Below are 141909 nucleotides of genomic sequence, written 5' to 3' on the forward strand. Positions count from 1 at the left end.
CGCCCCCTGTGGCCACACACCAGTATCACACAGTGAGCCTCACGTGCGCCCCCTGTGGCCACACACCAGTATCACACAGTGAGCCTCACAGAGGTCAGATCATGGGGTCAGACACACGGATGGAGGGGCAGAAATCCTTTTAAACTTATAGATTGTCTAGTTTGTTTGGGGTGAGTTAGCTACACTCTGGCTAACACAGAGCCAGGGCATAAACTAGTTTGAACCAGACGAAGTAGAGGTTAGGGTCAAAGGTCAGGGGTTATTATATATTTATAATAATGTATCAATAACAATGTTAGTTCAGGGGTTTTGGCAAGATTCTTCTCTAGTCTCCTCTTTTACTATGATGTAGTTGGAGACGAGAGACGAGGATTCCACGTTGTGGGTCGATCTCAGGACCTTCACCTTCTGCTGGGACAGGAAGTGTGTCTGGAATCATGACAGAGTCGCCATGACAGAGTCGCCATGACAGAGTCGCCATGACAGAGTCGCCATGACAGAGTCGCCATGTGCTTTCTGCTGGATTATATTATTTTATTATATTGCCCCTGGTGGCCGTTTGTGGTGAATTTTATTTTCTGCGCTCAATAGATTTTCTTGTGCGCGCACTATGTGCGAGGAGTGCACATCTGCGCGGGCGCAGAGCTTAGAGGGAACAATGACCAGGAGGAACCACAAGGAACCAGGAGGAACCAGGAGGAACCACGAGGAACCAGGAGGAACCAGGAGGAACCAGGAGGAAATAGGAGGAACCAGGAGGAAACAAGAATGAACCAGGAGGAACCATGAAGAACCGCGAGGAAACAAGAAGGAACCGGGAGGAACCAGGAGGAAACAAGGAGGAACCAGGAGGAACCGGGAGGAACCAGGAGGAAACAAGAAGGAACCAGGAGGAAATTAGGTGAAACCGGGAGAAAACAAGGGGGAACCTGGAAGAAACGAGGAAGGGACCAAGAGGAAATGAAAAGGAACTAGTGGGAAATTAGGAAAAAACAGGAAAAACCAGGAGGAACCAGGAGGAACCAGGAGGAAACCTCAGGCTCTGGAGGGACAGAGGAAACCAAAGACGACCATGAGCTCAGTGACAGTTAAACATCAGAAAGAAACAAGCGACTTCGTGTTTTCTCTTCTGGTCCAGAGCGAGACCAGCTGCAGAGGACGCACTTTCCTCGTCTCTCGCTCTCCTTCACTTTAATGTATCCCGTCTTTAATCGCCTCCGACATTTAATCCTGTTTCCTCCCACTTTAGCGGCTCCCGGAGGAGATTCGGACCAGGACTCTGCATCGTGGACGAAATCTGAGACGGGACCGAGACGCCAACGAGGACACGCAAAACCCAACGAGAGACGGGACCTGGCAGAGTCGCTGATCCCACACCCGGACGAGGCCGAGGTGGAGCGCTAACGACCCGGACGAGGCCGAGGTGGAGCGCTAACGACCCGGACGAGGCCGAGGTGTAGCCCTAACGACCCGGACGAGGCCGAGGTGTAGCCCTAACGACCCGGACGAGGCCGAGGTGTAGCCCTAACGACCCGGACGAGGCCGAGGTGGAGTGCTAACTACCCGGAGCGCTAACGACCCGGACGAAGACATAAATAACACCAAAAAACACCTTTATTTAGTCCAACCATGGTTTAAACTGTCTGTGTGTCGCACACTGATGACATCACAGAGGGATTCAGCTCATTTTAAACTCTTATTTTTAAAAATTCCTACACTAATTGTAACTAAACGGAAGTAAAACAGTGATAAATGTTTACAGAAGGATCAAACTAAGTCAGAATGATAAAAACAGGAGAAACGTAGTGTGCCCTTTAATACAGATGACGCATTGTGAGAAGAAGCAGAATAAACATGTGACGTCCACGTTCACAGACGACTGGACTAAAAGCCTCTGTTTTCTGCTCCGTCGATACTCGTCAAACACGACTCGTCAAACACAAACACGACGTGCCACAGACGCTTTGGGCCGTAAGCGTCACTGACGGTTATAAAATGCCCCGTTTAGTCCGTTTATGACGCCGAAGCAAAGGTCGTGCTCCTCGCTCCCGTTTCCTGTTCCGTCTTCTTTCCAGATCAGTGGATTCTGTGGTTAAAGATGTTGTTGTTGTTGTTGTTGTTTTATGGCAGTTGGCATCCAATTGTTGCATTACCGCCAGACTTTATTCCTCAGACGTTTCGTAGTCCTCAGACTCTACTCCATCCATCCTGGTTATTTATTTATTTATTTATTTGTTTTAATTCATTACATATAAAAAAGACATCAGAGTTCAGCTCTGTAAAAATTAATGAAAAGGAGCAGAAAGAAGAGTGATCTTGTGTTTTTGTACCTTTTTATACCTTTTTCCTCGTAAACGCAACTATTTTATTCTATTTTTCATACGTAGTTATTATAACAGTTTTTTCATGTATTTTGTATAAAAGGAAATTATTGTTCTTGATTCTTTGGTTTCTTTGGTCAGGATTTGTTTTTGTCTCATATTATGAGCAATAGTTCCAAGTACAAAGTAAACTGGAGGAGACCAAGCACAGCCCTGTCGTACTCCTGTTTCCTGAGTCAGGTGATTTCATTCTTGATGTTCGACCAATGTAAAGAGACACAATATTTGGTATAATTAAGTCATTTGCCCTCCCATGGCCCTGATGCCCTCTCATGCCCCTGATGCCATCTCATGCCCCTGATGCCCTCCCGTGCCCCTGATGCCCTCCCATGGCCTGATGCCCTCCCGTGCCCCTGATGCCCTCCCATGGCCCTGATGCCCTCCCATGCCCTGATGCCCTCCCATGCCCTGATGCCCTCCCATGGCCTGATGCCCTCCCATGGCCTGATGCCCTCCCGTGCCCCTGATGCCCTCCCATGCCCTGATGCCCTCCCATGGCCTGATGCCCTCCCATGGCCTGATGCCCTCCCATGCCCTGATGCCCTCCCATGGCCTGATGCCCTCCCATGGCCCTGATGCCCTCCCATGGCCTGATGCCCTCCCATGGCCCTGATGCCCTCCCATACCCCTGATGCCCTCCCATGGCCCTGATGCCCTCCCATGCCCCTGATGCCCTCCCGTGCCCCTGATGCCCTCCCATGGCCTGATGCCCTCCCATGCCCCTGATGCCCTCCCATGGCCTGATGCCCTCCCGTGCCCCTGATGCCCTCCCATGGCCTGATGCCCTCCCATGGCCCTGATGGCCTCCCATGGCCCTGATGCCCTCCCATGGCCTGATGCCCTCCCATGCCCTGATGCCCTCCCATGGCCTGATGCCCTCCCATGGCCCTGATGCCCTCCCATGGCCCTGATGCCCTCCCATGGCCTGATGCCCTCCCATGCCCTGATGCCCTCCCATACCCCTGATGCCCTCCCATGGCCCTGATGCCCTCCCATGCCCCTGATGCCCTCTCATGGCCCTGATGCCCTCCCATGCCCCTGATGCCCTCCCATGGCCCTGATGCCCTCCCATGCCCTGATGCCCTCCCATGCCCCTGATGCCCTCCCAGGCCCCTCCCATCCCTCCTCACACAGTCTCTTCTGCTTCAGGGCCGTGTGGGCGGGATAGAGCGGTTACCACAGCAACCGTGCATAATGTGTCCATCAATCACACGTTGTTCTGAGCTGTGGGCAGAGCCTCAATCCAGGCCAAAACAAATAAAACGACAAAATAATGAAACGTTGAAAAAACTGACAAATAAATGAGAAATTTGGTCTGAATTTGAATAAGAAAAAAGTCTGATTTAGTTTAAAGACAAAACTCTTATATTTTGAGGATTTTTTTGGTCAGTTTCAAAATAAAAGCTTCATCTGGACAGAGAATATCTCCAAAATCCACTCAGTGTTTCTGTTTCTTTGTCAAATATGAGACGCTTTGTCCATTTTAACATTTATGATTAAATCTGACCAAAGCAACAGGTCATTTTGTGTTGAAATAAAAATATATTTTGTTTTTTGGAAACAAACATAAATAACTTGAAACACAAAGTTTAGATGTGTTGAGTTTATGGCAAACGACACCTGCTGGTCAAACTACAAACTACAGCCAAATGAAACATTTATTACACAATAAAAACATTTATTACACAATAAAAACATTTATTACACAATAAAAACATTTATTACACAATAAAAACATTTACATGAATATTGTACAGAAAGATTTATGCAAATATCAAATATAATATATGAAACTATTAATTCAGATAATGAATAGTTCATTAAACACATTATAATACACTTTTACAAAAGGACAGTTTTAAACAAAGGGATATTAATCAATTATTTTAGATAAATGTGTTCTCGGGTTTGTAACTGTACTAAACCGGGTCTAAACCAGGACTAAACCGGGTCTAAACCCGGTCTAAACCAGGACTAAACCAGGTCTAAACCCGGTCTAATCACCAGTAGTAGTTGTAGATGCCCCTCCAGTACCAGCAGGTGCAGTTGAGTCCGGCGGCGATCAGCAGAATGACCACGAGCGTGACCATGAGGATGACGGCGATGGCGGTGGCGGACACGGCCCAGACGAAGGTGCGACGCGACATGTCGATGAGCGGCGCGCGCATGGCCATCTTGACGCGCCGCGCCCGGCGCCGGTCCTGAGGCGGGTAACGGTGCAGGTTCACGCTCTCCATGGTCAGCGAGCGCACCAGGCACGAGCGCATGTGACTCAGCTGCTCGAACGAGTGCTTCCCATGATACTGACCCATCCCACTGTGACCTGCAGACGCACAACGTGTGAGACATGTGTGTGACCTGCAGACGCACAACGTGTGAGACATGTGTGTGACCTGCAGACGCACAACGTGATACACAACGTGTGAGACATGTGTGTGACCTGCAGACGCACAACGTGTGAGACATGTGTGTGACCTGCAGACGCACAACGTGTGAGACATGTGTGTGACCTGCAGACGCACAACGTGACACACAACGTGTGAGACACAACGTGTGAGACATGTGTGTGACCTGCAGACGCACAACGTGTGAGACATGTGTGTGACCTGCAGACGCACAACGTGACACACAACGTGTGAGACATGTGTGTGACCTGCAGACGCACAACGTGTGAGACATGTGTGTGACCTGCAGACGCACAACGTGTGAGACATGTGTGTGACCTGCAGACGCACAACGTGTGAGACATGTGTGTGACCTGCAGACGCACAACGTGACACACAACGTGTGAGACATGTGTGTGACCTGCAGACGCACAACGTGTGAGACATGTGTGTGACCTGCAGACGCACAACGTGTGAGACATGTGTGTGACCTGCAGACGCACAACGTGACACACAACGTGTGAGACATGTGTGTGACCTGCAGACGCACAACGTGTGAGACATGTGTGTGACCTGCAGACGCACAACGTGTGAGACATGTGTGTGACCTGCAGACGCACAACGTGACACACAACGTGTGAGACATGTGTGTGACCTGCAGACGCACAACGTGTGAGACATGTGTGTGACCTGCAGACGCACAACGTGACACACAACGTGTGAGACATGTGTGTGACCTGCAGACGCACAACGTGACACACAACGTGTGAGACATGTGTGTGACCTGCAGACGCACAACGTGACACACAACGTGTGAGACACAACGTGTGAGACATGTGTGTGACCTGCAGACGCACAACGTGTGACGCACAACGTGTGAGACATGTGTGTGACCTGCAGACGCACAACGTGTGACGCACAACGTGTGAGACATGTGTGTGACCTGCAGACGCACAACGTGTGACGCACAACGTGTGAGACATATGTGTGACCTGCAGACACACAACGTGTGACGCACAACGTGACACACAACGTGTGAGACACAACGTGTGAGACACAACGTGTGAGACATGTGTGTGACCTGCAGACGCACAACGTGTGACGCACAACGTGTGAGACACAACGTGTGAGACACAACGTGTGAGACATATGTGTGACCTGCAGACACACAACGTGTGACGCACAACGTGACACACAACGTGTGAGACACAACGTGTGAGACATGTGTGTGACCTGCAGACGCACAACGTGACACACAACGTGTGAGACATGTGTGTGACCTGCAGACGCTCAACGTGTGACGCACAACGTGTGAGACATGTGTATGACCTGTAGACGCACAACGTGTGACGCACAACGTGTGAGACATGTGTGTGACCTGCAGACGCACAACGTGTGAGACATGTGTGTGATCTGCAGACGCACAACGTGTGACGCACAACGTGTGAGACATGTGTGTGACCTGCAGACGCACAACGTGTGAGACATGTGTGTGACCTGCAGACGCACAACGTGTGAGACATGTGTGTGACCTGCAGACGCACAACGTGTGAAACATGTGTGTGACCTGCAGACGCACAACGTGTGAGACATGTGTGTGACCTGCAGACGCACAACGTGTGACGCACAACGTGTGAGACATGTGTGTGACCTGCAGACGCACAACGTGTGACGCACAACGTGTGAGACATGTGTGTGACCTGCAGACGCACAATGTGTGACGCACAACGTGTGAGACATGTGTGTGACCTGCAAACGCACAACGTGTGACGCACAACGTGTGAGACATGTGTGTGACCTGCAGACGCACAACGTGTGACGCACAACGTGTGAGACATGTGTGTGACCTGCAAACGCACAACGTGTGACGCACAACGTGTGAGACATGTGTGAGACCTGCAGACGCACAACGTGTGAGACATGTGTGTGACCTGCAGACGCACAACGTGTGACACACAACGTGTGACGCACAACGTGTGAGACATGTGTGTGACCTGCAGACGCACAACGTGTGAGACATGTGTGTGACCTGCAGACGCACAACGTGTGACGCACAACGTGTGAGACATGTGTGTGACCTGCAGACGCACAACGTGTGACGCACAACGTGTGAGACATGTGTGTGACCTGCAGACGCACAACGTGTGAGACATGTGTGTGACCTGCAGACGCACAACGTGTGAGACATGTGTGTGACCTGCAGACGCACAACGTGTGAGACATGTGTGTGACCTGCAGACACACAAGTGTGAGACATGTGTGTGACCTGCAGACGCACAACGTGTGAGACATGTGTGTGACCTGCAGACGCACAAGTGTGAGACATGTGTGTGACCTGCAGACGCACAACGTGACACACAACGTGACGCACAACGTGACGCACAACGTGACGCACAACGTGACGCACAATGTGACGCACAAGTGTGACCTGCAGACGCACAAGTGTGATCTATTATATTAAGCCAGTGGTTCCAAGTACAAGGTGAACAACAGGGGGGACCAAGCACAACCCTGTCTCATTCCTGTTTCCAAAGTCACTGATTCTGTCAAATGATCGTTCATTTTGAGTATTAATGTTGAGCCATCGTAAAAACCTCAATATTTGTATTATTAATAACATCAATTTAAAATGTTCTCAGTATTTTAAATAAATAATGCCGGATGTGACCTTGTCCTGGTTCAGAGCTGGACTGTGGTGGTAAAAGTGCGTTGCTCACCGACTCCTCCGAAGGGCAGCGAGCTCAGCGTGTAGTGCATCAGGACGTCGTTCACCAGGACGCCACCGCTGCTCGTCTGCTCCAGCATCTTCTCTACGCCCTGACCACCACGACCATGACGACCACGACCATGACGACCACGACCATGACAACAACAACACACACGGGAGTCACAGGCTGTTTTTAACACTCACACCTTCTGACACTGACACATAAACTATTCACACAGAAAAACACGACAAAAAAACAGAATAAACTCTCTCAAAACTTCAGCGAACTCATTCCTGCCTTTTTCTTTCTGCTGCAGTTAATATTAATATTAAACTTAACTTATCTTATTTTATTGTCAACAAATACAAATGTTGGTCAACAGCATCAACTACTTCATCGACTAAACGACTTTATCCTGATAAAAGCTGAACAGTTCTTAAAGTGCGACAGCTTTTTATGATTTGCATCTGTTGTAAATATAAATGATAGTTTTATATCAAACAAGTTGTTTTTTGTGTGGAGAAAAGACAGGAAGTGACATCACACCAGGGACAGGAAGTGACATCAAACCAGGGACAGGAAGTGACATCACACCAGGGAAACTCACTCCGGTAAAAGTTTATGCAGAATTTACTTTTTGCCTCTCCAAACATTAATTCAACAAAATAAAGGCACTCTCATATTTATTTATTTTATTTATTTTATTTATTTTATATATTTTATTTATTTTATTTATTTTAGGGGGGCACCGTGCAGGTCACAGGTGCGACCTGCACGGTGCGACCTGCAGGGGGCGCTGCACGGTGCGACCTGCAGGGGGCGCTGCACGGTGCGACCTGCACGGTGCGACCTGCAGGGGGCGCTGCACGGTGCGACCTGCAGGGTGCAACCTGCAAGGGGCGCTGAAGCTTATCTAAGCTTTAAAGACCTAAACGAGCTGTAAAACTGTCACAAACGCCACATGAACTCGGGAGCCCACAGACTGTGCCTCACCTTCGGGTCGTTGCAGAAGATGTACAGGGCCAGGGGTTTCTCTCGCTCGTTGACAAAGCGAATGGCGTCGTCGATGTCGCTCACGGCCACCAGGGGGAGCACGGGCCCAAAGATCTCCTCCTGCATGAGCCTAGACTGAGGTGGGACGTCCCGGAGAACTGTGGGAGCTCCACACGGGAACACACGACGTCTACATTACGACCACTTCAGGTAAAAATAACAGATGATTTATACATTTAAGTTACTGTCATTTGAAGGACGACACATGACACATTGTCCACACATTTTTCACCGTTATTCCACAAATTTTCCATAAAATGTTATGAATTTTCCATAAAATGTTATGAATTTTCCATAAAATTTTATACATTTCCTCTAATTTTCAACTTTTTTCTCAACCAATTATTTTAAAATGTTCAGATTTCCCTCAAAGTTTCCACAAATGATCCACAAAGTTTACTCTAAATATTCCTCAAATTTGTCCTCAAATTGTCCCTAATTTTTCTCAAATTTCCCATAATTTCCCAACAAATTTTACACTCTTCATCCTCAAAATTTCCCAAATTTTCCTTTATTTTCAACTTTTTTTGAACCGATTATTTTTCAATTTCCCACAAATTATCCACAAAGTTTCCTCTAAATATTCCTCAAATTTGTTTCTAATTACCCATTATTTACCGATGTGTCTCTGCGACTCTTACGATGTGTCTCTGTGACTCTTACGATGTGTCTCTGCGACTCTTACCGATGTGTCTCTGCGACTCTTACCGATGTGTCTCTGTGACTCTTACGATGTGTCTCTGTGACTCTTACCGATCTGTCTCTGTGACTCTTACGATGTGTCTCTGTGACTCTTACCGATGTGTCTCTGCGACTCTTACCGATGTGTCTCTGTGACTCTTACCGATGTGTCTCTGCGACTGTTACCGATGTGTCTCTGTGACTCTTACCGATGTGTCTCTGTGACTCTTACCAATGTATCTCTGTGACTCTTACCGATGTGTCTCTGTGACTCTTACGATGTGTCTCTGTGACTCTTACGATGTGTCTCTGTGACTCTTACGATGTGTCTCTGTGACTCTTACCGATGTGTCTCTGTGACTCTTACGATGTGTCTCTGTGACTCTTACCGATGTGTCTCTGTGACTCTTACCGATGTGTCTCTGCGACTCTTACCGATGTGTCTCTGCGACTCTTACCGATGTGTCTCTGTGACTCTTACCGATGTGTCTCTGTGACTCTTACGATGTGTCTCTGTGACTCTTACGATGTGTCTCTGTGACTCTTACCGATGTATCTCTGTGACTCTTACTGATGTGTCTCTGTGACTCTTACCGATGTGTCTCTGTGACTCTTACCGATGTGTCTCTGCGACTCTTACGATGTGTCTCTGTGACTCTTACTGATGTGTCTCTGCGACTCTTACCGATGTGTCTCTGTGACTCTTACCGATGTATCTCTGCGATTCTTACCGATGTGTCTCTGTAGCTCTTACCGATGTGTCTCTGCGACTCTTACCGATGTGTCTCTGTGACTCTTACCGATGTATCTCTGCGACTCTTACCGATGTGTCTCTGTAGCTCTTACCGATGTGTCTCTGTGACTCTTACCGATGTGTCTCTGCGACTCTTACGATGTGTCTCTGTGACTCTTACCGATGTGTCTCTGTGACTCTTACCGATGTATCTCTGCGACTCTTACCGATGTGTCTCTGTGACTCTTACCGATGTGTCTCTGTGACTCTTACCGATGTGTCTCTGTGACTCTTACCGATGTGTCTCTGTGACTCTTACGATGTATCTCTGCGACTCTTACCGATGTGTCTCTGTGACTCTTACCGATGTGTCTCTGCGACTGTTACCGATGTGTCTCTGCGACTGTTACCGATGTGTCTCTGTGACTCTTACGATGTGTCTCTGTGACTCTTACCGATGTATCTCTGCGACTCTTACGATGTGTCTCTGTGACTCTTACGATGTATCTCTGCGACTCTTACCAATGTGTCTCTGTAGCTCTTACCGATGTGTCTCTGCGACTGTTACCGATGTGTCTCTGCGACTGTTACCGATGTGTCTCTGTGACTCTTACGATGTGTCTCTGTGACTCTTACCGATGTATCTCTGCGACTCTTACGATGTGTCTCTGTGACTCTTACCGATCTGTCTCTGTGACTCTTACGATGTGTCTCTGTGACTCTTACCGATGTGTCTCTGCGACTCTTACCGATGTGTCTCTGTGACTCTTACCGATGTGTCTCTGCGACTGTTACCGATGTGTCTCTGTGACTCTTACCGATGTGTCTCTGTGACTCTTACCAATGTATCTCTGTGACTCTTACCGATGTGTCTCTGTGACTCTTACGATGTGTCTCTGTGACTCTTACGATGTGTCTCTGTGACTCTTACGATGTGTCTCTGTGACTCTTACCGATGTGTCTCTGTGACTCTTACGATGTGTCTCTGTGACTCTTACCGATGTGTCTCTGTGACTCTTACCGATGTGTCTCTGCGACTCTTACCGATGTGTCTCTGCGACTCTTACCGATGTGTCTCTGTGACTCTTACCGATGTGTCTCTGTGACTCTTACGATGTGTCTCTGTGACTCTTACGATGTGTCTCTGTGACTCTTACCGATGTATCTCTGTGACTCTTACTGATGTGTCTCTGTGACTCTTACCGATGTGTCTCTGTGACTCTTACCGATGTGTCTCTGCGACTCTTACGATGTGTCTCTGTGACTCTTACTGATGTGTCTCTGCGACTCTTACCGATGTGTCTCTGTGACTCTTACCGATGTATCTCTGCGATTCTTACCGATGTGTCTCTGTAGCTCTTACCGATGTGTCTCTGCGACTCTTACCGATGTGTCTCTGTGACTCTTACCGATGTATCTCTGCGACTCTTACCGATGTGTCTCTGTAGCTCTTACCGATGTGTCTCTGTGACTCTTACCGATGTGTCTCTGCGACTCTTACGATGTGTCTCTGTGACTCTTACCGATGTGTCTCTGTGACTCTTACCGATGTATCTCTGCGACTCTTACCGATGTGTCTCTGTGACTCTTACCGATGTGTCTCTGTGACTCTTACCGATGTGTCTCTGTGACTCTTACCGATGTGTCTCTGTGACTCTTACGATGTATCTCTGCGACTCTTACCGATGTGTCTCTGTGACTCTTACCGATGTGTCTCTGCGACTGTTACCGATGTGTCTCTGCGACTGTTACCGATGTGTCTCTGTGACTCTTACGATGTGTCTCTGTGACTCTTACCGATGTATCTCTGCGACTCTTACGATGTGTCTCTGTGACTCTTACGATGTATCTCTGCGACTCTTACCAATGTGTCTCTGTAGCTCTTACCGATGTGTCTCTGCGACTGTTACCGATGTGTCTCTGCGACTGTTACCGATGTGTCTCTGTGACTCTTACGATGTGTCTCTGTGACTCTTACCGATGTATCTCTGCGACTCTTACGATGTGTCTCTGTGACTCTTACCGATGTGTCTCTGTGACTCTTACCGATGTGTCTCTGTGACTCTTACCGATGTGTCTCTGTGACTCTTACCGATGTGTCTCTGTGACTCTTACGATGTATCTCTGCGACTCTTACCGATGTATCTCTGCGACTCTTACCGATGTGTCTCTGTGACTCTTACCGATGTGTCTCTGTGACTCTTACCGATGTGTCTCTGTGACTCTTACCGATGTGTCTCTGCGACTCTTACGATGTATCCCTGCGACTCTTACCGATGTATCTCTGTGACTCTTACGATGTATCTCTGCGACTCTTACCGATGTGTCTCTGCGACTGTTACCGATGTGTCTCTGTGACTCTTACGATGTGTCTCTGTGACTCTTACCGATGTGTCTCTGTGACTCTTACGATGTGTCTCTGCGACTCTTACGATGTGTCTCTGCGACTCTAACCGATGTGTCTCTGTGACTCTTACGATGTGTCTCTGTGACTCTTACGATGTGTCTCTGCGACTCTTACGATGTATCTCTGAGACTCTTACCGATGTGTCTCTGCGACTCTTACGATGTGTCTCTGCGACTCTAACCGATGTGTCTCTGTGACTCTTACGATGTGTCTCTGTGACTCTTACGATGTGTCTCTGTGACTCTTACCGATGTGTCTCTGTGACTCTTACGATGTGTCTCTGTGACTCTTACGATGTGTCTCTGTGACTCTTACCGATGTATCTCTGCGACTCTTACCGATGTGTCTCTGCAACTCTTACCGATGTGTCTCTGTGACTCTTACGATGTGTCTCTGTGACTCTTACGATGTGTCTCTGTGACTCTTACCGATGTGTCTCTGCAACTCTTACCGATGTGTCTCTGTGACTCTTACCGATGTGTCTCTGTGACTCTTACGATGTGTCTCTGTGACTCTTACCGATGTGTCTCTGTGACTCTTACCGATGTGTCTCTGCGACTCTTACCGATGTGTCTCTGTGACTCTTACCGATGTGTCTCTGTGACTCTTACGATGTGTCTCTGCGACTCTTACGATGTGTCTCTGCGACTCTAACCGATGTGTCTCTGTGACTCTTACGATGTGTCTCTGTGACTCTTACGATGTGTCTCTGCGACTCTTACGATGTATCTCTGAGACTCTTACCGATGTGTCTCTGCGACTCTTACGATGTGTCTCTGCGACTCAAACCGATGTGTCTCTGTGACTCTTACGATGTGTCTCTGTGACTCTTACGATGTGTCTCTGTGACTCTTACCGATGTGTCTCTGTGACTCTTACGATGTGTCTCTGTGACTCTTACGATGTGTCTCTGTGACTTACCGATGTATCTCTGCGACTCTTACCGATGTGTCTCTGCAACTCTTACCGATGTGTCTCTGTGACTCTTACGATGTGTCTCTGTGACTCTTACCGATGTGTCTCTGTGACTCTTACCGATGTGTCTCTGTGACTCTTACCGATGTGTCTCTGCGACTCTTACCGATGTGTCTCTGTAGCTCTTACCGATGTGTCTCTGCGACTGTTACCGATGTGTCTCTGCGACTCTTACCGATGTGTCTCTGTGACTCTTACCGATGTGTCTCTGCGACTCTTACCGATGTGTCTCTGTGACTCTTATGATGTGTCTCTGTGACTCTTACCGATGTGTCTCTGTGACTCTTACCGATGTATCTCTGTGACTCTTACCGATGTGTCTCTGCGACTCTTACCGATGTGTCTCTGCGACTCTTACGATGTGTCTCTGTGACTCTTACCGATGTGTCTCTGTGACTCTTACGATGTGTCTCTGTGACTCTTACCGATGTGTCTCTGTGACTCTTACCGATGTATCTCTGTGACTCTTACCGATGTGTCTCTGTGACTCTTACGATGTGTCTCTGTGACTCTTACGATGTGTCTCTGTAGCTCTTACCGATGTATCTCTGCGACTCTTACCGATGTGTCTCTGCGACTCTTACGATGTGTCTCTGTGACTCTTACCGATGTATCTCTGCGACTCTTACCGATGTGTCTCTGTAGCTCTTACCGATGTGTCTCTGTGACTCTTACCGATGTGTCTCTGCGACTCTTACGATGTGTCTCTGCGACTCTTACCGATGTGTCTCTGCAACTCTTACCGATGTGTCTCTGTGACTCTTACGATGTGTCTCTGTGACTCTTACGATGTGTCTCTGCGACTCTTACGATGTGTCTCTGTGACTCTTACCGATGTGTCTCTGCGACTCTTACCGATGTGTCTCTGTGACTCTTACCGATGTGTCTCTGCGACTCTTACCAATGTGTCTCTGTAGCTCTTACCGATGTGTCTCTGCGACTCTTACCGATGTGTCTCTGTGACTCTTACCGATGTATCTCTGCGACTCTTACCAATGTGTCTCTGTAGCTCTTACCGATGTGTCTCTGCGACTCTTACCGATGTGTCTCTGTGACTCTTACCGATGTGTCTCTGTGACTCTTACGATGTGTCTCTGTGACTCTTACCGATGTGTCTCTGTGACTCTTACCGATGTGTCTCTGCGACTCTTACCGATGTGTCTCTGTGACTCTTACGATGTGTCTCTGCGACTCTTACGATGTGTCTCTGCGACTCTAACCGATGTGTCTCTGTGACTCTTACGATGTGTCTCTGTGACTCTTACGATGTGTCTCTGCGACTCTTACGATGTATCTCTGAGACTCTTACCGATGTGTCTCTGCGACTCTTACGATGTGTCTCTGCGACTCTAACCGATGTGTCTCTGTGACTCTTACGATGTGTCTCTGTGACTCTTACGATGTGTCTCTGTGACTCTTACCGATGTGTCTCTGTGACTCTTACGATGTGTCTCTGTGACTCTTACGATGTGTCTCTGTGACTCTTACCGATGTATCTCTGCGACTCTTACCGATGTGTCTCTGCAACTCTTACCGATGTGTCTCTGTGACTCTTACGATGTGTCTCTGTGACTCTTACGATGTGTCTCTGTGACTCTTACCGATGTGTCTCTGCAACTCTTACCGATGTGTCTCTGTGACTCTTACCGATGTGTCTCTGTGACTCTTACGATGTGTCTCTGTGACTCTTACCGATGTGTCTCTGTGACTCTTACCGATGTGTCTCTGCGACTCTTACCGATGTGTCTCTGTGACTCTTACCGATGTGTCTCTGTGACTCTTACGATGTGTCTCTGCGACTCTTACGATGTGTCTCTGCGACTCTAACCGATGTGTCTCTGTGACTCTTACGATGTGTCTCTGTGACTCTTACGATGTGTCTCTGCGACTCTTACGATGTATCTCTGAGACTCTTACCGATGTGTCTCTGCGACTCTTACGATGTGTCTCTGCGACTCAAACCGATGTGTCTCTGTGACTCTTACGATGTGTCTCTGTGACTCTTACGATGTGTCTCTGTGACTCTTACCGATGTGTCTCTGTGACTCTTACGATGTGTCTCTGTGACTCTTACGATGTGTCTCTGTGACTTACCGATGTATCTCTGCGACTCTTACCGATGTGTCTCTGCAACTCTTACCGATGTGTCTCTGTGACTCTTACGATGTGTCTCTGTGACTCTTACCGATGTGTCTCTGTGACTCTTACCGATGTGTCTCTGTGACTCTTACCGATGTGTCTCTGCGACTCTTACCGATGTGTCTCTGTAGCTCTTACCGATGTGTCTCTGCGACTGTTACCGATGTGTCTCTGCGACTCTTACCGATGTGTCTCTGCGACTGTTACCGATGTGTCTCTGCGACTCTTACCGATGTGTCTCTGTGACTCTTACCGATGTGTCTCTGCGACTCTTACCGATGTGTCTCTGTGACTCTTATGATGTGTCTCTGTGACTCTTACCGATGTGTCTCTGTGACTCTTACCGATGTATCTCTGTGACTCTTACCGATGTGTCTCTGCGACTCTTACCGATGTGTCTCTGCGACTCTTACGATGTGTCTCTGTGACTCTTACCGATGTGTCTCTGTGACTCTTACGATGTGTCTCTGTGACTCTTACCGATGTGTCTCTGTGACTCTTACCGATGTATCTCTGTGACTCTTACCGATGTGTCTCTGTGACTCTTACGATGTGTCTCTGTGACTCTTACGATGTGTCTCTGTAGCTCTTACCGATGTATCTCTGCGACTCTTACCGATGTGTCTCTGCGACTCTTACGATGTGTCTCTGTGACTCTTACCGATGTATCTCTGCGACTCTTACCGATGTGTCTCTGTAGCTCTTACCGATGTGTCTCTGTGACTCTTACCGATGTGTCTCTGCGACTCTTACGATGTGTCTCTGCGACTCTTACCGATGTGTCTCTGCAACTCTTACCGATGTGTCTCTGTGACTCTTACGATGTGTCTCTGTGACTCTTACGATGTGTCTCTGCGACTCTTACGATGTGTCTCTGTGACTCTTACCGATGTGTCTCTGCGACTCTTACCGATGTGTCTCTGTGACTCTTACCGATGTGTCTCTGCGACTCTTACCAATGTGTCTCTGTAGCTCTTACCGATGTGTCTCTGCGACTCTTACCGATGTGTCTCTGTGACTCTTACCGATGTATCTCTGCGACTCTTACCAATGTGTCTCTGTAGCTCTTACCGATGTGTCTCTGCGACTCTTACCGATGTGTCTCTGTGACTCTTACCGATGTGTCTCTGTGACTCTTACGATGTGTCTCTGTGACTCTTACCGATGTGTCTCTGTGACTCTTACCGATGTGTCTCTGCGACTCTTACCGATGTGTCTCTGTGACTCTTACCGATGTGTCTCTGTGACTCTTACGATGTGTCTCTGTGACTCTTACCGATGTGTCTCTGCGACTCTTACCGATGTATCTCTGCGACTCTTACGATGTGTCTCTGTGACTCTTACCGATGTATCTCTGCGACTCTTACCGATGTGTCTCGGTAGCTCTTACCGATGTGTCTCTGTGACTCTTACCAATGTGTCTCTGTGACTCTTACGATGTGTCTCTGCAACTCTTACCGATGTGTCTCTGCAACTCTTACCGATGTGTCTCTGCGACTCTTACCGATGTGTCTCTGCGACTCTTACCGATGTGTCTCTGCGACTCTTACCGATGTGTCTGTAGCTCTTACCGATGTATCTCTGCGACTCTTACCAATGTGTCTCTGTAGCTCTTACCGATGTGTCTCTGCGACTCTTACCGATGTGTCTCTGTGACTCTTACCGATGTGTCTCTGTGACTCTTACGATGTGTCTCTGTGACTCTTACCGATGTGTCTCTGTGACTCTTACCGATGTGTCTCTGCGACTCTTACCGATGTGTCTCTGTGACTCTTACCGATGTGTCTCTGTGACTCTTACGATGTGTCTCTGTGACTCTTACCGATGTGTCTCTGCGACTCTTACCGATGTATCTCTGCGACTCTTACGATGTGTCTCTGTGACTCTTACCGATGTATCTCTGCGACTCTTACCGATGTGTCTCGGTAGCTCTTACCGATGTGTCTCTGTGACTCTTACCAATGTGTCTCTGTGACTCTTACGATGTGTCTCTGCAACTCTTACCGATGTGTCTCTGCAACTCTTACCGATGTGTCTCTGCGACTCTTACCGATGTGTCTCTGCGACTCTTACCGATGTGTCTCTGCGACTCTTACCGATGTGTCTGTAGCTCTTACCGATGTGTCTCTGTGACTCTTACCGATGTGTCTCTGTGACTCTTACCGATGTATCTCTGTGACTCTTACTGATGTGTCTCTGTGACTCTTACCAATGTGTCTCTGCGACTCTTACCGATGTGTCTCTGTGACTCTTACCGATGTATCTCTGTGACTCTTACGATGTATCTCTGCGACTCTTACCGATGTGTCTCTGTGACTCTTACCGATGTATCTCTGCGACTCTTACCGATGTGTCTCTGTGACTCTTACCGATGTGTCTCTGTGACTCTTACCGATGTGTCTCTGTGACTCTTACGATGTATCTCTGCGACTCTTACCGATGTGTCTCTGTGACTCTTACCGATGTGTCTCTGTGACTCTTACGATGTATCTCTGCGACTCTTACCAATGTGTCTCTGTAGCTCTTACCGATGTGTCTCTGCGACTGTTACCGATGTGTCTCTGCGACTGTTACCGATGTGTCTCTGTGACTCTTACGATGTGTCTCTGTGACTCTTACCGATGTATCTCTGCGACTCTTACGATGTGTCTCTGTGACTCTTACCGATGTGTCTCTGTGACTCTTACCGATGTGTCTCTGTGACTCTTACCGATGTGTCTCTGTGACTCTTACCGATGTGTCTCTGTGACTCTTACGATGTATCTCTGCGACTCTTACCGATGTATCTCTGCGACTCTTACCGATGTGTCTCTGTGACTCTTACCGATGTGTCTCTGTGACTCTTACCGATGTGTCTCTGTGACTCTTACCGATGTGTCTCTGCGACTCTTACGATGTATCCCTGCGACTCTTACCGATGTATCTCTGTGACTCTTACGATGTATCTCTGCGACTCTTACCGATGTGTCTCTGCGACTGTTACCGATGTGTCTCTGCGACTGTTACGATGTGTCTCTGTGACTCTTACCGATGTATCTCTGCGACTCTTACGATGTGTCTCTGTGACTCTTACATATTGTGTCTCTGTGACTCTTACCGATGTGTCTCTGTGACTCTTACCGATGTGTCTCTGTGACTCTTACCGATGTGTCTCTGTGACTCTTACGATGTATCTCTGCGACTCTTACCGATGTGTCTCTGTGACTCTTACGATGTATCTCTGCGACTCTTACGATGTGTCTCTGCGACTCTTACCGATGTGTCTCTGTGACTCTTACCGATGTGTCTCTGTGACTCTTACCGATGTGTCTCTGTGACTCTTACCGATGTGTCTCTGCGACTCTTACGATGTATCCCTGCGACTCTTACCGATGTGTCTCTGCGACTCTTACCGATGTATCTCTGCGACTCTTACCGATGTGTCTCTTTGACTCTTACCGATGTATCTCTGCGATTCTTACCGCTGTAGCTCTGCGACTCTTACCGATGTGTCTCTGCGACTCTTACCGATGTGTCTCTGCGACTCTTACCGATGTGTCTCTGTGACTCTTACCGATGTATCTCTGCGAGGCGTCGCTCTGGCCTCCGATCACGGGGGTGTATCCTTCCATCAGACCCATGATCCTGTTGAAGTGTCTCTGACTTATGATCCGGCCGTAATCTGGAGAACTCTTCGGATCGGCGCCGTAAAACTCCTGAAACACACACATAGAACATTTAGTGAGGTAATCTTCTTTGTTCATCAGGTCTTTGTTCATTCATCTTGCTCCCTTCAGGAGGTCACAGCTCGTCTCGGGGTCAAAGTGCATCCGGAATGTCTTCACTTTTCCCACATTTGGTTCTGTCACAGCCTGGAGACGACGTGAAAGAAGGTCGCTTGAATACTAAGATAAAAAGCTCTTCACGGCGGTTGCCATGACACTCAGACCTGACCTCAGGGTCATGGTTTTTCCTCTGATCGTCCTGGAGATGTTTCTACAGCTCGACTGGAGTCCACCTGTTGTAAAGTTAGGTGGACATGAGTTGGAGAAGCTCACGTCTGTCGATAGAAGGTCCCACAGTAACAGTGATGTCAGACCCCAGAGGAACTGTAGACCCCAGAGGAACTGTAGACCCCAGAGGAACTGTAGACCTCAGAGGAGCTGTAGACCTCAGAGGAGCTGTAGACCTCAGAGGAGCTGTAGACCTCAGAGGAACTGTAGACCTCAGAGGAACTGTAGACCGCAGAGGAACTGTCTGTAGATCTCAGAGGAACTGTAGACCCCAGAGGAGCTGTAGAAATCAGAGGAGCTGTAGACCTCAGAGGAGCTGTAGACCTCAGAGGAACTGTCTGTAGACCTCAGAGGAACTGTCTGTAGATCTCAGAGGAACTGTCTGTAGACCTCAGAGGAACTGTAGACCCCAGAGGAGCTGTAGACCCCAGAGGAGCTGTAGACCTCAGAGGAACTGTAGACCTCAGAGGCTGAACTGAGCAATTGGGGAAGGAACTTTATGAATTTAATCCGTTTTGGAATGAGGCTGTAACATAACAAAATGTGAGAAAAGACTTTCCGGATGCAATGTAACTGGTTCAGTCCTGGTTTAGTCTTGGTTTAGTCCTGGTACCTCCAGTGTGAGGCGGATGCACTCGATGAGCTGGCTCTGGACACTGGGCTCACACAGAACATAATCTGGAGCGATGCAGGTCTGACCACAGTTCACGAACTTCCCCCACGTGATCCTCCTGAACACACAGAACATGGGGTCAGACCCTTTAATAGTGTGCTCCTCCTGAACACACAGAACATGGGGTCAGACCCTTTAATAGTGTAATCCTCCTGAACACACACAACATGGGGTCAGACCCTTTAATAGTGTGATCCTCCTGAACACACACAACATGGGGTCAGACCCTTTAATAGTGTGATCCTCCTGAACACACACAACATGGGTCAGACCCTTTAATAGTGTGATCCTCCTGAACACACACAACATGGGGTCAGACCCTTTAATAGTATGATACTCCTGAACAGACACAACATGGGGTCAGACCCTTTAATAGTGTGATCCTCCTGAACACACACAACATGGGGTCAGACCCTTTAATAGTGTAATACTCCTGAACACACACAACATGGGGTCAGACCCTTTAATAGTGTAATACTCCTGAACACACACAACATGGGGTCAGACCCTTTAATAGTGTAATACTCCTGAACACACACAACATGGGGTCAGACCCTGCAATAGTGTAATACTCTTGAACACACACAACATGAGGTCAGACCCTTTAATAGTGTGATCCTCCTGAACACACACACCATGAGGTCATCCTCAGTGTTATATCAGACCCTTTAATAGTGTGATCCTCCTGAACACACAGAACATGGGGTCAGACCCTTTAATAGTGTAATACTCCTGAACACACACAACATGGGGTCAGACCCTTTAATAGTGTGATCCTCCTGAACACACAGAACATGGGGTCAGACCCTTTAATAGCGTAATACTCCTGAACACACACAACATGAGGTCAGACCCTTTAATAGTGTGATCCTCCTGAACACACAGAACATGAGGTCAGACCCTTTAATAGTGTGATCCTCCTGAACACACACAACATGAGGTCAGACCCTTTAATAGTGTGATCCTCCTGAACACACACAACATGGGGTCAGACCCTTTAATAGTGTGATCCTTTACCTGGCTGCCACCCGGATGTTGCAGTCGGGGTGCACGTAGCAGGGGCTCTTCCCGCCCAGCTCCAGGGTGACGGGCGTGAGGTGAGCGGCCGCCGCCTCCATCACCAGACGACCCACGGAGCTGCTGCCCGTGTAGAAGATGTGGTCCCAACGCTGCCTGAGCAGCTCCTGAGTCTCACCCACTCCTCCAGGGACCACAGGGAACAGGTCCTGAGCAGAGACAGGGGCTAAAGCAGGCTAAAGAGGGCTAAAGAGGGGCTAAAGAGGGCTAAAGAGGGCTAAAGAGGGGCTAAAGAGGGGCTAAAGAGGGCTAAAGAGGGCCTAAAGAGGGCTAGAGGGGCTAAAGAGGGGCTAAAGAGGGCCTAAAGAGGGAGAAAAGAGGGCTAAAGAGGGGCTAAAGAAGGCTAAAGAGGGACTAAAGAAGGCTAAAGAGGGCTAAAGAGGGACTAAAGAAGGGCTAAAGAGGGCTAAAGAGGGACTAAAGAGGGCTAAAGAGGGCTAAAGAGGGCCTAAAGAGGGCTAAAGAGGGACTAAAGAGGGCTAAAGAGGGGCTAAAGAGGGCTAAAGAGGGCCTAAAGAGGGGCTAAAGAGGGCTAGAGGGGCTAAAGAAGGCTAAAGAGGGCCTAAAGAGGGCTAAAGAGGGCTAAAGAGGGGCTAAAGAGGGCCTAAAGAGGGTCTAAAGAGGGCTAAAGAGGGGCTAAAGAAGGCTAAAGAGGGACTAAAGAAGGCTAAAGAGGGTCTAAAGAGGGCTAAAGAGGGGCTAAAGAAGGCTAAAGAGGGACTAAAGAGGGCTAAAGAGGGGCTAAAGAGGGCTAAAGAGGGCCTAAAGAGGGCTAAAGAGGGCTAAAGAGGGCTAGAGGGGCTAAAGAAGGCTAAAGAGGGGCTAAAGAGGGCTAAAGAGGGCTAAAGAAGGGCTAAAGAGGGCTAAAGAGGGACTAAAGAGGGCTAAAGAGGGGCTAAAGAGGGCTAAAGAGGGCCTAAAGAGGGGCTAAAGAGGGCTAGAGGGGCTAAAGAAGGCTAAAGAGGGCCTAAAGAGGGCTAAAGAGGGCTAAAGAGGGGCTAAAGAGGGCCTAAAGAGGGTCTAAAGAGGGGCTAAAGAGGGCTAAAGAGGGGCTAAAGAAGGCTAAAGAGGGGCTAAAGAAGGCTAAAGAGGGACTAAAGAGGGCTAAAGAGGGGCTAAAGAGGGCTAAAGAGGGGCTAAAGAGGGCCTAAAGAGGGTCTAAAGAGGGCTAAAGAGGGGCTAAAGAAGGCTAAAGAGGGACTAAAGAAGGCTAAAGAGGGTCTAAAGAGGGGCTTAAGTGGGGCTAAAGAGGGACTAAAGCAGGGCTAAAGTGGGACTAAGGCGGGTCTAAACCCGGTCTACAGTGTGGGTCTAAACCCGGTCTACAGTGTGGGTCTAAACCCGGTCTACAGTGTGGGTCTAAACCCGGTCTACAGTGTGGGTCTAAACCCGGTCTACAGTGTGGGTCTAAACCCGGTCTACAGTGTGGGTCTAAACCCGGTCTACAGTGTGCTGTACCTTGTCCAGGTAGCGGGGCAGCAGAGCTCGGAGGAGGAGCGAGGAGCACTCACTGAGCTCTGAAGGCTTCACCACAGCAGCGTTTCCTGGAGTTCACACATGACATCATCATTATCTCACTCCAGAGCAAAGACCCAAACATGTGACTGACCTGCAGCGATGGCTCCGACGAGGGGCCCCAGCGTGAGGGCCCATGGGTAGTTCCAGGCCCCAATGATGAGGACCACGCCCAGGGGCTGAGGCTGGACATAGACCTGGTCTCTGAGGGTCAAGATGGAGCGCTCCACTGACCGAGGAGCCGCCCAAACTGCCAGTTTGTCTATGGCCAACTTTATCTCATTCTCCAGCCCAGTCAGCTCCAGCAGCGGCGTGTCGTACTGGCTCTGAGAGAGAGACCTGGTTTAGACCTGGTTTAGTCCTGGTTTAGATCTGGTTTAGTCCTAGTTTAGTCCTAGTTTAGTCCTGGGTTAGCCCTGGTTTAGACCTGGTTTAAGCCTGGTTTAGTCCTAGTTTAGTCCTAGTTTAGTCCTGGTTTAGGCCTGGTTTAGTCCTGGTTTAGTCCTGGTTTAGTCCTGGTTTAGTCCTGGTTTAGACCTGGTTTAGACCTGGTTTAGTCCTGGTTTAGTCCTGGTTTAGACCTGGTTTAGTCCTGGTTTAGTCCTGGTTTAGACCTGGTTCAGTCCTGGTTTAGGCCTGGTTTAGACCTGGTTTAGTCCTGGTTTAGTCCTGGTTTAGGCCTGGTTCAGTCCTGGTTTAGACCTGGTTTAGTCCTGGTTTAGGCCTGGTTTAGTCCTGGTTTAGTCCTGGTTTAGACCTGGTTTAGTCCTGGTTTAGACCTGGTTTAGTCCTGGTTTAGTCCTGGTTTAGACCTGGTTTAGACCTGGTTTAGTCCTGGTTTAGTCCTGGTTTAGTCCTGGTTTAGACCTGGTTTAGTCCTGGTTTAGTCCTGGTTTAGGCCTGGTTTAGTCCTGGTTTAGTCCTGGTTTAGACCTGGTTTAGACCTGGTTTAGACCTGGTTTAGTCCTGGTTTAGTCCTGGTTTAGACCTGGTTTAGTCCTGGTTTAGTCCTGGTTTAGTCCTGGTTTAGACCTGGTTTAGTCCTGGTTAGACCTGGTTTAGACCTGGTTTAGACCTGGTTTAGTCCTGGTTTAGTCCTGGTTTAGACCTGGTTTAGACCTGGTTTAGTCCTGGTTTAGTCCTGGTTTAGACCTGGTTTAGTCCTGGTTTAGACCTGGTTTAGACCTGGTTTAGACCTGGTTTAGTCCTGGTTTAGTCCTGGTTTAGTCCTGGTTTAGACCTGGTTTAGTCCTGGTTTAGTCCTGGTTTAGACCTGGTTTAGACCTGGTTTAGTCCTGGTTTAGTCCTGGTTTAGACCTGGTTTAGACCTGGTTTAGACCTGGTTTAGTCCTGGTTTAGACCTGGTTTAGTCCTGGTTTAGTCCTGGTTTAGACCTGGTTTAGACCTGGTTTAGTCCTGGTTTAGACCTGGTTTAGACCTGGTTTAGACCTGGTTTAGTCCTGGTTTAGTCCTGGTTTAGTCCTGGTTTAGTCCTGGTTTAGACCTGGTTTAGTCCTGGTTTAGTCCTGGTTTAGACCTGGTTTAGACCTGGTTTAGTCCTGGTTTAGACCTGGTTTAGACCTGGTTTAGACCTGGTTTAGTCCTGGTTTAGACCTGGTTTAGACATGGTTTAGTCCTGGTTTAGTCCTGGTTTAGTCCTGGTTTAGACCTGGTTTAGACCTGGTTTAGACCTGGTTTAGACCTGGTTTAGACCTGGTTTAGTCCTGGTTTAGTCCTGGTTTAGACCTGGTTTAGACCTGGTTTAGACCTGGTTTAGACCTGGTTTAGACCTGGTTTAGTCCTGGTTTAGTCCTGGTTTAGACCTGGTTTAGTCCTGGTTTAGTCCTGGATTAGACCTGGTTTAGTCCTGGTTTAGTCCTGGTTTAGACCTGGTTTAGACCTGGTTTAGACCTGGTTTAGTCCTGGTTTAGTCCTGGTTTAGACCTGGTTTAGTCCTGGTTTAGACCTGGTTTAGTCCTGGTTTAGTCCTGGTTTAGACCTGGTTTAGACCTGGTTTAGTCCTGGTTTACACCTGGTTTAGACCTGGTTTAGACCTGGTTTAGTCCTGGTTTAGTCCTGGTTTAGTACTGGTTTAGACCTGGTTTAGTCCTGGTTTAGACCTGGTTTAGACCTGGTTTAGACCTGGTTTAGTCCTGGTTTAGACCTGGTTTAGACCTGGTTTAGACCTGGTTTAGTCCTGGTTTAGACCTGGTTTAGTCCTGGTTTAGTCCTGGTTTAGACCTGGTTTAGACCTGGTTTAGTCCTGGTTTAGACCTGGTTTAGACCTGGTTTAGACCTGGTTTAGTCCTGGTTTAGTCCTGGTTTAGTCCTGGTTTAGACCTGGTTTAGTCCTGGTTTAGTCCTGGTTTAGACCTGGTTTAGACATGGTTTAGTCCTGGTTTAGTCCTGGTTTAGTCCTGGTTTAGACCTGGTTTAGACCTGGTTTAGACCTGGTTTAGTCCTGGTTTAGACCTGGTTTAGACCTGGTTTAGTCCTGGTTTAGTCCTGGTTTAGACCTGGTTTAGTCCTGGTTTAGTCCTGGTTTAGACCTGGTTTAGACCTGGTTTAGTCCTGGTTTAGACCTGGTTTAGACCTGGTTTAGACCTGGTTTAGTCCTGGTTTAGACCTGGTTTAGACCTGGTTTAGACCTGGTTTAGTCCTGGTTTAGACCTGGTTTAGACCTGGTTTAGTCCTGGTTTAGTCCTGGTTTAGACCTGGTTTAGTCCTGGTTTAGTCCTGGTTTAGACCTGGTTTAGACCTGGTTTAGTCCTGGTTTAGACCTGGTTTAGACCTGGTTTAGACCTGGTTTAGTCCTGGTTTAGACCTGGTTTAGACCTGGTTTAGACCTGGTTTAGTCCTGGTTTAGACCTGGTTTAGTCCTGGTTTAGTCCTGGTTTAGACCTGGTTTAGACCTGGTTTAGTCCTGGTTTAGACCTGGTTTAGACCTGGTTTAGACCTGGTTTAGTCCTGGTTTAGTCCTGGTTTAGTCCTGGTTTAGACCTGGTTTAGTCCTGGTTTAGTCCTGGTTTAGACCTGGTTTAGACATGGTTTAGTCCTGGTTTAGTCCTGGTTTAGTCCTGGTTTAGACCTGGTTTAGACCTGGTTTAGACCTGGTTTAGTCCTGGTTTAGACCTGGTTTAGACCTGGTTTAGTCCTGGTTTAGTCCTGGTTTAGACCTGGTTTAGTCCTGGTTTAGTCCTGGTTTAGACCTGGTTTAGACCTGGTTTAGTCCTGGTTTAGACCTGGTTTAGACCTGGTTTAGACCTGGTTTAGTCCTGGTTTAGACCTGGTTTAGACCTGGTTTAGTCCTGGTTTAGACCTGGTTTAGACCTGGTTTAGTCCTGGTTTAGTCCTGGTTTAGACCTGGTTTAGTCCTGGTTTAGTCCTGGTTTAGACCTGGTTTAGACCTGGTTTAGACCTGGTTTAGTCCTGGTTTAGACCTGGTTTAGACCTGGTTTAGTCCTGGTTTAGTCCTGGTTTAGACCTGGTTTAGTCCTGGTTTAGTCCTGGTTTAGACCTGGTTTAGACCTGGTTTAGTCCTGGTTTAGACCTGGTTTAGACCTGGTTTAGTCCTGGTTTAGACCTGGTTTAGACCTGGTTTAGTCCTGGTTTAGACCTGGTTTAGACCTGGTTTAGTCCTGGTTTAGTCCTGGTTTAGTCCTGGTTTAGACCTGGTTTAGACCTGGTCCTCACCCGGTTCAGGTCTTGTTTTAAGGCTGTGGCGATGTCCGTCTCTCTCTCTGTGATCATCTTGAGCAGAGCGTGCAGTTGCGCCAGTCTGAACTCCAGGGGGCGCATTCTGCCGCTGAGGAACGCCTGCCGCGCTCGAGAGGCCGCCTGACGCTCCAGACTCCCACCTGAGACCACAAGAGACCGGGTTTAGTCCTGACTAGTCCTGACTTAGTCCTGGTTTAGTCCTGGTTTAGTCCTGATTTAGTCCTGACTTAGTCCTGGTTTAGTCCTGGTTTAGTCCTGACTTAGTCCTAACTTAGTCCTGACTTAGTCCTGGTCTAGACCTGGTTTAGTCCTGGTCTAGACCGGGTTTAGTCCTGACAAGTCCTGACTTAGTCCTAGTTTAGTCCTGACTTAGTCCTGGTTTAGTCCTGACTTAGTCCTGACTGAGTCCTGGTTTAGTCCTGACTTAGCCCTGGTCTAGACCTGGTTTAGTCCTGGTCTAGACCTGGTTTAGTCCTGGTTTAGTCCTGGTTTAGTCCTGGTCTAGACCTGGTCTAGTCCTGGTTTAGTCCTGGTCTAGACCTGGTTTAGTCCTGGTCTAGACCTGGTCTAGTCCTGGTTTAGTCCTGGTCTAGACCTGGTTTAGTCCTGGTTTAGTCCTGGTTTAGTCCTGGTCTAGACCTGGTTTAGTCCTGGTTTAGTCCTGGTCTAGACCTGGTTTAGTCCTGGTTTAGTCCTGGTTTAGTCCTGGTTTAGTCCTGGTCTAGACCTGGTTTAGTCCTGGTTTAGTCCTGGTTTAGTCCTGGTCTAGACCTGGTTTAGTCCTGGTTTAGTCCTGGTTTAGTCCTGGTCTAGACCTGGTTTAGTCCTGGTTTAGTCCTGGTCTAGACCTGGTTTAGTCCTGGTTTAGTCCTGGTTTAGTCCTGGTCTAGACCTGGTTTAGTCCTGGTTTAGTCCTGGTTTAGTCCTGGTTTAGACCTGGTTTAGACCTGGTTTAGTCCTGGTTTAGTCCTGGTCTAGACCGGGTTTAGTCCTGACAAGTCCTGACTTAGTCCTAGTTTAGTCCTGACTTAGTCCTGGTTTAGTCCTGACTTAGTCCTGACTTAGTCCTGGTATAGTCCTGACTTAGTCCTGGTCTAGACCTGGTTTAGTCCTGGTCTAGACCTGGTTTAGTCCTGGTCTAGACCTGGTCTAGTCCTGGTTTAGTCCTGGTCTAGACCTGGTTTAGTCCTGGTCTAGACCTGGTCTAGTCCTGGTTTAGTCCTGGTCTAGACCTGGTTTAGTCCTGGTTTAGTCCTGGTTTAGTCCTGGTTTAGTCCTGGTTTAGACCTTGTTTAGTCCTGGTTTAGTCCTGGTTTAGTCCTGGTTTAGACCTGGTTTAGTCCTGGTTTAGTCCTGGTTTAGACCTGGTTTAGTCCTGGTTTAGACCTGGTTTAGTCCTGGTTTAGACCTGGTTTAGTCCTGGTTTAGACCTGGTTTAGTCCTGGATTAGTCCTGGTTTAGACACTGTCCACTCTGGTGACTTAGTTTAACCCTTAATCCTCCAGAGGCTGCAGCTCGTGTCTCACACAAACACAAAGTGCGTCACCTGGAGACATCGTGGAGCAAACCGCCAAATAAACCATTCACTCTGGAGGCGTGTCCCGCTCCGTGCGTGAAGTGTCCGTCCCGCTCTGTCCTACTCTGTCCCGCTCCGTGCGTGAAGTGTCCGTCCCGCTCTGTCCTACTCTGTCCCGCTCCGTGCGTAAAGTGTCCGTCCCGCTCCGTCCCGCTCTGTCCCGCTCTGTCCCGCTCCGTGCGTAAAGTATGCGTAAAGCCTCGCGCCTCCGTCTGCGCTCTGTCCCACACTGTCCCGGTCCCGCTCTGTCCCACACTGTCCCGGTCCCGCTCTGTCCCACACTGTCCCGGTCCCGCTCTGTCCCACACTGTCCCGGTCCCGCTCTGTCCCACACTGTCCCGGTCCCGCTCTGTCCCACACTGTCCCGCTCCGTGCCGCTCTGTACCGCCCCCAGCCCTTTGTCCCGTGTTTATCAAACGGAGGCTGACCCCGGATCAGTTTACACGCAGAGCCCACTCACTGTGACCTGAGACGCGCTCTGAGGCCGCGGGACAAAGTGTGAGACTGACCGGGACGAACCCTCAACTGCATTATTACATCCTCAATCATCTAAAATAAACTGAAATTACTAGTATTGCTATTAATTATTATCATTATTTATTTGTAATTATATATATATATATATATATATATATATATATATATATATATTCTTTGGAGCGGGTTGTCTATTTTACATTTTTATTTTTACATTGCGTTTATTCCGTTTTACTCCCTTTTATTTATTTATGCTTTATTTATATTTACGTGCAGCACTTTGTCTTAAAAAGGTTCTCCTCTCCACAGATCTGACCTGTGGCGTTACCTGTGCGTCTCCATGGGGACACGTTTAAAGCCAAACTGTGAGACATTCCAGACATATTTGATATGAATTCAAACACATAGGCAAAGTTACAGGTCAAATCTGTGGAGAGGCGACACATTAGAGGCAAACTGTGGCAGCGGCACAAACAAGAACAATGTTACAATCTTAAGAACGATAAAACGAGTCCCTGAAGAAGCCAACGATTTCTTCAAATGTAAGAGTTTAGTCCTGGTTTAGTCCTGGTTTAGTCCTGGTTTTGTCCTGGTTTTGTCCTGGATTGGTCCTGGTTTTGTCCTGGATTGGTCCTGGTTTAGTCTTGGTTTAGACCTGTTTTAGACCTGGTTTAGTCCTGGTTTAGTCCTGGTTTAGTCCTGGTTTAGACCTGGTTTAGTCCTGGTTTAGTCCTGGTTCAGTCCTGGTTTAGCCCTGGTTTAGACCTGGTTTAGTCCTGGTTTAGTCCTAGTTTAGACCTGGTTTAGTCCTGGTTTAGTCCTAGTTTAGACCTGGTTTAGTCCTGGTTTAGTCCTGGTTCAGTCCTGGTTTAGTCCTGGTTCAGTCCTGGTTTAGCCCTGGTTTAGACCTGGTTTAGTCCTGGTCTAGACCTGGTTTAGTCCTGGTTTAGTCCTAGTTTAGACCTGGTTTAGTCCTGGTCTAGACCTGGTTTAGTCCTGGTTTAGTCCTGGTCTAGACCTGGTCTAGTCCTGGTTTAGTCCTGGTCTAGACCTGGTTTAGTCCTGGTTTAGTCCCGGTTTAGTCCTGGTTTAATCCCGGTTTAGTCCTGGTTTAGTCCTGGTTTAGTCCTAGTTTAGACCTGGTTTAGTCCTGGTTTAGTCCTAGTTTAGACCTGGTTTAGTCCTGGTTTAGTCCTAGTTTAGACCTGGTTTAGTCCTGGTTTAGTCCTGGTTCAGTCCTGGTTTATTCCTGGTTTAGTCCTGGTTTAGTCCTGGTTTAGTCCCGGTTTAGTCCTGGTTCAGCCCTGGTTTAGACCTGGTTTAGTCCTGGTCCCACAGTAAATAAAAGCCATGACAAACTTACCATTTTCACTCATTCTGGGCTAAATTAAACCCAAAGTCCAGGTTTAGTCCTGGTTTTGTTCTGGTTTAGTCCTGGTTTAATTCTTGCTTAGTTCGAGTTTAGTTCTGGTTCTGCTTGGCTGGAGATACAGTTCCATCTGTGTGGGACTCACATTCTACAGTGGCACATTTATAACTCAGATAAAAGCCTGACCCTGACCTTTGACTCTTGTAGTAGTGAACTATAATAACAGTATCAGAGGTAGTTTGTAGTTAAAGTATTAGTAGTCGTTAGTATTAGTTCTTGTTAGTATTAGTACTCGTTAGTATTAGTAGTCATTAGTATTAGTACTCGTTAGTATTAGTAGTCGTTAGTATTAGTAGTCGTTAGTATTAGTAGTCGTTAGTATTAGTAGTCGTTAGTATTAGTAGTCGTTAGTATTAGTACTCATTACTGAGTTGTTACTCAGTGTTAGCGTTAGCCTCAAACATCACAAACGATGAGAAAACAGGTCAGGAGGGTCCAGTGGACTTGTCACTCCAGACTGAGCTATTTCAGGTCGTTAGCAGCTGGCTAATGCTAGTGGCTATGCTAATAAATGTTAGCCTACTGCTTAGCTTATAAGATTTGAGGGCGTGTCCGGTGCAGAGGGCGTGTCCCATGCAGAGGGCGTGTCGGATGGTGAGAGCGTGTCGGGTGCAGAGGGCGTGTCGGGTCCAGAGGGCGTGTCCGGTCCAGAGGGTGTGTCCGGTCCAGAGGGCGTGTCGGGTGCAGAGGGCGTGTCCGGTCTAGAGGGCGTGTCCGGTGCAGAGGGCGTGTCCCATGCAGAGGGCGTGTCGGATGGTGAGAGCGTGTCGGGTGCAGAGTGCGTGTCGGGTCCAGAGGGCGTGTCGGGTGCAGAGGGCGTGTCCGGTCCAGAGGGCGTGTCGGGTGCAGAGGGCGTGTCCGGTCCAGAGGGTGTGTCCGTTCCAGAGGGCGTGTCGGGTGCAGAGGGCGTGTCCGGTGCAGAGGGCGTGTCCGGTCCAGAGGGCGTGTCCGGTGCAGAGGGCGTGTCCGGTGCAGATGGCGTGTCCCGTGCAGAGGGCGTGTCGGGTGCAGAGGGCGTGTCCGGTGCAGAGGGCGTGTCTGGTCCAGAGGGCGTGTCCGGGGCAGAGGGCGTGTCCGGTGCAGCGGGCGTGTCCGGTGCAGAGGGCGTGTCCGGTGCAGAGGGCGTGTCCCATGCAGAGGGCGTGTCCGGTGCAGAGGGCGTGTCTGGTCCAGAGGGCGTGTCCGGGGCAGAGGGCGTGTCCGGTGCAGCGGGCGTGTCCGGTGCAGAGGGCGTGTCCGGTGCAGAGGGCGTGTCCGGTGCAGAGGTCGTGTCGGATGCTGAGAGCGTGTCCGGTGCAGAGGGCGTGTCCTGTGCAGAGGGTGTGTCCCGTGCAGAGGGCGTGTCCCGTGCAGAGGGCGTGTCCCATGCAGAGGGCGTGTCCGGTGCAGAGGTCGTGTCGGATGCTGAGAGCGTGTCCGGTGCAGAGGGCGTGTCCTGTGCAGAGGGCGTGTCCCGTGCAGAGGGCGTGTCCCGTGCAGAGGGTGTGTCCCGTGCAGAGGGTGTGTCCCGTGCAGAGGGCGTGTCCTGTGCAGAGGGCGTGTCCCGTGCAGAGGGCGTGTCCCGTGCAGAGGGTGTGTCCCGTGCAGAGGGCGTGTCCCGTGCAGAGGGCGTGTCTGATGCTCACGTCGGATGAATTCTGGTGATATTTGACTCTTGAGTCTTCAGGTCGGGCTGTGGCTCTGACCAATCACAGAAGTCAAAAGGACGAACCCAAACAAACACGGCGACGCCCACACAGGTGCTTTGGCCTGAGCAGATTTACTGACTTTTATTTATTTTGTTTAACACATTCCACTTCCTGTCGTGACGATTTGACCAATCAGATTCAAACATTCAGGTTCAAACATTCGTCATGACATCATACTTAAGAAAAGTTACATGATGCACCTTTAAGTTCCTCGATTTACTTTATAGTATTTAAATAGATGCAGTTCTCAGTTCTAGTGATGCAAAAATACTACAAAAAGTTCCATTCATTCAGTATTTATTTGTTCTTTTCTACATTTACATCGTCAGTCGCCACAAACACATCACAATGACATAATAATGTTTTAAAATATTAAATGTAAACGGCAGCGCTAACGCTAACGCTAACGGTCCAGCGAAAGTCGTGATGTTTCCATTGGAAAAAACAAACTCCATGATACAATTGTTTGTCTCTGCAATAAACGTGAATGGAAAGAGTCATAAACAGATTATAACAATAACTGATAACGAGTGGCACAAACTGAAGCGTGTGAAATGAACTCGAGCTTTTAAAGGAAACACTGCGGCGTAAAGAGAATAAAGTGTTAAAAATCACATGGTCAAACCGTCTCAAACAATAAAAACAGTTTAAAATGTGCAAGAGTTTGATCAGGAGAAGGTTCTTCAGGATCTGAGCAGGAACCTCTGAAACACACAGAACATGTGGTTTAAAGGTGTTCCATGAGCCCCCTACAGTCCATGAGCCCCCTACAGTCCATGAGCCCCCTACAGTCCATGAGCCCCCTACAGTCAATGAGCCCCCTACAGTCAATGAGCCCCCTACAGTCCATGAGCCCCCCTACAGTCCATGAGCCCCCTACAGTCCATGAGCCCCCTACAGTCCATGAGCCCCCTACAGTCAATGAGCCCCCTACAGTCCATGAGCCCCCCTACAGTCCATGAGCCCCCTACAGTCCATGAGCCCCCTACAGTCCATGAGCCCCCTACAGTCAATGAGCCCCCTACAGTCCATGAGCCCCCTACAGTCCATGAGCCCCCTACAGTCCATGAGTCCCCTACAGTCCATGAGCCCCCTACAGTCCATGAGCCCCCTACAGTCCATGAGTCCCCTACAGTCCATGAGCCCCCTACAGTCCATGAGTCCCCTACAGTCCATGAGCCCCCTACAGTCCATGAGCCCCCTACAGTCCATGAGCCCCCTACAGTCCATGAGCCCCCTACAGTCCATGAGCCCCCTACAGTCCATGAGTCCCCTACAGTCCATGAGCCCCCTACAGTCCATGAGCCCCCTACAGTCCATGAGCCCCCTACAGTCCATGAGCCCCCTACAGTCAATGAGTCCCCTACAGTCAATGACCCCCCTACAGTCCATGAGCACCCTACAGTCCATGAGCCCCCTACAGTCCATGAGCCCCCTAGAGTCAATGAGTCCCCTACAGTCAATGACCCCCCTACAGTCCATGAGCCCCCTACAGTCAATGAGCCCCCCTACAGTCCATGAGCCCCCTACAGTCCATGAGCCCCCTACAGTCAATGACCCCCCTACAGTCCATGAGCCCCCTACAGTCAATGAGCCCCCCTACAGTCCATGAGCCCCCTACAGTCCATGAGCCCCCTACAGTCAATGACCCCCCTACAGTCCATGAGCCCCCTACAGTCAATGAGCCCCCCTACAGTCCATGAGCCCCCCTACAGTCAATGAGCCCCCTACAGTCAATGAGCCCCCCTACAGTCCATGCGCCCCCTACAGTCCATGAACCCCCTACAGTCCATGAGCCCCCTACAGTCAATGATCCCCCTACAGTCAATGAGCCCCCCTACAGTCCATGAGCCCCCTACAGTCAATGAGCCCCCTACAGTCAATGAGCCCCCCTACAGTCCATGAGCCCCCTACAGTCAATGAGCCCCCCTACAGTCAATGAGCCCCCTACAGTCTATGAGAACCCTACAGTCCATGAGACCCCTACAGTCCATGAGTCCCCTGCAGTCCATGAGTCCCCTACAGTCCATGAGTCCCCTGCAGTCCATGAGCCCCCCTACAGTCCATGAGCCCCCTACAGTCAATGAGCCCCCCTACAGTCCATGAGCCCCCCTACAGTCAATGAGCCCCCTACAGTCAATGAGCCCCCCTACAGTCCATGCGCCCCCTACAGTCCATGAACCCCCTACAGTCCATGAGCCCCCTACAGTCAATGATCCCCCTACAGTCAATGAGCCCCCCTACAGTCCATGAGCCCCCTACAGTCAATGAGCCCCCTACAGTCAATGAGCCCCCCTACAGTCCATGAGCCCCCTACAGTCAATGAGCCCCCCTACAGTCAATGAGCCCCCTACAGTCTATGAGAACCCTACAGTCCATGAGACCCCTACAGTCCATGAGTCCCCTGCAGTCCATGAGTCCCCTACAGTCCATGAGTCCCCTGCAGTCCATGAGCCCCCCTACAGTCCATGAGCCCCCTACAGTCCATGAGCCCCCTACAGTCCATGAGCCCCCTACAGTCCATGAGCCCCCCTACAGTTCATGAGCCCCCTAGAGTCAATGAGCCCCCTAGAGTCAATGAGCCCCCTACAGTCCATGAGCCCCCCTACAGTCCATGAGCCCCCTACAGTCAATAAGCCCCCTACAGTCAATGAGCCCCCTACAGTCAATGAGTCCCCTACAGTCCAGGAGCCCCCTAGTGTCAATGAGTCCCCTTCAGTCCATGAACCCCCTACAGTCAATGAGCCCCCTTACAGTCCATGAGCCCCCTACAGTCAATGAGCCCCCCTACAGTCCATGAGCCCCCCTACTGTTCATGAGCCCCCTACAGTCAATGAGCCCCATACAGTCAATGAGCCCCCTACAGTCCATGAGCCCCCTACAGTCCATGAGCCCCCTAGTCAATGAGACCCCTACAGTCAATGAGCCCCCCTACAGTCAATGAGCCCCCTACAGTCCATGAGCCCCCTACAGTCAATGAGCCCCCCTACAGTCAATGAGCCCCCTACAGTCAATGAGCCCCCTACAGTCCATGAGCCCCCTAGTCAATGAGACCCCTACAGTCAATGAGCCCCCCTACAGTCAATGAGCCCCCTACAGTCAATGAGCCCCCTACAGTCAATGAGCCCCCTACAGTCCATGAGCCCCCTACAGTCAATGAGCCCCCTACAGTCAATGAGTCCCCTACAGTCCAAGAGCCCCCTACAGTCAATGAGCCCCCTACAGTCAATGAGCCCCCTACAGTCAATGAGCCCCCTACAGTCAATGAGCCCCCTACAGTCCATGAGCCCCCTACAGTCAATGAGCCCCCTACAGTCAATGAGTCCCCTACAGTCCAAGAGCCCCCTACAGTCAATGAGCCCCCTACAGTCAATGAGCCCCCTACAGTCCATGAGCCCCCTACAGTCCATGAGCCCCCTACAGTCCATGAGCCCCCTACAGTCAATGAGCCCCCCTACAGTCCATGAGCCCCCCTACAGTCCATGAGCCCCCCTACAGTCCATGAGCCCCCTACAGTCAATGAGACCCCTACAGTCAATGAGCCCCCCTACAGTCCATGAGCCCCCTACAGTCAATGAGCCCCCCTACAGTCCATGAGCCCCCTACAGTCCATGAGCCCCCTACAGTCAATGAGCCCCCCTACAGTCCATGAGCCCCCCTACAGTCAATGAGCCCCCCTACAGTCAATGAGCCCCCTACAGTCCATGAGCCCCCTACAGTCCATGGGCCCCCTACAGTCAATGAGCCCCCCTACAGTCCATTAGACCCCTACAGTCCATGAGTCCCCTACAGTCCATGAGTCCCCTACAGTCCATGAGCCCCCTACAGTCCATGAGCCCCCTACAGTCAATGAGTCCCCTTCAGTCCATGAGCCCCCTACAGTCAATGAGCCCCCCTACAGTCCATGAGCCCCCCTACAGTCAATGAGCCCCCCTACAGTCCATGAGCCCCCCTACAGTTCATGAGCCCCCTAGAGTCAATGAGCCCCCTACAGTCAATGAGCCCCCTACAGTCCATGAGCCCCCCTACAGTCCATGAGCCCCCTACAGTCAATGATCCCCCTACAGTCAATGAGCCCCCTACAGTCAATGAGTCCCCTACAGTCCATGAGCCCCCCTACAGTCCATGAGCCCCCTACAGTCCATGAGCCCCCTACAGTCAATGAGTCCTCTTCAGTCCATGAGCCCCCTACAGTCAATGAGCCCCCCTACAGTCCATGAGCCCCCTACAGTCAATGAACCCCCCTACAGTCCATGAGCCCCCCTACTGTTAATGAGCCCCCTACAGTCAATGAGCCCCATACAGTCAATGAGCCCCCTACAGTCCATGAGCCCCCTACAGTCCATGAGCCCCCTAGTCAATGAGACCCCTACAGTCAATGAGCCCCCCTACAGTCAATGAGCCCCCTACAGTCAATGAGCCCCCCTACAGTCAATGAGCCCCCTACAGTCCATGAGCCCCCTACAGTCCATGAGCCCCCTACAGTCCATGAGACCCCTACAGTCAATGAGCCCCCCTACAGTCAATGAGCCCCCTACAGTCCATGAGCCCCCTACAGTCAATGAGCCCCCCTACAGTCCATGAGCCCCCTACAGTCAATAAGCCCCCTACAGTCAATGAGCCCCCTACAGTCAATGAGTCCCCTACAGTCCATGAGCCCCCTACAGTCAATGAGTCCCCTTCAGTCCATGAGCCCCCTACAGTCAATGAGCCCCCCTACAGTCCATGAGCCCCCTACAGTCAATGAGCCCCCCTACAGTCCATGAGCCCCCCTACTGTTCATGAGCCCCCTACAGTCAATGAGCCCCATACAGTCAATGAGCCCCCTACAGTCCATGAGCCCCCTACAGTCCATGAGCCCCCTAGTCAATGAGACCCCTACAGTCAATGAGCCCCCCTACAGTCAATGAGCCCCCTACAGTCCATGAGCCCCCTACAGTCAATGAGCCCCCCTACAATCAATGAGCCCCCTACAGTCAATGAGCCCCCTACAGTCCATGAGCCCCCTAGTCAATGAGACCCCTACAGTCAATGAGCCCCCCTACAGTCCATGAGCCCCCTACAGTCAATGAGCCCCCCTACAGTCAATGAGCCCCCCTACAGTCAATGAGCCCCCTACAGTCAATGAGCCCCCTACATTCAATGAGCCCCCTACAGTCCATGAGCCCCCTACAGTCAATGAGCCCCCTACAGTCAATGAGTCCCCTACAGTCCAAGAGCCCCCTACAGTCAATGAGCCCCCTACAGTCAATGAGCCCCCTACAGTCCATGAGCCCCCTACAGTCCATGAGTCCCCTACAGTCAATGAGCCCCCCTACAGTCCATGAGCCCCCCTACAGTCCATGAGCCCCCTACAGTCAATGAGCCCCCCTACAGTCCATGAGCCCCCTACAGTCAATGAGCCCCCCTACAGTCCATGAGCCCCCCTACAGTCAATGAGCCCCCCTACAGTCAATGAGCCCCCTACAGTCCATGAGCCCCCTACAGTCCATGGGCCCCCTACAGTCAATGAGCCCCCCTACAGTCCATTAGACCCCTACAGTCCATGAGTCCCCTACAGTCCATGAGTCCCCTACAGTCCATGAGCCCCCTACAGTCCATGAGCCCCCTACAGTCAATGAGTCCCCTTCAGTCCATGAGCCCCCTACAGTCAATGAGCCCCCCTACAGTCCATGAGCCCCCCTACAGTCAATGAGCCCCCCTACAGTCCATGAGCCCCCCTACAGTTCATGAGCCCCCTAGAGTCAATGAGCCCCCTACAGTCAATGAGCCCCCTACAGTCCATGAGCCCCCCTACAGTCCATGAGCCCCCTACAGTCAATGATCCCCCTACAGTCAATGAGCCCCCTACAGTCAATGAGTCCCCTACAGTCCATGAGCCCCCCTACAGTCCATGAGCCCCCTACAGTCCATGAGCCCCCTACAGTCAATGAGTCCTCTTCAGTCCATGAGCCCCCTACAGTCAATGAGCCCCCCTACAGTCCATGAGCCCCCTACAGTCAATGAACCCCCCTACAGTCCATGAGCCCCCCTACTGTTCATGAGCCCCCTACAGTCAATGAGCCCCATACAGTCAATGAGCCCCCTACAGTCCATGAGCCCCCTACAGTCCATGAGCCCCCTAGTCAATGAGACCCCTACAGTCAATGAGCCCCCCTACAGTCAATGAGCCCCCTACAGTCAATGAGCCCCCTACAGTCAATGAGCCCCCCTACAGTCAATGAGCCCCCTACAGTCCATGAGCCCCCTACAGTCCATGAGACCCCTACAGTCAATGAGCCCCCCTACAGTCAATGAGCCCCCTACAGTCCATGAGCCCCCTACAGTCAATGAGCCCCCCTACAGTCCATGAGCCCCCTACAGTAAATGAGACCCCTACAGTCAGTGAGCCCCCTACAGTCAATGAGCCCCCTACAGTCAATGAGCCCCCTACAGTCTATGAGCCCCCTACAGTCAATGAGCCCCCTACAGTCAATGAGTCCCCTACAGTCCATGAGCCCCCTACAGACCATGAGCCCCCTACAGTCAATTAGCCCCCTACAGTCCATGAGCCCCCTACAGTCAATGAGCCCCCCTACAGTCCATGAGCCCCCTACAGTCAATGAGACCCCTACAGTCAATGAGCCCCCTACAGTCAATGAGCCCCCTACAGTCAATGAGCCCCCTACAGTCCATGAGCCCCCTACAGTCAATGAGCCCCCTACAGTCCATGAGCCCCCTACAGTCAATGAGCCCCCTACAGTCAATGAGCCCCCTACCGTCAATGAGTCTCCTACAGTCCATGAGCCCCCTACAGTCAATGTGCCCCCTACAGTCAATGAGCCCCCTACAGTCCATGAGCCCCCTACAGTCCATGAGCCCCCCTACAGTCCATGAGCCCCCTACAGTCCATGAGCCCCCTACAGTCAATGAGTCCCCTTCAGTCCATGAGCCCCCTACAGTCAATGAGCCCCCCTACAGTCCATGAGCCCCCTACAGTCAATGAGCCCCCCTACAGTCCATGAGCCCCCCTACTGTTCATGAGCCCCCAACCGTCAATGAGCCCCATACAGTCAATGAGCCCCCTACAGTCCATGAGCCCCCTACAGTCGATGAGCCCCCTAGTCAATGAGACCCCTACAGTCAATGAGCCCCCCTACAGTCAATGAGCCCCCTACAGTCCATGAGCCCCCTACAGTCAATGAGCCTCCCTACAGTCAATGAGCCCCCTACAGTCAATGAGCCCCCTACAGTCAATGAGCCCCCTACAGTCCATGAGACCCCTACAGTCCATGAGACCCCTACAGTCAATGAGCCCCCCTACAGTCAATGAGCCCCCCTACAGTCAATGAGCCCCCCTACAGTCCATGAGCCCCCTACAGTCAATGAGTCCCCTACAGTCCAAGAGCCCCCTACAGTCAATGAGCCCCCTACAGTCAATGAGCCCCCTACAGTCAATGAGCCCCCTACAGTCCATGAGCCCCCTACAGTCCATGAGCCCCCTACAGTCAATGAGTCCCCTACAGTCCAAGAGCCCCCTACAGTCAATGAGCCCCCTACAGTCCATGAGCCCCCCTACAGTCCATGAGCCCCCCTACAGTCCATGAGCCCCCTACAGTCAATGAGCCCCCTACAGTCCATGAGCCCCCTACAGTCAATGAGCCCCCTACAGTCAATGAGTCCCCTACAATCCAAGAGCCCCCTACAGTCAATGAGCCCCCTACAGTCAATGAGCCCCCCTACAGTCCATGAGCCCCCCTACAGTCCATGAGCCCCCTACAGTCAATGAGCCCCCCTACAGTCCATGAGCCCCCTACAGTCAATGAGCCCCCTACAGTCAATGAGACCCCTACAGTCCATGAGCCCCCTACAGTCAATGAGCCCCCTACAGTCAATGAGCCCCCCTACAGTCCATGAGCCCCCCTACAGTCAATGAGCCCCCCTACAGTCAATGAGCCCCCTACAGTCCATGAGCCCCCTACAGTCCATGAGCCCCCCTACAGTCCATGAGACCCCTACAGTCCATGAGACCCCTACAGTCCATGAGTCCCCTACAGTCCATGAGTCCCCTGCAGTCCATGAGCCCCCCTACAGTCCATGAGCCCCCTACAGTCCATGAGCCCCCTACAGTCAATGAGTCCCCTTCAGTCCATGAGCCCCCTACAGTCAATGAGCCCCCCTACAGTCCATGAGCCCCCTACAGTCAATGAGCCCCCCTACAGTCCATGAGCCCCCTAGAGTCAATGAGCCCCCTACAGTCAATGAGCCCCTTACAGTCCATGAGCCCCCCTACAGTCCATGAGCCCCCTACAGTCAATGAGCCCCCTACAGTCAATGAGCCCCCTACAGTCAATGAGTCCCCTACAGTCCATGAGCCCCCCTACAGTCCATGAGCCCCCTACAGTCCATGAGCCCCCTACAGTCAATGAGCCCCCCTACAGTCCATGAGCCCCCTACAGTCAATGAGCCCCCCTACAGTCCATGAGCCCCCCTACTGTTCATGAGCCCCCTACAGTCAATGAGCCCCATACAGTCAATGAGCCCCCTACAGTCCATGAGCCCCCTACAGTCCATGAGCCCCCTGGTCAATGAGACCCCTACAGTCAATGAGCCCCCTACAGTCAATGAGCCCCCTACAGTCCATGAGCCCCCTACAGTCAATGAGCCCCCCTACAGTCAATGAGCCCCCCTACAGTCCATGAGCCCCCTACAGTCAATGAGCCCCCCTACAGTCCATGAGCCCCCTACAGTCAATGAGCCCCCCTACAGTCCATGAGCCCCCCTACTGTTCATGAGCCCCCTACAGTCAATGAGCCCCATACAGTCAATGAGCCCCCTACAGTCCATGAGCCCCCTACAGTCCATGAGCCCCCTGGTCAATGAGACCCCTACAGTCAATGAGCCCCCCTACAGTCAATGAGCCCCCTACAGTCCATGAGCCCCCTACAGTCAATGAGCCCCCCTACAGTCAATGAGCCCCCCTACAGTCAATGAGCCCCCTACAGTCAATGAGCCCCCTACAGTCCATGAGCCCCCTACAGTCCATGAGCCCCCTAGTCAATGAGAACCCTACAGTCAATGAGCCCCCCTACAGTCAATGAGCCCCCTACAGTCCATGAGCCCCCTACAGTCAATGAGCCCCTTTACAGTCAATGAGCCCCCTACAGTCAATGAGCCCCCTACAGTCCATGAGCCCCCTACAGTCCATGAGCCCCCTACAGTCAATGAGTCCCCTACAGTCAATGAGTCCCCTACAGTCCAAGAGCCCCCTAGAGTCAATGAGCCCCCTACAGTCAATGAGCCCCCTACAGTCCATGAGTCCCCTACAGTCAATGAGCCCCCCACAGTCAATGAGCCCCCCTACAGTCCATGAGCCCCCTACAGTCAATGAGCCCCCCTACAGTCCATGAGCCCCCTACAGTCAATGAGACCCCTACAGTCAATGAGCCCCCCTACAGTCCATGAGCCCCCTACAGTCAATGAGCCCCCCTACAGTCCATGAGCCCCCTACAGTCAATGAGCCCCCCTACAGTCCATGAGCCCCTCTACAGTCAATGAGCCCCCCTACAGTCAATGAGCCCCCTACAGTCCATGAGACCCCTACAGTCCATGAGACCCCTACAGTCAATGAGCCCCCCTACAGTCCATTAGACCCCTACAGTCCATGAGTCCCCTACAGTCCATGAGTCCCCTACAGTCCATGAGCCCCCTACAGTCCATGAGCCCCCTACAGTCAATGAGTCCCCTTCAGTCCATGAGCCCCCTACAGTCAATGAGCCCCCTACAGTCAATGAGCCCCCTACAGTCCATGAGCCCCCTACAGTCCATGAGCCCCCTACAGTCAATGAGTCCCCTACAGTCAATGAGTCCCCTACAGTCCAAGAGCCCCCTACAGTCAATGAGCCCCCTACAGTCAATGAGCCCCCTACAGTCCATGAGTCCCCTACAGTCAATGAGCCCCCCACAGTCAATGAGCCCCCCTACAGTCAATGAGCCCCCCTACAGTCCATTAGACCCCTACAGTCCATGAGTCCCCTACAGTCCATGAGTCCCCTACAGTCCATGAGCCCCCTACAGTCCATGAGCCCCCTACAGTCAATGAGCCCCCTTCAGTCCATGAGCCCCCTACAGTCAATGAGCCCCCTACAGTCAATGAGCCCCCTACAGTCAATGAGCCCCCTACAGTCCATGAGCCCCCTACAGTCCATGAGCCCCCTACAGTCAATGAGTCCCCTACAGTCAATGAGTCCCCTACAGTCCAAGAGCCCCCTACAGTCAATGAGCCCCCTACAGTCAATGAGCCCCCTACAGTCCATGAGTCCCCTACAGTCAATGAGCCCCCCACAGTCAATGAGCCCCCTACAGTCAATGAGCCCCCTACAGTCCATGAGCCCCCTACAGTCAATGAGCCCCTTTACAGTCAATGAGCCCCCTACAGTCAATGAGCCCCCTACAGTCCATGAGCCCCCTACAGTCAATGAGTCCCCTACAGTCAATGAGTCCCCTACAGTCCAAGAGCCCCCTACAGTCAATGAGCCCCCTACAGTCAATGAGCCCCCTACAGTCCATGAGTCCCCTACAGTCAATGAGCCCCCCACAGTCAATGAGCCCCCCTACAGTCCATGAGCCCCCTACAGTCAATGAGCCCCCCTACAGTCCATGAGCCCCCTACAGTCAATGAGACCCCTACAGTCAATGAGCCCCCCTACAGTCCATGAGCCCCCTACAGTCAATGAGCCCCCCTACAGTCCATGAGCCCCCTACAGTCAATGAGCCCCCCTACAGTCCATGAGCCCCTCTACAGTCAATGAGCCCCCCTACAGTCAATGAGCCCCCTACAGTCCATGAGACCCCTACAGTCCATGAGACCCCTAGTCAATGAGCCCCCCTACAGTCCATGAGACCCCTAGTCAATGAGCCCCCCTACAGTCCATTAGACCCCTTCAGTCCATGAGCCCCCTACAGTCAATGAGCCCCCCTACAGTCCATGAGCCCCCTACAGTCAATGAGCCCCCCTACAGTCCATGAGCCCCCCTACTGTTCATGAGCCCCCAACCGTCAATGAGCCCCATACAGTCAATGAGCCCCCTACAGTCCATGAGCCCCCTACAGTCGATGAGCCCCCTAGTCAATGAGACCCCTACAGTCAATGAGCCCCCCTACAGTCAATGAGCCCCCTACAGTCCATGAGCCCCCTACAGTCAATGAGCCTCCCTACAGTCAATGAGCCCCCTACAGTCAATGAGCCCCCTACAGTCAATGAGCCCCCTACAGTCCATGAGACCCCTACAGTCAATGAGCCCCCCTACAGTCAATGAGCCCCCCTACAGTCAATGAGCCCCCCTACAGTCCATGAGCCCCCTACAGTCAATGAGTCCCCTACAGTCCAAGAGCCCCCTACAGTCAATGAGCCCCCTACAGTCAATGAGCCCCCTACAGTCAATGAGCCCCCTACAGTCCATGAGCCCCCTACAGTCCATGAGCCCCCTACAGTCAATGAGTCCCCTACAGTCCAAGAGCCCCCTACAGTCAATGAGCCCCCTACAGTCCATGAGCCCCCCTACAGTCCATGAGCCCCCCTACAGTCCATGAGCCCCCTACAGTCAATGAGCCCCCTACAGTCCATGAGCCCCCTACAGTCAATGAGCCCCCTACAGTCAATGAGTCCCCTACAATCCAAGAGCCCCCTACAGTCAATGAGCCCCCTACAGTCAATGAGCCCCCCTACAGTCCATGAGCCCCCCTACAGTCCATGAGCCCCCTACAGTCAATGAGCCCCCCTACAGTCCATGAGCCCCCTACAGTCAATGAGCCCCCTACAGTCAATGAGACCCCTACAGTCCATGAGCCCCCTACAGTCCATGAGCCCCCTACAGTCCATGAGCCCCCCTACAGTCCATGAGACCCCTACAGTCCATGAGACCCCTACAGTCCATGAGACCCCTACAGTCCATGAGTCCCCTACAGTCCATGAGTCCCCTGCAGTCCATGAGCCCCCCTACAGTCCATGAGCCCCCTACAGTCCATGAGCCCCCTACAGTCAATGAGTCCCCTTCAGTCCATGAGCCCCCTACAGTCAATGAGCCCCCCTACAGTCCATGAGCCCCCTACAGTCAATGAGCCCCCCTACAGTCCATGAGCCCCCTAGAGTCAATGAGCCCCCTACAGTCAATGAGCCCCTTACAGTCCATGAGCCCCCCTACAGTCCATGAGCCCCCTACAGTCAATGAGCCCCCTACAGTCAATGAGCCCCCTACAGTCAATGAGTCCCCTACAGTCCATGAGCCCCCCTACAGTCCATGAGCCCCCTACAGTCCATGAGCACCCTACAGTCAATGAGCCCCCCTACAGTCCATGAGCCCCCTACAGTCAATGAGCCCCCCCTACAGTCCATGAGCCCCCCTACTGTTCATGAGCCCCCTACAGTCAATGAGCCCCATACAGTCAATGAGCCCCCTACAGTCCATGAGCCCCCTACAGTCCATGAGCCCCCTGGTCAATGAGACCCCTACAGTCAATGAGCCCCCCTACAGTCAATGAGCCCCCTACAGTCCATGAGCCCCCTACAGTCAATGAGCCCCCCTACAGTCAATGAGCCCCCCTACAGTCCATGAGCCCCCTACAGTCAATGAGCCCCCCTACAGTCCATGAGCCCCCTACAGTCAATGAGCCCCCCTACAGTCCATGAGCCCCCCTACTGTTCATGAGCCCCCTACAGTCAATGAGCCCCATACAGTCAATGAGCCCCCTACAGTCCATGAGCCCCCTACAGTCCATGAGCCCCCTGGTCAATGAGACCCCTACAGTCAATGAGCCCCCCTACAGTCAATGAGCCCCCTACAGTCCATGAGCCCCCTACAGTCAATGAGCCCCCCTACAGTCAATGAGCCCCCCTACAGTCAATGAGCCCCCTACAGTCAATGAGCCCCCTACAGTCCATGAGCCCCCTACAGTCCATGAGCCCCCTAGTCAATGAGAACCCTACAGTCAATGAGCCCCCCTACAGTCAATGAGCCCCCTACAGTCCATGAGCCCCCTACAGTCAATGAGCCCCTTTACAGTCAATGAGCCCCCTACAGTCAATGAGCCCCCTACAGTCCATGAGCCCCCTACAGTCCATGAGCCCCCTACAGTCAATGAGTCCCCTACAGTCAATGAGTCCCCTACAGTCCAAGAGCCCCCTACAGTCAATGAGCCCCCTACAGTCAATGAGCCCCCTACAGTCCATGAGTCCCCTACAGTCAATGAGCCCCCCACAGTCAATGAGCCCCCCTACAGTCCATGAGCCCCCTACAGTCAATGAGCCCCCCTACAGTCCATGAGCCCCCTACAGTCAATGAGACCCCTACAGTCAATGAGCCCCCCTACAGTCCATGAGCCCCCTACAGTCAATGAGCCCCCCTACAGTCCATGAGCCCCCTACAGTCAATGAGCCCCCCTACAGTCCATGAGCCCCTCTACAGTCAATGAGCCCCCCTACAGTCAATGAGCCCCCTACAGTCCATGAGACCCCTACAGTCCATGAGACCCCTACAGTCAATGAGCCCCCCTACAGTCCATTAGACCCCTACAGTCCATGAGTCCCCTACAGTCCATGAGTCCCCTACAGTCCATGAGCCCCCTACAGTCCATGAGCCCCCTACAGTCAATGAGTCCCCTTCAGTCCATGAGCCCCCTACAGTCAATGAGCCCCCTACAGTCAATGAGCCCCCTACAGTCCATGAGCCCCCTACAGTCCATGAGCCCCCTACAGTCAATGAGTCCCCTACAGTCAATGAGTCCCCTACAGTCCAAGAGCCCCCTACAGTCAATGAGCCCCCTACAGTCAATGAGCCCCCTACAGTCCATGAGTCCCCTACAGTCAATGAGCCCCCCACAGTCAATGAGCCCCCCTACAGTCAATGAGCCCCCCTACAGTCCATTAGACCCCTACAGTCCATGAGTCCCCTACAGTCCATGAGTCCCCTACAGTCCATGAGCCCCCTACAGTCCATGAGCCCCCTACAGTCAATGAGCCCCCTTCAGTCCATGAGCCCCCTACAGTCAATGAGCCCCCTACAGTCAATGAGCCCCCTACAGTCAATGAGCCCCCTACAGTCCATGAGCCCCCTACAGTCCATGAGCCCCCTACAGTCAATGAGTCCCCTACAGTCAATGAGTCCCCTACAGTCCAAGAGCCCCCTACAGTCAATGAGCCCCCTACAGTCAATGAGCCCCCTACAGTCCATGAGTCCCCTACAGTCAATGAGCCCCCCACAGTCAATGAGCCCCCTACAGTCAATGAGCCCCCTACAGTCCATGAGCCCCCTACAGTCAATGAGCCCCTTTACAGTCAATGAGCCCCCTACAGTCCATGAGCCCCCTACAGTCAATGAGTCCCCTACAGTCAATGAGTCCCCTACAGTCCAAGAGCCCCCTACAGTCAATGAGCCCCCTACAGTCAATGAGCCCCCTACAGTCCATGAGTCCCCTACAGTCAATGAGCCCCCCACAGTCAATGAGCCCCCCTACAGTCCATGAGCCCCCTACAGTCAATGAGCCCCCCTACAGTCCATGAGCCCCCTACAGTCAATGAGACCCCTACAGTCAATGAGCCCCCCTACAGTCCATGAGCCCCCTACAGTCAATGAGCCCCCCTACAGTCCATGAGCCCCCTACAGTCAATGAGCCCCCCTACAGTCCATGAGCCCCTCTACAGTCAATGAGCCCCCCTACAGTCAATGAGCCCCCTACAGTCCATGAGACCCCTACAGTCCATGAGACCCCTAGTCAATGAGCCCCCCTACAGTCCATTAGACCCCTACAGTCCATGAGTCCCCTACAGTCCATGAGTCCCCTACAGTCCATGAGCCCCCTACAGTCCATGAGCCCCCTACAGTCAATGAGTCCCCTTCAGTCCATGAGCCCCCTACAGTCAATGAGCCCCCTACAGTCAATGAGCCCCCTACAGTCCATGAGCCCCCTACAGTCCATGAGCCCCCTACAGTCAATGAGTCCCCTACAGTCAATGAGTCCCCTACAGTCCAAGAGCCCCCTACAGTCAATGAGCCCCCTACAGTCAATGAGCCCCCTACAGTCCATGAGTCCCCTACAGTCAATGAGCCCCCCACAGTCAATGAGCCCCCCTACAGTCCATGAGCCCCCTACAGTCAATGAGCCCCCTACAGTCCATGAGCCCCCTACAGTCAATGAGACCCCTACAGTCAATGAGCCCCCCTACAGTCCATGAGCCCCCTACAGTCAATGAGCCCCCCTACAGTCCATGAGCCCCCTACAGTCAATGAGCCCCCCTACAGTCCATGAGCCCCTCTACAGTCAATGAGCCCCCCTACAGTCAATGAGCCCCCTACAGTCCATGAGACCCCTACAGTCCATGAGACCCCTACAGTCCATGAGACCCCTACAGTCAATGAGCCCCCCTACAGTCCATTAGACCCCTACAGTCCATGAGTCCCCTACAGTCCATGAGTCCCCTACAGTCCATGAGCCCCCTACAGTCCATGAGCCACCTACAGTCAATGAGTCCCCTTCAGTCCATGAGCCCCCTACAGTCAATGAGCCCCCCTACAGTCCATGAGCCCCTCTACAGTCAATGAGCCCCCCTACAGTCCATGAGACCCCTACAGTCCATGAGACCCCTACAGTCAATGAGCCCCCGTACAGTCCATTAGACCCCTACAGTCCATGAGTCCCCTACAGTCCATGAGTCCCCTACAGTCCATGAGCCCCCTACAGTCCATGAGCCCCCTACAGTCAATGAGTCCCCTTCAGTCCATGAGCCCCCTACAGTCAATGAGCCCCCCTACAGTCCATGAGCCCCCCTACAGTCAATGAGCCCCCCTACAGTCCATGAGCCCCCCTACAGTTCATGAGCCCCCTAGAGTCAATGAGCCCCCTACAGTCAATGAGCCCCCTACAGTCCATGAGCCCCCCTACAGTCCATGAGCCCCCTACAGTCAATGAGCCCCCTACAGTCAATGAGCCCCCTACAGTCAATGAGTCCCCTACAGTCCTTGAGCCCCCCTACAGTCCATGAGCCCCCTACAGTCCATGAGCCCCCTACAATCAATGAGTCCCCTTCAGTCCATGAGCCCCCTACAGTCAATGAGCCCCCCTACAGTCCATGAGCCCCCTACAGTCAATGAACCCCCCTACAGTCCATGAGCCCCCCTACTGTTCATGAGCCCCCTACAGTCAATGAGCCCCCTACAGTCCATGAGCCCCCTACAGTCCATGAGCCCCCTAGTCAATGAGACCCCTACAGTCAATGAGCCCCCCTACAGTCAATGAGCCCCCTACAGTCAATGAGCCCCCTACAGTCAATGAGCCCCCCTACAGTCAATGAGCCCCCTACAGTCAATGAGCCCCCTACAGTCCATGAGCCCCCTAGTCAATGAGACCCCTACAGTCAATGAGCCCCCCTACAGTCAATGAGCCCCCTACAGTCCATGAGCCCCCTACAGTCAATGAGCCCCCCTACAGTCCATGAGCCCCCTACAGTAAATGAGACCCCTACAGTCCATGAGCCCCCTACAGTCAATGAGCCCCCTACAGTCAATGAGCCCCCTACAGTCCATGAGCCCCCTACAGTCAATGAGTCCCCTACAGTCCATGAGCCCCCTACAGTCCATGAGCCCCCTACAGTCAATGAGCCCCCTACAGTCCATGAGCCCCCTACAGTCAATGAGCCCCCCTACAGTCCATGAGCCCCCTACAGTCAATGAGACCCCTACAGTCAATGAGCCCCCTACAGTCAATGAGCCCCCTACAGTCCATGAGCCCCCTACAGTCAATGAGCCCCCTACAGTCCATGAGCCCCCTACAGTCAATGAGCCCCCTACAGTCAATGAGCCCCCTACAGTCAATGAGTCCCCTACAGTCCATGAGCCCCCTACAGTCAATGTGCCCCCTACAGTCAATGAGCCCCCTACAGTCCATGAGCCCCCTACAGTCCATGAGCCCCCTACAGTCAATGAGTCCCCTTCAGTCCATGAGCCCCCTACAGTCAATGAGCCCCCCTACAGTCCATGAGCCCCCTACAGTCAATGAGCCCCCCTACAGTCCATGAGCCCCCCTACTGTTCATGAGCCCCCTACAGTCAATGAGCCCCATACAGTCAATGAGCCCCCTACAGTCCATGAGCCCCCTACAGTCGATGAGCCCCCTAGTCAATGAGACCCCTACAGTCAATGAGCCCCCCTACAGTCAATGAGCCCCCTACAGTCCATGAGCCCCCTACAGTCAATGAGCCCCCCTACAGTCAATGAGCCCCCTACAGTCAATGAGCCCCCTACAGTCCATGAGACCCCTACAGTCCATGAGACCCCTACAGTCAATGAGCCCCCCTACAGTCAATGAGCCCCCCTACAGTCAATGAGCCCCCCTACAGTCCATGAGCCCCCTACAGTCAATGAGACCCCTACAGTCAATGAGCCCCCTACAGTCAATGAGCCCCCTACAGTCAATGAGCCCCCCTACAGTCCATGAGCCCACCTACTGTTCATGAGCCCCCTACAGTCAATGAGCCCCATACAGTCAATGAGCCCCCTACAGTCCATGAGCCCCCTACAGTCGATGAGCCCCCTAGTCAATGAGACCCCTACAGTCAATGAGCCCCCCTACAGTCAATGAGCCCCCTACAGTCCATGAGCCCCCTACAGTCAATGAGCCCCCCTACAGTCAATGAGCCCCCTACAGTCAATGAGCCCCCTACAGTCCATGAGACCCCTACAGTCCATGAGACCCCTACAGTCAATGAGCCCCCCTACAGTCAATGAGCCCCCCTACAGTCCATGAGCCCCCTACAGTCAATGAGACCCCTACAGTCAATGAGCCCCCTACAGTCAATGAGCCCCCTACAGTCCATGAGCCCCCTACAGTCAATGAGCCCCCTACAGTCAATGAGTCCCCTACAGTCCAAGAGCCCCCTACAGTCCAAGAGCCCCCTACAGTCAATGAGCCCCCTACAGTCCATGAGCCCCCCTACAGTCCATGAGCCCCCCTACAGTCCATGAGCCCCCTACAGTCAATGAGCCCCCTACAGTCAATGAGCCCCCTACAGTCAATGAGTCCCCTACAGTCCAAGAGCCCCCTACAGTCAATGAGCCCCCTACAGTCAATGAGCCCCCCTACAGTCCATGAGCCCCCCTACAGTCCATGAGCCCCCTACAGTCAATGAGCCCCCCTACAGTCCATGAGCCCCCTACAGTCAATGAGCCCCCTACAGTCAATGAGACCCCTACAGTCCATGAGCCCCCTACAGTCCATGAGCCCCCTACAGTCAATGAGCCCCCCTACAGTCCATGAGCCCCCCTACAGTCAATGAGCCCCCCTACAGTCAATGAGCCCCCTACAGTCCATGAGCCCCCTACAGTCCATGAGCCCCCTACAGTCAATGAGCCCCCCTACAGTCCATGAGACCCCTACAGTCCATGAGACCCCTACAGTCCATGAGCCCCCCTACAGTCCATGAGACCCCTACAGTCCATGAGTCCCCTACAGTCCATGAGTCCCCTACAGTCCATGAGCCCCCCTACAGTCCATGAGCCCCCTACAGTCCATGAGCCCCCTACAGTCAATGAGTCCCCTTCAGTCCATGAGCCCCCTACAGTCAATGAGCCCCCCTACAGTCCATGAGCCCCCCTACAGTCCATGAGCCCCCCTACAGTTCATGAGCCCCCTAGAGTCAATGAGCCCCCTACAGTCAATGAGCCCCCTACAGTCAATGAGCCCCCCTACAGTCCATGAGACCCCTACAGTCCATGAGACCCCTACAGTCCATGAGCCCCCCTACAGTCCATGAGACCCCTACAGTCCATGAGTCCCCTACAGTCCATGAGTCCCCTACAGTCCATGAGCCCCCCTACAGTCCATGAGCCCCCTACAGTCCATGAGCCCCCTACAGTCAATGAGTCCCCTTCAGTCCATGAGCCCCCTACAGTCAATGAGCCTCCCTACAGTCCATGAGCCCCCCTACAGTCCATGAGCCCCCCTACAGTTCATGAGCCCCCTAGAGTCAATGAGCCCCCTACAGTCAATGAGCCCCCTACAGTCCATGAGCCCCCCTACAGTCCATGAGCCCCCTACAGTCAATGAGTCCCCTACAGTCCATGAGCCCCCCTACAGTCCATGAGCCCCCTACAGTCCATGAGCCCACTACAGTCAATGAGTCCCCTTCAGTCCATGAGCCCCCTACAGTCCATGAGCCCCCTACAGTCAATGAGTCCCCTTCAGTCCATGAGCCCCCTACAGTCCATGAGCCCCCTACAGTCAATGTGCCCCCTACAGTCAATGAGCCCCCTACAGTCCATGAGCCCCCTACAGTCCATGAGCCCCCCTACAGTCCATGAGCCCCCTACAGTCCAACCAGAACATGTCACTCAAAACACACGAGTGATACGACTAAAATGTTAAATCTCCATTTTCCTCTCTTGAAACGACAGAACTTATACTTATACTTTGGTCAATATTTATAAATCAAATGTTTTAATATTTTCCACTGATGAGCCACGTTTCCACTGGTTCACTTTGTCCAGTCCTAAAGTCTGTCTCTGTCTTAAGTCTCTGGTCTGGGCCGTGTCTTGGATCCAAAGTGGCCCCTGAGAGGTTCTGGCTCCCAAAGCGCTCTGGCTCTTGGGCTCCAGGTGGACTTTAGCTCAGGGGGAGGAGCTTCACAGCACAGCCAGATGATTGGACGAGAGAGAGAACGCAGACTCCAAAACAAGAGGCAAAAAGCAGAGAAACACTAAAGAATCATTTGTCTCCAAAACTCTGACTTGATCTCGTGCTAAAGCGCCGTGTTTCCACTGATGCTAACGACTACGTGGAGCCTTAGCAACGCAAAGCTAGCAAAGCACGTTAGCGACACAAAGCTAGCAAAGCACGTTAGCGACACAAAGCTAGCAAAGCACGTTTTAGAGTACAGTATCAGTATATAATATTAGAGTTTTAGAGTATCAATTTATAATATCTAACGCTCTAATATGAGTCGTTTCTTGGGCGTTTATTCTATGAGCCTGAAGTCTTGGCTCCTCCCCCACCTCGGCTCACGTTTATCGGGCCGATCGGCGGCCCGCGGGTCCTCACGGGCCCTCGCACCGGCCCGTGACACCACGTTCACTGTCAGCGTCCACTCGGTTGCCGTGGTGTCATCGCGTCTCACTGTCCACAAAAGGTGAGCCGGGACAATGGTTTCGCTTGTGGGCCGGTGGCGGGGCAGCGGGGCATGCTGGGTAACGGCGAAGGGGCTCGCGCAGCAGAATGGGCCGCATTGTGGGGCCGTGACAGGGCCTTTTGTCTGCGCTGAGGTGGGACGGCGGTGGGAGCGGAGCCTGGAGACGTGAAAGCGGTCACTGTGCAGAGCGGTCAGATGTTTCCTGACCGTCGCACACACGGTCACTGACCTTTGAGTTTCAGCTCGTGACTCGGTGATTTACCAACAACAATCAACACATGACACATGAATAATGTTTGTTTCTTTACTTTATATTTTAATAAGTATCATATTTGACCAGCTGTGAGTGGTCAGCGCTGGACAGAGTTTAACGAGACCATTGTCCAGTTTCTGCTTTTCAGGATTTAAAAACATCAAATATTTGTTCTGTGCCATTTGAATATTTGTGTTTTTTAGTCCTGGTTTAGTCCTGGTTTAGTCTTGGTTTAGTCTTGGTTTAGTCTTGGTTTAGTCTTGGTTTAGTCCAGGTTTAGTCCAGGTTTAGTCCAGGTTTAGTCCTGGTTTAGTCCTGGTTTAGTCCTGGTTTAGTCTTGGTTTAGTCCTGGTTTAGTCTTGGTTTAGTCTTGGTTTAGTCTTGGTTTAGTCTTGGTTTAGTCTTGGTTTAGTCCTGGTTTAGTCCTGGTTTAGTCCTGGTCTAGACCTGGTTTAGTCTTGGTTTAGTCTTGGTTTAGTCCTGGTTTAGTCCTGGTTTAGATCGTATTTTCCGGAGTACAAGTCGCACCAGCCAAAAAGAAAAAAACACATATAAGTCGCGCCGGAGTATAAGTATATAAGTATAAGTATAAGTTGCACACCGGCCAAAACTATGAAAAAAGGTCCCGAAAATATGGTAATAAAAACAGGTTTCACATAATATGTTTTCTTGTGTATATTCACATATGGGCTGCAGGGGGCGCTCTACTGTACTGTTCCACGTGAAGCACGGTGGCGCCCGTGTGTGTGTGTGTTTACCCGCAGGACGAATGCCGCCAGCCCCGCCATGAGGCCGAGCATCGTGAGGCGCCGGACCCTCCTCAGGCTGACCTGCAGCAGGAGCAGCCGCGCCCAGCCCACCTTCCTGAGCGTGTGCGGCGGGTAGCGCACGCCGTTCACAGGCTCCAGGTGCAGGCTCTTGATGAGGCAGCTGCGCATGTGACTGAGGCGCTCGAACGTGTGCTTGCCTTTGTAGCAGCCCATCCCACTGTGACCTGCGGGGGGCGGGGCACAACCGGGTCAGAACGCCGGGTCAAAGCGCATCAAAGTGCCTCTTCACTCGAGATAAACAGTTTTAAGCTAAAAGTCAGACACATTTGATCACAGAAAAGCACATTTACCGTATGTTCTGGACTATAAGTCGCACCTTTTTTCATAGTTTTGGCCGAGGTGCGACTTATACTTATATTTATACTTATATACTTATACTCCAGAGCGACTTATACGTGATATTATTTGTCATTTTCACACTTGCAACTGCATTTCATACTCCATTTCTTCTCTATTACCGTATTTTCCGGAGTATAAGACGCACCAGCCAAAAAATGCATAATAGAGAAGAAAAATATATAAGTCTATATAAGTATGTAAGTATCAATATAAGTATAAGTTGCACCCCGGCCAAAACTATGAAAAAAGGTGCGTATTATAGTCCGGTATATATATATATATATATATATATATATATATATATATATATTTTTTTTTTTTTTTTTTTTTTTTTTTTTTTTACTTCCTACGGGTGCACGGTGGCAAAGGCGGTTAGCGCTCTTGCCTCCCAAGAAGGAGATCATGGGTTCGATTCCCAGACCAACATCACATGATCTCTCTGGGTGGAGTCTGCATGTTCTCCCCGTGTTACCGTGGGTTCTCCGGCTTCCTCCCACCGTCCAAAGACATGCATGTGTTAGGTAAAAATTGGTAAGTCTAAATTGGCCCTAGTGAATGAATGTGAGAGTGAACTGTCTGTAATGTTTATATGTCTCTGTGTTGGCCCTGTGACGAGTTGGCCACTGTCCAGGATGTACCCCGCCTAAGGCCCGAAGTCACTGGGATAGTGTGGTGTAAAAATGTAATGTCTTTGCCTGATGGCACAGAACTTAGGTCAGCATATGTTTAACATCTGGGTCACACTTATTATGACTCTGTCTGCAGACATCCCTGGGTAAACAGACTGACAGCTGCAGATCCAAGGATGTCTCGCATGCGGTAGAACATTGAGTGTGTTTCTCTGCAATATGTTTAGACTGGTTTTGTGCATACGTGGCACCTGTTGTGCCTTAACAAGCTGAACTCAATGTTTGCTCTGGTCAGATCAGGGAGGGACAGAACGGCAAATGTCAGGGAGAGCTTTTTTGGCTGTGCACGGCTAAAATAAAGAACCACTTTTGAACAAGACAACTTGGTTATATTTTGCCTCATTTTCTCTGTCATTTGTTATAGAATAGTTTCCGCAACAATTGGCTCCAGTCACCCGCGACCCCGAAAGGGAACAAGCGGTAGAAAATGGATGGATGGATTTTACTTCCTGTTTCTACTTGATGACATCACACTAGGAAACTACTCATCTCATGTCACACAATGACATGTCTCACAATTGTATTTTTTGACGAATAAAAACATCTGAATTATTATTTTGTTGAATTAATGTGTAGAGTCAAAAAAGTACTTTATTTTGGTGTAAATCATGCATAAACCGTCCCTGCTGTGATGTCACTTCCTGTTTGTGTAAATCATGCATAAACCGTCCCTGCTGTGATGTCACTTCCTGTTTGTGTAAATCATGCATAAACCGTCCCTGCTGTGATGTCACTTCCTGTTTGTGTAAATCATGCATAAACCGTCCATGCTGTGATGTCACTTCCTGTTTGTGTAAATAATGCATAAACCGTCCCTGCTGTGATGTCACTTCCTGTTTGTGTAAATAATGCATAAACCGTCCCTGCTGTGATGTCACTTCCTGTTTGTGTAACTCATGCATAAACCATCCCTGCTGTGATGTCACTTCCTGTTTGTGTAAATCATGCATAAACCGTCCCTGCTGTGATGTCACTTCCTGTCATTTTCTACAGATGTTTTAACTTTTCGCCACAAAAGAAAGATGTTTTAACTTTTCGGACCTGCAGTGTGGGGGCGCCCCAGGGCACTGTCCTCGCGCCCTTTCTCTTCACCCTTTACACTGCAGACTTCAGACTTCAGACACGGACAGCTGTGTCCTGCAGAAGTTCTCTGACGACTCTGCCATCATCAGACTCATCACGGACGACGATGACGCGGAGTACAGAGGACTGGAGCAGGACTTTGTGGACTGGTGTCAGCGGAACCACCTCCTCATCAACGCGGGGAAGACCAAGGAGATGGTGGTGGACTTCCGCAGACCCCACCCCACTGCCCCCTCACCAGTGAACATCCAGGGACGGGACATTGAGAGAGTTGAAATGCCTGATTCTGAGGCATTAATGAGTACCTGGGTGTTCATCTGAATCACAAACTGGACTGGACTCATAACACAGACGCACTGTACAGGAAGAGCCAGAGTCGGCTCTACCTCCTGAGGAGACTCCGGTCTTTTGGAGTGACAGGGCCACTCCTGAAGACCTTCTACGACTCTGTGGTGGCATCAGCTCCTGTACGGTGTGGCCTGCTGGAGCAGCAGCATCACAGAGAGGGAGAGGAGGAAGCTGGACAGAGTCATCAAGAAGTCCAGCTCCGTCCTGGGCTGTGCTCTGGACTCGGTGCAGGAGGTGGGGGACAGGAGGGTCCTGGCTAGATTCACATCTATGCTGGACCATGAGTGTCGCCCCCTGCAGGACACTCTGTCCGCGCTGGAGAGCAGCTTCAATGACAGACTGATCCACCCTCGCTGTGTGAAGGAAAGGTTTCACAGGTCTTTCCTTCCTGCTGCTGTCAGACTTTATAACAAACACTGTTAGTCCTGAACACTCGCAATACTGACCTAACCATGTGCAATTCCGTCATATGTGCAATTACTGTCGTGATTCATGTGCAATTACTGTGAAATCCATGTGTAATCCATGTGTAATCCATGTGCCATCGTGACACATATTCATGTGCAATTACTGTCGTGATTACATGCAATGGTATTTATGTATTTATTTATTTGTCTATGGGAGTTTTTATTTATTTATAGGAGATCTTCTACTGAAAGTGTTTTTCAGACTTCCTATAAGTGATCTGTTCTTCTGTATCTACCTCTGTATCTACCTGCGTTGCACCAATGAAATTTCCCCATGTGGGACAATAAAGGAATATCTTATCTTATCTTAAATGTGACTCGTTTGGTGTGAAACTATCATTTATATTAAAACGGGCACAAAAACACTAAATAACATGGAAAAGCGTCTCACCGACTCCTCCGAAGGGCAGAGCGGACACGGTGAAGTGGACCAGGCAGTCGTTGGCCAGCAGAGCTCCACTGGACGTCTCCGAGATCATCTTCTGAATGACCTGAGCACCACGAACACCACGAACGTTAAAAACACGACAAACGTTAAAAACACGACAAACGTTAAAAACACGACCCTCAAGTCTGAAGAGGTTAGCATGTTTTACAAAAATAGCACCGCAGACGGCACGAGAGAGTGCGGTTATCTTAATACCTGGCGGGGGCCCAACGAAGCATGGCGGGCCCCCATGCCAAAAACCCTCAGCGAGAACACTGGGAAGTGAGGCGCACCTTCTTGTCCTGGGTGAAGACGTAGATGACCAGCGGCTTCTCTCGCTCCGTGATGAACTGAACAGCCTCGTCCAGTCCGCTCACGGGGACGATGGGCAGGACCGGACCAAAGATCTCCTCCTTCATGATCGTTGAGTCTCCGGACACGTCCTTCAGCACGGTGGGACCTGGACACAGACGTTTACATGAGGCTCAGCAGTAAAACGCTACAGTATCAGAGTAAATGCATCGCGGAAACACAGGAAGGAACAGATTTAAAAAACAAACGTTACAAAAGTGTGGATTTCATTACCGTATTTTCCGGACTATAAGTCGCACTAGCCAAAACATGCTGAGAAGAAAAAAACATAAATAAGTCGCACTGGAGGATGAAATGTGGTTGCAAGTGTGAAAATAACAAATAATATCACATAAGTCGCTCCGGAGTATAAGTATAAGTATAAATATAAGTATAAGTCGCACCCCGGCCAAAACTATAAAAAAAGGTGCAACTTATAGTCCGGAAAATACGGTAGTGACAGTTCAATCCACTTTATTTTTATAGCATAATTTACAAACAAAAGCGCTGCACAAAAAGTAAAGTAAAATAATAAGGTTAAGTAAAAACTGAAATAGTTAAATGAATAAATTAAACAGATGAACAGGCATAAAAAGCCTGGATAAAATCAATATGTATATTGTATATTAAAAAACAATAATTAAAAACTACTACAATTTATACTGAACAAAGGGATAATAAATACTCTAAATCTAACTAATTAACTAGTTTCTAAGTCTGAATCGATCTTAATGAATTAATTGTTCATCATGTTTTATAGGGGCAAATTAAGCTGTAGTTATTATAAAGTGGAAACATTTCATCATGATTTTCCTTTTAAAGTCCAAAATGAGCCTTTATTTTGTTGTTTGTTTGACTAAAAGTGAAAACACACTTTCCACACTGTTCCTACAGAGGGCGCTATCAGAGCTTGCACAGTGTTATAGTACTTTATAGTTTACACTTTATAAACTACTTCTAAACTTTATGTACTTTATAGTCTGAATCGCTGCGATGGAGTGCTCGATATAGTCTGATATTTACGGTAATGCAGGACTGAGAGTGAATGAGGGGCTTCGATTAGGGAGGACATTAAGAGGGGGAAATAACCAAAGCTATGAAGGCGATCTGAGTCAGAAATGTGGTGATTTACGGACATAAAAACAGCAAAAAGAGAGAAAAAAGCCCCCAAGATCTCGACCTTTGGGACATTTGAAGCCGAGTGTTTTTGTGAGGCTCAGAGAAGCAGCAGAGGAGACGAGCCCGCAAACAGGAAGTGTGAATGAAACAGGAAGTGTGAAGTTAAACGGCGCTCGTACCGATGTAGCGGTCCTTCTCGTCGCAGTCTCCGCCCAGCGCCACAGTCCCGCCCTCCATCAGACCCACGATCCTCTGGAAGTGCCTCTGGTTTATGATCCGGCCGTAGTCCTCGAAGCTCTGCGGGTTTTCAGTGTAAAACTCCTGCACCACAACAACAACATGAGCGAGGGCGAGAACACATCATGTCAAATAAATAAAAAGAAGTGAAATGGCTGCAAAATTACAAATATCACCTCATATCTTTATTTGAAACTTTGCTTTATCTTATTTTCTTAAGATGTTGTTTCCTGTAGGCTTTATCAGACAGGAAAGGAGGGAGTGAAATGGGGGCTGAGAGAAGGGAGGACATGCAGTACATTGTCAGAGTCGGGATTGGAACTCACGATCCTGTGGCCGGCTTATCATAGACTATATTAATATATTGTGTTGATGTAGTAGTAGTTATAGTAGTATAGTAGCAGTATTTATAATGGTAGTAGTAGTAGTATTTATAATAGTAGGAGTAATAGTATTTATAATAGTAGGAGTAATAGTATTTATAATAGTAGGAGTAATAGTATTTATAATAGTAGGAGTAATAGTATTTATAATAGTAGGAGTCGTAGTATTTATAATAGTAGTATTAGTAGTAGTATTTATAATAGAAGTAGTAGTATATATATAACAGTAGTATATATATAACAGTAGTAGTAGTAGCAGTAGTATTTATAATAGTAGTAGCAGTAGTAGTAGTAGTAGTAGCAGTATTTTTTGTAGTAGTATTTATTTTATAATAGTAGTAGTATTTATAATAGTAGTAGTAGTATTTATAGTAGTAGTAGTAGTATTTATAATAGTAGTAGTAGTATTTATAGTAGTAGTAGTAGTAGTAGTAGTAGTAGTAATATTTATAGTAGTAGTAGTAGTAATATTTATAGTAGTAGCAGTAGTAGTAGTAGTAGTAGTAGTAGTAGTAGTAGTAGTAGTAGTAGTAGTAGTAGTAGTAGTAGTAGTAGTATTTTTATTTGTACATCACTGACCTTGATGCATTTGCGCATCTCGTCCACGACTCGGCTCTGGACACTGGGCTCACACAGAACATAATCTGGAGCGATGCAGGTCTGACCACAGTTCACGAACTTCCCCCACGTGATCCTCCTGAACACACAGAACATGGGGTCAGACCCTTTAATAGTGTGCTCCTCCTGAACACACACAACATGGGGTCAGACCCTTTAATAGTGTGATCCTCCTGAACACACACAACATGGGGTCAGACCCTTTAATAGTGTGATCCTCCTGAACACACACAACATGGGGTCAGACCCTTTAATAGTGTGCTCCTCCTGAACACACACAACATGGGGTCAGACCCTTTAATAGTGTGCTCCTCCTGAACACACACCATGGGGTCAGACCCTTTAATAGTGTGCTCCTCCTGAACACACACAACATGGGGTCAGACCCTTTAATAGTGTGATCCTCCTGAACACACACAACATGGGGTCAGACCCTTTAATAGTGTGCTCTTCCTGAACACACACAACATGGGGTCAGACCCTTTAATAGTGTGATCCTCCTGAACACACACAACATGGGGTCAGACCCTTTAATAGTGTGCTCCTCCTGAACACACACCATGGGGTCAGACCCTTTAATAGTGTGCTCCTCCTGAACACACACAACATGGGGTCAGACCCTTTAATAGTGTGATCCTCCTGAACACACACAACATGGGGTCAGACCCTTTAATAGTGTGATCCTCCTGAACACACACAACATGGGGTCAGACCCTTTAATAGTGTGATCCTCCTGAACACACACAACATGGGGTCAGACCCTTTAATAGTGTGCTCCTCCTGAACACACACAACATGGGGTCAGACCCTTTAATAGTGTGCTCCTCCTGAACACACACAACATGGGGTCAGACCCTTTAATAGTGTGATCCTCCTGAACACACACAACATGGGGTCAGACCCTTTAATAGTGTGCTCTTCCTGAACACACACAACATGGGGTCAGACCCTTTAATAGTGTGAACCTCCTGAACACACACAACATGGGGTCAGACCCTTTAATAGTGTGCTCCTCCTGAACACACACCATGGGGTCAGACCCTTTAATAGTGTGCTCCTCCTGAACACACACAACATGGGGTCAGACCCTTTAATAGTGTGATCCTCCTGAACACACACAACATGGGGTCAGACCCTTTAATAGTGTGCTCCTCCTGAACACACACAACATGGGGTCAGACCCTTTAATAGTGTGATCCTCCTGAACACACACCATGGGGTCAGACCCTTTAATAGTGTGATCCTCCTGAACACACACCATGGGGTCAGACCCTTTAATAGTGTGCTCCTCCTGAACACACACCATGGGGTCAGACCCTTTAATAGTGTGCTCCTCCTGAACACACACAACAAGGGGTCAGACCCTTTAATAGTGTGATCCTCCTGAACACACACCATGGGGTCAGACCCTTTAATAGTGTGATCCTCCTGAACACACACAACATGGGGTCAGACCCTTTAATAGTGTGATCCTCCTGAACACACACAACATGGGGTCGGACCCTTTAATAGTGTGATCCTCCTGAACAGACACAACATGGGGTCGGACCCTTTAATAGTGTGATCCTCCTGAACACACACATGGGGTCAGACCCTTTAATAGTATGATCCTCCTGAACAGACACAACATGGGGTTGGACCCTTTAATAGTGTGATCCTCCTGAACAGACACAACATGGGGTCATCGTTATATCATAGACCCTTTAACCTGTTACATCGCCTCTTTGACCTGTGCACACTGGTCAGACGCAAATGTCGTTGCTTCTTAAAAGAGGATGTTATGTTCCACTTGTGAGTGTGATGCATCATGGGAAAGCTTGGTCCTTCTAGTTTCTGCAGATGTGCACATGTCACACTGTCAGGGCTTCAGAACTCACACTTTCAGATCTCTAGGAACAGGCATTTTGGTGCTTTGACCTTTTTGTATCAAAAAGTATATTCGGAACAAGTGATCCAAATATGTGCCAACTGTGCCAAACTGTTTTATTACAATTTGAGCTCCTCTATGATCATAAAACATACATTTTGATGTTTAGTAGGCCACTAATACCAATTATAACTGCTAAAAACAATGTATGTGAAAATGTGTAAATATGAGTTTACCCATGAATTTCCCATATAGAGGTGAAAAATATTAAAAATGAATAGTAATATTTTTATTTTATTTTTGTATTGGTATAATAATACATCTAACAAAATGCGTGTCCAAAAGGCTAATAAAATCAGAAAACGTTAGAAAACTTTACTTCTTTACATCTGTTTTAAACAAGCTCTGGCTGTTTCCTAAGTCCCGCCCATCGTTGGCTCATTGGCTAGAATAATATGTCAATCAAAGTGTTCTCCGTCCTCTTTAGATGGCGCTAGGTGCAGATAAACAACGTGGACCCGTGCGTCAGAAGCAGAGGCAGTAAAAAACAAACCCGTGGACAGAAACATGTGGCTGATCTGATCCCACCAAACATCTTCTAACTCCAACAGGTCCTTTGTTATGGACGAGCGTTCATGTGAATATTTTCACAGAAGAAAACTCTGTTGACTTGACAATATCTCAAAATCTGATCACTTCAGGAAAAATACAAGTGGATATTGTTTTTGGTGGATTATTCCGGACAGAAGGATTCCACTTACTGAAGGACTGACCGTCATAATTCACAAAACAGGGAAGAAATGTTTATGAAAAGTTGAGACTTTATGACAAACTATTGGTAATTACTTCTTGGGGCGAATTATTCAATATAAATCAATGACATATTTGTTTTGTTGAGAAAATAATCTTTAAAATGATGTATAACTTGCTGTGATTGACAACGAAAATAAAAGTGATGATGTAACAGAACTTCTAAAGTCTGGTTATGGTTATGGGCGTGAACAGGTTCATGTGGATTCACCTCAGAATAAAAGACATTTATAATGTCATTTTCTTTAGTGAAAAGAGGCGTTTGAAGCAGAGGATCATCAGAAGCTTCACTGGAACATCTAGTGACCGTGGTGTAGTTTCTCACCTACAGGCGACGCTCAGGTCACAGTCGGGGTGCACGTAGCAGGGGCTCTTCCCGCCCAGCTCCAGGGTGACGGGCGTGAGGTGAGCGGCCGCCGCCTCCATCACCAGACGACCCACGGAGCTGCTGCCCGTGTAGAAGATGTGGTCCCAACGCTGCCTGAGCAGCTCCTGAGTCTCACCCACTCCTCCAGGGACCACAGGGAACAGGTCCTGAGCAGAGACAGGGGCTAAAGCAGGCTAAAGAGGGCTAAAGAGGGGCTAAAGAGGGCTAAAGAGGGCTAAAGAGGGGCTAAAGAGGGCTAAAGAGGGGCTAAAGAGGGCTAAAGAGGGCTAGAGGGGCTAAAGAAGGCTAAAGAGGGTCTAAAGAGGGCTAAAGAGGGGCTAAAGAGGGCTAAAGAGGGCTAAAGAGGGCTAAAGAGGGAGAAAAGAGGGCTAAAGAGGGGCTAAAGAGGGCTAGAGGGGCTAAAGAGGGGCTAAAGAGGGCCTAAAGAGGGAGAAAAGAGGGCTGAAGAGGGCTAAAGAAGGACTAAAGAGGGAGTAAAGAGGGCTAAAGAGGGCTAAAGAGGGACTGAAGAGGGACTGAAGAGGGACTGAAGAGGGGCTAAAGCAGGTCTAAAACAGGACTAAAGCGGGTGTAAACAGTCTAACAGTGGTTGTTGTTGTTGTTTACCTGGTCCAGATACTGGGGCAGCAGCTCTGCCATGGCTTTGGCCGAGTGAGAACTGACCTCAGACGGTTTTATGACGGCTGCGTTTCCTGAAACAGACGTAAAAGCACGTTTTAAAAACTGGATAAAAGAGGGTTTGATTTGGTTCAACAGTTTAATATTTAGTCCAGAGTTTGAGAGAAGTTTTTGTGCTTTAGACTAATCATATCAGCAAATGTCCCAGATTAGAACCACTTCAAACATGTTCAGATCCTAGTGTTTGTCTCTAGCGCCCTCGTGTGGCAACTCTGCTGTTTTGCACCACACACACGCAATCATATAGTGTGGACCAGATATGTTTGTTTGTTTGTTTGTTTGTTTATCCTGCTTTAGGATTATTGTTTCAGAAACATTTCTACAAAACCACGAGCGTCAATCCAACATCAAACTCACATAAAGTGATCATGTGACAGTAAAATGAGTGCCTTTAATAGGGCTCGACAGCCAATCAGAGCCAAGCACACAAGCATCGTCGACCAATCAGCGCGCACCATGCAAATTTTCACTTGTAAACAGTGAACTGTCATGGCGCAGACCGTGCCGGACTATCACCGAACGCTTCCCGGCCCGATTGAATGATAATCCCTTTTTTTCTAAGATTTATTAATAAAAATGGCCCCGTCCCTGCACTCGAAAATGCCCGTCCACATTTCAAAATACCCCGTCCAAAATACGGTAAGACGGGCCCCTGGCTAAAAGCCTGGGTAGAACACAGGTAGAACACCCCGTGTCCTTTACACGCGTGTACAGTCTGACCTGCAGCGATGGCCCCGACCAGCGGCTGCAGCGTCACCGCCCAGGGATAGTTCCAGGCCCCGATGATGAGCACCAGGCCCAGGGGCTCGGGCCGGACGTAGGCCTGGTCCGAGAGCGTGAGCAGGGTCCTCTCCACAGGACGAGGCGCGGCCCACTCCGACAGGTGCTCCAGGGCCAGGTGGAGCTCGCCCTCACAGCCCAGCGTCTCAAACAGCTCCGTGCCACGCTCGCTCTGAGGGGCAGACCACGCCCACGTTACGTTACACGCTGCTTCCAAGATGACTTTGGGAAAATAGTACCTGTCAATCATATTTATAAGTTTTATGTTTTTTCTTTTTTTCAATATTTTGATTTAATTTGTCAGTTTTCCCTCTCAACATTTAACCTTTTTAAGCAGAACTGAGTGACTCTGGTTATAGAGCGCCCCCTGCAGGTGCCTGGTGAAAACACAGTCAGAGAACATTTATTTACCACTTGTTTTTTTCTTTCAGTTTAATCACTTACAAAAACATTCCAGGTCGTCAAGCATCAAATACAGAGCGAGTGTTTCTCCAGCAGGGGGCGACGACGGACACTTCAAACGCTCCGGAAATACAGATTAAAAGCAGAATTAAAGTCACATTTTCACCTTATTGAACGCTTTTGTAATAGTTAAATATGTATTTGACGTGTCCGCTGTCGCCCCCTGCTGTCTGAGAAACCCTGGCTCTTTTCGAAATATTCTGCAACGATAAATGTTCTTGTGTGTGATTATACTGACTTATTATGATAAAGGTGTAATAGTAGTGTAACAGTGTAATTTCACCAGGGAGCTGCAGGGGGAGCTCTAGCACCAGGGTTACTTAGTTCTTCTTTCACAGAGACTGACAAAGACGTTTATCGAGGTAAAAAGGTCACTTCGTTCTGCTTAAAAAGAGGAGAATGGACATAATAAAATCCGTAACCGTGGTATTTCTGGTAATCGTACAGTGGATGTGTTGTACCGTCCCGTTCCTGGTTTTGGCCGTGGGTCGCTCGGGGTCAGTTGGCGCTCGGGGTCAGTTGGCGCTCACCTTTCCCAGGTCCTTCTTCACGGCGTCTGCGATCTCCTTCTTCCTCTCCGTCATGAACCTCAGCAGATTCTTCAGCTGCTGCCGCCTGAACTCCAGAGGGCGAGTTCTGCCCGACCTGAAGGCCTTTCGGGCCCTCTGGAAGGCCAGCTCCTCCCGGGACATGGCACTGCCCACGGAACCGGGCACAAAAAGGGCACAAAACGTACGATAAAAGTACATGATGATTTCAAATACAGACTTTACGGTTTAACGGTGATGCTCCACGTACATTAGACAAACACTGCACAGAGCCTTAATAAACGAGGACTTTTATGTAGAAACAACAAAATTGAGCCAGATTTATTACAGTTTTAAGTCAAAAAAATGAGGCACATTTTCAGTCAGATTTAGTTTAGTCAAAAACGAAATAAGAAATCCAAAGAAATTCCCTCTGTAAATGTTTTTGTGTTACATTTTGGCCTTTTTAACACATAAATACACTTTTTCTTACATTTATATGCGTAAACGACAGCAGAAGTTGACAATCGATATTTGAATTAATTGAAAAAATTCCTGTTCACTTCGACTTAATTCATAATCAACAAATTGTATTGGGCTTAAACTAACAAATATTTTGCAAATAAGATTGATTTGGTGATTATTCTCTAGAGTAATCTATTAATGCTAACATTAATTAAGTTTCTACAGCATTTTTGAGTCATAAAACCACTTTTCTCAACGCATGACATGTTTTTGAGTCCAGAAAACAATTATTCGATTACAATATTCCAATTAACTTGTTTCTGCCCCAGTTTATTACAAAATATTCACTTTACACAGTTATTACACATGAATCATGCTTAATAAACCATTTGTTCATTATGAATTACGTCTTTATTCATGCTTTATTACGCCTAATTCAGTTGTAGTTGTTATAAAGTTGAACCAGGACCAATAAAACTACAACTACAACGATATAAAGATAAATAATAATGTCAAGATACACAACAGAAGCAACAAATACAGCGATTAACTAAATAATGCACGTAATAACTGCATAAATATAAAAAATGCCGTCTGGACACACGGTTGTGCATAAATCTGTTGTTTTGCTAAAGGCATGTTAGCTTTAGCCTCTGTTAGCTCCGAGAACGCGCCGTAAAGCTCCGGGATTGAGTGCAAACTTCATATTTTTGTTTCTTACCTTGAAATATACGACCGCGGTCTGAAAACACGCAAAAATCTCGCTGATTCTTGTAAAAATGTGTTTTATAAAACTTGAGCCACCGCAGAATCTGCGTCACAAACAAGAAGCGCGTCGCTCATTGGTAGAGCAGCGAGTCCGTTTAGAAAAGGGACCAATCAGAGCGGCCAAGTCCCGCCTACTTCACGACAATGTCAAAGACTCGAGTCAAAAATCTAAAGTAATTTAAAGGATTGTTTTTTTCAACAGTTTTAGAAGAAAACAAGAGTCATATATTTAAAAGGAGCACGATGTAAGTACTTACTTAAAATAAATGTTTAAAGAAATCTGAGCTGTCTGTGTCTCTGTGTGTGTGTGTGTGTGTGTGTGTCTGTGTGTGTGTCTCTGTCTGTCTCTGTGTGTGTCTGTGTCTCTGTGTGTGTCTGTGTCTCTGTGTGTGTGTGTGTCTGTCTCTGTGTGTGTCTGTGTCTCTGTGTGTGTGTGTGTCTGTCTCCGTGCGCGTCTGTCTGTGTGTGTCTCTGTGCGCGTCTGTCTGTGTGTGTGTGTCTCTGTGCGCGTCTGTCTGTGTGTGTGTGTGTCTCTGTGCGCGTCTGTCTCTGTGTGTGTCTGTGTCTCTGTGTGTGTGTGTGTCTGTCTCTGTGTGTGTCTGTGTCTCTGTGTGTGTGTGTGTCTGTCTCCGTGCGCGTCTGTCTGTGTGTGTGTGTGTCTCTGTGCGCGTCTGTCTGTGTGTGTGTGTGTCTCTGTGCGCGTCTGTCTCTGTGTGTGTGTGTCTCTGTGCGCGTCTGTCTCTGTGTGTGTGTCTGTTCGTTTCCGTTGAGTTGGTAGTTCTCTGGTGGAATGAACACCAGACTCTGGAGGTTCGTTACACGTCACAGCTTTAATTGGAAAATGCACACGTGAACATGGTTTTTACAGGCGATTCTGAATATAACGAGTACAATCTTTACAGTAGAAAGAGGTTTGAAGCTGCCGTTTCTCTCAGTCCTTAACAAACCCGGGGCAGATTACAAACTATTTACATGTTGTGCTTTTTGAACTGGCAAGACATCCCACCCATCCATCCACTCACTCACCCATCCACACTCACCCATCCACTCACCCACACCCATCCACTCACCCACACCCATCCACAGTCACCCATCCATCCACTCACTCACCCATCCACACTCACCCATCCACTCACTCACCCATCCACACTCACCCATCCACTCACCCACACCCATCCACTCACCCACACCCATCCACAGTCACCCATCCATCCACTCACTCACCCATCCACACTCACCCATCCACTCACTCACCCATCCACACTCACCCATCCACTCACTCACACCCATCCACACTCACCCATCCACCCACTCACTCACCCATCCACACTCACCCATCCACTCACTCACCCATCCACACTCACCCATCCACTCACTCACCCATCCACTCACCCACACCCATCCACAGTCACCCATCCACCCACACACACCCATCCACACTCACCCATCCACTCACTCACCCATCCACACTCACCCATCCACTCACTCACCCATCCACTCACCCACACCCATCCACACTCACCCATCCACCCACTCACTCACCCATCCACACTCACCCATCCACTCACTCACCCATCCACTCACCCACACCCATCCACTCACTCACCCATCCACACTCACCCATCCACACTCACCCATCCACTCACTCACCCATCCACTCACCCACACCCATCCACACTCACCCGTCCACACACACTCAGCCGTCCACACACACTCAGCCGTCCACACACACTCAGCCGTCCACACACACTCAGCCGTCCACACACACTCAGCCGTCCACACACACTCACCCATCCACCTGTTCACCCGTCCACACACTCACCCATTCACCCGTCCACACTCACCCGTCCCCACACACTCACCCGTCCACACACTCACCCGTCCCCACACTCACCCGTCCCCACACTCACCCGTCCCCACACTCACCCGTCCCCACACTCACCCGTCCACACACTCACCCGTCCACACACTCACCCGTCCACACACAGTCACCCGTCCCCACACTCACCCGTCCCCACACTCACCCGTCCCCACACTCACCCGTCCACACTCACCCGTCCACACTCACCCGTCCACACACACTCACCCGTCCCCACACACTCACCCGTCCACACTCACTCACCCGTCCCCACACACTCACCCGTCCACACTCACCCGTCCACACACACTCACCCGTCCACACTCACCCGTCCACACACTCACCCGTCCACACACTCACCCGTCCACACACTCACCCGTCCACACACACTCACCCGTCCACACACTCAACCGTCCACACACTCAACCGTCCACACACTCACACATTCATGCGACACGCAGTATTTACAATAAGATTAGAACAAACAAAGAAAAGGACTCGGCCAAAACGTCACGACCAAAGACGTTCTGCAGCTCCTGTGGAAGGTTCTAGACCTGGTCTAGACCTGGTCTAGACCCAATTCTTAGTGGATAAACTGACCTCGTTAATTAAAGGAAATTGCAAACAATATGAACATTTGATTCGAATAATTGTTTCTTTAATTAGTTAAACTGTTCAGATTTCAGGTCAATTCAATATTTTTCCAAAAGCAATCGGCCTCAAATGATGAAGTTTAGTCTCTTATTTAGAACTAGAATCAGATAAAACAATAAATACACTTTAGTTTGACCGTTTTTTCCTCGTCTCGACACGAAAGATTCACATCAGACGTGACTGGACATTTCAATAATCTGAGAAGTCCAGAAATCAGATTATGACCAGATTTTTGGTCTTTGAGTTTGCAATCCTCTTGCTCTGGATCATATGGATCTCCTTGATCTGGATCCCCTTGATCTGGATCTCCTTGATCTGGATCCCCTTGATCTGGATCCCCTTGATCTGGATCCCCTTGATCTGGATCGCCTTGATCTGGATCGCCTTTGTGCGTAAAGTGCTCGTGATCAAACGTCTTTTGGCTGAATCTTCTTGTAACAGGCGACTTTAAACTGAACACTCGAGACGTTTCCACGGCGACAGGAGCTGAAACGTCCTCACGACAAACAAATAAATAAGACGTACAGTAATAACATCAGTTTAAAATCTCAGAAGTTCGTTTCTTTCTACTTTTGTCCAGAGCTTTTGTTCCGTCGTTCGTAGAATATTTGACAGTTTAGAATCTTTGGTTGGAGATTGTCGATGTTATTTACACATGAGCAGAAAGTGCACCAGAGTCTGCTACAGGGCGTCGTGGGAAAGGAAATGTTCAGGCGTGGAAGGGAAATGTTCAGGCGTGGTCCCTCTGGTTTAGTGAAGGAGAAGGTCAGATGGTTAGATGGTCAGGTGGTCAGGTGGTCAGGAGGTCAGGAGGAGGTGTGTGCTACTCGAACAGCGTGACGGTGCAGTAGCACAGAGCGGAGATTCTGCGGTCCACACTGGCTTTGTCTGAAAACACACATAAAGGTCATTAGCACTGGTCATTAGCACTGGTCATTAGCACTGGTCATTAGCACTGGTCATTAGCACTGGTCATAAGCACTGGTTCTGGATCTCTGGACTCACACTTGACCACGTTGTCGACGTCCGTCGGGTCCTGCAGGATTTTGGAAAGTCCGTCCAGTAACATGGAGGCTTTACTGTAGCGATAAGCGATGTCCTCCGACTGTTTGAACATCTCGTCCAGAGCAGCAGACTGGACCTGAGGGACAAAGACAAATACTGAACACGCTGAACACACACTGGACCTGATCTGGACTCGAAAGACGTTTCGACTCTCATCCAAGAGTCATTCTCAATCTGTGGATCTCGTCCGTGCTACTCTGAGTAAGCCCCGCCCACCGGGAGGAGCCTCCTGATAATAGCCTGTCCTGTTTGCCTATTTGTTTACACTGTAAGTTTCACCTGAAACTAATCTTTTGTTACCCTAACAGCCACGTCCCGTCAGAGCCCGCCGCACCGTCCCGTCAGAGCCCGCCGAGCCCGCCGCACCGTCCCGTTAGAGCCCGCCGCACTGTCCCGTTAGAGCCCCCATTGTCCCGTTAGAGCCCCCATTGTCCCGTTAGAGCCCGCCGCACCGTCCCGTTAGAGCCCGCCGCACCGTCCCGTTAGAGCCCGCCGCACCGTCCCGTTAGAGCCCGCCGCACCGTTCCGTCAGAGCCCGCCGCACCGTCCCGTTAGAGCCCCCATTGTCCCGTTAGAGCCCCCATTGTCCCGTTAGAGCCCCCCACACCGTCCCGTTAGAGCCCCCCACACCGTCCCGTTAGAGCCCGCCACACCGTTCCGTCAGAGCCCGCCACACCATCCCGTTATAGCCCCCATTGTCCCGTTAGAGCCCGTCGCACCGTTCCGTTAGAGCCCGCCGCACCGTCCCGTTAGAGCCCGCCGCACCGTCCCGTTAGAGCCCGCCGCACCGTCCCGTTAGAGCCCCCATTGTGCCGTCAGAGCCCGCCGCACCGTCCCGTTAGAGCCCCCATTGTCCCGTTAGAGCCCCCATTGTCCCGTTAGAGCCCCCCGCACCGTCCCGTTAGAGCCCGCCGCACCGTCCCGTTAGAGCCCGCCGCACCGTCCCGTTAGAGCCCGCCGCACCGTCCCGTTAGAGCCCGCCACACCGTTCCGTCAGAGCCCGCCACACCGTCCCGTTAGAGCCCCCATTGTGCCGTTAGAGCCCGCCACACCGTCCCGTTAGAGCCCGCCGCACCGTCCCGTTAGAGCCCGCCGCACCGTCCCGTTAGAGCCCGCCGCACCGTCCCGTTAGAGCCCGCCGCACCGTCCCGTTAGAGCCCCCATTGTGCCGTTAGAGCCCGCCACACCGTCCCGTTAGAGCCCGCCACACCGTCCCGTTAGAGCCCGCCACACCGTCCCGTTAGAGCCCCCATTGTCCCGTTAGAGCCCCCCACACCGTCCCGTTAGAGCCCGCCACACCGTCCCGTTAGAGCCCGCCACACCGTCCCGTTAGAGCCCCCATTGTCCCGTTAGAGCCCCCCACACCGTCCCGTCAGAGCCCCCCACACCGTCCCGGGACTCACCATCTCCACGGCGTTGTTGTAGATGAGTTTTTCGGCCGTGACGCTGTTGATCTCGTCGACAAATCTCTGTTTGTCGGAGAAGAAGTGGTTGAGTTTGTCTGTGAGACGCCGGCACAGAGAGATGCAGCTTTTGTATCGCTCGTTCAGACTCTTCACCACTGAAACACCACAAGAGACACCATGACTCTCCTCTCAGACCCCACATTTGCACATTTCTGTCCCGATGAGCGCCTGCGTCTCCTCTCAGACCCCACACTTGCACATTTCTGTCCTCACCTTGCTTGACGGCGCTGGACGGGTTGAGTTTGGCCGACTTGATCTGAGCTTTGGCCAGATGCAGAGACGAGGCGAGGAGCTGCGCCGCCTTCATGTACAGGACCAGCTGCTCCACCTGCCTGTAGGGAGCAGCACCACGCACACTTACACCTCCACAGACTTTACACATGGGAAAGTCACACAGTACTTTCCTCTGGCTTTAATATTCCACAGTTTGGCATTAGTCTCCAAGGGAAACGTTCAGAAATTTGGTTTTAACAGCTCAATTGCTTTTATGGGAGATTATAACTGACTTTGTGTTTTTGATTATGTAAAATCCTGATTTTAAGGTTTTACTGGACAAATACTCAGCTTTTCCTTTACCTACTGATATATGACAATTATTAAAAGCATTTTGTTCATGATTGCGTTCACATTTGTCCTGTTTATTCCCAGTTTAGTCCCAAATGTACGCCTGGTTTAGTCCTAGTTTATCTTCTGTTTTATGATGAACTTTACCATAATTATGTAATTCAAATGTGTACCGTATTTTCCGGACTATAAGTCGCACCTTTTCTCATAGTTTTGGCCGGGGTGCGACTTATACTCCAGAGGGTTAAGATAAGGTTATTTTCACACTTGACGACCACAAGAGGGCGCTCTAGACTCTAAGCGACGCAGAAGAAGAATCTGCACTTCCTCTTCCTCTGGAGTTTGTTGAGTTGTTTAGAAGTGACACAGAGGAAGAAGAATTCAGTGGATTTAGTGATTTGGGGTAAAACTGATGCTTTGCTAAACTTGTTAGCATGTTCTTTATGCTATAGTTATCTGAATAACTGTTCATATGTTACGCTAACATACCAGACACTTACCACAGTTCTGTCTGTGCCTCATGTAGCTGAAGGTGTTAGCGTTAGCATACGTCATGTAGCTGAAGGTGTTAGCGTTAGCATACGTCATGTAGCTGAAGGTGTTAGCGTTAGCATACGTCAAGTAGCTGAAGGTGTTTCTCCAAAAAAGACTTACACTTCAGTGCGACTTATATATGTTTTTCTTCTCTATTATGCATTTTTTCACTGGTGCGACTTATAGTCCTGTAAATACGGTAATTCCATTTGGCTCTCATGTGGTGAAAAGCAGCTGTGGTGTGCGTCCTTCTTACCCCCACTCTTTGCTGAGCTGGCTGATCTGGTCCACCACGACGCTCTCCTGCGGCGGGTAATGCGAGGCCGCCGACGCTCCGAGTTCTGCCCCTCCGGCTCGGACCGCCGCCATCTCCAGGACGCAGTCCGTGAACGACAGCATCATGCGGAGGTGAAGCAGCGTGTCCGTGTGCTCGCGCTGAAGGACATAATTTTTCCCCATGTGGGACAATAAAGGAATATTCTCATCTCAAAACACTTGGGCCTGGTCTAGTCTTGGTCTAGTCTTGGTCTAGTCTTGGTCTAGTCTTGGTCTAGTCTTGGTCTAGTCTTGGTCTAGTCTTGGTCTAGTCTTGGTCTAGTCCTGGTCTAGTCCTGGTCTAGTCCTGGTCTAGTCCTGGTCTAGTCCTGGTCTAGTCTTGGTTTAGTCTTGGTTTAGTCTTGGTTTAGACCTGGTTTAGACCCAAGTTTATACCCAAGTTTAGACCCAGGTTTAGACCCGTCACAGTCCTGGTTTAGCCCTGGTTTAGAATCGGTTTAGACCCGTCTTAGTCCTGGTTTAGTCCTGGTTAAACTCTGGTTAAGCCCTAGTTTACACCTCGCTTAGACCTGGTTTAGTCCTGATTTAGACCAGTCTTAGGCCTGGTTTAGCTCTGGTTTAGTCCTAGTTTAGCTCTGGTTTAGCCCTGGTTTAGCTGTGGTTTAGTCCCGGTTTAGCTGTGGTTTAGTCCCGGTTTAGCTGTGGTTTAGTCCCAGTTTAGCTGTGGTTTAGTCCCAGTTTAGCTGTGGTTTAGTTTAGCTGTGGTTTAGTCCCAGTTTAGCTGCGTTTAGTCCCAGTTTAGTTGTGGTTTAGCCCCGGTTTAGCTCTCACCTCCATGAGCGTCTCCTCGGGCAGCTCCGGTGCCTCAAACGTGATGAATCCCTCCAGACTTGGAGGCGACGTCCCGTATGCCACGTACCTCAGGCTGCTGGGGCCTCCGTCATTGGCCCCGCAGCCCGCAGCAGTGGCGCCCCCTGGAGGAGACGTGCCCAGCGCCATGGCACCCGGAGGAGACCCCACCCACACACGACCACTGGTGGAGCAGAGTGACCCGCCCGAGCTGTTGGAACCCACTGAGGAGAGAACGAATCCACATCAGAGAACCACACCTACAGCACCACCAAGTCCCGGTTTAGTCCCGGTTTAGTCCCGGTTTAGTCCCGGTTTAGTCCCGGTTTAGTCCCGGTTTAGTCCCGGTTTAGTCCCGGATATGAATAATTTGGGCAAATAACTGAAAGAAGAAGGCATGGATCTGGACATTTGGGAATGAATTCTGAATTTGTTCAGCCTTATTGCAAACAAATATGTCGTTTACTTATACTTGATGGTACTAGCACGTAATAGTAGCAGTAGTAGTATTCTCACCTGAGGTGGTGCGTGGCCTCATGCCCAGGTGGGAGCAGGTCGGGGGGGTGTTGCTCTTTGGGGGAGAACCCACAGTGAACAGAACCGTCCTGGGACTGGATCCAGGCTGGACCAGACCAGAACCTGCAGGAGCTGAGCCACAGACATGAGGTGTTACAGAAGAACCATCGACTCCAAAACCATTAACACAGGGAATTACTATGGATGAAGTCGGCTGCGTTCAGGGGGGGGGTCGGCTGCGTTCAGGGGGGGTCTGCAGCGTTCAGGGGGGGTCTGCAGCGTTCAGGGGGGGGGGGGGGGTCGGCTGCGTTCAGGGGGTCGGCTGCGTTCAGGGGGGTCTGTTGCATTCAGGGGGGTCTGTTGCATTCAGGGGGGTCGGCTGCGTTCAGGGGGGGTCGGCTGCGTTCAGGGGGGTCTGTTGCGTTCGGGGGGGGGGTCTGCTGCGTTCGGGGGGGGGGGTCTGCTGCGTTCGGGGGGGTCTGCTGCGTTCGGGGGGGTCTGCTGCGTTCGGGGGGGTCTGCTGCGTTCGGGGGGGTCTGTTGCGTTCAGGGGGGTTTGCTGCATTCGGGGGGGTCTGCTGCGTTCGGGGGGGTCTGTTGCATTCGGGGGGGTTTGCTGCATTCGGGGGGGGTCTGCTGTGTTTCGGGGGGGGGGGTTGGCTGCGTTCAGGGGACGGTGTTCAGTCTTCCCTCATTACCTGTGTCCATGGGCCGCTCCATGTTCAGACTGTCTGTGCTGCCCTGATAGGCCTGTCCTCCCAGAGTGATTCTGATTGGCTGATCAGACACACGGCCCATGCTGATTGGCTGATCGGAGAGACGACCGGTGCTCACAGACCTGAACGACACAAACACACGTTTAAACTGATTTAAAACACTGGTGAATACAGATGTCCCAATATTAAAGTTTATGATTATTGTATTTATATTGATTGTTGTATTATTGTTTACGATGAGAAATATGACGATTGTACAATCACGATCATTGCCATCATCAAAGAACAATCACATGGTCCCAGTTTTATGAAACTGTAGCTTAATAAATCCACTAAATAAAAGAGCACACTACATTTAAGTATCTTTTTCTTTATAAATTTTCTTCACAATTGTACTTTTTTTGTTGTGTCCAAAGATAAACTATATTTTTGAAATAGCAGTATCAAGATACATGCAGTTACATAAATGGTCACTAGATGGGACCAGAAACCACAACTGAATCTGACTTTGTTTAGTCCAGTTTTAGGCCTCGTTTAGTCCTTGTGCTCTAACTGGAGCTAGAGCTGTGATTAAAGGTGTGTGAGCGCAAAAACCCCCACACCCAAGCCTAGGTGCCCCGGTGCCGTCCGTACCCACGGGTTATGCTGGGCCGCGGGCGCCAAAAGCGTTACGAGAGGGTGGGCGCGGGCGCCAGTCAGACTGACACCCGCGCCCGCCCTCTCGTCTCCGGGGATGGGACCCCGCTCCCCCCGCACAGCAGGACGTGCAGCTTGAAGGGGGACGGCCGCACTCAGCCCCTAGGCCAGAGGCTCTGCGCCAGCCCTTCAGCCTCCGCACGTCCGACGGCCTGCGCGGGGGCCCACACCCACCGGGCCCATCCCGCCACTCAGAACCATAACAACCCCCTGGCCCGGGCCGCCCCAATGCTGCGCCACCCAGGGGCACCCAACTCCCCGGGGGGTTCAATGGGTTTGAACATCAAAGTGGCACAGTTTGGACCCACCTGCCGAAGGTCCTGGTGCCCTCTGGGGCGCTGGGCCTGGTGAAGGGGCTGGTGCCCTCTGGGGCACCGGGCCTGGTGAAGGGGCTGCAGTGATGGACGCACAAGTCTCTGGACTGGGCCACGGTCTTGGTCGGCGCCGGACCGTCGGCCAGAGCCATGAGGTTACACGACGCCTGCGTCTTTGGGATTTTGAACGGAGCCGAGATCGTCTGGAACAAACACCACAAAAGGATCTCAGTCGGGCGTTCCCTCATTAGAGTTGGTGTTAGCGCTCCATCTACTGGCAGCAGAGAGAAGCGCGTCCGAAGCGTGCTGGGGGCGGGGCTTCACCTTGGTGGGAGATCCGATGATGGTGGGCAGAGGCGTTTTCCAGTCGGAAGTCCGCGGTGACGAGCCGAGCAGTTTGGTGGGCGAGGAGCCCAGGTTCACGGGGCGTCCCATCTGAGGCGAGCACGAGGACGACGGCTGCACAGGGTCCGACAGCTGCTTGTGGAGCTTCTGACGCGTCTGGTACATGTCTGACAGGGTGGGGGCGCTCTGGAGCCGAGCACCAAGCAGCTGCGACGAGGGCACCGGGGAACCTGCAGAGAGAAGTGTTTCAGGAACTGTGGAACTGCGAGAACCTGCAGAGAGAGGCGTGTTTGAGGAACTGTGGAACTGTGAGAACCTGCAGAGACGTGTGTTTGAGGAACTGTGAGAACCTGCAGAGACACGTGTGTTTGAGGAACTGTGAGAACCTACAGAGAGACGTGTGTTTGAGGAACTGTGAGAACCTGCAGAGACACGTGTGTTTGAGGAACTGTGAGAACCTGCAGAGAGACGTGTGTTTGAGGAACTGTGAGAACCTGCAGAGACACGTGTGTTTGAGGAACTGTGAGAACCTGCAGAGAGACGTGTGTTTGAGGAACTGTGAGAACCTGCAGAGACACGTGTGTTTGAGGAACTGTGAGAACCTGCAGAGACACGTGTGTTTGAGAACTGTGAGAACCTGCAGAGACACGTGTGTTTGAGGAACTGTGAGAACCTGCAGAGAGACGTGTGTTTGAGGAACTGTGAGAACCTGCAGAGACACGTGTGTTTGAGGAACTGTGAGAACCTGCAGAGAGACGTGTGTTTGAGGAACTGTGAGAACCTGCAGAGACACGTGTGTTTGAGGAACTGTGAGAACCTGCAGAGAGACGTGTGTTTGAGGAACTACGAGAACCTGCAGAGACACGTGTGTTTGAGGAACTGTGAGAACCTGCAGAGACACGTGTGTTTGAGGAACTGTGAGAACCTGCAGAGAGACGTGTGTTTGAGGAACTGTGAGAACCTGCAGAGACACGTGTGTTTGAGGAACTGTGAGAACCTGCAGAGAGACGTGTGTTTGAGGAACTGTGAGAACCTGCAGAGAGACGTGTGTTTGAGGAACTGTGAGAACCTGCAGAGAGATGAGTGTTTGAGCAACTGCGAGAACCTGCAGAGACACGTGTGTTTGAGGAACTGTGAGAACCTGCAGAGAGACGTGTGTTTGAGGAACTACGAGAACCTGCAGAGACACGTGTGTTTGAGGAACTGTGAGAACCTGCAGAGAGATGAGTGTTTGAGGAACTGTGAGAACCTGCAGAGACACGTGTGTTTGAGGAACTGTGAGAACCTGCAGAGAGACGTGTGTTTGAGGAACTACGAGAACCTGCAGAGACACGTGTGTTTGAGGAACTGTGAGAACCTGCAGAGAGACGTGTGTTTGAGGAACTACGAGAACCTGCAGAGACACGTGTGTTTGAGGAACTGTGAGAACCTGCAGAGAGACGTGTGTTTGAGGAACTACGAGAACCTGCAGAGACACGTGTGTTTGAGGAACTGTGAGAACCTGCAGAGAGACGTGTGTTTGAGGAACTACGAGAACCTGCAGAGACACGTGTGTTTGAGGAACTGTGAGAACCTGCAGAGAGATGAGTGTTTGAGGAACTGTGAGAACCTGCAGAGACACGTGTGTTTGAGGAACTGTGAGAACCTGCAGAGACACGTGTGTTTGAGGAACTGTGAGAACCTGCAGAGACGGGCAGTAAACGGAGCGGCGAACGCGCAGACCGACTTTTTGAATAAATACAAGTTCTTGTAGGGAAGTGGGCGGGGATAGGTGAGAACAGAAATTACTCCAAAACATGCGGGATCCAATCGAAATATAATGCTAAATGTACCTTTTCTCTCTCTTCTAACCCTGTTCTCTCACTGTTCCTCGTCACACACTCTTCATCCACAGTTTGATGACGTCATCTCCCTCAGAGCCTCAAAAAGACTCCGTTCTAAATCTCCTTGATGTGTGATGTCATATTCTACCTGTGATGTCATATTCTACCTGTGATGTGGCTCTGAGACTCTCTGTTTTTAGCTTTTGCTTTGGTGTAAATCGGGGATAAGTGTGTGTTCACCAGAATGGATTCGGCAGAAGAACTAACTGGAGAACTAGAAGTATTAATAACAGTAGCAGTAGGAGTATTACAAGTACTACTAGCAGTAGTAGTAGCAGTAGCAGTAGTAGCAGCAGTAACAGCAGAAGAGCAGTAGTAGTATTAAAATACTTGGTTCCAGACTGACCTCCAGATGAGCTGCGGCTGCGAGGTTCATGACTCTGCAGGTGACAAGTGCAGTGTCCCAGCTGCTCCGGGATTGTGCCCACTGAGAACGGACCAGTATGTTAAATACAGGAAGTGTGGCGTCAAATACAGGAAGTGTGACGTCAAATACAGGAAACGTCACATTAAATACAGGAAATGTCACGTTAAATAGAGGAAATGTCACGTTAAATACAGGAAATGTCACGTTAGATAGAGGAAATGTCACGTTAAATACAGGAAATGTGACATCAAATACAGGAAATGTCACATTAAATACAGGAAATGTCACGTTAAATAGAGGAAATGTCACGTTAAATAGAGGAAATGTCACGTTAAATACAGGAAATGTGACATCAAATACAGGAAGTGTGGCGTCAAATACAGGAAGTGTGGCGTCAAATACAGGAAGTGTGGCGTTAAATACAGGAAGTGTGGCGTCAAATACAGGAAGTGTGGCGTTAAATACAGGAAGTGTGGCGTCAAATACAGGAAGTGTGACGTCAAATACAGGAAGTGTGGCGGTAAATACAGGAAGTGTGGTGTTAAATACAGGAAGTGTGGCGTAAAAAATACAGGAAGTGTGAAGTCCTTGTTTACAGTCTGGTTGCTATGGTAACAGCTGTGGAATCACCTCTGTCATATTTCTGCTCACGTCCAACCAGGAAGTACAATTATAAACTTTACACAAACTGTCAAACTGGGACAAACGTTTAGTCAGTGGGATTGTGGGAGGTGTAGTCTCTTACACAGAGGAGAGGGGGATTGTGGGAGGTGTAGTCTCTTACTCAGAGGAGAGGGGGATTGTGGGAGGTGTAGTCTCTTACCCAGAGGAAAGGGGGATTGCGGGAGGTGTAGTCTCTTACCAAGAGGAGAGGGGAATTGTGGGTAGTGTAGTCTCTTACCCAGAGGAGAGGGGGATTGTGGGTAGTGGTCTCTTACCCAGAGAGGGGGATTGTGGGTAGTGGTCTCTTACCCAGAGGAGAGGGGGATTGTGGGAGGTGTAGTCTCTTACCCAGAGGAGAGGGGGATTGTGGGTGGTGTAGTCTCTTACCCAGAGGAGAGGGGGATTGTGGGAGGTGTAGTCTCTTACTCAGAGGAGAGGGGGATTGTGGGTAGTGCAGTTTCTTACCCAGAGGAGAGGGGGATTGTGGGAGGTGTAGTCTCTTACCCAGAGGAGAGGGGGATTGTGGGAGGTGTAGTCTCTTACACAGAGGAGAGGGGGATTGCGGGAGGTGTAGTCTCTTACCAAGAGGAGAGGGGAATTGTGGGTAGTGTAGTCTCTTACCCAGAGGAGAGGGGGATTGTGGGTAGTGTAGTCTCTTACCCAGAGGAGAGGGGGATTGTGGGTAGTGTGGTCTCTTACCCAGAGGGGAGGGGGATTGTGGGTAGTGTAGTCTCTTACCCAGAGGAGAGGGGGATTGTGGGTAGTGTAGTCTCTTACCCAGAGGGGAGGGCGAGTACGGTCGAGAGCTTCCCGTGGACAGACGACGTCCCACAGTCTGAGCGATGTCCCCTGAACTCGGAGAACCAGAGATCATCTTTGGAAAACCCATTGGGCTGGTGTTAGAGCGCCGCACGGTGCCCGACCTGGGGATTACAACAACATGAAACGGCCAACGCATTCACAAATGGAGAGAGCAAGTTTCATAAAACCATTCTCCCCTTTTCAAGCCACACGGCGCCTCAGAAAAACCTTTTTTGAAAAGTAAACTGGACTAAACCAAGTGTAACATATGCGTCATATTATCGCTGACTAAAACTAAACAAAGAGATATAAGATAAGATATTCCTTTATTGTCCCACATGGGGAAATTTCATCATAAGAACTAAAACTATTGCTAAAATTGCTTTCATTTTGGTCAAGAAAAGCTACAATTGTGTCAACTTCAGTAATAGAATAATAAAAGCTAAACATCACTCACTAAAATAGCCTCAAACCAGCTCACGAACCTCGTCTGAGCAGGAAACATGAAGTCATAGTTCATAATATCTCTTTTCTGGTTGACAAAAACTATAATTATTGCCTTATGTGTAAAAGTGATGATTTGGAGCCTTTTTCGTGTCCGTTTTTCACGATAACGACTGAAAATGCGGCTCTGCGTAGAAGATACGGCTCCGCGCAAGAAGTCTGAGGAGTCATTCTGGGTCCAGCGCTTCATGTTTGTGACCCAGTTTTCGTCTCTCAAACGCAGCCGGTGTTCTGACTCATCGCTCTATCTTTAGATTTGCTCTGGTGCAAATTAAAAGTGTTTCCGTTGTTCTAACGTGACAGTTTAACATTCAGAATACGTTTGAAGGTTTCAGATTGAATATTGCTCACATTTAGTTTCAAAACGATAAAAGGCACACGAAGGTAAAATGATGGGAAACATGACATTAAACGTGAGCTTTTTGTGAGTCAGAGGCTGTTTGAGGCAGAGATCTTTGCAAGAGGCTGAGTCATTGTTGGATAAATGTGTCACGGGAGGTTTTTAAAGACGTACTCAAAAACAATGACGCATTATCCATCTTAAACTCCATTGGACGAGGGTTTTTACTGTCATTTTATATCTGTTTTTTTCATAACCGACGTTTAAATAGCAGTAAAGTCTGTATTTGTGGCAGAATGACTCTGCTTTCCTCGTGCCGACAGAGAAGACTTGGAGCTTCCTGACAGTGTCCGTTTCATTCGTTTCATTCACTGGCGCTCTCGTACCTGGGCGAGCCGTACAGCGTGGTGGTCGGGCTGCTGGACAGGTTCTGCTTGATCCTCTGGTAGTTCCGCACCTGGGTCGGGACCGGGATGGGCGTGGTCTCGGCGCGGGGCGAAACCATCGGCGTCGGCTGCTGCTCCCTGGGTAAAGACGGGGGCGAGAGGCGGGTCAGAGGGGCCCGGGGGCGTGGTCTGAGAGGCTCCAGACACATTTATGTTCAGATTTAAAGTTCACACTGCTTTAGAGTTCGTCAAAAATCATAAATGTTCATAAAATTACAGAATTCAAGTCCAAACTGCTTGTGTATCGGTTTAAAAGTCTCAAAACCAATTCATGTTCAGTTAAAAATGACTTTCAATAAGCTTTAGGGGTCGTCACACTCATAAATGTAAAAAAAACACAACATAATTCAAGTCAAAACGGCGTGTGGAGCAGTTTAAACGTCTCCAACCCAATAAATGTTTAGTAAAAAAAAAGACTAAATTCAAGTTTAAGCAGCTTTAGGAGTCTTCAAACTCATGAATGTTCCTAAAAACGACAGAATTCAAGTCCAAACTGCTTGTGTATCGGTTTAAAAGTCTCAAAACCAATTCATGTTCAGTTAAAAATGACAAAATTACAGTTCAAAAGGCTAAAGGGGTCTTCACACTCGTAAAGAAAAACTACAGCATTAAAGTCCAAACCGGTCCAAATCCATAAATGTTCAGAGAAAAACGACAAAATTCAAGTTCAAGCAGCTTTAAGAGTCTTCAAACTCATAGATATTGATCAAAAACAAACACAAAATCAAAGTCCAAACTGCTTTAAAGTCTCTAAAACCATTTAAAGCTCAGAACAAACCAACACAAATCCAGTCTGACCTGCTTCTGGATCAATATGAGTCTCTCCAAATCCATAAACGTTCAGAAAAATGACAAAATAAAAGTCCAAACGTCGTAGAACATAAAAATAAAACAGTTCGTCGTGTTCTTTCAAAGAGTAAAAGACGTTTCGCATGTTCAGTTCCAGACAGTGGGGAACAAAAACATGGGCGTGAACAAAAAGAGTAAACACAGAGTCACAGCCAATCGGAAGCGGAGGAAAGGCAAAGGGGCGGGATTAGAGGCGGGGCCTGTCGAGAGCACGTGCCAGACAGCTGCAGTACAATGGATAAAACACCACAAGCTGTAATTATGCAGGAAAAAAACAGATTTAAGCTTATAATTTAATTAAAATTGCACGTTTTAAAGGATAAAATGTGTGTTTTTTAAGTATTTTGAAATTTGAGAACCAGAAAAGGCTCCGTTTGGACGGTTTAGCGAGCGAAAAGTGGACAGGAAACAAGGTGGGCGGCGAGGTAAATACAGGGGACGCGGCCAATCAAAAGGCGGGGTGAAAGGACAGGGGCGGTGCTAGGGGCGGGACGAGCCAATGACACGTGTGGAACCGCCGCTCGACCCCGGAGACACTGGGGGCTTTTGTTGTAACGGAAAATTACGATTCAAGCTTGAAAAAAGAGCCACGTTTGTCACAGGCTCCAATTCCAGCTCCTTTAGTCCGAGTTTAAGTCACAAACGACACATTTATGACGATTAAAAAGAGGAGAGGAAACGTGCAGGTGCTCGAGACGCTCAGAATGAAAATAAACCACAGAAACGTGTTGGAAATGTGACCGAAAACATTATTTTAATGGGAAATTTGAGTCTAAAAACAACTTAAAAGTGAAATTGTTATCATCATTTATTAGAATCAGAAATACTTTTATTCATCCTCAAGGGAAAGAAAGAAATAGAGACTAAAAGATCAATATCACGGTAAGAATAAAACACTACAAATGTTTTTTAATCAAACTTAATTTTGCTCTAAACATATTTAAACAGTCTTTTGTTATGGTTTTAACAACTAAGAGATTTTAACCAATTAAAAGGTGTAACCATGGCGACTGAAGCTTCTAGAGAAAGACTAGTTATAACTAATGTGAATTATTGATGAAAATCCAATTCTTTGTTGACATTTTCATTTCACTCACATTTTTCGCATCAGTGTAACTCACATTTATGATTATTTAACATATTTCCGTATGTTATTTGAGTTTTTAGTGTTTAATTGAGTGATTTTAGTGTTTATTTGATTGTTTTTGAGTCGTTTTCTGCAGCTGCTCCTCTGTAACACTCCAGACTGTGGTCGACACAGACGGAGCGCGAGGAAGCAGAGGTCGAGCGTCAGCCAATAGGAGCGCACGGTGGAGCGAGTCAGGAAGGGGGGGGGCAGGATCGGAGGCGTGACCGACCGGTGGCACGTGCAGGACGTTTACGCGCTTTTGTTACTGAGACGCCGTGTCCAGGGACAAACGGAGGAGGAGGAGCAGGAGGAGGAGCAGGGGGAGGAGCATGGGGAGGAGGAGGGAGAGGAAGAGAAGGAGGAAGGAGGAGGGGGAAGAGGAGAGGAAGCTGGAGGAGCAGGGGGAGGAGGAAGCGAGGAAGAGGCGCATAGGGAGGGAGCGGAGGAGCAGAGGGTGGGAGAGGAGGAAGAGCAGCTTCAACAGACGTGACGTGAAGGGGGGAAACTAGAGCAGACGGTGTTACGTAACGTGCAGGAGGAACTGGGGCACGAGAGAGAGAAGGACCCAGGACAAAGATCCAGACGAGGAGCCTATAGAAGCACGAGACCACATATAGAAGCACCTATAGAAGCACAAGACCACCTATAGAAGCACGAGACAACCTATAGAAGCACAAGACCACCTATAGAAGCACCTATAGAAGCACGAGACCACCTATAGAAGCACGAGACCACCTATAGAAGCACAAGTGTGCGTCACGTTCATGACTTTGTTCTGCTCGTGTGAGATAAACGTGTTCTTTGACACTTTGTTCTGAGGTTTGTCGACTCATGTTTTTTAAAACTAGACTTTAAATCAGTTTAAAGTTATTGGTTAAACTTATAAATCAATGAAATATAGATTTAAATTGATAAAGGTCAAAATATAAAGTGATATCTCTGTGGTCACTTTCAATCTCCAGTCACGATCTGCAGAGTCATGTTTTAGTCTGTTGCGATCGCCACGGTAACAGCCGGCGCTCGCTCTGGGTCAGACCTGTTTTTAGCTTCTGCGTCACCATCGTCGTTGGCAGCGGGGTCTGCCACGCGTCGGGGGCGGAGCAACACCAGAGACAACACGGGCATCTAAGGGGGCATCCGAGGGGGCATCTAACGGGGGGGATCTAAGGGGGCATCTAAGGGTGCATCTGAGGGGGCATCTAAGGGGGGATCTGAGGGGGCATCTGAGGCGGTATCTAACGGGGCATCTAAGGGGGCATCTAAGGGGGCATCTAAGGGGGCATCTAACGGGGCATCTAACGGGGCATCTAACGGGGCATCTAACGTGGGGGATCTAAGGAGGCATCTAAGGGGGCATCTGAGGGGGCATCTGAGGGGGCATCTGAGGGGGCATCTGAGGCGGTATCTAACGGGGCATCTAAGGGGGCATCTAACGGGGCATCTAACGTGGGGGATCTAAGGAGGCATCTAAGGGGGCATCTGAGGGGGCATCTGAGGGGGCATCTAACGGGGCATCTAAGGGGGCATCTGAGGCGGCATCTAACGGGGCATCTAAGGGGGCATCTGAGGCGGCATCTAACGGGGCATCTAAGGGGGCATCTAAGGGGGCATCTGGTGCAAACGGGGCTTTTGCCTTTAAAGTGGACCCAACGTAAAAGGGACAATCCTGGACTGAACAGGTTTTTGTGAATCCTCCTTCAGAGTCACTGGTGTTTTTGATCAAATGTACAAAGATGATAAATAAATAATAAATAATAAAAATAAAATTTGGAAAAAAATACATGCTTTTTTATAAATAAAATAAATAAAATAAATAAAATAAATAAAATAAATAAAATAAATAAAATAAATAAAATAAAAATACATGAATATAAATATAAAATATAATAAATTAGAATAAAATAAAATAAATAAAATAACTTGAAAATACTACCCTGCTCATCCCGCTCACCCCGCACACCCCAGCACACACACATACACTCACCCAGCACACATGAGGAACTCGCTGGACGCTGCCCGGCGCGCTCCCATCGGCTGATCATCTGAAACACACAAGGGGAACACTATAGTCTGGCATTCAGAGTGAAACAGAGGCACAACTGTTGGACTTAAATGTTTACATTATTACGATGGGGCCAGGTCTAAGAATACATCGCAAACCCCGACAAAAAATACATATAATTCTCAAATGTTGCATAAAACAGGAAGTGAAACCATGAATAGAATTACAAAACAGTGAATTCCTCAGTGTTGCTTTGCCCTCTCTGCCTTTCACTGAAAATTCTGAAATCAATTTATAGAATATTACGGCTGGAACTTGGACTTTTTAAAGACATTTTTAACCAAATAAAGGTTGAAAATGGCACTAAAGATGTTAATATGACATTTTGATTGAATAATGCCTTCATTACAGTCTTTTAGTGTGTGTTTTGGGCTCATAATTCAATGTGAAATCCCCCTGTGACCCTGACCCTCCCTGACCCCTGACCCCCCCTGACCCCGCGGCTCTTACAGCTGTCCGTGGAGAGGTGCGGCACCAGCACGAAGTCGTCTGTGTCGCTTGACGAGTTCTTGCTGCTCGTGCTTCCGGCAGATTCCTTGGAGAGCTGCAGGAAGTTGGGCGGAGGAGGCGAGGAAAGGTCGTCTGCCAGAGTCTGCATGTCCGGAAGAGACTGAAGAGAGGGAGAGACATTCAGAGGTCCGGGAGAGACTGAAGAGAGGGATAGAACAGTAGAAGTGATAGAACAGTAGAAGTGATAGAACAGTAGAAGTGAAAGAACAGTAGAAGTGATAGAACAGAAGTGATAGAACAGTAGAAGTGATAGAACAGTAGAAGTGAAAGAACAGTAGAAGTGATAGAACAGTAGAAGTGAAAGAACAGTAGAAGTGATAGAACAGTAGAAGTGATAGAACAGTAGAAGTGATAGAACAGTAGAAGTGATAGAACAGTAGAAGTGAAAGAACAGTAGAAGTGATAGAACAGAAGTGATAGAACAGAAGTGATAGAACAGTAGAAGTGATAGAACAGTAGAAGTGATAGAACAGTAGAAGTGATAGAACAGTAGAAGTGATAGAACAGTAGAAGTGATAGAACAGTAGAAGTGATAGAACAGAAGTGATAGAACAGAAGTGATAGAACAGTAGAAGAGATAGAACAGTAGAAGAGATAGAACAGTAGAAGTGATAGAACAGTAGAAGTGATAGAACAGTAGATGAGATAGAACAGTAGATGAGATAGAACAGTAGAAGTGATAGAATAGTAGAAGTGGTAGAACAGAAGTGATAGAACAGAAGTGATAGAACAGAAGTGATAGAACAGTAGAAGTGATAGAACAGAAGTGATAGAACAGAAGTGATAGAACAGTAGATGAGATAGAACAGTAGAAGTGATAGAACAGTAGAAGTGGTAGAACAGAAGTGATAGAACAGAAGTGATAGAACAGAAGTGATAGAACAGAAGTGATAGAACAGAAGTGATAGAACAGAAGTGATAGAACAGTGGAGGACTGACTGGAGGGGAGTTGTAGCGGGTGCAGGGCGAGCTTCCACAGGAGCCGTCTGTGACTGGGACGATGGAGGCGCTGGGCACTGGGACTGGACACGCTGAGGACCAGAAACACTCTGGATTAAACAAGAACAAATGTGACACGACGAGTCCTGAAATATGAGCCTTACATTTCTTAATGGTCAGAGACTCCAGGAACGGATGACCGAAGAATGTGTCTGTGAAGAGAGAAGACCCGTTTAGTCCTGGTTTAGTCCCAGTTTAGACCCGCTAGTCCCGCTATAGTCCCGCTATAGTCCCGCTATAGTCCCGCTATAGTCCCGCTATAGTCCCGCTATAGTCCCGCTATAGTCCCGCTATAGTCCCGCCGCTATAGTCCCGCTATAGTCCTTATTTGTTCATAAAACAGTTGTCGTTACTCGTCACGTGTCAAACATTCTCTTTCACATTTGTCTCACCAAAGTCCATCCTGTCCTTCTGGTTCCTCTGCAGCAGCCCCAGCAGCAGGTTTGAGAGCTGCGCCGACGTCTCCCGAGGAATTCTGGGTAAAAAAAAGGAAACACATCTTTTTATAAGACTGTAAAACCTCCAAATGCTGTTTTCTAAGTTTAACTGTGACTCACATGGGCTGAAGGTTCTTGTTCTTCTCATAAAACAGTCGCAGGTCCTGAGGGCTGTTGGCCTGAGGCACAAAACAACACACTTAAGATGTCAATTATAACATTTCTTCTTTTGTTTATGAGCAAATTGAATCCGACGGAAACCAAACCAAACCAAATCAAATCAATATATAAAGGATGTTGGAAATTTAAGAATGACCCAGATTTTACCTGAAAAGGCGGCTTCCCGACAAGGCACTGGTAAACAACGGTGCCAATGCTCCACAGATCTGCTTTAGCATCGTAGTTCTGTGACATTATGACCTCTGGGGCCTGAGAGGGGGAGGGGGATGAGAGAGGGGGAGAGAGGGGGGGAGAGGAGGGAGGGGGGAGAGGGAGAGGAGGAGAGAAACAGGGAAGGAAAGAGGAAAGGAAAAAAGAAAAAAAGGGAGCAAAAAGGGGGAGACAAACAGAGCTTTTAGGCCTGACAAAGGTGAAACCACTCCATGTCACGTCAACAAACTGCGGAATATTAGGAGCAACATCTCCATGGAAACAAGCAGGAAGTACGAGTCAGGTTTGTGGAGATGCTGCTCACTCACAGTCAGGACCATGTTTAGTCTACATTTTGGCTAAAAAGTGACATACTGCTTAAAAAAAAACACTAAATAACAAAACACATCTGTATCGTTGTGTGTTTGTGCTGAGAGCTGACGTATTCGACCGTCTAAAGCTCTAATCTTATATTACAGAATAGGAATAATAAAAAAATAGTGCTGGATAAAGGCAGTGGGCGGAGCTCACCATGTACATGGGCGAGCCGCACAGAGTCGCTGCCATCATGTTGCTCTGGAGGTAACGAGCAAAGCCAAAGTCCGCTGCAAAACAAACCACACACTGCAGTTCTCACATGACAAACGTTTAAGAGAACCGTGATGTGAACGACTCCGCCCATCACCCGGGCGTATCGTGACGCACATGGATTCAAAGTAAAACGTCGTCGTTACCGATCTTGACTCGAATGCCGCTGACGCCGGACTTCTTGCGGCCGGCGTAGGAGAGCAGGATGTTCTGGGGCTTCAGGTCGCGGTGGATGATTCCTTTACTGTGGAGAACTCTCATGGCCGCCGCAATCTGCTGCAGGAACACGCGCAGGGTGTCTTCTCTCAGGGTGCCTTTGGCTGGAAACACATGAGAGACACATGAGACACATGAGAGACACACGAGAGACGCACGAGAAACGCACGAGAGACGCACGAGAGACGCACGAGAGACGCACGAGAGACACACGAGAGACACACGAGAGACACACGAGAGACACACGAGAGACACACGAGAGACACACGAGAGACGCACGAGGAACGCACGAGAAACGTCCCGTCACGTTCCATCCCGTCGCACCCCGTTCCGTTCCGTCCCGTCCCGTCCCTCTCACACTAACCAGCCTGTTCCCGTAAACATCTCGTTAACGATGGTCACTTCCGCCGCACAGTAATAACGAGTCACACTAATGAGCACAGACTCTGAGATTCTCAAACACTTTAAGAGCAGAGTCGAGAGTGAAGAGGCCGCAAGAAAAACACCTGGGGCGGAGCATTAAAGGTCTCGTCTTATATTAAAGAAGTCAAACTGGAGCTGGACAATACATCATCTATGAACGTGATCATAATGTGGATGTGAATGTATCCTGAAGATATCGTTTAGAGCAAAAAACACCATTACACACAGTATTAAGGGATTTATCTTTACATTATCTCTGATCTGTTTTAATTTATTACATTTGTTTTGGATTCTAATAGTTTTATTTGAGGCTTTGGAGAACAAACTGAGCCCGATTCATCCCAGAATGTTTGATTTGGCTGACGTGTGTAACGTGTATTAAAAACGTGTAAATACATTAGAGTAATTATGCCTGAACACCACCAGAGGGCGCAAGGACTGGAGCTGCGAGTGATGTACAGGTTAAATGTAGTCATTGTTATGAAACGTGGCAGAGCGGCGTTCAATAAGAGCGTAGAATAATCCAGACATTATTAATTCATATCTGACTCATTTACATCTCAATATGTTAAATGTGTTTCCTGTTCCACAAACCAAATGTAGAGTCTGTAGTTTAGAGCTCGACCAACATGTTCTGAAGCACACGAGACTCTAAGGTTCCTCTAAAGGACAGACATTAGGCATTGTTTATGTTTGTTTAAAGGATAAATTGTAGGCATTGTTTGTGTTTTTTTAAAGGACAAATATTAGGCATTATTTGTCTCGTTATCAGCCTTTAAACATGCTCATAATAAACAACTGGAACGTTCTGTCTGACATGCTAGGCAGCCATGAAGAACCAAGAAGAGTCTGGAGATGATTTGTGAAGTTAAAAACAGCAGAAGATTCTCAGAGCCACGTGACAGGTGGAGATAAGGTCTGTTATCAAGGAGATTCAGAACAGAGTGTTTTTGAGGCTCGGAGGGAGAGGACTTTGTAACCAGGATCCATCAAACTGTGAACGAAGCTGAATGTGCTCCAGCCGAGGGTGTGACGAGGAACAGCGTGAGAACAGGGTTAAAAGCTCAGTACATTTAGCATAATATGTGTCCTTTAAAGTTCAGATTTCAGTCCAAACGCTCTTTTTTTAGAAATAACAAACATTGGTGAACACAATGAGGAACATCGCAACAAACCACAGTAAATAATCTGTATTGGCACCAGGAGCCTCCGTCTGAGAGAAAAAGGCAGATTTTTATCATAATTTTCCTCGTTCAGTCCAAATTAGTCTTGATTTAGTCTTAGTTTTTTCTGTTTTGAAATGAATACATTAAGACATGAACATATATGTTTAACTATAACTGAAACTGTTGTGTCAAGAAGTATATTCAAATGATGTAATACTGCATCATGTCATGAAATAATTGCAATAATCTCCAATAACAAAGGCAAAAGCATCTCCATGGAAATAGAAAAGGTCCAGAGTGAAACTTTATCTACACATACAGTCTTCTATTCTTCTATTCTTCCAGACTCATTCAGTTTAAAGGCCGTTGGTGCCACAGCTGGACGTGTCTCCTGGTCAAAGTCTACAGTATGAAACCAGACGACTCTTTCATAACGAGCGTCGGTTACTTAAACACAACCTTTGACCCTCGGCCGTGTGAATGTGGGACAAAACCTCTGATAAGAACGATTACGCGGAATGTACTGGAGTTTTGAACCCGACACGTAACAAGGAGTTTCGCCTCCGTCTGACCTTAAAATACAAACACCTTTATCAGTCTGTTGTGGACTCTGTGTCTCATTTGTGCTGCAAACATTTTCCCTCAAAAGCACATTCATCAAATACATAATCCAACCATAAAAACAACAAAACCACAACAGAACTAAACGCCATAAACACAGTATTTTGGCAGAATTATGGGCTGCGCAACTAACTTGTTCTTGCCTCATTTTTGAGCTTCCTTTATGTGGTAAAACGTGAAGTGAAAGTAGTCTCTGTTGTTGCTGTGACTGTGCAGAGCTGAGCTAGCTTGTTTGCTAACGACAGGGGGAGATAAAGGACACTTCAACTAAGGATTTCAGATAGGATTTGAAAACACTCCAGGTACGGGGGCCGACGAGGCGAAAAAACGAGTAGCTTTGGCATTCTCCGGACCACGGCTCGGCAGCCAATCAAAGCCACGCACACAGATTTTGTTGACCAATCAGCGCGTAGCATGCAAATATTCACTTGTAAACTGTAAAGGCGGACTATTGTCAAACGCTTCCCGGCCCGATTTAATGATAATATTCTCTTTTTTTCTAAGACTTATTAATAAAATGGCTGTCCCTGCACTCGAAAATTCCCATCCACAAATAACCCGTCCAAAATACGGGAAGACGCCCCCCCTGCCTCAACTCAACTTGCTCAGAAACATGTTATTTAAGGAGATAATGAGTTTAACTGGGATCACAAAGTCTGTACCAGTGATAAACGTGAGCGCAGCTGCAGTGTGATGTCGTTTATCTGCTTTTATTCACCTAATTTCCGGAAGAATTGCCATGAATTGTGTCCTCGAGGGATAATCAGTGGTTTTGAGGCCAGCGAATCGGTGCTTTGTGGACTCGATCACATGAAACTGGACATTTTACACAAAGCAATGTACTTTATCGCATATTTTAGCGGAAATGTCGATCCGCGGCTGAAAGAGGCAAAAGTGGGCGGGGCTGAATAAGGCGAACACACTTCACGCCAGTTTCTTTTTTCTTTTAGAAGTCTGGTACAAACTGAATTGTTCGTCGAGTCGTAAACTTATAAGATTGTGGTTCTAGCTTGACATTTTAGTTCACATTGAGTTTTTCCTCCTCATGGTTTCAGCTTCCTGTTTTATGCAACCATTAAATATACATAATAATTTGTTTTAAACCGTTAGTCTCGTCCTTATTTTTCAAAACTTTTAAACCGATGAATATTCTTTTCCTTGTACACCACATCCACATTTTATAGAAAGTTTGGTGCAATTTTGACTTATTCATGAGCAGAAACAGAAGAATCAATCTGAACTCTCAAAGATTTCCTTCCCGTCTTCCTGAACCAATCAGAACAGAGTATATACAAATCGACCAATCACATTCATCTGCTCAGAAACAGCGACGTTGCATCTGAAGACAGCTTGTGTTCATGGGCTTCAGCAACATCTGCAACATTTCCAGCACTTTTTCTCATTCTAAAAGACATGTTGCGTTTTAAATTGTTAATCGCTATGGCAACGGACCCAATCTCTCATCACTCTGAACCCTGTGAATAAAAAGAACATTCCGGCCCGTTAGTTCAGCGCTTTCTCTCTAACGTTCCTGCATAAAAACATGATGAATCTTCCCACGTGGGCTAAAAACAACGAGGTCTCATTGTGTTTCCTCCAGAGAAAGTATCAGAATAAAAACGGTTTCCACGGCGCAACAAACGCGTCATTGAGGCTGAACAACGGCTCCGCCTCCTCCTTCCTCCCACGGCTGAGTCACGTGACCTCCTCCCGAAGCTGCTGTTTGTGAACGAGCGCGTGGGAGACGATGGACATACCTTGCAAATAATCGGCCAGGTCTCCTCCGTTACAGTACTGCGAGAGGAAAGACACAAAAGTACAATGAGACGCACACGAGAAAGACACAAAACTATCATTGTTCAGAAGGTTTTGGCTCCACACACTTGTCATGTCATATTACTTTTGTTTAAAGTTCTTTCAACTGACAACTTTTGATTGACGGCATCGCTTTCTGAGGCTGAAGATTTTGAACTTTGTGACAGTTTTTGTTGCGTAATAATAACTATACAAGCTCAATTTGACATGTTAAACAACAAACGGACAGGATTATTCCACTTTGTGCGATCTTTTACAGCTTCAGATGAGGTACGCGGCTAATGCTAGCGACTTTAAAGCCAACAGTTTATTTAAATCATGGCTAATGCTAGCGACTTTACAGCTAACAGTTTATTTAGGAGTGGTTTATTCATCATCATAATCATGGCTAACGCTAGCAATTTTACAGCTAACAGTGTATTTACGAGTAGTTTCTTCATAATCACGGCTAATGCTAGCGACTTTACAGCTAACAGTTTATTTAAGAGTGTTTTATTCATAATCACGGCTAACGCTAGCAATTTTACAGCTAACAGTGTATTTACGAGTAGTTTCTTCATAATCACGGCTAATGCTAGCGACTTTACAGCTAACAGTTTATTTAAGAGTGTTTTATTCATATCACGGCTAATGCTAGCGACTTTACAGCTAACAGTTTGTTTAGGAGTGTATTACAGGTCAGATCTTTGTTTTAAAGCTCTTCTGCTTCAGTCTGTTGTGTCCAGTTAAAGACCTGCTGCTGCTGTTGTTGTTTTTCCAGTCTATATTCAATTCAATTCAATTTATTTTTGTAATGCCCAAAATCACAACAACAGCTGCCTCTGAGGGCGACAGTAAAAAATGAATCAACAATGTCTGTGGTGGCGATGGAGTCAAACAATGTCTGTGGTGGCGAGGGACGATGTCCCATATTGACCGGTCTGACCAGCACTGGACACCACTTGTTGTCCATTGTGGGACATGTTGAGTTCACCATCTTGTTTTGACCGTGAAGCTTTTGTTTAACTCAAATTAACTTTACAGAGCAAACGTAAAGTGAAAGTAGTTTCTCTGTTGTTTCTGAGACTGTGCAGGGCTTGGCTAGTCTGCTAACGACAGGGGGAGATAAAGGACACTTCAACACAACACTTGGACTCAGAAACATGTTATTTAAGGAGAGAAAGTTCAACAGTGATCAGAGTCTGTAGCGGCTCTTTCACATGTTATATTTGTGTTTTTACCACTTGCAGCTAAACTCAGAATGTGTTGACGTCATTAGCCTCATTCTGACCTGCTCCAGCTCAGTGTAATTACAGGGAACGTGAACACGGCGCTCGTTTAAAAACAGGTTACGAGTGGAATGATTACATAAGCGACATGAATGAGAAGCGAGAATGAGAGAAACCATAGACCTGCTCAATGCATTGATTAGTCGACTTATAAAAGAGTCACTGGCATAAAGTCTCAAAAGTATTTATATTATTATAATGACGTAGTTGGACAAGTGCCAGTCTTTGTTTTAAATAATAATCACATTAAATGCAGTGATTCAGTACTTTGATAATGAATTGATGAAGCGCCTTTGAGGACTCACAACATGAAATGACATAAGTCACTCTGAACCTTCTGAGTCTGAAATAAAGCTGAGGATCTTTGTGATTGGACTAAAACTGCATTATAACGTGGTCATTATAACGTGGTCATTATAACGTGGTCATTATAACGTGGTCATTATAACGTGGTCATTATAACGTGGTCATTATAACGTGGTCATTATAACGTGGTCATTATAACGTGGTCATTATAACGTGGTCATTATAACGTGGTCATTATAACGTGGTCATTATAACGTGGTCATTATAACGTGGTTATTATAACGTGGTCATCATAACGTGGTTATTATAACGTGGTTACATTGAGAGGTGAAGGTCAGGTCTAATAATACTCCTCGGACTTGAACTCACCTCCATCACCAGGAACACAGAGTTTGGAGTTTCCTGAAACACAAAGAGCAGGAGGTCATCACATGCTCTGTGTTTGCACTGCACACACTCACAACAGACTTTGTACCACTGCAGAGAACACTTTTACCCCGGTTTATTTTAGTGCTTTCCTCATTTCCTGATACAGCGCGCCAGCTCCTGCTCCGTCTGAGAATTATCGGCCGATATTCACGCCATTGAGTAATATCGGTGTTTGCCAAAACCACCGATATCAGTGCGCCGATGTGAGGCCCCTGGCAATGACAGAGTTTACACTGTGTCGCTTCAGAAAGAGGACGAAAACAGCTCCATGTTTAAGCCCTTAATAAACTCTTAAACTAAAAGTATTTATTCTGAGGCAAAAGGCCCAGAACGTTACAGACTTGGAAAATATTGGTCTAATTATCAGTTATCGGTCTTGCATTTCCATATCGCCGCACAAGAAGCAGACATTTTTTATTTATTTATAGGAGATCTTCTACTGAAAGTGTTTTTCAGACTTCCTATAAGTGATCTGTTCTTCTGTATCTACCTCTGTATCTACCTGCGTTGCACCAATGAAATTTCCCCATGTGGGACAATAAAGGAATATCTTATCTTATATCTTATTCTTATCTTATAACCCTAACCCACTCTCATCGGCCCCCCCGGCTCTCTCTCATCGGCCCCCCGGCTCTCTCTTATCAGCTCTCTCTCATCGGCCCCCCGGCTCTCTCTCATCAGCTCCCTCTCATTGCCCCCGGCTCTCAGTGAACCGGCCCTGGCTGGTGCTGAGTGTGCATGTGTGAAGTGTACACACAGAAAAGGGTAAATCCTCATGTGCTTAAGGGGCTTTTCCGGTGAGCGGGGGTGAGGGGGGGTGAGCGGGGGTGAGGGGGGGTGAGCGGGGCAGATGGAACAGCGCTGGGGGGGGGGGGGGAGCTAGACCACAACACTGTAGGTTTAAAAGAGGCCCGGGCTCTACTGGGATTACATCGTGAACCTCTGTGAGAGCCAGGAGTCATTTTGTGGGAAACCAGAGGGAGAAAGGTGGAGAATATTTTTTGGAAAATATTTGAAAAAATTGAGGAACGTTGATGGAACATTAGTGGGACATTAGTGGTAAATTGGTTTGGAGAAAGGCGGGGAAAATTAAGTTATATCAGAAAAAAATTTGTGGAAAAATTTGTGGGAATTTTGGGGAAATTTTAAGACTAATGGAGATTTTCTTTTTTTTTTTTTTTTCTTTTTTTTTTTCTTTTTTTAAAGGTGGGAAATGTGTGGAAAAATTTAGGATTTTGGGGGGGAAATATTCCAAAATGTGGATATTTGAGGAAAATTGGAAAACTGAGGAAATTGGTTGAAAATACAGAAAACAATTTGAGTAAAGGTGAAATAAAATTGGTGGTCCTACATCTTTTAAAAACACATTTAATTATTCCATTTGTTGCGTCATTGAAATAATACCTTTGGCTCTTTTAAAATCGCCGAGTCAGCGAAACCACAGAACAACAACAACTACTGAGAACTAAACCAGGACTTTACATGGGCTTAAGGTAGAACTAAACCAGGACTTTACATGAGCTTAATGTAGAACTAAACCAGGACTTTACATGGGCTTAATGTAGAACTAAACCAGGACTTTACATGAGCTTAATGTGGAACTAAACCAGGACTTTACATGGGCTTAATGTAGAACTAAACCAGGACTTTACATGAGCTTAATGTAGAACTAAACCAGGACTTTACATGGGCTTAATGTAGAACTAAACCAGGATTTTACATGAGCTTAATGTAGAACTAAACCAGGACTTTACATGGGCTTAAGGTAGAACTATACCAGGACTTTACATGAGCTTAATGTAGAACTAAACCAGGACTTTACATGAGCTTAAGGTAGAACTAAACCAGGACTTTACATGGGCTTAATGTAGAACTAAACCAGGACTTTACATGGGCTTAATGTAGAACTAAACCAGGACTTTACATGGGCTTAATGTAGAACTAAACCAGGACTTTACATGGGCTTAATGTAGAACTAAACCAGGACTTTACATGGGCTTAAGGTAGAACTAAACCAGGACTTTACATGGGCTTAATGTAGAACTAAACCAGGACTTTACATGGGCTTAATGTAGAACTAAACCAGGACTTTACATGAGCTTAATGTAGAACTAAACCAGGACTTTACATGGGCTTAATGTAGAACTAAACCAGGACTTTACATGGGCTTAATGTAGAACTAAACCAGGACTTTACATGGGCTTAAGGTAGAACTATACCAGGACTTTACATGAGCTTAATGTAGAACTAAACCAGGACTTTACATGGGCTTAATGTAGAACTAAACCAGGACTTTACATGAGCTTAATGTAGAACTAAACCAGGACTTTACATGGGCTTAATGTAGAACTAAACCAGGACTTTACATGGGCTTAATGTAGAACTAAACCAGGACTTTACATGGGCTTAAGGTAGAACTAAACCAGGACTTTACATGAGCTTAATGTAGAACTAAACCAGGACTTTACATGAGCTTAATGTAGAACTAAACCAGGACTTTACATGAGCTTAATGTAGAACTAAACCAGGACTTTACATGGGCTTAAGGTAGAACTAAACCAGGACTTTACATGGGCTTAATGTAGAACTAAACCAGGACTTTACATGGGCTTAATGTAGAAAAGCTTGTATTTATATGTAAAACAAGGAGAATAAACTCAAAATTCACAACAAAACTCCAGCTTACATACAGAAGAATAAAGACTTTAACAGTTTGTCTTGACCGTGACGTCTAAGCCCCTCCCACCTCTTCACCGCTTGCCACATTCTGATGTTTACCTAAACGTTGCATAATGACAGCGGTTGCACAAGGCCCTGGACGTGTCGTCACATTCAGAACTCGCCGCTGTCGTAAACAGTTTGTCCCTTTCCTGAAGATAAACAATAACCGTCGGCGCTGAGACAATCAAACGGTCCAGAAATGACAGAATGAACCGTCACTCGCCGCAAATAAAAGTGCAGAACGTGCTCGGGTGCGAAGAGTCCGGGCAAATGTACAGAAAAAACAGGAGCCGGAACACCAAATGATCTGTACATTGTTGTTGTTGTTGTTTTAGGTTTTATCACTTGTACAAATGTCAAAAATGTCATCGTGTCCTTGGGCAAGACACATTGCCCCGGTTCGTTATGTCCGGTTCGTTATGTCCGGTTCGTTATGTCCGGTTCGTTATGTCCGGTTCGTTATGTCCGGTTCGTTATGTCCGGTTCGTTATGTCCGGTTCGTTATGTCCGGTTCGTTATGTCCGGTTCGTTATGTCCGGTTCGTTTAGTCCGGTTCGTTTAGTCCGGTTCGTTATGTCCGGTTCGTTATGTCCGGTTCGTTATGTCCGGTTCGTTTAGTCCGGTTCGTTTAGTCCGGTTCGTTTAGTCCGGTTCGTTTAGCCCAGCTCGTTAAGCCCAGTTCGTTAAGCCCAGTTCGATTAGCCCAGCTCGATTAGCCCAGTTCGTTAAGCCCAGCTTGATTAGCCCAGTTCAATTAGTCCAGCTCGATTGTCGTAGTTTCGAACGCAACGATTCTTTTGCTCAATGAGGCTAAATATTCACGTTTCCTGTTGGTCGAGGTTTATGGCTTTAATGCTTAAATGATGTGCATTTCTGATTCGGCTTTAGGTCGTTCAGTTCTTCAAAAACAGTGAGGTATCGCGGGGCGTCACGTGAGCGATATATCGATTAGCTCGTGCGTCGCTAACCCTGACATCACCCTAACACGTATGATTGGCCCATTTTTTTTATTTGACATTTTGAGAAGCTACGCAACTTTTCTGCCACAAAGTGCAACACTTCATGAGGAGTCATCACAGTTACAGAAGAGTTGTATAATTCTTGCCCCATAAACGTCTTGTTATTGTTTCTTCGCTGAATGTCCCACGTGCGCTCGTATTGTTGTTGTGAAAGAAGGGTTTGGAGGCGGAGCTTTGAGTGGAAGGCAAGAACACGCAGAGGTCCTGGATCATGTGAGGCGTAGTAGCATGTTCTATAACACGCATGAGCCTCGTGTTATGCAACGGGAGGGGGAGGGGCGCGGACAAGGGGCTAACGCTACACGCTAACACTCAGGGGCCAGAGCCAAAGTGAGAGGAAATGATCATTGTGCTGAGGTTAAAGAGAGGACAGACAAGGAGTAAAAAGAGGACTAAAACAGGACTAAAGCAGGGCTAAAGCGGGACTAAAGCAGGACTAAAACGGTGCTAAAACGGTGCTAAAACAGGGCTAAACTAGGACTAATACAGGAGTAAACCAGGTTTAAAGCAGGACTAAAACAGGATTAATACAGGACTAAACCAGGACTAAAGCGGGAATAACACAGTGCTAAACCGGCACAAAACCAGCACTAAACCAGGACTAAAACAGGAGTAAAACGAGTCTAAAATGGGACAAAAACAAGGACTAAAACAAGGGCTAAACCATCACAAAACCATCACAAAACCAGGAGAAAATCCGGAGAAAACCCAGGACTAAAAACCAAGACTCGACCCAAGAACTAAACCAGGGCTGAACAAGGACTAAATCAGAACTAACCAAGGAGAAAATACATGACTAAACCAGGGCTAAACAGGACTAAAAAAACGGTTTAAAATAGGAAAAAAATCTGCAATTCCACCTGGACAAAACTGAGGTGCAGATAAAACTAGGACCAAACCAAGACTAAAAAACAGGGAAGACAATAGCATAAACATGGATTAAACAGAATCCAAAGCTCTAAACACAGAGTAAAGACTAAAACAGAACTAAACTGCAGCAGAATAATGTTGTAAAAGAGGAGCAGGTGCAGAGTGAGAGACGGAGGCAGAGCTGTGAGGACAAACACAAACTCTGAGGACAAACGCAGACAAAGAACAACAAAACCGTCCAGCTCCACGGGGCCGACGGCAGATGGGCTTTTCAACGGGAACGGCAACGGCTCCAGGACTCGATGGGGACCACAAAATGGACCCGGGGCCGCGGGCTTTGATCAGAGCAATACATTCTGCCACTGCTTTGTCCACTCAGCTCTTAAAGAGTTTTATTCCTCCACTGAATCCACTTCTGCCAGAGTTTATCTGGGACATCGTTTTGTCCAAATGCATTTTCCTCCCACAGAGACAGAGACTTTTTTACTCCAGTTTGAACTTCCAATTTTACACCAATTTTCATGCTCATCAAGTCGATCCAAATGCTAAATACAAGATCCAAAATCCCTTCTGTGCATTTCTTGAATTTAAAGTCAACAAAATGAAACAAGAAACTTAAACCTGGCTCTGTCCATCTTTGTTTTTACTGATAAAATGTCTTATTTATATATGAAAACATGTAATAACATATTTATACAAGCTTCAAATGAAAACCAAAATGACCAAAATGACCTAAATGACCTAAACGTCTTCAGCTGCAGTGTCGCCTTAAAGGTTGAATGGACGATTTTTTTGCCCAAATCTGAGTCTTATTCTCTCGTGGCGTGGACTGCCAATTAGTCCTGCCACGTATCAATCATAAAACGCACCTACCGCTCACCTGCAGCCGCGTGTGGCTCGTCCCCACGTTTCCGCGTGTCTAAGCGCATGGATCTATCATAGTATAGTTCCCTCAGTGTACGGGGCAAAATGAAGACGGTGAAAGACAGTTCGAGCTGATGCAGAAGTGGACAGAAATCTACGGGAGACGAGAGATGCGATGTGCTCCGTCGCGCTAATAAACAAACACACGTGTGTGTTATATCAGTCCACACGGGGGAGTGGCATGTGCACTTCCACCTGAGTTCTCAAATCGCCGAAAAATTGTCCATTCCGCCTTTAAGTGTGTTTTGTCTTTTAGAACTTTAAAGTCACAAGTTTCTCTGCAGAAGAGTCACAATAATAACATTTCAAACTTTATTTTGATGCTCAAAACTACAAGGATCATAAAGATCACTCTTTTATACAAGACAAAACCACAGTTGTGTAGTTAATGTGAGTTAATCATTGGTCAATTTATTGATCAGAGACTCACCTGAACGTCGTAAAGGGCCACGATGTTCTCATGCTGCAGCTCCTGGAACAAACAACAACATCATCAGACAAACACGACAACAACATCAGACAAACATGACAACATCAGACAAACACCACAACAACATCAGACAAACGTGACAACATCATGAGACAAACACTCATTTGTTGAGAATTTATATACAATAAATTAACTACTGGGTTCTAAAAAACAAAGTACTGCTGATAGATGGGAAAAGTGAAATTTGACTTCTTAAAATTACATTAACAACAGCTTTGTCACATTTGTCTCAGAGGAAAACTGATATTTTCAAATGGTAAAGTCCTCAAAATGGCACCTATAAACAGGAAGCCGACGCCCATGAATATTTAGCTCAGTATTCATTTGTATTTATTAAAATGCAGTTATTTTAATAATAAGTACATTCAATATTTTAGCTTCTATTAACAAGTTTCCCTTCTCCAAATAAGCCACATCTGCTAAATGCTAATGTCGCTAATGATAAAACAGCAGCACAGGGCGAGCAGTGGTACTGAGGGGAGTGGTACAGAGGGGCGTGGCACCGAGGGGCGTGGCACCGGGGCGAGCAGTGGTACCGAGGCGAGCAGTGGTACCGAGGGGAGGAGTGGTACCGAGGGGAGTGGCACCAGGGCGTGGACAGGGGCGTGGACAGGGGCGTGGACAGGGGCGTGGACAGGGGCGTGGACAGGGGCGTGGACAGGGGCGTGGACAGGGGCGCTCACCTTGAGGATCTTGATCTCTTTTCCGAGCAGGATCTGGGACTTGGACAGGTTCTTCTTGTTGATGCTCTTGATGGCCACCTCCCAGTCCGTCTTCTGCACCAGAGGAAAACAACAACAAGGTCATTCCAAGGGTCAGAATAAGACCAGATGCCCTCCCATCCTCCTGCAGAAATGATCTGTGAGAACACAGCTCCTGGTTCTTCTGAGACTCATTCTGTCATGAAATGCACTCGTTTTCTAAATATAAAACGCCCTTGGTTTAAAAAAGGTATCAATATCTCTCCTTCCTCTTCCTCCATCTATACCTCCCCCATTCTCTCCTTCTCTCTCCATCTATACCTCCCTGATTCTCTCCTTTCTCCATCTATACCTCCCTCATTCTCTCCTTTCTCCATCTATACCTCCCTCATTCTCTCCTCTCTCCATCTATACCTCCCCCATTCTCTCCTTCTCTCTCCATCTATACCACCCTCATTCTCTCCTCTCTCCATCTATACCTCCCTCATTCTCTCCTTTCTCCATCTATACCACCCTCATTCTCTCCTCTCTCCATCTATACCTCCCTCATTCTCTCCTTTCTCCATCTATACCTCCCCCATTCTCTCCTTTCTCCATCTATACCTCCCTCATTCTCTCCTTCTCTCTCCATCTATACCTCCCTCATTCTCTCCTTTCTCCATCTATACCTCCCTCATTCTCTCCTTCTCTCTCCATCTATACCTCCCCCATTCTCTCCTTCTCTCTCCATCTATACCTCCCTCATTCTCTCCTTTCTCCATCTATACCTCCCTCATTCTCTCCTTTCTCCATCTATACCTCCCTCATCTCTCCATCTCCCTCACTTAATGCATCTGCTCCCTCTCTTATCTCTGTCTGTGTGGCAGAATGACGCGGCTAAACGAGCGCTAGGCTAGGCTACGCTAGGCTAAGTTTGGCAGACGGGCTAATGGCTAAATGAGACTTAATGGATGTGATTTGTTCTCTTTGGCGGAGCAGCGGCCGAGCTCAGAGAGAATAAGCTCTTCATGTGAACAAATGCTCCAGGGTCAGGCCAAAGTTAGCTCCGTGGCAACCGCAACGTTACAACTCCGGCTCGGTTTGGCCGTGTTCAGGTCTGGTTTAGTTTTGGGTTTAGTTCTAGCCAAGTCCCACAGTTTGGATGTGGTGTTGAGTGGTCTAGTCCCCGGTCCAGTTCCAGTCCCAGACCCCGGCCCAGACCCAGTCCCCGGTCCAGACCCCGGTCCAGACCCAGTCCTAGTCCCAGTCCCACATAGTCCGGTGTCACTTTTGCAGACTCATTCTCCGGCTCGATTTGAAAAACGATCCGTCTCATGTTTGAGCAGCGAGAATCCGATCTGAGATAAAGATTTATGACTCACATTCTCCTTTCAGAGTTTAGCCATTTATTTCCTTACTTATGTTTGATTTGTCCCAACATTTTTAAATAATCACTAAAACTCAGTAGCATCAGAATTAATACCAACGTTGGCCACAGTTTGTATCTAATCCCAACTGACTTTCTTCACACAATAATACACAAATACACACAATAATACACACTAGACCGGAGCGTGCAGCGTAAACGAGAGCGTAAAGAGACGTTTCTGCATCTTTTGTGCTTCATCTTGTGAATAAGACGTAGAATGTGGGTCGAGTGTGAGTTTGAGTGATGCAGATTACACCCGTGGTCTTCAGGCTCATTCATGCGGCGATAACAGCTCAATGTGGGTTAAGACGAGATGTTCTACAGCAGCGACGCCTCCAGGAGCTGAGTCAAGACCGAGTCCAAGACCGAGACCTCGGTGACTCTCGGTGTCACTCACCGGAGAGGCTTTTGTCTTACTTTATGCCGAGCGATAAAAAGGTGTTACTGGTTTCACCTGAAACTAATCCTCTTTGTTTTCTATCAGACTAGCATCTTTGAGAGGCTAGTCTGATTTCAGTGGGCGGGGCCTGCTCAGAGCAGGATAAATATCCCAGTTCCTGGTCTTGATTCACAGATTGAGAATGACTCTTGGATGAGTCCAAATATATTGTTTTTTTTAAACAGAGTCCAGATGAAACTGAATCTTTTTTACACTTTTATCCCCGAGAGGATTTAGTCTTACTTTATGCAGCCAAACCAAACCAAACCAAAAGGAGGAGTGCAATCCTCAAACAGAGCCACGCTTAATGTAATCCAGGTTACAAAGGGTCAACGTCACCTGCTCCAATCCCGACGCTGAAGGGGCGGGGTTAACCTACTGCAAAATCACCTGTCAATCAAACCACGGTGACGCGCGGTTACAGCTTTAACGAGATCCGCCCCCAATCTGCCCATTACCCTAAAATAAACTTGTTTCTATTACGGATGAAAAGTCTTAATCAAACAAACCCTTTAACAGTTTTTTAGAAAAGATAAAAACATTTACTATTGTATTTTATATGATTTATTATAAACTGGTTTAACTGGACAAACACTCAGAAACATTGACCCCTTCATAGCTTTTCATTTACACCACAGATCAATGAAATACTTAAACGTTACAAATTATACTGTTTTGTTAAGCTCAAATACAATTTTGAGGAGGTAAATCTGTATTTTCCTTCCAGCTTGTTGCAAAGTAACCGACATTTCTACACTGGAAATTACAAATTGTTGCTTGTTTTTTTGTCAGGTTTAGGATGTTTTGTTTTCTTCTTTTTGGCTTATTCTGGAATCCATTCATCCATCTTCTGCCGCTTTATCCGGGGCCGGGTCGCGGGGGCAGCAGTCTGAGCAGGGACTCCCAGACTTCCTCCTCCCCAGGCACTTCCTCTAACTCCTCCGGGGGGATCCCGAGGCGTTCCCAGGCCAGACGAGAGACATAGTCTCTCCAGCGTGTCCTGGGTCTTCCCCGGGGCCTCTTCCCGGTGGGACATGCCTGAAACACCTCCCGAGGGAGGCGCCCAGGAGGCATCCGGAACAGATGCCCGAGCCACCTCAGCTGGCTCCTCTCAACGTGGAGGAGCAGCGGCTCTACTCCGAGCTCCCCCCGTGTGGCCGAGCTCCTCACCTTATCTCTAAGGGAGCGCCCAGCCACACGCGGAGGAAACTCATTTCGACCGCTTGTATCCGCGATCTTGTTCTTTCGGTCACTACCCAAAGCTCATGACCATAGGTGAGGTCAGAACGTAGACCGACCGGTAAATCAAGAGCTTTGCCTCTCGGCTCAGCTCCCTCTTTACCACAACGGTCCGATGCAGCGACTGCATCACTGCAGCCGCTGCACCGATCCACCTGTCAATCTCACGCTCCATCCTTCACTCACTCGTGAACAAGACCCCGAGATACTTGAACTCCTCCACTTGGGGCAAGGACTCCCCGGACCCACCTGAAGAGGGCAAGCCACCTTTTTCCGGTCAAGAACCATGGCCTCGGATTTGGAGGTGCTGATTCTGGAATTATTCTGGAATTTTCTGTAAAACATTTTAAAGCGTCTATAAAAGGTTACGATGTAGCGACTGAAGGCTTCAACTATTTTCTACAAAAATAAAGTGGATAATCGAGGAAAATCTGAAATTGCCCACTGCCTTTTTGACATTTTGATTTAATAACGCTGCGGTTTGTGTTATAAAAGCTCTTTTTGAACCAACACAATTTTTGTTATTCTGTTTTTACTACACTACTACTATACGTTTGTCTCTATTTCTTAATACAATGGTGAATAAAGCAACTCCAATAACAAACATTTGCTGAATTATTGTACAAATGAATGCTCAAAGTGAGTTTTTAAAGACATTTTAAACTAAATAAAAAGGTGTAAATATGGACACTTATGAATAAAGAGCATTTTTAAGCATATTTTTGGACATTTTGCTGCAGTAACACCGCTGTCTTTGTTACAATCTCTCTTGTCGTGTTTTTCACTATGACCATAACAAACTGGGACAAATGCAAATGTCCAGCTCCGTGTCACTCACACACCTGACCACGCCCCTGACCACCTGACCGCGCCCGACTGAACATGCAAATCCAAAACCGTTGGTGCAGATTTGTGTATGAATGAACTGGGACGGTCCTCGATACTTCCACATCACAACGAACTTCTTGCTGAAGTATTTATCTGTCATAAACGATATGATTCAAACTATAATTCTATCAAATGTTGAAATATTGCCACGCCCACTTCTAGTTTTGATCAGTTGTAGTAAATCTGTGTAACTTTGGTTTGTGTTTATTACAATCTGGCATTAAACATCCAAACAGAACGCATGGAGTGACTTTGGTCTTGTTGCATCTGTGAGACGAGGAAAAATCTGTCTCTTTCTGCCGTATGTCTCTCTCGCTCGCTCCCTCTTTGACTATGAACTCAAACTATTCACACGATTCATGAACGAAGCAGAGGATTAAGGCGTTTACACGACTAACCAGGGACTTAACCCGGGGACTTAACCCGGGGACTTAACCCGGGGACTTAACCCGGGGACTTAACCCGGGGACTTAACCCGGGGACTTAACCCGGGGACTTAACCCGGGGACTTAACCCGGGGACTTAACCCGGGGACTTAACCCGGGGACCAACCCAGGGACTAAACCAGGGTTTAAACCAGTGTCTAACCAGGGACTAAATCAGGGAATAAACCAGGACCAAATGAGGACTAACAAGGGACTAAAAGCGGACTAAATCAGGTGGCACAGTGGTTAGTGATGTCAATTCACAGCAAGAAGGTTCTGGGGTCAATTCCCAGGTGGTGCAGTGTACAGAGTTTGCATGTTCTCCCCGTGTCATCCGTGTTTGACTGATGGCATGTTTACATCACGTGTTTCATGTACGTCACATGACCAAATACACACAGGACTAAACCGACCAAAACAGGGACTCAACCAGGTCTAAGTTAGAGACAAACCAGGTCTAAACCAGGTCATTTGAAGTCTAGCACTTGCACTTTGCACCTTCCATTTGTCTTTGATGGAGCTAACGCGGGTGTAAATACAGGCGTCCCGCTTCCACACGTGACACCACGAGCTGCTCCTGCTGCAATGACCCACATAAACCTGCGTTTCTCCTCCAAAGTGCCTTTATTTACCTTTCTGTGACGTCCTTTGAAGACCACCGCGAACGCGCCGTGTCCCACCAAGTCCTTCCGGCCGTACTCGAAGTCTCCCACGGCCTCCATCATCATCACTATTATGATTATGACTTTTATTATGATGATTAGATGTGTGGATGGAGGTCTCCGGTCAGATGCTCCGCTCGGGCCGCGCGGATGCTGCACGCACACGGGACGCGCTCCGCTTCACGCGCTCCGCCGCAACAACCGCACGCGTTTGTCTCGTGTCGGTTCCACCCGTTTCGCATTCCGCGTTTCCCCGCCGCGCGCGCGCACGCACACACCACGTCCCGCACACACCACGTCCCGCACACACCACGTCCCGCACACACCACGTCCCGCGGCGCAGTCTACATGATGCCGAATGTGTCAGCCACGGCCAAAACACGGGAAACGTGCGCGGAACGGAGGAGCTATCTGCGCGCGAGGCGGTGACGCGACGAGCCCGGTGCGGCGGCGGCTGCGGCTGCGGGAGCGGCGGCGGCGGCGGGTGTCATGTCTGAGGCTCGGTTCCCCCGGACGCAGACATGACACGCGTTAATGACAAAACGGGGCGCGTGTTTGAGCCGAGTCCCGCGCGTTTGAGCGGCGCGCGCGCGCGTGCAGTTCGCTCGCGTTAGCTTGAATTAGCAGACGCATGCGCGGCTGACATGTCCTCAGGATGTCAACAGTGTCTCCCGCTGATGAAAGGCGTGAGTTTGTCCGTTTCGCGCGGGTTTGAGGAGCTCCACGAGGCGTCGAGACTTCAGCGTGTCAAACAGAAGCAGATGTTATTCCAGAAATGAATAATTTATCCACAAAGTCTCAGTTGGCCGCGTCCAGCTGCAATTAGAGGAGGCTAATAACAGTTAGCAGCAGAATCACGCGTAACGTGTCGGATAAACGTCCTTTTTGACGTTAATCACGTCAAATATCCGGCTCTGGTTTAAACGTACAGATTTATCACAGTTATAATGTCTGTACAGTTTGTTCTTAAAGTGAGACGTTCACGTCCTGACGCGGACTCTTCACTGAGCGCGTGAGAGCTCCTCGCGATTTATACGCATGCGTCACCGGCCAACGTGCTGACGCACGTAACCGTCCGCGGCATAAACTAGTCCGCTGTAAACACTCATGGATCTACTTCTCTTATTGTTCATCCAAATAAAGTGGCACAGCGGTTAGAGCTGTCGGGGATGATGCACGTGCTCTGTGTGCAGTTTGCATGTTCTCTGGGTGCTCTGTGTGCAGTTTGCATGTTCTCTGGGTGCTCTGTGTGCAGTTTGCATGTTCTCTGGGTGCTCTGTGTGCAGTTTGCATGTTCTCTGTGTGCAGTTTGCATGTTCTCTCTGTGCTCTGTGTGCAGTTTGCATGTTCTCTGGGTGCTCTGGTTGAATGAGACAGAGCTCCAGTCAGGACATGACGCGACATGTTCTGACTCAGGTTTATACAAAGACTTTATAGAATAATTAAAAGTGCAGGATGTAATTAAACAGGTGCTGTCATGTGACTGATGGTGTTACATTAGTGACGTCATCAGCAGCGTCCGCAGCAAAGTGAAGAAGACAATTCTAATAATCCAAGAGACACAAACGTGTGACGCAGGTTTGATATTGTAATGAGTTTATAATGTTGAGGGAAGAAGAATAAAGCCTAAAGGAAAAGAATAAAGTCTAAAGTCTAGTGGTACTGGTAATGTAACACTTGGATACCAGCCGCCATAAAACACCAAAGAAGAAGATATATTTTTATAATATCCAAACTATGGCCCGGGGGCCACATGCGGTCCTCAGGCTCACACTGAATGGCCCATGTGATTATTTCTAACTGAAAATATAAGTAAATCTACCACTTTGACTTCAATACGGACAAATAAGACACGCTTTTTACGATTTTCTCATTGTGATTTTATTTGGTGTATTTATACCTTTAGTACATCTAAATGATAGTTTTATATGTGGACGCCCTGGTTTATACTTTATCTGACCTTATTTCTCTACAATATACTGTTATATGTTAAAATCATCTTGAGAGTCGTGACCCAGAAATAAACCTGGACTGGACCAAACCACACCCGGTTTAGTCCCAGTTTAGTCCTGATGTGGACGTGGTTTGGTCCAGGTCCAGGTTCTGGTCCAGGTCCAGGTCCAGGTCCAGGTCCAGGTTCTGGTCCAGGTTCTGGTCCTGCTCTGACCATGAGCTGCTCGTGGGTCTCAGACGGTCATGGCACAAAGATATTGAATCAAAGAGGAAGTTTATTTTTGGGTTAAATAGTGAATTCCTTTAAAACAATAAAAGCCTAAACAAAAGTGGAAATTATTTATTCAATTGTAAAAAATACAGCTTTTACATTCATGATAAAACAATAAAAACACAAGTATAATTTTGTTTTCAGTGTTAACTTCCAACAAGCGGCTAATTTACATTTCTGTGGTTTATTTCAGTTTTACAGTATTTATTCAACTCGTCTTATTCTGCTGCTAATCACTTACATTTACTAACAATTTCCCATAAATATATTCTACTTATTAGTCAGATTTTAAGACATTTTTGGTTATAAGTCTATTATTAAGAGTTAGAAACATGACATTTAGCACATTTAGCCCATAGTTAATGTACATAAATGTCAGAACATATTAATAACCGGTGACATGGAGAATATTAAAAGTTAGCTGCTAATAAACATACTCTGAATTAAATCATGATTGTCACTTATAAACCTGGTGGATCAGCGTTTTGGCTTCACTTGCGCTTCTTCTTGGCGCCGGCGCTGCTCCCTGATTGGCCCGTGGAGTTGTACGTGGTTGAGAAGAGCATGGTGAGCAGCAGCAGTACCGGCACCAGCAGGTAGGGGGCGTACACGGACACCAGGACCCAGCGCTCCCTCTGCGTCTGGGGCCCGGCGTGAGGCTCCAGGGGGAAGGGGAACAGCAGGATGTGGGCCAGGATGGGGACCAGCGTGGTGGCCACGTGCGCCGAGTAAACGATGGCCGGAGTGCGGATCCACGAGCAGCCGCCTGAGAGAGACATGAAGCGGAGACGACTCAGACAGAAGTGTGGAAGTGATGTTTCTGCACTTTTGTGGCTCATTCTACGGTCGATTCACGATTTGTTTCATCATCGAGTGTGGACTGAATAATGCACAAAATAAGTGAGTGAATAAGTATGATTATCAGCATCATAAATCAGGTCTAAAACCATTCTAATCCCGGAAAAAAGACTAAAGCGGGTCTAAAACATGACTAAAGCAGCAGGTTTGTAGCATGAGATACTGAGCCCTGATTGGTGCGCCACGCCCACATGATGTTCTGTATAATAGACTTTGTGATGCCCCTCGCCCCGCTGGGCCCAGGGTACTTTTAATCCCCCCCCAGTCCAACGCCCCTGTAAACCAGGTCTGAACACTGCAAACCACAAGCTTCAGTCCCGCTTCAGTCCCGCTTTAGACCCGCTTTAGACCCGCTTTAGACCCGCTTTAGACCCGCTATAGACCCGCTATAGACCCGCTATAGACCCGCTATAGACCCGCTTTAGACCCGCTATAGACCCGCTTCAGTCCCGCTTTAGACCCGCTTTAGACCCGCTTTAGACCCGCTTTAGACCCGCTATAGACCCGCTATAGACCCGCTATAGACCCGCTTTAGACCCGCTTTAGACCCGCTATAGACCCGCTTTAGTCCCACTTTAGACCCGCTTTAGACCAGCTTTAGACCCGCTATAGACCCGCTATAGACCCGCTTTAGACCCGCTATAGACCCGCTTTAGTCCCACTTTAGACCCGCTTTAGACCAGCTTTAGACCCGCTATAGACCCGCTTTAGACCAGCTTTAGACCCGCTATAGACCCGCTTTAGACCCGCTTTAGACCCGCTTTAGACCCGCTTTAGACCCGCTTTAGACCCGCTATAGACCCGCTTTAGACCCGCTTTAGACCCGCTTTAGACCCGCTTTAGACCAGCTTTAGACCCGCTTTAGACACGCTTCAGTCCCGCTTCAGCTTTAGTCCCGCTTTAGTGCTGCTTCAGTCCCGCTTTAGACCCGCTTTAGTCCCGCTTTAGACACGCTTCAGTCCCGCTTCAGCTTTAGTCCCGCTTTAGTCCCTTTTTAGTCCCGCTTTAGTCCCGCTTCAGTCCCGCTTTAGTCCAGTATTGTACCTTTGAGAAAAGCGTAGGCGGCGATGGGGAAGAACGGCAGCTGGAGCATAGCCTCACAGAGGATGAAGGACTTGAACCACACGGGAGGATCCAGAACCATAGGGTCTTTAAACTCTGCAGCGTACCAACGAAGGACGTCCTGCAACTGAGGGAGGGGAGGGGGAGAGAGGGGGGAGGGGGGAGGAGGAGAGAGAGAGGGAGGAGGAGAGAGGGGGGAGGGAGGAGGAGGAGGAGAGAGGGGGGAGGGAGGAGAGAGGGAGGAGGAGGAGGAGAGAGGGGGGAGGGACGGAGGGAGGAGAGAGGGGGGAGGAGAGTGGGGAGAGGGAGGGGGGAGGGACGGAGGGAGGAGAGAGGGAGGGAGGAGAGAGGGGGGGAGGAGAGAGGGAGGAGGAGAGAGGGAGGAGGAGAGAGGGAGGAGGAGAGAGGGAGGAGGAGAGGGAGGGAGGAGAGAGGGGGGGAGGAGAGAGGGAGGAGGAGAGAGGGAGGAGGAGAGAGGGAGGAGGAGAGTGGGGAGAGGGGGGGAGGAGGAGAGAGGGAGGAGGAGAGAGGGAGGAGGGGAGAGGGGGGGAGGAGAGAGGGAGGAGGAGAGAGGGAGGAGGAGAGGGAGGGAGGAGAGAGGGGGGGAGGAGAGAGGGAGGAGGAGAGAGGGAGGAGGAGAGAGGGAGGAGGAGAGTGGGGAGAGGGGGGGAGGAGGAGAGAGGGAGGAGGAGAGAGGGAGGAGGGGAGAGGGGGGGAGGAGAGAGGGAGGAGGGGAGAGGGGGGGAGGAGAGAGGGAGGAGGAGAGAGGGAGGAGGAGAGAGGGAGGAGGAGAGGGGGGAGAGGGGGGAGAGGGAGGGGGACAGAAATGGCGAGAGGTAAAAGAAGGGACGTTAAAGAGGAGATTAAAGGGGAAGTTAAAGGGGACATATTATTTAAACTTGAATGAACCTTTAAGCTGTGTTTCATTATTACTTTACTCAAAGTTGAATTTTGTTTCTTTCACATTGGAGTGAATCCTGTTTTGTCCTGCAGCTGAGGCCCAGGTGCACCTACCCCCTAGCCCCGCCCACATCCCTGTTCTTCTGCTCTTTTTTCCTTTGTCCAGACCCTGGTCATGACTTTGACCTGAGGCTCATGTTCTGGGACGAGTCCAGCTCTTCACACTGTGACTGTGGCGCCATCTACAGGTCGTCACGTTCATCTACACGTTCTTTTCTTTTGCAGAAGTATTCTATCTTTAGTTTCACTTTCAGTCTCCAAACTCACCTGCCGTGCCTCAGACTCACCTGGTGCGGGTACACGTGCGCGGGACTCACCTGGTGCGGGTACACGTGCGCGGGACTCACCTGGTGCGGGTACACGTGCGCGGGACTCACCTGGTGCGGGTACACGTGCGCGGGCAGCAGCGCCTGCAGGTCGATCAGGAGCGTGATGGGGACGTGAGAGGCGAAGTACAGGAAGAAGATGAACTCTAACAGGCGCAGAGACATTTTGCAGCGTCTGGATCTGAGTCTGGTCCAAAATGCGGCGCGTGGCGCGTGGCGCGAGCGCGTGTTCCAAACAGAGCCATCTCATTGGACAGAGACGAGCACGAGCTGTCCCTGAACGCGTCATCCAGGCCAAGAATCACCGTGAGGCGTTCAGGGCCGCGCGTTGACCGGAACATTCGGTCAGTGTTTGAGAGACAAAGTTTAATGAACTTTAAAATGACTCTTTTAATCATGGTTTTTTTTGCTTCATTATTTTTGCCACTTTTTTGTGAACAATGAGAGATAAATCAGATGAATAACGACAGAAATCTAATCATGATCAGATTTTGGTGCATGAACTAAAAGTGCACGTTTCCCTGGTGACGGGGTCCGCCACCCGCTCCTTCCTCTGGACATGTTTCCCACAGATCCTCAGACTTTAAACAGATTTATCCAGCGTGAAGTGAGTGTGTCGCTCCACAGACCTGACCTGTACCTTGGCCTGACCACACAAAAGTGACACATTTACAAATAGTTTATGGTCCATGGTTTATGGGCGGAGCCGAGGGCGGAGCAAATGAATTACACTTTAAGTACATTTTATTATTTATATCTGTATTCTCATAGAATTACAAAAATAAAATGTCTTGACATCAGATTCAATTCAACCACAAACTAAAATATGATTAAATAAATAAAGCTAAGAATTGGCTGATATTTGCATAATGCAATTTTGAAATAAAAAATAGCTTTCTTCGCTGCAAATTAAATCCTCGGTTTCTGACGGTTTAGACCTGTTTTAGTCCTGGTTTAGTCCGGCTTTAGTCCTGTTTTAGTCCTGCTTTAGTCCTGCTTTAGACCTGCTTTAGTCATGTTTTAGTCCTGCTTTAGTCCTGTTTTAGTCCTGCTTTAGTCCTGCTTTAGTCCTGTTTTAGTCCTGTTTTAGTCCTGCTTTAGTCCTGCTTTAGACCTGCTTTAGTCCTGTTTTAGTCCTGTTTTAGTCCTGCTTTAGTCCTGCTTTAGTCCTGCTTTAGACCTGCTTTAGTCCTGCTTTAGTCCTGCTTTAGTCCTGTTTTAGTCCTGTTTTAGTCCTGTTTTAGCCCTGTTTTAGTCCTGTTTTAGTCCTGTTTTAGTCCTGTTTCAGTCCTGCTTTAGCCCCGGTTTAGTCCTGCTTTAGTCCTGTTTTAGTCCTGTTTTAGTCCTGTTTTAGTCCTGTTTTAGTCCCGGTTTAGTCCTGCTTTAGTCCTGCTTTAGTCCTGCTTTAGTCCTTGGTCGCCCCCTGCAGACTGACTCGATGATGTTTGGCTCCGTCTTGTGGCTCAGGACTTTCCACATCCACATAATCCTGAAGATGAAACAGAAGTGACTTTTCCACAGATTTTATAAAACAGAACGTCATAAATAATAAAATAATAATAATAATAACAATAATAATAAATATAGCCGCAAGCGGCAATGATCGGCCCTCGCCACACCGCCGCCACGCCGCAAGAGGAGGGGGCGCTAACGCGCCCCAATTGTCCTTTTATTACGCCTACTGCTGAATCTGTGACGCTGTCACATCTTCTCCCCTTTGTTTTACCATCAAAAAGCAATTTTATTTTGAATTCTTGGCAAAATGTGCGGCTTTGCCGCACAGACACCGTGACTCTTTGAATAAAAATGTGGATAACTTTTGACGGTTCACACCTGAAGATGAGTCTCACCAAATTTCAGGTTAATAGGGCTGACGCCCTGGGAGGAGTTTGTCAAAGTCTAAAGTGTAAACATGTTCTGGCAATTTCCCCATTGGAATAACATGGGAGGTTTTGGTCATCGTTACGGCAACGCCATAACAATTATGACATGGGTCTCATTGACTTTTTTGATGGGGCCAAAATTGAGTTGTGTGTCAAATTTCATCTAATTTCGCAAAACTAAACATTTAACCTCCATATACAATCTGTAGGGGGCGCTGTGGCGCCAAATGAATTTATTCCACCTCAAGTAGGTTTAGGGCAAAGAGTTTAACAACTGATTCTAATTTGACGCAATTCGGACTTTATCTGCGCAAACGGCAGAAATGTTAAATTTGGGAGATTTCTGAAATTCTAGCTACAGTTTGCGGCTTCGCCGCTCAGAGACCGTGAGAGGTATCAATGTAATTTGAATAACTTTTGATGTCCCACTCCTTAGTAGCATTTTCACCAAATTTCAGCTTTTTAGAGCCAACGCCCTGGGAGGAGTTCGTAAAAGTACGTTTGGAAAAACTCCCGAGTCATGCTTAGCCATTTTTGAAGCAATATGGCCGACATTTGGTTGGGCGGACGGCGTTGCCGTAATAATATTTTTTACTTCTCTTGTCACCATCTACCTCTGCGCCAAATTTCATGATTTTACGATCAGATTTTTTTTGGGTCATTTCCCATCTCTCAATGCATTTTTGGTACATTTGGGGGCGCTAACGCGCCAATTTTTTTAATTTTAGAAAAGGGAAATAGCCAGAATGTAGAGAGGCACGATTTTTAGAGGTGTGCAAATTTTTGTGACTTTTCGTCAATGTTCACTGGGTGAAAAATAGGGGGGTTGGTCCCGAGAAGAAAGAAAGAAAGAAAGAAAGAAAGAATAATATTCCGATGCGAAAACAATGTTTCCCATTTTTCTAATATCATAAACTATACATTTTCGGAAAGCGCTCGCGCTTTCCTACCTCATGGTGTGGGTCCCTGGTCACTGACCGGTACTTTCGTTAATTTTGAGTGGGCTCCGCCCACTTTGTGTTTTTGGCCCTCTAAACAGTAATAATGTTCAATTTTTGCATTACATGCTTATATGCACGGAACATGCAAGAGATGGGGAACGTATTCGTGAGCTACTTAGGGCAAATGACTGCTTTATATGGGGATGACAATGTAAAGTGCTCGTTTAGTGCGTACTTTTGCACGGGCTTCGCCCGTTTACAACGGTAAAGTTCCATTTTCCTACTACTAATTAGTCTGCACGGGGCGTGCGTGAGTGAAGGAGTGCGTTAGAGAGTGTTTGGAAGTGGGCGAGCGCTTCGCGCTCGATTTCGTGCGCACTACGTGCGCACTTTCGCAGCCGTGCTTCACACGGCCTTACGAGATTAATAGGCCTCTCGCCAGCTTGTGGCGCTCGGGCCTAATAATAATATTTTTAGCAAAAACAATATAGTCGTTTCCACTATAACAACAAATTATACATCGTTGGAAAGCTCTAAGCCTTCCCCATGCCGCCATGGGGTGGAATCATCATTACGAGCGCTTACGCGCTCGTCATTCCCTTTCCCGTCGGGGTGCCCCACCCACTCCCCATAGACTTGAGCAGATACAAGCATGGCCCATGCCTGCTAAGGCCGTGCTTCGCACGGCCTTACGGGACTAATAGGCCTCTCGCCAGCTTGTGGCGCTCGGGCCTAATAATAATAATAATAATAATAATGTTACGGCGTCGTTTTCCATGATGTTCTCCAGCATCCGCACGATGTCGGTGAAGGACGGCCTGAGCGCGTACGGCTCCAGCCAACAGTCCCTCATCACGTGGAGGCTGCGGGAGGGCATCAGGCTTAATGAAACGCACACTTTGAACACAAAACAAAAGCGTATGTCTCTCCCGCGTCTCACATCTCGGGCCGGCAGCCTTCGGGGTTGGAGTTCTTGTGTCCGATGCAGATGTGATAAACCACCGACTCGGACGTCTGCAGCGTCGGGTACGGGAGCGTGCCTGGGAATGAAAGAACACGCAATGTAAAGGTCATTTTGACACATTTACGTTGTATTGTAGGGTTTGCTTTTATTTTGGTAACTTCCTGCGTGACCGGAAGTGGCTGTGAAATGGAAGTCTACTTGACACTAAGGAAAAGACGCAAAGTAAAGTGAGATAAATGGTGAAAACATGGACAAAACACGTTGGAACTCAAGGATCTCGCTGCAGTCGCCGGGGGAACGAGGTCCGTGGTTAAAGCGACTGTATTCATGAACGATTTGAAATGTTGGACAAATATGTTGTAAAATATTGTGCTTATGTAATGAGCTAGAAAAGACGGTGAATTTACGGACAAAATGTGATTGTTTTTTATTTTGTTCTTGCCGAGCTCTTATGTTAGTTGAATGACATGGAAAAGGAAGCATTAAAATACATTTAAACATCATTTCTGGCCGTTTCAATGCGACTGGACGCTTCATGCATAAAAACATAACACAAAGAGGCCACAGTGAAATAAAGTCCACATGTCAGAGGATGTAAAGCCTTTCTTGATCTTCAGACACAGACCTCAGTCCAGATGTTAATAATAACACTTTGTGAGGCCCCTCCCACCGCTGGGCTCAGGGTACTTTTAATCCCCCCCAGTCCAATGCCCCTGTAAACCAGGTCTTAACCTGCAAACCACAAGCTTTAGTCCCGCTTTAGTCCTGCTTTAGACCCGCTTTAGTCTTGCTTTAGTCCTGCTTTAGACCCGCTTTAGTCTTGTTTTAGTCCTGCTTTAGTCCTGCTTTAGTCCCGCTTTAGTCCCGCTTTAGTCTTGCTTTAGTCCTGCTTTAGTCCTGCTTTAGACCCGCTTTAGTCTTGCTTTACTCCTGCTTTAGTCCTGCTTTAGACCCGCTTTTGTCCCTCTTTAGTCCCGCTTTACTCCTGCTTTAGTCCCGCTTTACTCCTGCTTTAGTCCCGCTTTAGACCTGCTTTAGTCCTGCTTTACTCCTGCTTTAGTCCCGCTTTAGACCTGCTTTAGTCCTGCTTTACTCCTGCTTTAGTTCTGCTTTAGTCCCTCTTTAGTCCTGCTTTAGTCCTGCTTTAGTCCCGCTTTAGTCCCTCTTTAGTCCTGCTTTAGTCCTGCTTTAGTCCCTCTTTAGTCCCACATACTCTGAGCCAGATTCAGAGTGTGTTTATTTGCCAAAAAAAAGAACCGCTGTCCATTTTTCCCCCTGAAATCTTTCTTCCTATTCATGGTTTGCTGCTGCCATCTTGAGGTCGAAAGCTGCATGTTCACTGTGGGCTGCGCCAACAAACGTCTGAAAACAAAGGATTATTTCCCCGTTTGTCCAGAAGCGTGTGACTGTGGTCAGGAGGGGCCAGTGGACTTACAGAGTCGTTGGCAGCTAATGCTAATGCTAATGCTAATGCTAGTGGACATATTTTAAAGAGGTGTTTTTTGGTTTGTTTTGAGGTTCTGGGATTGACATTTTCATTCATTTGTGTTTCATTTCAACAATATCTGTTCTTTGAGTTGGGTTTTAGTTTTTTTAATCACTTTTTATTTCTTTTTTTATTTAGTTTTTTTTTAGTTAATTTCTAAAAGTTGAGATTTTTGAAGTTTCTAATGGTATTTTCAGGTTTCACAGAGAAACGCTAAGATGACATTTTTCAGTCGACTAAAGGAACACATTCTGACACACGGGAGGGCATCCGACACACTCACCAAAGGTCTGCATCTCCCAGAGCACGATGCCAAACGCCCACACGTCCCCTTTAAAGCTGTAGTAGTTGTTTTTGAAGTATTCTGGAGGATACCAGCGCAGAGGAACTCGCTGCTGTGGCACAAACACAAACACGTGTTCTAGAAGATGATAACGTCACCTTTCCTGACCTAACGAGCGACTAATCACATTCCACTAACGATATCTCAGTAAAACACCTCGAATCGTGTGCGTTTTGTGCGTTTTGTAGGTTTTTACCCGCGGGTTCCTCCAGCGGCTGCTCCGGCGGCTCGTCATCCTCGTCAGGTCTCGAGCCAAACCAAACTCAGACAGTTTCACTTCCCACGGAAACTTATCCACCATGATGTTCCTAAGGGCCAAGTCGCAGTGCACGATCTGGAGAACACAAGAGAGATTATTATTATTGTTCAAGTCTCAGTGCACGATCTGGAGAACACAAGAGGACGACTGGAGGACAAGGAGCAGATGTACCAGAAGCAGCAGTCTCCTGGTTTATCGTGGTGCTCCAAGATAGTATTAGTATTATTATTATTCAAGTTGCAGTTGTAGAGTCTTCTTCAGTGGAGGAGCAGTGGCTCTAACCCAATCTCCTCACAATAGAGCTACACATAAAATGTCCTTAACATTTTAATTGCCACAATCAATCAATCAATCGTAAAAGTTAGTCCCAGAAACCTCTGCGATCATTTGTGTTCAAAGAAGAACTAAGATGTTTTGGTCCTTTATTGAACGTCTTTGTAAGTTCCTTTGATCGTGAAGGGAATACCAAATATATTAACTTTACTAAGATCGTATTACCAACTATATTCATTTTACAGAGGAGGAGACCAGAGAGGCACAGAGGAGGAGACCAGAGAGGCACAGAGGAGGAGACCAGAGAGGATGTACAGAGGAGGAGACCAGAGAGGTACAGAGGAGGAGACCCTTCATCTTACGCGAGTGCCCAGGGAGAGGGTGCAGTCCGGAGCGCCCGCGTAAGTCGCCCGCGTAAGTCAGCGTCACATTGGACAGGGTCAGATGGTAAGCGCTCTGTTATTTCTGTATTAGAATTGTACATTGCAGGGATTAAACATTTTATTCATTTTAACTGTTTTGATTCTTGCCCTTTCTTTCACAAACGAGCACGACAACAACAGTTAAATATGTACTTTCGATGCGTTTGAAGCGCTCATTGTCGCCCCCTGCTGTCTATTTGCCGACATTGACCTGAAAACAACTCTCCTGAGAAACTCTGGCTGTTTTTTATATTTGGCAACGTTACATGTTGTTGTACGTGATTGTTATTTGGAAAGCTGCGCCTGTTCTCTGACAATGTAGTTCTGACCAGAGACCTGCAGGGGGAGCTCTATCGCCAAAGCTACTTAGTCCTGCTTTAAAGGAGTTCCAGATTAAAGGGAAGGGGTTGTACGTACACTTTTAGCGCGCAGGTGCTGCAGTGCCAGCGCGATGTGGTAGGAGGCGATGGTGAGTAGGCTCTGCACATTAGGGTCAGAGGTCAACGTGCTGCGGTTCATCTGGAGAAAGGTCCTTAAAGTCCCATAGCTCACATACTCCAGGATCAGCACAAACGGCGCTGCAAAACACGCAACAGGATCAGGTTCATTATTGGTGTTTATTAGATTATGAGTCTTTTTCTGAATCTGTTCCTCAAAGCTCAGTTTCGATTCCAAAACTACAAACAAACAAAATAATTCTGACAATTTTAACAAGTCTTTTATAGCGATTCCACCTGGACCTTTTTATTACAAGGTCCTAAATCTCTCGTTTTAGTGATCTTGGCTTCAGCTTTGAAAACCATCCTGAACGATAAGAAGCTACAATAGCCCCAACGCTCCTTTGCAATGTCTGAAGACGTGACACTCTGGTGCTACTGCCCTCTAGAGGACAAAAGCTGCATGTTCACTGTGGGTTGTGCCAAGAAACAGTCTGAAAACAAAGGATTCTTTCTCTTCTGTCACGTCCTCAAAGATCCCATTTGTCCAGAAATATGTGACTGTGGTCAGGAGGGACCAGTGGACTTACAGAGACCGCTAGCATCCGGCTAATGCTAGTGGCTATGCTAATAAACGTTAGCCTAATGTAAGACAGTTTTAAGGAGCCTCATTTCCAACTGTTATATTTAAGGATCAGGCACAAAGTCCGTGCTCTTGAATGTATTGAGGGCGTGTCCGGTGCAGAGGGCGTGTCCGGTGCAGAGGGCAACATGTGACCACGAATGTAGCTCCAAAAAAAAGAAGAAACGTTTGAGTAAAATCTGATTCAAATCTGAAAATGTTTAACTTCTCTTTCCGTGTCGTGTTTTGTGTTTTTTGTGTCGACAGGAGAAGCTCGACCTTCTGCTGTGTTCCAGTCCAGCAGCTGCAGGATGTTCTTGTGGTGGACCAGTTTCCTCATGATGGACACTTCCGTCTCCACGTGCTTCACCCGCACGCCTGAAACGCCCACATTTAAACACATTTAAAACATATTTAAACACATTTACACACTTTCACATTTAAACACATTTAAAACACATTTAAACACATTTAAACACATTTAAACACATTTAAAACACATTTAAACACATTTAAACACATTTAAACACATTCAAACACATTTAAACACATTCAAACACATTTAAACACATTTAAACACATTTAAACACATTTAAACACATTTAAAACACATTTAAACACATTTAAACACATTTAAACACATTCAAACACATTTAAACACATTTAAACACATTTAAACACATTCAAACACATTTAAACACATTTAAACACATTTAAACACATTTAAACACATTAAAACACATTAAAACACATACAAACACATTTAAACACATTTAAACACATTTAAACACTTTCACATTTAAACACTTTCACATTTAAACACGTTCACATTTAAACACATTTAAACACATACAAACACATTTAAACACTTTCACACGTTTACACTGCGGCGAACACATGGCTAATGTTTGGATTGATCTATTCGAGGCGAAACGCTACAATTGAACAGGAAACGACGATCAAAGTGAAACCTTCTGTGGTTTATAATGTCTCTATTTCCTGTTTGTGCTGAACTGCAGTTTGTCTTTAAAGAGATGCTAAAGTATCGACATAGCGACATAATTAATACATCACAATAGCAACACCAGAGTTCTCTATATCACCGACAATCTACAGCTTTTTATTAAAATGTTGTTGATTTAGGTATTTTTGTTTTGACAGACGAAGAATGGGAAAATACAGGTATCTCAACTTTGCCTTTCACTCTCTGGTTGAAAAATGTATGTATTTGGTCTAAATTAGCCATTATTTAGTCCCGGTTTTGTCTCTGTTTAAGTTTTTATTTTGACATAACAGTCTTAGCCCCCGACGAGCAGATTACGGGTCAAATCTGTGGAAAGGAGGCCCTGCTCGCGGTAAGAAAGCAGGTTTTTAAAGATATTTTCGACCAATAAACACACATATCATTGAGTAAACGCCTGATAAATACGTTGTGATGATGCCATACCACAGTGAAATCTCCATGGAGACGAGCTGTACACGCACCTTCTTTGCTGATCTTGCAGGTGACCATGTTGTGGCCTTTACACGTCCCTCGGGTCATTCGAGCTTTGTAGAAAACGGCTTCTTTTCCAGCTTTGATCAACTGCAGCAGGTTCAGGTCGGACTTGGTGAAACGAGGACTCTGAAGAAGGAAAAGGAAGTGTTTAATCCCTCGTTTCATCCCTCTTTTCATCCCTCGTTTCATCCCTCGTTTCATCCCTCGTTTCATCCCTCGTTCATCCAGGAAAGGAGCGGTTTCATCTGGACACTGGAGGCCAAAGACACTCAAACTCTGGTTCACAATCAGTCGTGCAAACTTCATCCAGAAGCACAAATCACACGTTTGAACCGGACAACGAGGTTAAAATTCAAGCAGGAGAAAAGGATGATTTGAAAGAAGAGTGAAGGAAAAATCTTTCTTTTTTTGCTTGTGTTTTTAAAAAAGGTGTAAGATTTTATACCAGTTTTAGTTTAAGTTTATAATTTGACTTCCTGCTGTAAATCATGACTCTACTGTCACAGAAAGAATTATTTGACCAATAAAAATATGCAGTGATGGGAAGAACACCTGGAAAGTTTTTCGTGATTTATTTTCTCTAAACGTCCAGTGCAACTTATGGTCTTTTTACTTTGTTTATTGTTCTCAAGTCAAGTTCTATGTTTTGTATTTTTATGTTTGTTTTAAAAAGTTGGAAGAAAAGTATGTGTTTACAGAAAACTGAACACTGCTTTATGTTCCGTTTATATCTCTCTGAGGTTTACCGTATTTTCCAGAGTATAAGTCGCACCAGCCAAAAAATGCATAATATAGAAGAAAAAAACATATATAAGTCGCACTGGAGTATGAATAATATCACATATAAGTCGCTCTGGAGTAAAAGTATAAGTATATAAGTATAAATATAAGTATAAGTCGCACACCGGCTAAAACTATGAAAAAAGGTGCAACTTATAGACCGGAAAATACGGTAAATGTATTTCAGAGATGGTTTGGAAGGTTATTCACCTCTTGAATCGTCTTCCACATCTTCCGTGTCGAACTGGTGTTGGTCGTTAGAGGTCGGACGCTCTCCTCTGTCTCTCTTCTCTTGTCTCTTTCCTCTCTTTCTCCGTCCTCTCTTTCTCCGTCCTCTCCGTCCTCTCCGTCCCCACCGTCCTCTCGTCGTTCCTGGAGCTCAGGTCTCAGCGGCTGCAGACTCGGGTCCGGACGAGGGAAAGGTTTGTTCTTGTACTTGAGCCTCCGGAGCAGACGCCGGTGTCTAAGACGAGAAGAAGAAGAAGAGACAAACTCCACTAAACTCTAAGAAACAGAAGATATGGCTTTGCCTGGAATGTTCCATAGTGCGTCATTAAACTATGTCTTGTGTTTATTCAATCACGGATACTTTCGTTTGCGATAAACTATTTTCAGATTAGAGTGAAGCAGATTAGAACTACATGTGTTTCCTGTGAATCACATTTCTCAGATTGGGCCTGACTCGCATTTTGTAAACCCACCTGGTTTAGTCCCTGTTTAGTCCTAGTTCAGTCCCTTTTTAGACCTGGTTTAGTCCTGGTTTAGTCCTTTAGGGGAGAAAAAAACTTGTCGTCGTTTCGTTTCCATGTTTTGTGTTGTTTTTTGTGACAAACTATTTTCAGATTGGAACAAAATTGTTAATGAAAAGGATAAATGCAACAGAAAACAAAAGAAACAAAACAGAAGCAAAGCCAGGAAATAAATACACAATCTTAAGGCAACAGCAGCAGAAAAGAAATAAGATAAAGGATAAAGAAATACACGGAGACCTTGCTCAACACCCGGTCTGGAGAGACGGGAGATGGCGGAGGAGAGTGGATCGGGGATGGAAGACGTTCTGGACGGCGTGGAGGAGCAGCCTTTTCTGCCTGCACGTGCCCGGAAACGTAAAAAGTCCCTTAGCTCGTCCGAGGGTTCTGGGAATGAGCAGCAGGATGAGGCTGAAGCTATTGATATCCGGGGTGAGAGCAGAGACTGTAAGGTGATCATAAAGCTTGCACAGGATAGTGCATCCTTTAAGGAGTGGAATTCAGTGGCATTGTCAAAGAGCCTAACTGTAGCTGTGGGAGTGATCAAGAGTGCGAGTGTCCTTAGAGATGGCTCGCTGCTGGTCGTGTGCAAGGACGCGGCTCAGCAACGGAAGGCGATTGGAACTAAACGTCTGGGTGGAAAGGACATTCTTGTGTCTAATGCTGAAAGAAACACGGTCAGAGGAGTTATCGTAGGTGTCCCTACGGCGACGTCTGTGGATGAAGTTAAGGAGAATTTGACGGGAGTTACGGTGGTGGACGCTAGGCGTTTGAAGGTGACCCGGTCTGGGGTAAGATGTGACAGCTTGTCGGTAATGGTAACACTTGAAGGGAGGTGCCTGCCTAGTAAGGTGTTCATTGGGTTCATGTGCCATGACGTTAGGCCATATGTTCCGCCGCCCCTGCGTTGCTTTAAGTGCCAGCGCTTTGGGCATATTGCAGCGGTCTGTAGAGGGAGGCAAAGATGTGGTAAATGTGCAGGAGATCATGAGTATGGGAAGTGTGACGTGGGAGCAAAACTGAAGTGCTGTAACTGTGGGGAAGAACATAGCTCTGCCTACGGGGATGCAGGTTTAGCAAAAGAGCTGCTGAGGTGCAGAAAATAAAGGTCTCTCAAGGTATATCCTATGCAGATGCAGTCAAGAAAGTTTCAAGTAACGAGTTTAGAGTAAATACAGAGAGAGGAGCCAGCGCTGCTCCCAGCCAGGGCGAAATGAGAAAGGCCAGCGTGGCTCCCAAGAAGTGTGAAGGTTTCAAGAGTGGAGGTCCCAAGTGTGCAGGTTCCAGAATTAATGAGAATACCCTGGTTGTGGATAGAGAGGATTTTGTACTCTTTATGGTGGATGTTGTAAACTGTGCTGCTCAGACTCAAAGCAGAACTGAAAGGATCAGGATCATTGCTAAAGCTGCAGGGAGATTCCTTGGAACAAAGGAGCTTGATTGGGCAGATATAGAAAACAGGCTAAAGGCGCTAAATGGGAGTCGGAGTGATGGGGGTCTGCTTGTGGGGAGTCAGAGTGATCAGAGTGACGAGATGGGGGTGGGGGTGGTCTCCTGTCCTCGCCCAGTCTCGTAGACGCACGGCTACCAAGCAGCGACATCAGTGGCCATATTAAAGCCTATAGAATGAAGCCTAAAGAATAAAGCTGTACGGTGGAAGCACCGAACGTCAAAGAAGGAGAGGAAGATGAAGAAGAGTCTCCCTGGAATAAAGCCGGTTGTTGTTGTTGTTTTTGTTTTATGGCGGTTGGCATCCAAGTGTTGCATTACCGCCAGACTTTAATCTTTAGACTTCATTTTTGTGTTTTATCTTCTATACTTTATTCCTTAAAGCCGGTTGGTCTCTGAAACAACAACAACTATTCTAGTCACAAAGACATATCATGACCTCATGGGCTTTGTAACACCAAAGCAATGGAAGGAGTTCTTTTACGGACTACGACAGAGTCTGAGGACTACGAAACGTCTGAGGAATAAAGTCTGGCGGTAATGCAACACTTGGATGCCAACCGCCATAAAACAACAACAACAACAACATAGATTTAAGCTTCTGGATAGTTTTTCCTTTTGCGTCATGAATAAAGCTGTGGGAAACTCCAGAGACACAATATTAGACTTTAATGCTTTACTGTGGAACATTCTGGTTCTTCTTCAGCTTCGATGCTTTGAGAGAAAAAAGCCAGGTAGAAACGTACTTCATTTTGTTTATTAGAAACATTTACAGAAAATAAATCGTAGTCAGTTTTAGAGTGAACTGGATTTAACTGAAAATTGACGTAAAAAAAACAAAATTTCGCCTTGTTTTCTGGAGTTAAAACTGTAATAAATCTGACTTTGAGAAAAAAAGAAAACTGACAAAACCCACTATGAACACTATTTCAGACAATCGTGAAGCCCAAACGAGAGCTGCATTATCGTGTTTATGCTGTTTGTACGTTTGTAAAGACCTGACGACGAAGACAACGCAGACGAGGACGAAGACCAGCGCGAACACGACCAGCGCTGCAGCGAGGAAATACACCAGCGACGAGTCTGCTCCGTCTGAAACCAGATGAAAGTCACTGACAGTGGAGGGGCAAACACTGACCCTTGTGGGCTGACGCCTTTTCAGAGCAGTTTGTGTGCGATACAGACTGTTTTTGACTTCAGAACGATGTATTTGGGCTGTGAAACTCCTGCCACGGACACAGTGAATGGAACGTAAAGCTTCTTTTCTGTTGTTTTTGTTGCTTTCATCTCACCGTCACCACATTTACGAGTATTTCAGGTTTCTCCAACACAAACTCACCCCGAGGCCCGTGGATCTTGCTGCAGTTCGACTTCATCTTGTGTCTTCTTTTTATTCAAATAATGAAGAAATGTTTAGTCCTGAACGGCGACATTCTCCAGACAGAAAATCAGAAAGAGAAAGAGATGTTTTTTAGTGTCAGAACAATCTTCATTTATGAGCAAAAATATTGTCTTTCAAACAAAGACTTTTTGAATTGAAGCTCGTTCCAAAACAGAACCATAACAGCCACAAATTATAGTAAGATTTGTGTGTAATAATTAAAACCAGGACCAGGACTAAACCAGGACTAAACCAGGACTAAACCAGGACTAAACCAGGACTAAACCAGGACTAAAGCAGGACTAAAGCAGGACTAAAGCAGGACTAAACCAGGACCAGGCCAAGTCCACATGGAGACTGTTTTAGCTCCATTTGAGGAAAACACCCCAAAAGAACAACCTGCGGGTCATTATTTCATCTCAAAAAACTGCACTGACTCCGCCCCCTTTTTGTTTTCTTGTGTTTCAGATTCAAACTTAAAGTTTGGTGGAGCAGATTCTTTTAGAACTACATTCCCTGTGTTGTTGTTAAGCCATGTTTCAGTTAAAAACATAAAATCAAGATTATAAGAAGAAATGAAATGATTAATTAAGAGAGATTTGTTACATAAGGATCTGACATTTAGAACATAAAGTTTCAGACGAGTTTCAGTGGGACTGGGCCTTATATTTTCACAGGGAAAAAGAATCAAGTGTCTCAGATTGGGCCTGACTCGCATTTTGTTTTCCCATCTGTGTGATGTGACTACAGAAATAGCACTAGTGGGGGCTGGATTAGTCTCATGTTTAGTCTCATGTTTAGTCCAGGTTTAGTCCAGGTTTAGACTTGGTTTAGTCCTGGTTTAGACCTGGTTTAGACCTGGTTTAGACCTGGTTTGGACCTGGTTTAGTTCTGGTTTAGTCCTGGTTTAGTTCTGGTTTAGTCCTGGTTTAGTTCTGGTTTAGTCCTGGTTTAGACCTGGTTTAGACCTGGTTTAGTCCTGGTTTAGTTCTGGTTCAGACCTGGTTTAGTCCTGGTTTAGTCCTGGTTTAGTTCTGGTTCAGACCTGGTTTAGTCCTGGTTTAGTCCTGGTTTAGTCCTGGTTTAGTTCTGGTTTAGTCCTGGTTTAGTCCTGGTTTAGTTCTGGTCTCGCCCTTTGTATGGAAACGAAACAAAACAAAAGATGAAACATGATGGAAAAACAGCCAAATATAATTGTTCTGATTTAATTAATCAAAACATGATAAACTATTTTGGATCATTTTTGCTGATAAAACTCATGGAATATTATGTAAATCATAAGAAATGTGTAAAATATCTTTTACAGTTTGAGGTTCAAGAATCGCACAAAACGTGAATGAAACGTAAAATCAACCACAAAACGTCACAAATATCGACAATAAAACAAAAAAGACAAAAAAAATCACATTTTCAATCAGAAAAACTCAATCGTGTCATTTTGAATCTTTCCTAAACAACAACTGCGATAAAATTATTATCCACTTTTATACATTGCATTTAATTTTAACATCAATTTATTTTTTAACGAATAACAAAAATAATAATAATAATTAAAATCTCCTTATCAGCCGTCGACAAAAATAAACTATAACAACAATAAATGAAAGAAAACAGACAAAAAGAAAAGAATCGTAGTGAAAGTTTGTCATTTTAATATTACACCAGTGATTTAACAAACAAATTAATTTAACCATAATCTCCTAAAATCAAACGTGACTCACCTTATGTGATCGTCCAGCGGCGAAAACCCATCATTTATAAAGAAATGGAAGAAGTTAAAAGTGGATAAAAGCGGATAAAAGTGTGAGACGAATGTGAAACGACCACGACAGGAGCAGGAAGTCTGAGCTGGTTTCACTCTTCGCTTCTTTCCACTTCTAAAAGCCACTTTAAAGCGGCTCAAAGTGGCTCAAACTCTGAGTAAAAACACCGGAAACATAAAACAGACACAGAACACAGCCAGAGAGAAAAATGTAGAACAAAAATAGACAATAACGACACAATCAAATCCAAGTAAAAAATCTAATTTAATCCATTTCTAATTAAAGTCTGAATGTCATTTCTTCCTTTTGTCTGATGTCTGTCCCTGATCTTTGGTGATGTTTGTGTTATTCTTTGTTTCAGCCTTTTTCCTGTCGTCAAAACTACGTTCCAGAAGTATCCATCTGTCGTCCACGGCAGGAGTTCTGAAGCCCAAGTTCACAGTTCTAACAAGTACTGCAGTAGTTCAGTACTGCGGTGGTTAAGTACTGCAGTAGTTAAGTACTGCGGTGGTTAAGTACTGCAGTAGTTAAGTACTGCGGTGGTTAAGTATTGCAGTAGTTAAGTACTGCGGCGGTTAAGTATTGCAGTAGTTAAGTACTGCGGTGGTTAAGTATTGCAGTAGTTCAGTACTGCGGTGGTTAAGTACTGCAGTAGTTCAGTACTGCGGTGGTTAAGTACTGCAGTAGTTAAGTACTGCGGTGGTTAAGTATTGCAGTAGTTAAGTACTGCGGTGGTTAAGTATTGCAGTAGTTAAGTATTGCGGTGGTTAAGTATTGCAGTAGTTCAGTACTGCGGTGGTTAAGTATTGCAGTAGTTCAGTACTGCGGTGGTTAAGTACTGCAGTAGTTCAGTATTGCGGTGGTTAAGTACTGCAGTAGTTAAGTACTGCGGTAGTTAAGTATTGCAGTAGTTAAGTACTGCGGTGGTTAAGTACTGCAGTAGTTAAGTACTGCGGTGGTTAAGTATTGCAGTAGTTAAGTACTGCGGTGGTTAAGTACTGCAGTAGTTAAGTACTGCGGTAGTTAAGTATTGCAGTAGTTAAGTACTGCGGTGGTTAAGTACTGCAGTAGTTAAGTACTGCGGTGGTTAAGTATTGCAGTAGTTAAGTACTGCTCTAGACTCTAAGCGACGCAGAAGAAGAATCTGCACTTCCTCTTCCTCTGGAGTTTTTGGAGTTGTTTAGAAGTGACACAGAGGAAGAAGAATTCAGTGGATTTAGGGTCAGCACTAGATCATAGGGAATCGGGACGGAAGTGACTAAATCCAAGATGGCGGCGACGAAGGCCGGTCCCACTGCTACAGCTCAGGGAATCATTTTCTCTCTTGGGTCTGGGTAAACCCTGACCCCCTCCTAACCCTAACCCGACCCCTTACCCTACCCTAACCCGACCCCTTACCCTACCCTAACCCCAACCCTTACCCTACCCTAACCCGACCCCTTACCCTACCCTAACCCCAACCCTTACCCTACCCTAACCCGACCCCTTACCCTACCCTAACCCCAACCCTTACCCTACCCCTTACCCTAACTCCTAACTCTAAGTGTTTGTTGTAGTGAGGAGATGTTTCTCACCCGTTCGTCTGATTCAGCCATTATTTTCTTGAAGTTGAATAATGACAATGAATGAGGAAAGTCAGGTTTACTTCGTCTGGTTAAAACTAGTTTATGCCCTGGCTCAGTGTTAGCCAGAGTGTAGCTAACTCACTTCTGTGTTAGCCAGAGTGTAGCTAACTCACTTCTGTGTTAGCCAGAGTGTAGCTAACTCACCCCTGTGTTAGCCTAGCCGGAGTGTAGCTAACTCACCCCTGTGTTAGCCGGAGTGTAGCTAACTCACCCCTGTGTTAGCCAGAGTGTAGCTAACTCACCTCTGTGTTAGCCGGAGTGTAGCTAACTCACCTCTGTGTTAGCCAGAGTGTAGCTAACTCACCCCTGTGTTAGCCAGAGTGTAGCTAACTCACCCCTGTGTTAGCCAGAGTGTAGCTAACTCACCCCTGTGTTAGCCAGAGTGTAGCTAACTCACCCCTGTGTTAGCCTAGCCTGGAGTGTAGCTAACTCACCCCTGTGTTAGCCGGAGTGTAGCTAACTCACCTCTGTGTTAGCCGGAGTGTAGCTAACTCACCTCTGTGTTAGCCAGAGTGTAGCTAACTCACCCCTGTGTTAGCCAGAGTGTAGCTAACTCACCTCTGTGTTAGCCAGAGTGTAGCTAACTCACCCCTGTGTTAGCCAGAGTGTAGCTAACTCACCCCTGTGTTAGCCAGAGTGTAGCTAACTCACCCCAAACAAACTAGACTGTGCAATCTATAAGTTTAAAAAGTTTAATCTCTAAATGAATTTGGCTCCGTGAGGGAGTCGAACCCATGATGTCCTGCACAAGCCGTGTCTTTAACCACCGAGCCAACACATCCGAAGATCTTTATCCTGCGAGACAGGTAATGTACCTGCCTCACCACCAGCTGTAGCAAAATGGTGACGATGCCCTGTCTCTAATAGATCCATGGAGTTGGGCCGCCATATTGTAATCTGTAACTTCCGTTCCGATAACTTCCCTGTATAATCTAGTGCCGACCCTGAGGGATTTGGGGTAAAACTGATGCTTTGCTAAACTTGTTAGCATGTTCTTTATGCTATAGTTATCTGAATAACTGTTCATATGTTACGTTAATATACCAGACACTTACCACAGTTCTGTCTGTGCCTCATGTAGCTTAAGGTGTTAGCGTTAGCATACGTCAAGTAGCTGAAGGTGTTAGCGTTAGCATACGTCATGTAGCTGAAGGTGTTAGCGTTAGCATACGTCATGTAGCTGAAGGTGTTAGCCTTAGCATACGTCATGTAGCTGAAGGTGTTAGCCTTAGCATACGTCATGTAGCTGAAGGTGTTAGCGTTAGCATACGTCATGTAGCTGAAGGTGTTAGCGTTAGCATACGTCATGTAGCTGAAGGTGTTAGCGTTAGCATACGTCATGTAGCTGAAGGTGTTAGCGTTAGCATACGTCATGTAGCTGAAGGTGTTAGCGTTAGCATACGTCATGTAGCTGAAGGTGTTAGCGTTGGCATACGTCATGTAGCTGAAGGTGTTAGCGTTAGCATACATCATGTAGCTGAAGGTGTTAGCGTTAGCATACGTCATGTAGCTGAAGGTGTTAGCGTTAGCATACGTACACCTATTCACCATGTACAATACATTTTCCCCAAAATGCGATTTATATGTTTTTTCTTCTCTATTATGCATTTTTTGGCTGGTGCGACTTATACTCTGGAAAATACGGTAATACTAAAGACCTGTAAAAAGCATTTGTTGTCTTTAATTCACGTCTTTTAAGCACAAAACAAATAAAAACACACACTTAAGTCCTTTTTCGTGTAGAATTTAATCTTGCTTGGTCGACATTTGGACACTTTCACTCATATACAGCCGTGGGCGCCGCGTCCGACTCCATATTTACAAAAAAGAACACATCATTTGTCGTATTTACAGCTTTCATTTGTCGTCGTCGTGGCTTCCTTTAAACATCACTGTACAAAAAGATTTAAATTAACACACTTAAATACACGCTACAGCCCGGCGTCAGTAGTACAGTGCACACGCCGTCTCCGGAACACGCCGCGTCTGAGGGAAAATGTGGCGAAGGAGGAGAAACGCGGAGCGACTTTGAGGTTTAAAGCGATGGAAATGTGAAATATTCAGCAAATTTAAGAGTTAACGGGTTCAGAAAGAGTTAAATGTTGGTTTTGATACGTCAGAATCCAAAGGAGAAAAAGAAACGGAAGAAATCACAGTTGTTTTTCTGCATCGTGACGTTTTCTCTACAAATGTGTGAAAATGTAGATACTCGACCCTTCAAAATAAGATAGAATTGTAGAAAAGTCAGTTCGTTAGCTTTTCTCTGACAAACGATGGAACACGGACACTTTTCTAAGAATGTGTGATCGAGTATGAAACGGATCTGTGCATGAAACGAGAAAAAAAAAACTATTGTGGGCTCAACATTTCTGTGAATAGTTGTCCAATAAAACTTAAACATCATCAAAAATGCAAAGCGCGAGTCATAATGTGCAGTTAAACCTCCAGTAAACGCAGTCAAATCCAGTGTTAAATGTGTCAAAATCACATCACGTTCCACTTCTAAAGGTTCTAAAGCCGTGGTATTATTATTATTATTATTAGGCAGTTTTTGCGATTTGTAATTGTGTGGATTTCCCGTTCCGACAGCAGAGAAAGAGAAAGTGACGACAAACGGAGGAAAAGGAGGATTTCGAAGGCGTCATAAAGTCGTTATGAAAGAAACATTCACAGTGATCGGACAGAAACATTTAAATAAAACTTAAACGCCGCGGAAACGAGTTCAGAGAAACTTTTGTCATTTTAAGATCATGTTGAGACCTTCAGGTGTAATAAACTATTTATAAAGCGTTAATAAGCACCAGTAATAGGTTTATAAACACTATGTTAGTCACTAGTGTTTGTAAATGTCTTAATAAATGTGAATAAGAACTTGAACCCTGAACAAAACATTGAAATAAGTAATAAATGCACAATAAACTAATAACTAGTGCTTATTAATGCCTTATAACTAGTTTATTAAGAACATTAGTGTTTCAAATATTGTTTTTACATTTTTAGTTTTCAAATTGGAAGAAAATTTCAAATTGTAACTTTGGAAATCACAATTTTTCCATAATTAATTACAATTCACAATATTTCAGCACATTTATATATATTATAATATTAGTTAAGCCGCTGTTGTTTTTTGAATACTTTTTTTGGACGAATTTGTGTTGTAAAGTCACAATTTCAGATTCAACTCAAAGTGTTTTTTTAAATAAACAAAAAGAATAAAACTAGAATTTAGTTTGATCCTTTTTGTTTATTTCACACTTGAATATTTGAAAAATCCTCATCAACTGAAAACTTTTCAAAATAAAAGGACAAAAAATCCAGACGTTTTTGTTAAACGGAATTCACAAAAAGGGTCTGGAAAACATTAGTTCAAAGTTTGGACACGTTTAAAAGACAAATCTCTGAAACTCGCTTGGAATTCGTCATTTTCTTTCCCACAAACACAAAAAATATCAATAAAAAAATAAATCTCTAAAACAACTGTTAAAAACCTTTTGAAATCATGAAGCACCAAACTCCAAAACACACGGGGAAATCGCTCTAATATCATCATCATCATCATCATCATCATCATCATCATCATCATCATCATCATCACCATCACCATCACCATCACCATCACCATCACCACCATCATCATCATCATCATCATCATCACCACCACCACCACCACCACCACCACCACCACCACCATCATCATCATCATCATCACCACCACCACCACCACCATCACCACCACCACCACCACCATCACCACCACCACCACCACCACCATCACCACCACCACCACCACCACCACCACCACCACCACCATCATCATCATCATCATCATCATCATCACCACCACCACCACCATCATCATCCCCACCACCACCACCACCACCACCACCATCATCATCATCATCATCATCACCACCACCACCACCACCACCACCACCACCACCATCATCATCATCATCATCATCATCATCATCATCATCATCACCACCACCACCATCATCATCACCACCATCATCACTTTTGGCAGCTGCAGTTGAAAAGATTTTGGCTTGAAATGTTTCAGGATGAATTACATTTTTAATACTGACGTTTGTGTTTTGGAGCTGAAGCTGAGGAAGTGGAAAACATGTTGAAGTTCAGGATTCTGAAAACAGTTGACCGTTTGACCCACGTTTCACTTTTACAAACGACAAAAACAGTATAAATAATTCAATTGTGTTGCGTTTTTTAATGAATTAAAATGGCACGACAGAAAAGTGACTAAGGGTGGGTTTAAAGGGGGCGTGTCCTGCAAAATCGTATTTTTGCCCCGCCCACGTCCTTGTACTTAGCCGTGATTGGCAGATGCAGAGTTTTGAAATGTCCCACAAAAACAGATTCTTAAAAAAAAAAAAAAAAAAATTTAAAAAAATAATATAAAAAAAATCATAAAATAAAAATCAAATAAATACGGCAAAATTTGTAATTTCTTGGGTATTTTTTTAAGTTAAAAAAAAAGAAATCTGAACTAGAATTAGAGCAAAGGCAGTTTTTAAATTGTTTTATAGTCACTTTGGTATCATTATCTGTCGTGATTGTCGGGCACATTTTCAACGGTTTTGGCGTTTTAGAATCGTGAGTTATTCCTCAGCAAAAGGTCAACTGTTCTCACTTTGGCTTCTGTGCATTTTTAAATCAAAAACTGCACCAAGTCACGGACATTTATCACCACCCACGTTTAGACAGATTTGAGACATTTTGACATCACGGGACGCGGCGTACATTCATTTACACGACTTTTATGCCGATGGCTAAAGAGAACGAGGGACATTTTGTTTGTGGCGCTCGGGGGGAAAAAAGTGCTTTCAACCAACAATTTCGCACTAAAACTAAACAAAAATAAAGTGCCGAGGTTCTTCCCCATTTTCACCAGAGTTTTCACCGTCCGGTCTGAGGAAGAAGTTTCAAGAGTTTCCATTTCAAAAACAGAAATTCTACATCTGTGAAACGATATGAAATATTACGGTTGATCTGAGCAGTTTTGACACGTTTAGTTTCACTCGATTTTTCACATTTTCAAGTCGCTGCGGGCGAAGAATAGGCAAAAGATTTAAATTTAAAGATATCAATTTGAAACTTTGCCCGTCGTTCACTTGGATAAATGTAAGAAAAAAACAAATTATATGTTTTTCATCACGTCATGTTTTCTTGTAAAAAGAATGCATTTTATGTGTAATTTTTTTTTAAATGTCACGTAATTGGGAAATTTGAATCTGAAAAATGGACAGAACTGGTTTAAAAACACATCTTGCTTCATTTTATCGACACATTAAACAAAAACTTTTACTCACGAGGATTTTTGATTTTGTTTTTGAGTAAAATAGATCTGACTGAAAATTGGCCTAAAAATTAAATTTCGCCTCATTTATTAGACTTAAAACTGTAATAATCACTCAGATGTTGGTTCTTTCTTTAGGTGTAGGTAAAGTCTGGACAGTTTTGTCATTTTCACGTGAAAAGTTTATACATCGAGAGCGAAAACTGACCAAAAAAATGTATAATTACCTTTTTCTGTAAAAAAATTGAAGAATTGTACAGGAAGATTTTTTTTTGCCATCTGATTCTAAACCTGATCACGTTTTAACTCCAAAAAGTGAGTCAAACTTTGGTCAGTCAGATCTCGTTTACTCAAACACTAAACGAGAAAATCGTTTAGTGTTTCATTTCTAAAGTCAAGACATTTAAACCCGTTTCTACACATTTTTCAAATTCCCAAATATGTGACATTTAGACACAAAAACGTCTCCTACATGAAAACCAGACAGGATGAAAAGACCCTCATTCTTTTCTTCATCATCCGCCGCGTCGCCTCGCCGTAACGGTTGCCACGGTGTAATAAATAATAAGGTTCATGGGGCGTGGGGCGAGTGGGCGGAGTCACTGGAGGACGCAGTACTTCTTGTAATCCGACTCAAAGTCCTCGTCCATGCTGCTCGTGTCGGCCATCTTCTTATCGTCGATCCGCGGGAGGAACTGCGAGTAGTCCACGCCCTGCTGCTCGTAGAACAGGATGTAGGCGGAGTCCGTGTCCATCTCGCCCGAGTGCACTTCCTGTTGGGAGGAGGGTGAAACAACGGGTTATTTTCACGTCGCGCTGCGTGGCTAAACCAGATGCCCTCCCAGTTGTGACGCCTTTATCGGCTTTATGGACATCGGTACATATGGACACTGGGACATATGGACATTGAGACACTGGGAGGGACATTGGGACACTGGGAGGGACATAGGGACACTAGGAGGGACATAGGGACACTGGGACATCGGGACACTGAGACACTGGGAGGGACACTGAGACATAGGGACATTGAGACACTGGGAGGGACATAGGGACTCAGGGACACGGGTCCAGTCCACACGTGGCGTTACCTTGCAGCTGCTGTCGTTGTAGCAGTACCACTTGGCGTTGGGGTTTTTGGCGTACGTGACGTAGTGGCCGCCGCCCATGATTCCTGAATGACACTGAAGGAACAACACACACTGAGATCATGAAGTACATGAAGTACATGTGTATTTTCATGTTAAACTGCAGTATTTGGACACAAAGAAGACGTTCTGGCAGTGGTGGGCCGTCAGGACCAGCAAGGCCTTCTCTGCCTAAACATAATCAGAATATGATTTAAAAATATATATATTCCCTCAAATATTTATTAAATTGTTCCCCAAAGTAAGAGTTTTACTCTTCATTTCGTGGCTTTCCTCTTGTTTCACTGCTTCTGCCTCAGGTTCAGATTTGGAGGCTGGTCTTTATGTTAGATCTTTAATCCAATCATATTTAGCTATCGTGTGTTGCCAGGGATCTCAAATCTGCCGAGGCCTTCAGACTCAACAGAGCTGGTGCTTGTAGCTTAAAGTGAATGGAAATTAAATTGATGTGTCAACCAATCAGCTTCAGAGTTGCTCTTGTACGTCTGCTGCGGCGGGGGGGCTCTGGAACCTCAGAACGAGGAAACTGGATGTGACAGACACATTTTTTCAACCCACAACGTGGAAGGAGTAAAAGATATCGATTTGGTCGAGGATATAATTATAACGTCTTTCTCAAGACAAACTTTTCAAGAAAAGTTAGACTTTGTAAGAAGAGCTCATCCTACACTGACGCTGCAAAGCCTGTTACAGGCGGCGTGTTGTCAATGCGTTGAAAACGCGTTGACAACACGCAGCACGGACAACGCGCGCTGCACGCGCGGAACGGGCAACACGCGGCAGAGAACGAGACAGAGAACGAGGTCGGACAAGGTGAGGCAACGCCTGTTTAAACTGCGTCTCTGTCTAAATGTATCGTGTCTGGAGCCACAGCATCATAATGATGGAATATGATGTAATAAGAGGTGGAGTCATTGGGGTGGGACTGTGTATGAGCTCACTGAAGGCCCAAGCCCCAGACCCACGGCCGCCACTGGAGACGTTTAAGCATTAAACACATTTGACTGAAGCGTTCCTTTTGGACGTCAGAGCTGGAGATAAAAGTCAGATGTTGCTCTGCTGTTTTGGGGAAATATTACAGTATAAAATATACACAACCGGCTTCAACCAATGACAGTGCAGTGTGAATAAGGAGCGACCTGACCTCAGGACTCGAACAGGACTGACCCCAATTTAGATGTAGCAATTAACCTTCACGCGTGGACCCGACCCCCGAGACCCGACCCAGAGACCGAGACCCGACCCCGAGACCCGACCCCGAGACCCGACCCCCTAGACCCGACCCAGAGACCGAGACCCGACCCCGAGACCCGACCCCCGAGACCCGACCCAGAGACCGAGACCCGACCCCGAGACCCGACCCAGAGACCCGACCCCCAGAGACCCGACCCCGAGACCCGACCCAGAGACCCGACCCAGAGACCCGACCCCTAGACCCGACCCCCAGAGACCCGACCCAGAGACCCGACCCAGAGACCGAGACCCGACCCCGAGACCCGACCCCCTAGACCCGACCCAGAGACCCGACCCCCAGAGACCCGACCCCGAGACCCGACCCCGAGACCCGACCCAGAGACCCGACCCCCCGAGACCCGACCCCCCGAGACCCGACCCCCGACCTCCCGAGACCCGACCTCCCGAGACCCGACCTCCCGAGACCCGACCTCCCGAGACCCGACCCCCCGAGACCCGACCCCCCGAGACCCGACCCCCCGAGACCCGACCCCCCGAGACCCGACCTCCCGAGACCTTCACGCGTGGACCCGACCCCTGAGAGCGCTCATGGGTCCAGCGTCTCTCTGCAGCAGACGTTGGACTCACAGATATTGCATAGAGGTTGTAGATGGCCTCCAGCCCCAGATCCCGGTTCAGATCCCGGTTCAGATCCCGGTTCAGATCCTGGTCTAAGCTGCTCTCGGTGCTGCAGTCAGAGTTCAGTCCATTTCCGTTCATTAAAACCACGTCACAGGCCTCGGTCGCCACGGAACACAACTCCGACGCCAGGACTTCTGTCGATCCCCCGAGTCCATCAGAGGAGTGGTCCAGTCCATCAGAGGCGTGGTCCAGTCCATCAGAGGCGTGGTCCAGTCCATCAGAGGCGTGGTCCAGTCCATCAGCAGAGCAGTCCAGTCCGTCGCCCTGAGCCTCGTCTCTGTCTCCTTTCTGAGGCTGATGGTTCTCCTCGGCGCCGTTTCCCTCGTTCTCCTCTGCGCCGTTCGTCTGGAGGTTCTCCTCGTGGACGTTCTCCTCGGAGGAGCAGAGCTGGTGCTTGGACCCGAGCTGAGGCAGCCATAGTAGTCCTGGGCGACGGACTCCGCTCTTGGGGCTCGAGGACGGGCTGCTGCCGCGGCTCAGGGACTTTCGACTGGAGCACGGAGACGCTGGGGACAAACGGAGACAAAAGTTGTGACACACGTTCTGTATTATTTGGCCCTGATCTTTTCTTTGGCATTTCATGTTTTAGAACTTTTATTCTCATGTATTTAAGCACATTTTGTCTTGCTCCAGGACAGACATGTTGTAAAAACCGCTCTGTGGGTCAAAATGAGACTGCTGTGTGCCGTCTGCATCTGATTATACAGCGGTTTTAATCATCCAAAACCAGGAAGTGTGTCATTATTGTGAAAGGTGCTTCTAAACTCATTCCAGTCGGTCGGTAAGCGAGTTTTTGTTCCAATGCAAACATTTAAAATTCAGTTTTTCACCTTTTTAAGATGATAAAAATCAGGTACAGCGCCTTTGAAATAATGTTTGTACTGAAAACCTCACACAATTTGCTCTCAGCCAGGCGTTCCCTCATTAGGATTAGTGTTAGCGCTCCATCTACTGGCAGCAGAGGGAATTAAACAAAAGCTAGCTTGCCCCGACATGCTAATGTCAGCATAGGACACATTTTAGACCTGGTTTAGATCTGGTAGAGTCCGGGTTCAGACCTGGTAGAGTCCGGGTTTAGAGCTGGTAGAGTCCGGGTTTAGACCTGGTAGAGTCCGGGTTTAGACTTGGTAGAGTCCGGGTTTAGACCTGGTAGAGTCCGGGTTTAGACTTGGTAGAGTCCGGGTTTAGACCTGGTAGAGTCCGGGTTTAGACTTGGTAGAGTCCGGGTTTAGACCTGGTAGAGTCCGGGTTTAGACCTGGTAGAGTCCGGGTTTAGACCTGGTAGAGTCCGGGTTTAGACCTGGTAGAGTCCGGGTTTAGACTTGGTAGAGTCCGGGTTTAGACCTGGTAGAGTCCGGGTTTAGAGCTGGTAGAGTCCGGGTTTAGACCTGGAAGAGTCCGGTTTAGACCTGGAAGAGTCCGGGTTTAGACTTGGTAGAGTCCGGGTTTAGACCTGGTAGAGTCCGGGTTTAGACCTGGTAGAGTCCGGGTTTAGACCTGGAAGAGTCCGGGTTTAGACCTGGAAGAGTCCGGGTTTAGACTTGGTAGAGTCCGGGTTTAGACTTGGTAGAGTCCGGGTTTAGACCTGGTAGAGTCCGGGTTTAGACTTGGTAGAGTCCGGGTTTAGACCTGGAAGAGTCCGGGTTTAGACCTGGTAGAGTCGGGGTTTAGACTTGGTAGAGTCCGGGTTTAGACCTGGAAGAGTCCGGGTTTAGACCTGGTAGAGTCCGGGTTTAGACTTGGTAGAGTCCGGGTTTAGACCTGGTAGAGTCCGGGTTTAGAGCTGGTAGAGTCCGGGTTTAGACCTGGAAGAGTCCGGGTTTAGACCTGGAAGAGTCCGGGTTTAGACTTGGTAGAGTCCGGGTTTAGACCTGGTAGAGTCCGGGTTTAGACCTGGTAGAGTCCGGGTTTAGACCTGGAAGAGTCCGGGTTTAGACCTGGAAGAGTCCGGGTTTAGACTTGGTAGAGTCCGGGTTTAGACTTGGTAGAGTCCGGGTTTAGACCTGGTAGAGTCCGGGTTTAGACTTGGTAGAGTCCGGGTTTAGACCTGGAAGAGTCCGGGTTTAGACCTGGTAGAGTCGGGTTTAGACCTGGTAGAGTCGGGGTTTAGACTTGGTAGAGTCCGGGTTTAGACCTGGAAGAGTCCGGGTTTAGACCTGGTAGAGTCCGGGTTTAGACTTGGAAGAGTCCGGTTTAGACCTGGTAGAGTCCGGGTTTAGAGCTGGTAGAGTCCGGGGTTAGAGCTGGTAGAGTCCGGGTTTAGAGCTGGTAGAGTCCGGGTTTAGACCTGGTAGAGTCCGGGTTTAGACTTGGTAGAGTCCGGGTTTAGACCTGGAAGAGTCCGGGTTTAGACCTGGTAGAGTCGGGTTTAGACCTGGTAGAGTCCGGGTTTAGACCTGGTAGAGTCCGGGTTTAGACTTGGTAGAGTCCGGGTTTAGACCTGGAAGAGTCCGGGTTTAGACCTGGTAGAGTCCGGGTTTAGACCTGGAAGAGTCCGGGTTTAGACCTGGTAGAGTCCGGGTTTAGAGCTGGTAGAGTCCGGGTTTAGAGCTGGTAGAGTCCGGGTTTAGAGCTGGTAGAGTCCGGGTTTAGACCTGGTAGATTCCGGGTTTAGACCTGGTAGAGTCCGGGTTTAGAGCTGGTAGAGTCCGGGTTTAGAGCTGGTAGAGTCCAGGTTTAGAGCTGGTAGAGTCCGGGTTTAGACCTGGTAGAGTCCGGGTTTAGACCTGGTAGAGTCCGGGTTTAGACCTGGTAGAGTCCGGGTTTAGAGCTGGTAGAGTCCGGGTTTAGACCTGGTAGAGTCCGGGTTTAGACCTGGTAGAGTCCGGGTTTAGAGCTGGTAGAGTCCGGGTTTAGACCTTATTACCTTGGTATCTTAGTGTGAAATGTTGCATAGTCGTAAAAGTCGTAGAAAGCTAAATTGCTAGCATTAGCTCGGTCAGTTAGCGGTTTACAGAATGATCAGCGTGAAGCTCCGCCCCCCGCTCAGTACCTTTGTGCAGGTGGTTGAATCCGGCAGGTGCAGAGACGGACGACAGGTTGTCCTCTCCGACCCGCAGCAGGTCGTCGCTCTCGCTGCGGGAGGACGGACAGTGCTGCCCTCGGTCTCTCGGGGCCAGAAACGCACTCGGGTCGAACTTCTCGCGCGGAAACTTCACGATCTTCTGAGACTTTATCCAGCGTCCGTTCACGAACTGGAAACGCTTTAAGTGCACAATCTGCCCAGAATGAACGATGAGTCAATGAAAAGATTTAAATATAGAGGGTAAATATTATCATGATATCTAAAAAACAAAAGATGACCAAATCAAATAATAAAAATAAAAATGTTAATGTTCAGTTTTTAATCTCAATGGGACGCTCCTGTCAAGGTTATTATGTGTTTTTATTATCAATCAATATTTTATTTACACTGAATTTATGTCATGTTTTTGCATTTGAATTATGCAAAACATTTTTTTTTTTTCAAATATCCAATCAAGTAAAAAATATTCATTAAATATGAAAATGATGTTAAAAATGTGTTAAAAGATCTATGGAAAATACAATGCTTTAATATTCAGTTTGGCCTGTGTTTAAAATGTCAGTGTATAAAAAATAGTGATTTTTTTAGCACCAAAAAACAAAAACAGCAAGTGTTTCAAAGTTTTTGTTTAAAAATATATATTATTAAAAATGATATACAAATTAAAAAACACCTCAGATCTCTTGTATGAATTGAAGACCTTTAAGCTCCTTTTAGTGGTGAGTTTGTTGCAGCAGTAACAGTAGCAGTAGAAGCAGTAGAAGCAGCAGCGGCAGCAGCAGCAGTAATAGTAGAAGCAGTAGCAGTAGCAGTAGAAGTAGAAGTAGCAGTAGCAGCAGTAGCAGTACTGACCAGGATGGGGGGCAGTCTCCACAGGTCCAGCTTCTTGGTGGCCAGTCTGTGTGTTTTACACTTGGAGCAGTAGTAGAGCTCGTCCTCTCCGAGCTCCTCCTCCGACGTGAACGCTCTGAGGCAACTGTCCAGGGAAATGGGCTCAGCCTGAGCGCGCCGCGACTGCTCCACGCTGCCGTGCTCCTCCACGATCTGCAGCACACCACAGACCACACTTTTACTGCTGCCATTCCAGACACGCCACTCTAAAGACCGGTGTGGGGGTTCTGCTCATTGCTTTTGTATCGATTTAGCTTATTTCCCCCAAGTTATGCAATTTGAATTTACTTCAGCAGGAGAGTCTCATTTTGTTCAGCTCCCTCTTCACACAAAAGTATTAAAAGAACGTTTTTTAGGCAGCAAGTTGACCAAAACTAAATATGGGCATTTGCAGTTGATATCCAATAACCTAAAAAGTGCTAATATCTGCTCAATATACTGGTCTATCTCTGCGTTTTAGCAATAAACTGTCACGTGTAGATCTTTATCCTGCATTTTGTTCATTGTAAAGAGCTATTTCACTGATGGTCACATGACTTCCCGTTCAAAACCGCTGCAGAACGTTTGTGCACGAGTGTGAATTTAAGTACATGGCAGTGGGCGGAGCTAGGGGGTAGGTGAAACCGGAAATGCACTGAAAACCGGATTACTCAAACGTGCATGAAAAGCTCAAAATACCACAGATGATGTGGGAAAACCGGTTAAACCGTTTTAAAACTTGGCACATAATCGTATTTTAATATTTTTATGGACTAATCTTGTATTTTTAGGAAAACATTTATCGCGGTGGGTTTAACTGACACATAAGGAGATGAAGTGAAGCCCCACCCGCTCCTGTGAGGTTTGGTATCGCAGGTGCAGCGCCGTCGGGTCCCAGTCCACAGCGATGTAGGCGTTTCCCACCGACGCCCGCTCCTCCGTGCACTCCACCGTACAACCTCGGCAAAACCTGCACACGACAGACCACGTCACGGTTTGTAGTGGAGTTCATTTCCCCACGAGGACAATACAGGGGAAGACTAGAGGCGGGACATGTGTGTCTGAAGTGACGAGACACTCTGGTGCTACTGCCATCTAGAGGACAGAAGCTGCATGTTCACTGTGGGCTGTGCCAACAAAGGATCCCTAAAGACTCCGTTTGTCCAGAAGTGTGTGACTGTGGTCAGGAGGGAGCAGTGGACTTACAGAGGTCACTCCAGACTGAGGCTGAGCTGTTTCAGGTTGTTAGCAGCTGGCTAATGCTAGTGGCTATGCTAATAAACGTTAGCTTACTACAGACAGTTTTAAGGAGCCTCATTTCCAACTGTCCGAGTGTTTTATTTAAGGATGAGAAACAAAGTCTGTGCTCTTTAAGCTTTGAGGGCGTGTCTGGAGTAGAGGGCGTGTCCGGTGCAGAGGTCTTGAATATTGTTAAAGACAACGCGGAGAAATATCAGGACATTTCTCTAAGTCAGTATGGGCCGACCGCGCGCTGCCCTTGACCTCTGTGCACCTCTGCTCGTCGCCCGTGACCTCTGCGCGTCGCCCGTGACCTCTGCGCGTCGCCTTTGACCTCTGTTCATCGCCCCTGACCTCTGCGCCTCGCCCCTGACCTCTGCGCGTCGCCCCTGACCTCTGCGCGTCGCCCCTGACCTCTGCGCCTCGCCCGTGACCTCTGCGCCTCGCCCGTGACCTCTGCGCGTCGCCCCTGACCTCTGCGCGTCGCCCCTGACCTCTGCGCGTCGCCCCTGACCTCGCCCGTGACCTCTGCGCGTCGCCCTTGACCTCTGCGCGTTGCCCTTGACCTCTGCTCGTCGCCCTTGACCTCTGCGCGTCGCCCTTGACCTCTGCGCGTCGCCCCTGACCTCTCTCACCTGTACCAGGGGCACCAGGCGCAGGA

The 141909-nt window shown here is 47.8% G+C and overlaps 6 protein-coding genes across 7 annotated transcripts in view; all 6 read right to left on the bottom strand.

The window, feature by feature from the left end:
* Positions 1-4078: 4078 nt before the first annotated feature.
* LOC140368915 (aldehyde dehydrogenase, dimeric NADP-preferring-like) lies at positions 4079-28081 on the bottom strand. Its single transcript, XM_072456084.1, has 10 exons — positions 27982-28081; positions 26412-26575; positions 22813-23044; positions 22662-22747; positions 21144-21352; positions 20067-20184; positions 19015-19156; positions 8467-8633; positions 7483-7582; positions 4079-4704 (listed from the first exon to the last, which is right to left on the bottom strand). The coding sequence occupies exons 1-10, from the start codon at positions 28016-28018 to the stop codon at positions 4382-4384; spliced, it is 1578 nt and encodes a 525-aa protein (XP_072312185.1). The 5' UTR covers positions 28019-28081; the 3' UTR covers positions 4079-4381.
* A 4122-nt stretch (positions 28082-32203) lies between these two features.
* On the bottom strand, positions 32204-65690 carry LOC140368925 (aldehyde dehydrogenase family 3 member A2-like). The gene is made up of 11 exons (XM_072456095.1): positions 65600-65690; positions 64417-64582; positions 63365-63596; positions 62573-62658; positions 61904-62112; positions 58863-58980; positions 57843-57984; positions 56487-56653; positions 56158-56257; positions 52769-53004; positions 32204-32309 (listed from the first exon to the last, which is right to left on the bottom strand). The coding sequence occupies exons 2-11, from the start codon at positions 64576-64578 to the stop codon at positions 32289-32291; spliced, it is 1473 nt and encodes a 490-aa protein (XP_072312196.1). The 5' UTR covers positions 64579-64582; positions 65600-65690; the 3' UTR covers positions 32204-32288.
* Positions 65691-68524: 2834 nt separating this feature from the next.
* ulk2 (unc-51 like autophagy activating kinase 2) lies at positions 68525-105579 on the bottom strand. Its single transcript, XM_072456107.1, has 27 exons — positions 105446-105579; positions 100397-100489; positions 99654-99695; positions 93630-93662; positions 91629-91665; positions 87592-87765; positions 87389-87462; positions 86816-86917; positions 86609-86667; positions 86444-86526; positions 86156-86203; positions 85992-86083; positions 84993-85152; positions 84465-84522; positions 80443-80580; positions 79189-79334; positions 77728-77808; positions 75478-75728; positions 75148-75356; positions 74126-74265; positions 73429-73560; positions 72895-73136; positions 72044-72222; positions 70903-71021; positions 70627-70784; positions 69164-69299; positions 68525-69046 (listed from the first exon to the last, which is right to left on the bottom strand). Exons 1-27 carry the CDS (start codon positions 105539-105541, stop codon positions 68982-68984), a joined length of 3147 nt encoding a protein of 1048 aa, XP_072312208.1. The 5' UTR covers positions 105542-105579; the 3' UTR covers positions 68525-68981.
* Positions 105580-108159: 2580 nt separating this feature from the next.
* Positions 108160-111118, bottom strand: tmem97 (transmembrane protein 97). Its single transcript, XM_072458976.1, has 3 exons — positions 110957-111118; positions 109602-109746; positions 108160-108465 (listed from the first exon to the last, which is right to left on the bottom strand). The coding sequence occupies exons 1-3, from the start codon at positions 111068-111070 to the stop codon at positions 108191-108193; spliced, it is 534 nt and encodes a 177-aa protein (XP_072315077.1). The 5' UTR covers positions 111071-111118; the 3' UTR covers positions 108160-108190.
* A 624-nt stretch (positions 111119-111742) lies between these two features.
* Positions 111743-124387, bottom strand: LOC140370130 (fibroblast growth factor receptor homolog 1). Its single transcript, XM_072457111.1, has 11 exons — positions 124351-124387; positions 124010-124103; positions 121024-121276; positions 120021-120159; positions 118815-118913; positions 117894-118054; positions 116719-116856; positions 116463-116574; positions 114670-114769; positions 114493-114592; positions 111743-112394 (listed from the first exon to the last, which is right to left on the bottom strand). Exons 1-11 carry the CDS (start codon positions 124385-124387, stop codon positions 112311-112313), a joined length of 1317 nt encoding a protein of 438 aa, XP_072313212.1. The 3' UTR covers positions 111743-112310.
* A 7863-nt stretch (positions 124388-132250) lies between these two features.
* Positions 132251-141909, bottom strand: part of usp32 (ubiquitin specific peptidase 32) — a 54222-nt gene continuing 44563 nt past the window's right edge. Inside the window, exons 24-30 of one of the 2 annotated variants that reach the window (XM_072456142.1) lie at positions 141884-141909; positions 140859-140979; positions 139992-140183; positions 139107-139332; positions 136061-136620; positions 134183-134275; positions 132251-133867 (exon numbers count right to left, since the gene is read on the bottom strand). The exon at positions 141884-141909 is cut by the window's right edge and continues 61 nt beyond it. In XM_072456142.1, the coding sequence (XP_072312243.1) occupies positions 133694-133867; positions 134183-134275; positions 136061-136620; positions 139107-139332; positions 139992-140183; positions 140859-140979; positions 141884-141909 (1392 nt within the window). In that variant the 3' untranslated portion in view covers positions 132251-133693. The remainder of the gene's footprint in view (positions 133868-134182; positions 134276-136060; positions 136621-139106; positions 139333-139991; positions 140184-140858; positions 140980-141883) is intronic. The other variant, XM_072456149.1, reaches the window with a different exon arrangement.

Source organism: Eucyclogobius newberryi, unplaced genomic scaffold, assembly GCF_026437365.1.
Source record: "Eucyclogobius newberryi isolate DKJ021-1_F unplaced genomic scaffold, fEucNew1.0.hap1 SCAF_10, whole genome shotgun sequence".
Lineage (NCBI taxonomy): Eukaryota > Metazoa > Chordata > Actinopteri > Gobiiformes > Gobiidae > Eucyclogobius > Eucyclogobius newberryi.

What these genes read in the sequence shown, in the direction of transcription:
- LOC140368915 (XM_072456084.1), bottom strand. Translation starts at nt 28,018, where the DNA reads ATGGTTTATTTGGCGGTTTGCTCCACGATGTCTCCAG. An exon ending in TAAAACAAGACCTGAACCGG is followed by an intron (nt 23,045 to 26,411) that starts GTGAGGACCAGG and finishes TCTCTCTCTCAG; the next exon opens with AGCCAGTACGACACGCCGCT. An exon ending in TCTTCTGCAACGACCCGAAG is followed by an intron (nt 7,583 to 8,466) that starts GTGAGGCACAGT and finishes CGTGGTGGTCAG; the next exon opens with GGCGTAGAGAAGATGCTGGA.
- LOC140368925 (XM_072456095.1), bottom strand. Translation starts at nt 64,578, where the DNA reads ATGTCCCGGGAGGAGCTGGCCTTCCAGAGGGCCCGAAAGGCCTTCAGG. An exon ending in CGAGAAGGACCGCTACATCG is followed by an intron (nt 56,654 to 57,842) that starts GTACGAGCGCCG and finishes GTCTGTGTCCAG; the next exon opens with GTCCCACCGTGCTGAAGGAC. An exon ending in TGGCGGCATTCGTCCTGCGG is followed by an intron (nt 32,310 to 52,768) that starts GTAAACACACAC and finishes TGTGTGTTTCAG; the next exon opens with AGGTTCCTGCTCAGATCCTG.
- ulk2 (XM_072456107.1), bottom strand. Translation starts at nt 105,541, where the DNA reads ATGATGATGGAGGCCGTGGGAGACTTCGAGTACGGCCGGAAGGACTTG. An exon ending in CGGCATTCGAGTCAAGATCG is followed by an intron (nt 87,463 to 87,591) that starts GTAACGACGACG and finishes TTTGTTTTGCAG; the next exon opens with CGGACTTTGGCTTTGCTCGT. An exon ending in AACAAGAACCTTCAGCCCAT is followed by an intron (nt 86,527 to 86,608) that starts GTGAGTCACAGT and finishes TTTTTTACCCAG; the next exon opens with AATTCCTCGGGAGACGTCGG.
- tmem97 (XM_072458976.1), bottom strand. Translation starts at nt 111,070, where the DNA reads ATGTCTCTGCGCCTGTTAGAGTTCATCTTCTTCCTGTACTTCGCCTCT. An exon ending in CGCACGTGTACCCGCACCAG is followed by an intron (nt 109,747 to 110,956) that starts GTGAGTCCCGCG and finishes CCCCTCCCTCAG; the next exon opens with TTGCAGGACGTCCTTCGTTG. An exon ending in CGCCTACGCTTTTCTCAAAG is followed by an intron (nt 108,466 to 109,601) that starts GTACAATACTGG and finishes TGTCTCTCTCAG; the next exon opens with GCGGCTGCTCGTGGATCCGC.
- LOC140370130 (XM_072457111.1), bottom strand. Translation starts at nt 124,387, where the DNA reads ATGAAGTCGAACTGCAGCAAGATCCACGGGCCTCGGG. An exon ending in CTGCAAGATCAGCAAAGAAG is followed by an intron (nt 118,914 to 120,020) that starts GTGCGTGTACAG and finishes TGGGCGTTTCAG; the next exon opens with GCGTGCGGGTGAAGCACGTG. An exon ending in CTGGGAGATGCAGACCTTTG is followed by an intron (nt 114,770 to 116,462) that starts GTGAGTGTGTCG and finishes TTTCATTCCCAG; the next exon opens with GCACGCTCCCGTACCCGACG.